Below are 144179 nucleotides of genomic sequence, written 5' to 3'. Positions count from 1 at the left end.
TATTGGCTCAAATTTTGAGCACCATACTTTAAGTCTGCACTACTATTAATCTTCTCATCATTCCCACCACCCATCTCCTTTCACTTATGATTGTATGACTGAAATTTTGTTGCTTGTATCATTTGTAACCTATGACTATCATTAAGTGTTGTACGTTATGATTCTTGATGAATGTATCTTTTCTTTTATGTACACTGAGAGCATATGCACCAAGACAAATTCCTTGTGTGTCCAATCACACTTGGCCAATAAAAATATTCTATTCTATTCTATTCTATTCTATTCTGTTCTGTTCTGTTCTGTTCTGTTCTGTTCTGTTCTGTTCTGTTCTGTTCTATTCTATTCAGCAGATTGTGTCAAACTGTAATAGGTTTACAGCTCTCTTAAAGCACTAAAGCTCATCAGAAAACTTGAAATGGATTGCTTCACACTATACTTTTTCATACTCTAATGTACACTTCCCTACAATGTAGTTTGAAGCCAACCTCAAACATTTTCATTTTTGATCTTGAAACACTGAGAAAGTTCCAGGAATACCATGAATTAGTCAGTGCTCTTATTTATCTGAATAGTAAAAGCTATAATCCAATCCTGCTCCCTGACCTGATGTAGATCTTGGGATAACAAATGGTCCTGTCCCAATTTTTTAAAAATACAGAAATACAATAAATAGCTAATATTTATTATTATTACCTACATGCACATTTTCAGCAAGCATAGTTATATGAAAAATTACATGATAAAAAACCTCCTTAATTTCACAACACATGGACAGACTTAGCCATAATTTCAACTGGGATATTGTAAGCATCCTAGACCAAGCTAAATCCGAAAACTCCTGCAAGCTTGATATTCAGACAAATCAGTCATTAACAGACACACAGAGATAAAGCACATTTACACTCCATTGAAAAAAGAGAATAAAAAGGCTAAAAAAAGGAAACAAAAAGACAAGAAAATGTACTCTCAAGCAACCAACACCCAGATAAGCAGGGATTAACACAAAACAAGCAGAAATCAATACCCTAATCAAGGAACAGCCAAGGAGAAAAGAACACCCCTATCAACACTGGCAAGACAAAACCCTACACCCACTAGTACTGATGAGGTTACCTAGTCAAGTAATTAAATGTCTGCAAGCCAATGGCCAAGTTCAGAGAACACCAAGAATTCCACAATTCAACCCTGAGCTATAGAAACACAGTCACATATTTTTATTGGAGACTAATCATGACTCATCAAATTTGCCAGTACAAGAGAATGAGGTTAGTTATTTAGCAAACTTTCTCTTGGTTCATGCCCATATAGTGAGTCTCCAGGATTCCACTATATGGACATATCCAAGTTTCAGTATAGAATCGAGCCCCATTGCCATCTTCCAGGATATTACATATCCCTTCAATTACTACTACTTAATAAGTCTGATTCTTTTTAATGCCTACATATTTTTTTTTAGGTATGAGCAGGATATGATCTTGCTTAGTAAATACAGCAAGCCATGATTTTATAGCCAAGGGCAATTTTTTGAAGATTATATTGCACAAAGACACAATTGTAAATAGTTTTGTAACAGCAGCACTGTAGAGTTGAGCATTTGCTGGCTTTCCTGTTAATTCTTTACATAGGTTATGAGAAAGAGCACATTTCCTTTTTGGGCTAAGTAAGAGGTAGGAACCAAATCCAGCCCAAGGGCTCAAGTAGTTCATTTACTATGAATAGTTTTCAAAAAATACTGTATTGGAAAAGAAGTAGAAGATTAATGGATGCATACTTTTAATCCATTTATTGAACTGGTGACAACTATGTAATCATTTTCACCCTGATGCTTAGCAGGTAACTTTGAAGAAGAATCATACTCAAAGCTGGGGCCAGGGCAGTGGTGAAATGTAAAATTTGTTACTACCGGTTCTGTGGACGTGGCTTGGGGGGGGGTGTAATGTGACTGGGTGAGTATGGCCAACTTTTAAAAAAAAAACTTTTAAAACCATTTTTTTTCTACAACCTCTTCAGCCAAAGAGGTTGTAAAAAAATGCTTTTAAACGCCTCTGACAATCCCAGCTGCGTTGCCTGATAATCAGAGCTTTTTTTTACTTTTAAAAGCATTTTTTTGGCCAAGAGGTTGTAAAAAAAATGCTTTTAAAAATAAAAAAAAAGACTCTGATGATCGCGCTGCTCAGCTGGGCATGGGAGGGGGGCAGGGATTTTTGCTACCAGTTCTCTGAACTACACGCTGCCATCGCTACCGGATCGGGTGATCCAGTCCGAACTGGGAGCATTTCACCCCTGGGCCAGGGTCTCATTAAAAGTGTGGTATAAAGCAGATGAAGAACAAGACTAATGAGCATTTTTTTTTCCAATTCTTTCACAGGACCTATTTTAGGAGGCGTAGACAGATTTGTTGATACCCCTCATCAGGTCCCCTATCAAGAAATTAAAAGACGCTTGCTCCTGGGAAGGAAAGCTATGGCAAAGCTAGACAGCATACTAAAATGCAGAGACATCATCCTGCCAACAAAAGTGCGTATAGTCAAGACTATGGTTTTCCCAGTTGCAATGTATGGCTGTGAAAGTTGGACCATAAGAAAAGCTGAGTGCCAAAGAATTGAGGCCTTTGAACTATGATGCTGGAGAAGACTCCTGCGAGTCCAGTCGTGAAATCCAATTTTTTTCACTACCGGTTCTGTGGGCGTGGCTTGGTGGGCGTGGTGTGACTTGGTGGGCATGGCTTGGTGGGTGTGGCAGGGGAAAGATACTGCAAAAACTCCATTCCCACCCCACTCCAGGGGGAAGGATACTTCAAAATCCCCATTCCCTCCCCACTCCAGGGGGAAGGATATTGCAAAATCTCCATTGCCACCCCATTCCAGGGGAAGGATACTGAAAAATCCCCATTTCCTCCCCACTCCTGGGGAAAGGATATTGCAAAATCTCCCTTCCCACCCTACTCTGGGGACAGCCAGAGGTGGTATTTGCTGGTTCTCCAAATTCCGCTACCGGTTCTCCGAACTGCTCAAAATTTCCACTACTGGTTCTCTAGAACCTGTCAGAACCTACTGGATTTCACCCCTGTGTGAGTCCCTTAGACTGCAAGGCGAACAAACAAGCCAGTCCTGACTGCTCTTTAGAAGGCCAGATCCTGAAGATGAAACTCAAATACTTTAGCCACCTAATGAGAAGGAAGGACTCACTGGAGAAGAGCCTAGTGCTGGGAACAGTTGAGGGCAAAAGAAGGGGACGGCAAAGAATGAGGTGGCTGGATGGAGTCACTGAAGCAGTCAGTGGGAGCTTAAATGGAGTCCAGGGGATGGTAGAAGACAGAAACGCCTGGAGAAACATTGTCACGATGGGTCAGACACAACTTTGCAACTAACAACATCAGGTCCATAGCAGTGTTTCCATGCCATCACTGTATTTATTATTTTCTAGTGCAGCTGCTAAGTAAGCACAATGAAAGAGAAGGAAACCTTTGTGCTGATAGTTCTGCAGAGCTTGTTCTCTTGTTCCATTGAGAGGAATTCATGCTTCATGCTGCTTCAGAGATCCTGGATATTTTCAAGATAAGAATGTGAAGAATTCTAGCCATTAAAAAAACCCCATTCATTAAGATTAAAGATGTAGGCAGAGAACTTTTTGTTGTTGTTGTTCCAAGGTTATATTGTTCCTGGAAGCCTCGGTCTCCAATTCAATAAATTGAATTGTAGAAATTTGAATCATGTGTTTTGATGGCTTCAAAGCTACATTTTATAACAACTATTGAAATTGTTTTGAAAATGTTCTGAGGGCGTGAATTCAGTGTGCGGATACTAGCAATTTATTTTATTTTTGTGAAGCTGTCTTTGAGGAAGATTTTTGTTGCTCTAGAATGCAGTGTGGGACGCGGTGGCTCAGTGGCTAAGACTCTGAGCTTGTCGATCAGAAGGTCAGCAGTTCAGTGGTTCGAATCCCTAGCACCGTGTAACGGAGTGAGCTCCTGTTACTTGTCCCAGCTTCTGCCAACCGAGCAGTTTGAAAGCATGTAAAAAATGCCAGTAGAAAAATAGGGACCACTTTGCTGGGAAGGTAACAGTGCTCCGTGCACCTTTGGCATTGAGTCATGCCGATCACACGACCACAGAATTGTCATCAAACAGCATTGGCTCTTCAACTTAGAAACGGAGATGAGCATCGCCCCTAGAGCCGGAAATGACTAGCGTGCATGTGTGGGGGAAACTTTACCTTTTAGAATGCAGCAGTTCTTTGCTCAAATGACTGTTTTGTATTGTCCCATTAGTGTTCCATGATGTTTATTGTTTCTAGAATTGTCAGTGAAGGTGACCTTGAAGTTGGTTGTTGGGAAATGGTTTAAAAGGACTAAGAAGTAAAACAATGCTGTGAAGAAGTATCTGTGGTTACCTTGATAAATACCTTGATTTGCTAAGATTCAAGGCAATCAAAGTAAAGTTCTATTTTAAAGCAAGAGAACATTAAAGGTGATGAAAATGTATATTTTCTTATACTGTCTTTATCAGGTTTTAAAGTAATAGAACATATATAGATCTTTACAATAAAACTTTGTAATAAAAATGAGAAATTTGCAAAACTATGTTTTGGGCACAAATGTACAATGGAATTAAAATTCAGATTTCTGAGTGAGGTCTAATGGTGAACTGATCATCCCTGAAGGCGCAAGCTTGGCATTGTGGTACAGATTAGTGGCCAGATGTCAAATTTTGGCCAATGGAGTCTCTCCTTTGGAGAGACTATAAGATTACCCACCTGCACTCCAGACAGCTGCTCCTTGTGAAGGGATTGCAGGAATCTTGGTTTTTGTGGTTGACTTGTGAGTCGAGTGATTTTAATTGTGCTCATAATGGCAATGCAGCCTGTAAATGGACATAAAGTTCACATTATATATATATAAAATGTATAATAAATTTAAAAGAGAGCTCTTTTGATCAGCAGAATAAGGAAAACCACTTGGTATTTTAAAGGGTTTTAAATTACTAGAAAAGCTTAAGAATATAAGATATAAGAAGTTTTAAACAGATAAAGGGAACAATAATTTTGACAGATTAAGTTTTTACTAAAGTGCTATTGAAAATATTGGAACTAGACAAAGTGACAAATTAATGATAAAGTGGAAATTTTGGAACCCAAGACAGATGTTATAAACATCTGATAGAAAAAGATTCAGATAATTTGATACTATTAGAATTAAAAGAGGGAGAGATATACTTAAGATTCAGAGTGATTCCAGAGGAAGTAATCAGAGAAAAGATGGTTAAAGCTTTAATGACCTTTTTGGAATGTGATGAACAGAATACAGAGGCTTGGGAAGTGCTTCTTTCTGATAGACTGAAATAGGAAAATATTTCATTTGGAAGGGACAAATTGGAAGGAGTGAACTTTACTTTTATTTTTTACTTTACTTTTAAGAGGTTTTTGACTGAATTCTGTGCAGAAAACAAGATAATTCTTCGAAAAATCCAAAGAAGAAAAGAAAGAAACACAAATGGATGTAACAATAACAGATGAGACTACACAAAAGTCTCAGCAGTGCAATAGGAAATTAAAACAGGAAATTAAATAGGATGTTACTCCATTGAATTCTATCAATATTGATTTTTCTACTTTTTTGGCCTTACAAATACCTAACATGGAATGTAAATGCTCCTCAAGAGAGGGAAAAATCATTTAAAATAAAACAGATATAATTTGCTTACAGAAAAACCCCACACAAAATATTTAATTTATAAAAATTGGGCTGAAGAATTTATTTCAGCAGAAAAGAAAAAAAGAAAAGAAAAGGAGGTTTTTGAATATAAGTCCCCCAGCTAAAACCTGAATTTATATTGTCTGATGAAGATGGTAGACATGTTGGGATGGAAGTTAGTTTTCTTTGTGCCTGATCATTTTTGCATCAAATGAGAACTCTGAGTTGATTTGTTCTATGATCCATTTGTTTGTTTTCATGGCTGAGAAAACAAGCACCAAAGTTTTTGAATGCCAAAGTTCAAAGGCATCAATATTGTTTTTATTTTGCTTCTTTAGAATCTACGTTCTGCTTCCATAAAGTGTTACAACAAAAATTGCCTGTATAATTTTTTGGGGGACAATATAGACATTTCATGGCATGTAAATATATTTTCAAAGATCTCTATCAAAGATCTCTATTGAATTTGAATTGAATTGAATTGAATTTATTAAATTTTTATACCACCCTTCTCCAAGAGGGACTCAGGGCAGTGAACAGCCAGGATTAAAATACATACAATATGAAAATTAAAATAATTTAAAACATAATTAAATCTATTTGGCTTCCCCAATTTAAAACCCCTTACCCATAAAACAATTTAAAAATTTTAAGCCATCCCGGCTTACTGAAAGAAGAAGGTCTTCAGAGCCCGGCGGAAAGTATGGAGGTCTGGGATCAATCGTATCCCTGGGAGTAGCTCGATCCAGAGGGCAGGTGCCCCCACAGAGAAGGCTCTCCCCCTGGGGGTTGCCAGTCGACATTGCTTGACCGACGGCACCCTGAGGAGACCCTCTCTGTGGGAGCGTATTGGTCGGTGGGAGGTTGTCGGTGGCAGAAGGTGGTCTCGTAGGTACCCAGGCCCTAAGCCATGGAGCGCTTTAAAGATGAGAACCAATACCTTGAAGTGCACCCGGAAGACCACCGGAAGCCAGTTCAGCTCGCGCAGGAGAGGTGTTACATGGAAGCGCCATGTCGCCCCCATAATCACCCGCGCGGCTGCATTCTGGACCAGTTGGAGCCTCTGGGTGCTCCTCAAGGGGAGCCCCATGTAGAGAGCATTACAGTAGTCCAGTATTACAATCAATCTACCAAGTGCTAATCCATGTATTTCTCTATGCTTGGTTCCTTTAGTGTTGATGGTTGATTATCCATTATCAGTGAAGACTGGTTGATGCTTTCATTAGTTTGGTTTTCTTTCTATTTAATAGAAAATCCCATTTTCTATTAAATTTGCATTTGCATTTTCATTTTTAGCTATCAGAGCAGTATCTTCGGCATAGCACAGGTTATTGATGTTTTTTCCTCCAATTTTATACCACACTAATCTTCCAATCCAGCTTCCTTCATTATATATTCAGCATATATGTTGAATACATTCGGGGATAATATAGAGTTTTGTCTCATTCCTTTGTCGACATTGCTCTTTCTCCACATTCTGTCTGGTCTATGACTTCCTGATTATTTTTAGGTTTTTCATGAGGACAATGAAATATTCTGGGATCCCATTTTCCTAAACATATTCTACAGCTTGATATGGCCAACACAATCAATGGTCTATCTATAAATAATGAAACAGATATTGACCTTTTCTGGATATTTTTTAGCTTTCTCTATTGTCCAGTATGCATCAGCAACAGTTCCTGTTGTTGCTTGATTTTTTTCTAAAGCCAGTTGAACCCTGGCCTGTCCCTTTCCACATAGAGAGTGAGGAATGATCCAAAACAGTGGTTCTCAACCTGTGGTCCATGGATCCCTGGGTGGGCCTTCTCATCACAAGGGGTCCATGAAGGCTTGAAAAAATGTTATGATTTAAATCCTGAGTTAAGTCTTGGGGGTTCATGGTCACAAAAGGTATTTAAAGGGGGGGGGGTCCGTGGTGAAGAAAACCACTGATCCAAAGCATTTTTTAACTACCTTAGAATTTACCAGAGTAATGCTCTAATTTCATCTTCTTATGCAGAGTTTCTTCTAAATGGGACAATCTTCTAAGGTATTTTAGATATTGGCATCCATGCAGTACAGAATTTCAGTATACCTTTTCCATCTTTGCTTTAAATCAGTTACTATCTTTCCATTGGGGTCCTTTAGCTTACCAAATCAAGGTTGGAACTTTCTACTGAGTTCTGAGATTTTTTGGGGAAGACTTTCCTTGGTTTTTTGTATCAGATTTCATCTTTGATGTCCTTACAGATATTAATGTGATCCTGCTTCTTTATCTTCTAACAGCTCTCTGAAATTCTTTGTTATAGTCCCTCTTGAGCTCTATCTTTTGTGACTTTACTTTGTTTGTTTTAATATCCAGTTCACTTTCTTCTATTTCTTCATCTTTGGCAGTCTCTTTTAAGATTCATCCTTAACAAGTTCTTTAATTTCATTCCATAGTTCCTTTGGTCAATGAAGTTTAGGACTTCAAAAAAAATTCCTATTCTATCTCCTTGAAAATAGTGGTGTGATGCTTAAAAACATATTGTGGAAATTGGTTGGTTTTCTTCTTCCATTTAGCTTGTATGTAGCATTTCATGATCCATTCCACTGTTAAGCCCTGTGACCTATATTAATATCACTTTGATTTTAATATATATCATCTGCTTATGTCCATTTATATAGAATTCTTTTAGCTGTTGGATGACATTTTCCTCCTTAAAGTTTTCCAATTTTGGATGTCCATACTTCAATCACAAGCAGCGTATCTTGTATGATGTATCAAGTTCAGATTTAACTTGACCATTGAACTTGCCAACTTCCCTTTCTTCTTCATCAGTAACTGGAGCATAAACCTGGATAATCATATTAAAGAGTTATTCACAAAGGCTATCTGATATTATCTGGTTATTAGCTATATTTTATGAAATTTGTTGTAGATGCATGAAGTATAATAAATACATTTTCCTTTTTGGAAGCATAATAAATAAATTTTCTTTTATTTGAATTGAATTCATTGAATTCAATTTTTTTGTAATCTGAGTTCAGTCTGATTCAGTCCAGCTGTTTTTAGCAGGCATATGAATTGATGCTTAAGAATTATAAGACAAGAAATGATGCTCAATCTGAAAAAAATGCCATTTAATGCCTCTCTGCTTGTTCTTAATTTATTGCTCTGATTGTCCTTAAATTGCCCTTGATTTTCCCAGAAAAGAATAATAGCAGATTTGGAATTTTGTCTTTTGGAAAATGATGTTAGGATCAACCCATGCCAGGTTCTTAAATCAATTTATTATTTGTATTCAGAATATAAATATACCTTTATATCAGCTGGTTATATTTTCTTCCAGTTTCTCATTTCCTATTTGGGCCAGGCCTATCAAAACCAAAGAGAGTACTTATATTAAATTGTTGTATCTTAAACCAAAGGCAAATAGAAATAAGACAAGGCAAGCTTCTGAGATCATGACATGTGTTGATAATTCCATTGCTGATTGTATTTATTTTTATTTTAGGAGTATCTTTGTGTCTTTACAGAGTGCTGTAAAAATTCAAAAGTAATTTTCCCATGTATTTCATGAACCGTATCAGCATTCAGAATCCTAGGTTTTGTACATCTACATTATTAATCAGGACCTTGATTTATACTTCATATAAATATATAGAGAGAAGTATATGAAGAACAAAGAATTAGTTTACTCATGGAAGAGCATCTCTATTATATTTGCCAACCAAATTTCTTTTTCAGTTGTTGAATACATTATTGTTGAGTGCATCCATGCATGAGTCAGACTCATTCACAGAATGGATTCCACATAGATGACCTGTTCATTATGAGATAACTAGGTTTCATTAAAAATATGGTTTTCCAAATATGTGTTAATAATTCTTAGAATAGCACCGAGGTGGAGTGAATGACAAAACCAGAGTCATGAATGAGCACATTTAAGAACTGTAGAAATCCTGTGGAAACATTTCTCATCCTTTCTCCAGCTTTCCTATTTTGAATTTAGTTTCCTTGTGCTTGAATTTAGATGTTAATCATGAATGTCTATAGAAATCTTTTTCCAAGCTTTCCTCTCAAATTTCTGTAATTGGTTCCAGTCAGTATTGATAGGGGTGGAGATTGGGAAAGAGATAAGCCTGAGGCCACTGAAAAGTGTGGTGGCGCAGGATCTGATATTCCTGTCTCTCTGTTTAACATCTACATGAAGCCACTAGATGAAGTCATTAGTTGGCATGAGTCAGGTTTCATACTCAACTGTGCATCTCAGCTCAGGACCAACCAAGAGGTGCTGTCAAGGTCTTGTTTCAGTGCCTGAAGGCTACTGGGATCTGATTGAGAATGAACAGGCTTAAATTCTACCGTGACAAGACCAAATGACTGTGTAATTCAGATTCTCCTGGTACCAAGGATTTCCATGTAACTGTAAATATGGTATCACTTCCCTGGACTGACTGGTGCACAATTTGGGGATCTTCCTGGACTTACTCCAGCTCAACAAACAAGTGGCAGTTGTGGTGGTGGGGTTGTTGCCCACATTCATTAATGTACTGATTAACACTTTCCTGGACTAAAAATATTTTCTATTGGTCACTCATTCCTTAATCACTTTGCACGTGGATTATTGCAATGCAATCTTCAAGGACCAACTCTTGAAGACTACTTAGATGCTGCAGTTGATCTAGGATTCAGTAGCATGATCAGTTATGGACACAACCTGGTATCCCTATGTAATTCCTGTATTGTGTGAGCTGCACTGATTACTTTATCTAGTAAAGTTCTAGATAAAATTCCAGGTATTGGTTGTGAAATTAAGGAGCCATATATGGTGTTTTCCATTCCCTTAATCTTCCATCCTGATCCTAAAAAACTTTTCCTTGCTAGATTCCCCAGGATTATTGCATTGTATACTTCTAGATTATATGCCTAGTTTAAAACTACCGGTAGTACTAAGCAGAGGCCAATTCAGTGTCTGATACTTGCTATTTTCCTCGAAGAGCCTTAGTTTCAGTACATGTCTCCCCTTGCTGCCCCCCCCCGCCCCCATCACCAGGCCACTGATGCTGTAATCTCTGCTAGGAGGCTGCAGACTTTTCAGTAAGAACAAAATGAAACATTGTTCTCTCCTACATTTCACATTTATTAAAAGATTTCATCTTCTCCTGTATAATGTCTGCATCACAAAACAAATCATCAGCTTGCTTTGACCCTGGCACTATTTTATAAGCTTAATAATAATAAATCTATGTCTTGAAATAGTTTCAGCAGATTATAGCAATCAATCAACATTCAGGGAGCCTCAAACCATTAATGTCATCAGCACTGATCCAGCACCATGGGAATCTATCTAGATCAGCCATTTTTACTAAAAATGCTCCTTAAGACCATAAGATAAAAGTAGTTATTGTTATAGTTATTTTTTAAAAAAAAAATCTGAATAAGAGTTTCTTTAAATAATATTTTGCTTGTAATGTAAATACTGCATCTATTAAATACGAAGGGAAATTATTATAAACTACAGCCACAAATATTTGTGTTAATATCAAGACTAGTTCAATATTTAAATGGTGTTATATCTTTCCATTCTTTCAAAAATCAAATTTTTTAAAAAAATGCTAATCTCATTGTTAATGTTGCTGATTTAGTTCCAGGACTGCTGTGCTCCAGATTAGTTATCCTGGATTAAACATTATCCCACGATCAAGGCTTCTACGTTGTTAAATTTGGAACTTTGTCTCTCCAGGAGGTGGTTTGGTTTCTGTGACAGTGCACCGCAGGCCCAAGCGAAACCATTTAATACCAGATTATAGCACACAAAGTCTCTAAAAATGCATGGAACTCAAGGTCAAAACTGGTCATCTGGACCAAAGCCATTTCTATGTGGCAGCCTAAACTGCTTGTTTCCCATACTACTCCTGGCCATTCCTGTAACCAACTCTAAAATAATGCTAATAGTATTAATAATTTATTAAATGCTGGCTGACTCACAGCAACTCTGGGCAGTTTCCAGATTGTTAAAAATTATATTGTGAATTGAAATGGTTTGGAAATGAGGTTGGTTGGTGCTCAGTCCAGTTGATTGCCACCATGGGCCTTTGACTGGTCATTTGTCTGCTTCTCACCCTTCCCATCTGTTCAGGAAAGATACAGGAAGTATAAGGCTTACTCCTGGTCCCTTTGCAGGTAGTCTCTGAATTTCTGTTTTTTTCTTTTAGGAAATATTTCTGCCTGTCTAGTCACCATCTTTTTCTTTTGCTTCCCAAATTTTTGTTCCTAGGTAGATATCCATATACTCCCTTTCAGTGGTGAAATCCAATTTTTTTTTTACTACCGGTTCTGTGGGCATGGCTTGGTGGGCATGGTGTGGCTTGGTTGGCATAGCAGAGGAAGGATACCGCAAAATCTTCATTCGCACCCCACTCCAGGGGAAGGATACTGCAAAATCCCCATTCCCTCCCCACTCCTGGGGGAAGGATATTGCAAAATCTTCATTCCCACCCCACTCTGGGGCCAGCCAGAGGTGGTTTTTGCCGATTCTCCGAACTACTCAAAATTTCTGAACCTGTCAGAACCTGCTGGATTTCACCCCTGCTCCCTTTCCACATTTTTTCCTTTGCGAATACTGACATTTTCTCTTTTACTATATCATTTTTGCTCTGTTGCTTCAATGATTAAAGCAAAGGGGGCCAAATGTACCTTTATTTTTACATTCTCTTTTAGGTTCTTAGAAACGTTGTAGGAAGGATTAACTCAAAAGAAAAGTAGCATTCACTGAAACTTTGCAGTGTCATCCAAATGCTTACATTGCAATGGAAAGACTTGGGGGCAGGGAATAATAGGAAGGGACATCTTTAGCTCAATTGCATGATTTACAAAATGGCAATTACCAAGCAATGGAGTTGATAGGGAGTCTGGCAGGCCGGGATGAAATGGCTGCACAGACCCATGACCAGGAACTGGAGGAAGGAGGCAGGCCAAGTGCTGAAGCCAATTGGAGCTTGGGCGGTCATTAGACTGAACTGTTGCAGACCATCCACATGAAAGGGCTAATGGTAGGTTAGTCTGGAAAACAACAGTTTTGAAATGGAGTAAGAAAGCAGGCAGAGGGAGTATTTCTGTTAATCTGTTAATCTGGCCTAGAGAGGATGGAGGATAACATCTACCTCTTCCTGGCTTTAAGAAGCAGTGAGTAGTCTTTTTGGTGATAGGGCCATGATGGCGAACCTATGACACGCGTGCCACAGGTGGCATGCGGAGCCATATCTGTGGGCACGCAAGCGTTGCCCTAGCTCAGCTCCAGTGTGCATGCGCGTGCCAGCCAGCTGATTTTGGGCCTTCCGGGCCCACTGGAAGTCAGGAAACAGGCCATTTCCGACCTCTGGAGGGCCTCCCGAGGTGGGGTGGGGAAGGCCATTTTCACCATCCCGAGGCTCCTAGAAAGCCTCTGGAGCATGGGAAGAGTGAAAAACGGGACTTCCGCCTCCGGAGGGCCTACGGGCAGGTGGCAAAGGCCGCTTTTGCTGTCCCCAGGCTCCAAGAAAGCCTCTGGAGCTGGGCCCACCGTGCCATTGCCTACCAGAAGCGGGGGGAGCGCGGAGGGATTGTGCGCATTGAATTACGGGTGTGGACACCCGCACGTGTGACCCCACACGCGACCCCTGCTTTTGGAATGCGACGGCAAAAAGCCATCACTGTGATAGGGTAACCATAGAGTGTGGACCTGCCCAAAGTGTACTTGTAAAAAAACATACTGTTTCTTAGTTGAGCCTCCATTGCTTTTTTGTAGGAAGTTTCTTCAACTTCCAAGGCTAGCCTATAACCCTGGACCAGAACTGGCATGCGCTTAAGCTGTTGTAGCCATTTAAGGGGATTCTGTATTTAAATGGCAAATCGGAGTGAAGATACAATTGTGTATCTCCATCATTTGAGGAGTGGAAAATAAATTTAGATCATTCTGTACCCGATATTTATGATCTTGATAGTCATAGAATTGCCTCCAGTCATTTTGCATTGGAAGAATTTGGAGGTGACCTTATTGAATTTGCTACTGAAGAATTTGTCTGGTGGATAGCAGTTTCACCTGTTAGACAATCTTTCAGAATCAGTACTGATACTACACATCTATTCTATATTTAGGTGCATAGTCTTTCTTTACTAGAGGCCAGGCTTTTTCACTACATGGTACTTTATATTTATTTTTATAGTGAAGAGAATAAGAAAGTTCAAAACTAATATTAGTAAATCCTTAAGAAAGAGTAAGCATCCCTTTTCTTTCTTTTTTTTTGAAAGTAGCATTTATTAAGACACTTAGAATTTCAACAACAGCACAAATGAGCACAAACCAAGAAGCAGACACATTTCATACACGTTTAAGAAACTAGCCATCTGATCATTTTTACATCACTTCTATCTAAACTTAAATGCAGCATTGCATTGTACCTTCACAAATTTTATTGTATTCATTTCAACAATTGTTGCATTGCCAACAAAATACTCTGGGGATGTTGTCATAAAATGAATCACTTTATGCTTCCTTAATTGAAAAATAACAACTTTGATTGCTTAATTTAAAAATTTAACTAAGATACATTCCAAAAACGAAATTGTTTTCTACCAGCTAAAACAATTCAAAGAATAAAACAGCCCTTCTCTACTTGTATATGTGTGTTCATTAAATTTATATTCCAGGAACTCAATGGACCCTATCTTCTCCACAATAACCCTGCAAGGTAGGCTGGGCTGAGAGAAAGGTACTGGCCCAGAGCGCTCCAAGGAGCTTCCATGGTTGGATGTGGACTTGAAACAACCTTTGGGCATCAGCCATTGCAGGGCTGTATACAGATAGTCCTTGACTTACAACAGTTCACCTAATGACCGTTGAAAGCTACAATGGCACTGAACCAAGTGGCCCTCGACCGTTTCTCACGCCCACGACCACCGCGGAATCCCCATTGTCACGTGATCAAAATTCAGACGCTTGGCAGCTTGAGTCAGTTGCCAAGCATCTGAATCCTGGTCCACCAAATGCACGCTACATGCATGCATGCCCAGTGCATGCCAAATGTGAGCTGCACGCGCACACGTGCAGTGTGTGCCAAAAGAAGGCTTGGGAAGGTAAGTAGAACAGTGTATGGGGGGGTGATCAGCTGTGGCACGCGATCGTGGGAACCTTTTTAAAAACTTTTTAAAAGCATTTTTTATTACCGGCTCAGGCGAATAGGTAGTAAAAGATGCTTTAAAAACGTTTAAAAAAAAAAGGTTCCGATGATTGCACAGCATAGCTGTGATCGTCGAAGCCTTATTTTTACTATTTTAAAAGCATTTTTTTACTATCTATTTGCCTGAGCCGGTAGTAAAAAAATGCCTATAAAGTAAAAAAAAAAAAAAGTTCTGACGATCAGCTGAGTGATGCACGATTGTCAGAACTTTTTTTTAAAAAAACTTTTTAAAGCATTTTTAACTACCGGTTCCAGAGAACCGGTAGTAAAAAAATGCTTAAAAAGTAAAAAAAAAAAAAGTTCCGATGATCGCGCATCGCTCAGCTGATCATCGGATCTTTTTTTTTTTTTAGATTTTTTAGTACCGGTTTAGCGAACCAGTTGCATTTTTTACTACCGGTTTGGGCGAACTGGCCCAAACCGGTAGCATTTCACTCCTGATTGAGGGATCAGGCTTGTGACTCCAAATGTTGCAGTTGTCTGACTTGATTCACAGGACGAATCTTGGGCCATGTGCAGACTTCATCCAGAGCCAAGGTGGTGCAGTGGTTAGAGTGCAGCACTACAGGCTACTTCAGCTGATTGCTAGCTGCAGTTTGGCAGTTCAAATCTCACCAGGCTCAAGGCTGACTCAGCCTTTCATCCTTCCAAGGTGGGTAAAATGAGGACCCAGATTGTTGGGGGCAATATGCTGACTCTGTAAACCACTTAGAGAGGGCTGTAAAGCACTGTGAAGCGGTGTATAAGTCTAAGTGCTATTGCTATCCTCAATGAGTGACAAGGAGTCATGAATGGAGACTGAGGGGATCTGGAGCCAAACTCAAGACAAAGATGAAAGGCTTCCCTGCTACCTAAATATCTGCAGCTCCAAAAATCCTCTGAGCATCCTGAACATTTATAAGAGACACAGCAGTAGTGATTTAAATGTCAAAAAACTAAACTTTTTCTTTTGGCAATAATTGTTTGAGAATACAGGTAGTCCTCGGCTTACAACAGTTCATTTAGTGACCGTTCAAAGTTACAACAGCACTGAAAAAAGTGACTGATCACCATTTTTCCCACACTTACTACTATTGCAGCATCCCCAAAGTCACATGATCAAAACTGAGATGCTTGGCAACTGACCCCTATTTGTGACAGTTACAGTATCCTGGGATCATGTGATTATCTTTTGTGACAAGGAAAGTCAACAGGGAAACCAGATTCACTTAGCAAATGCAGTAATTCACTTAACAATTAGCAACAAAGGTCGTAAAATAGGGGCAAAATTCCCTTAACAAATGTCTCACTTAGGAACAGAAATTTGGGCTGAATTGTGGTTGTAAGTCGAGGACTACTTGTAATCGCCTGAATATCAGCAATCTGAACTGAGCCAATGCAATCCCACTTGTTTATAGAGTGCAGAATTGAAGCCTCAGAAATAAAACTGGGTGAGTCAAGATGACCTATATTGGCCACAATATCTTCAGTCTCTCTGCTTTTGCAACCAGTTCCTAATGATTCTTTCCATACAAACTATTTGATTTGTATCCATATCTTGCTTTTCACTTGAACTCTCCTAGATACACCATTTTTGCTTACTTTGATTGATTTTGGATTGTTGATTTATTTTTATTTATTTATTTATAATTAAATTTATATACCGCCCTACTCCCGAAGGACTCAGGGCGGTGAACAGCCAAAAAGGTAAAATACACATAATACAAACATTAAAAACCATTTAAAATACATTAAATACTTTGGCCCGATTTAAAACACCCCAATTTGTAAAACAATAAAACAAATTTAAAAACAATTTAAAAGGGAGGTTAGGCCAGACCAGCCTGCTGGAATAAGAATGTTTTGAGGGCGCGGCGGAAAGCGCGCAAATCCGGGATCCTCTGTATCTCCGGGGAGAACTCGTTCCAGATGGCAGGTGCCCCACAGAGAAGGCTCTCCCCTTGGGGGGCCGCCAGTCAACATTGTTTGACCAATGGCACTCTGAGAAGACCCTCTCTATGGGAGCGTACTGGTCGGTGAGAGGCTATTGGTGGCAGAAGGCGGTCTCGTAGGTATCCCGGTCCTAAGCCATGGAGTGCTCTAAAGGTGGTAACCAAGACCTTGAAGCGCACCTGGAAGACCACTGGGAGCCAGTGCAGCTCGTGCAGGAGGGGAGTCACATGGGAGCGCCACATCGCTCCCGTAACCATCTGCGCGGCCACATTCTGGACCAGCTGGAGCCCCTGGGTGCTCCTCAAGGGGAGCCCCATGTAGACAGCATTACAGTAGTCCAGGCGGGAAGTGACGAGGGCATGAGTGACCGTGCGTAACAAGTCCCGATCCAGAAAGGGATCGCAACTGGCAGATCAGGCGAACCTGATAAAAAGTCCTCCTGGCCACAGCTGTCAAATGCTCTTCTAAAGACAGCTGTGAGTCCAGGAGGACCCCCCAAGTTGTGAGCCCTCTCCGTGAGGGCCAACGACTCACCCCCAATAGTCCGTGATGGCACCAACTGACTATATCGGGATGTCAGAAACCACAGCCACTTGGTCTTGGATGGGTTGAGCCTGAGTCTGTTTCTTCCCATCCAGATCTGTACAGCCTCCAGGCACCGGGACATAACTTCAAGGGCATCATTGGGGTGATCCGGGGTGGAGATGTACAGCTGAGTGTCATCAGCATACTGATGGTACTTCACCCCAAAACCATGGATGATCTCACCAGTGGCTTCACATAAATGTTGATCAGAAGGGGTGAGAGGACCAACCCGCATACAACACAGACTGCGACTGGTCAGAGAGAAAGGAGGAGAACCAACACAGTGCCCCCCACCCCTAACTCTTCCAACTGGTGCAGCATGATACCATGGTCAATGGTATCAAAAGCCGCTGAGAGGTCTAATAGGACCAGGACAGAGGAGAACCCTGTCCCGAGCCCTCCAGAGATCATTGACCAATGCGACCAATGCTGTTTCCATGCTGTACCCAGGCCTGAAGCCTGTCTGGAACGGATCTAGATAAACCGATTCATCCAGGTACTGAGGAAGCTGTCGCGCTACCACACTCTCAACAACCTTCACAACAAAGCGAAGGTTGGAGACTGGACGATAATTAGCCAATGCTGCCGGGTCCAGGGAAGGCTTCTTGAGGAGAGGCCTCACCACCACCTCCTTTGATGGTCCAATGCCTCTGTTTTATTTCTGAGTCGGTGATTGTTTGGATAGAAAAATGTAGTAAGTCCTATCTGCCTGCCAAGTACAGTACCTCCTCTGAGGAAAAGGACAGAAGAGCTGCCAAAACACTTGCTCTGAATTAATTCCTGAGTTTATGGTTTCCCATAGGTGGGAACTCTTGCCTTATCCCGTCTCTAGCTCTTTCCTGCCTCCCTGCAGAAGTAAGCATGCTATTATGTCTAAGCATCAGCTGAGCAGAGGGGGGGGGGGGCTTTTTCTTGCTGTTAAAAATGTAATGAGACAAGGACAAAAAGAAGGTCAGTGCACTGGCTGGGTGCCCAATTTTTACTTTCCTGTTGGCCATCTGGAAGGAGTATTGGTTCACGCAGTGATACCTCTGCATGCCAAAGGTAACTCTGTGTGGCAATGTAAGACACCTGCAGGTTGGTTCAAAAATTGTCCTAAGGGTTTAGGATAAAATAGATACCTGGATGAATTAATTTAATTTAATTTAATTTATCGCATTTCTATGCCGTCCAACTCCCAAGGGACTCTGGGTGGCTTACAGCAAAAATAATGTGAACAATAAACATAGAAAAATTATTTAAAAACATTATAAAAACATTTTAAAAACATTAAAAGCCCATGCATACCATTCATGGCCGGATCTCGCAAGATTGCAACAGCGAGATCAACAGCCCCAGGCCTGCCGGAAAAGCCAGGTCTTCACCGCTTTCTGGAAGGCCAATAAGGTGGGGGTAGCCTGGATCTCAGGAGGTAACTGGTTCCAGAGAGCTCGGGCAGCCACAGAGAAGGCCCTCCCCTGCGGGCCCGCCAGCTGGCATTGTTTAGCTGACGGGACCCAGAGGAGACCAACTCTGTGGGATCTTACCAGTCGCTGGGAGCTATGCAGTAGAAGGCGGTCTCGAAGATAGCCTCGCCCTGAGCCATGTTGGGCTTTAAAGGTAATAACCAACACCTTGAATTGTGCCCGGAGACCAATAGGGAGCCAGTGCAGCTCGCGGAGAATTGGTGTAATGTGGGTGTATCTATGTGCACCCATGACAGCTCGCGCAGTTGCATTCTGGACCAACTGTAGTCTCTGAATGCTCTTCAAGGGTAGCCCCATGTAGAGCATGTTGCAAATGAAAGCCTTCCTTCCTTCCTTCCTTCCTTCCTTCCTTCCTTCCTTCCTTCCTTCCTCCCTCCCTTCCTCCCTCCCTCCCTCCCTCCAAGTAGTTGAAATCTAACATGAAATCATCAAATGCCACTACTAAAATCAATGTGGGTAAAAATATGAAGTTAAGAAAAAATGGTACAATTTTTTTGTATTCCAAGGCCTATTTCCCTGCCAAAAGATAAACAAGCGTGCCAGAAAAAAGAGTCATGGCTTTACATCTTTTGTCGTTGAACAATGGCAACACACTCAGCAGAAAATCACAATTCCAGGAATGGATGTTATTTTCCTGCTCCCGTGATTTACATACTGCCAACATCCTTAGTCTTTTATTTTTAGTAAAAGCAAGGATTTCCCTTTTTAAACAACCATCTATTAAGTTTTGGGGGAACACATTACAGATGTTATAACCTGTGTTCTTGTTGAATTAGTCAATTTTCATTCCTTACTAAACACTGAGTTGTCACTGTATAATTAAGTCATGAATGGGATCCAGTAGAGCATTTGGTGATAACAGAAGCTGTAAAGGAAGCTTTTATTATGTCTTTTTACTGTATAAATTTAGAACAAACAAACAAACAAACAAACAAACAAACAAACAAAACAGTTACTGTAACAACTAAAAGCATCTGGGAAAGGTGACTCAATTATCGATGATGTTTATTAATTCCCTATTGATTAATTGTAAGGATGAGCTAATCTAAAGAATTTATTTTAGAAGAATATGAAGTACCGATTTTGAGCTAGAAATGCAGCTCAGCATAGTAATCTAAAAGGCAACAAATTTACTGTTTCCAGAGGAGTTTTGTGACATATTTCCAAACCACGTCACAGAGTCATAAACTCTTTCTGAGCTAAATATTTATATTAAAGTATCTAATATGTATTAATAATATATTATCAGGAGCATGAGTCTGTACAATGGAATGAAGTGGCAGTAATATTTACTTTGTGTGGACTAGTGCTTCAAGAAATGACAAAATCATTTATATTAGAATTAGTAGTTATCTGGTAAATATCCAACATAGTAAATACTATAGACATAAGGAAGGAAGATGTTAAAAATTCTCTGGTAAATTCTAGGAGGTACTAAATGTAATATCAAGAGATGATTTAGTAATGAAGATGATGTATGATTGATATTTAACACAAATTTGTATGATTGCATATCAAACATGTGTTGGAAATGTTATCAGTTGTAAGAAACCTTTTATCACCTTTGGTGGACAAGTAAGAAAACTCAGAGTTTATAAGGTTCAGAATGCATTTAATTTAGAGAATTCTTAAAATAAGCATTCAACCGAAATCAGATTTTTTTTTCTTCTAGATGTGATGGATAAGCAGTTGGAGAAAAAACCCAGAATTTTGTTTCTATATATAACATAATTATATAAATATATAATGCTATTGTTAATATCAAGTTATATAAAACACTACTCCAAAATAATCATGAAAGACATTGGGAATTTAAGGAAAGGTGGAGATACTTTAATGAAAATACTGAGACCTTCTACAACTGAGGTAATAGAATATCAATAGTTTTTGGGGAATATATTTAAGAAATGACTCCACTAAAAATGGTGAAAGGGAGCAAAATAGTTCATAAGTAAGAAAGGCAGATGAAATCCTCATCAAATTTTTTGATACTTTAGGCAAAGAAGTAGTTAAAATGCCAACCATGATTTTAACAAATAAGGAACAGAATTGTGTGAGCAGATTGGAAGAGATTGGTGTATATGCTGAAAAGGAGATATAACAGAATGTGCAAGCTGTTGATTACCTGTGCTAATACTTAATACAAGTGAAATTTTGCTTAAGTTTTAATACATTGAAAGAGAAATGCCAAAAGAAAAGGTGAGTTTTAGAGAAGGCAGAGGGAAACAGTTAACATGGGCTACATAATGGTGAAAGCAAGAGAATACATAAAGATTTAATGTTGCTTCATTGACTATATCAAGGTTTTTGACTATAGATTATTCCAGGATGCAGAATATATTAAGGCTAATGGGTACAGCAGAATACTTGCTGATTCTTACAGTGAAGGAAAAAGTACTGTAACAATTGAAGTTGGAGTAACAGTGATTCAGAATGGGGCAGGGAATGAGACAAGGATGCATGTTGCCTCAAATCTACTTTCATTGTACAGATAATAGATCAGAAGAATGGCACAGTTAGGAGAGTTGACAGCTGGAATGAAAACTGAAGGTTGAAACACCAGTAAATTGATTTATACAGATAATATCACTTTGGTATCAGAAAATAAAGAAAACTCAGAAGAGTTCACTCTGAAAATTAAAATGCAAAGTGAAACATCCAGTCTAATATTAAATATTAAAAGAGAAAGGAATACAATATTTCCCTGGGTGCCTGGGTTCCAGAATAGATTAATTTAGACAGTGTGTTGAACAAATGAAGAGGAGACTAATCCTAGAGAGGAGGACAGTGAGAGATTTGGCCAAGATCATGAAGGACAAAGATATTTTAATAACAGTAAAAATCAGATTAATTACAGTAACGGCCTTTGCAATGAGTGTGTATGGCTGCGATAGCTAGATCCTGAAAAGAATAAGAGAACAAAGATAAGATGCTGCTGAGTTCAAATTATGGATCTGGAGACAATTACCGGTACTAAGCATGCCAGGGGTTCTTAATAATATATAAAACCAGACTGGTCCCATTAAGCAATGATCAAAAAGTAGAAACTCACATACTTTTTGGAAAGTAATATGAACACATGATGGAGTAACAAAAATGATTACACTGGACAAGGTTGAGGAAAGTAGAAGACAGGGAAACCAATAGATTGGTGGGAATGGAAGAGATTATGAACCTCCTTGGAAGAGCTTCAAGTTATTAGTAAGGTATCAGGATGATGAACATCTGTTGATGCAACTATCAGCAGCTGAACTTTACTCAGCAGCCCTGAACTAGTAAATGTTAGGTATATATAGAAATTAAATGGTAACATAAAGCAGAACAGCAAGATTATATTTTGCATGGATCAGTAGTGTGCATTTTCTTAGGATGTGACCCTTGCCAAATGCCTGATTATGGTTAATTTTCTTTCCATTGGTAAGTGGGATTGTAGACTATCCCATGAGGCAAGCCTTTATAACTTGCATTATATTAGACTTTTTTCCCCTTCCGGATTTTTTTTTTCTTTTATTAAAATTGAAAACTAAAGCATACTAAAATGGATGGATTTTATTGCAATAGCAGGTATATATTTAATCTGGCATTATCCAATAATTTATACTTCGGTTTCATCAATCACAGACAAAATAGTCAATGATTGTTTATGTAACTTCCAAAATCTGACAGACATCTGGCTGGCTACCCCTGAGATACGGTAATGTCTCGTGCCCATAGATTCAAAGATCAGCCCATTAATTTTATATTTGCAATATAGAAATGAGATTATTTGATTCCATGGTAGTTCTAAGGAAGTTTTAGGCTCTTAATCCATGTTCTCAAAGTATGATCGCTCTGTCACAGCCTTGTGTCACTAAGAGTCTTATCTTATCTGGCTAAGAAGATAAATGCTAATTCATCTTCTGTGCAATTGCTTTATAATCTAAACAGGAAATACTTTTTGGGGGAATAAAATGAAATGAAGCCATCTCAGAATATTCAGTTCTGCACTTTACTCTTGTTTCATGCCCTCTTGTTTTTAACCTGCCTTCTGTTCTTATCTTGGGTCTTGCAAATAGCCTGTAGTACAGTGGACTAAAGCACTGTTATTAACATCTGCTGCTTGCAATTACTGCAAGTTCAAATCTCACCAGGCTCAAGGTTGACTCAGCCTTCCATCCTTTCAAAGGTAGGTGAAACGAGGACCCAGATTGTAGGGGCAATAAGCTGACTTTGTATAAATATACAAAAGTATGAAGGCTATTGCTGAGCACATTGTAAGCCTCCCTGAATCTCCGGAGAAGGGCAGCATATAAATTAAAGCAAAAAAAAAAAAAAATTGAGGGGCTTTTCAAAACATCTGTCTTTAACTTTTGACCTCTCTATTAACCTGTGCAAACTCTGGGCCAGACTGCATGCATTGACAGCAGACCCAACATGCAAAACTACATCAGACTGTTGTGAGGAGCAGGTGGTGAATCTGCTTTTAAGCATGTAAGGGCTGTATAGTAAAGGCAACTTATTCCTTCATCACTTGTGTCTTAGTTTCCTGCACCAATCATCACAGCCAACCAAGGCTTTATTTCTCACTCAGCTTTTTGATTGTAAAACTAAACCCCAATAAAGAAAAACATTTTGAGGAAGGACTTATTCATTTATTTGTATAAATGAATAAAGTGATTTAAGTGCCTGGGAATGAATTGCAGATAGCTAAGCCACAAGTAGGGAAAGCGCTCAGCGTCTGTCACCAAGTTTGATGGTTTTAGTATTAGTCATACTTAAAGTAAATCCACTCAAATTAATGAGATTTAAGTTCGACCTGAATAACATAAATCTGCTTTAAGTATGGCTAGGACTGGATTCAACCCAATTGTAGAAAGAGGTGGAAATTGCATGATTTACTTTAAGTTGAAGTTAAGTTTTTCTTTTTAATTGTACATCATGCCATTTCAGACTGGTGGATTTGCTGTTTGAGATGTATGGATTAATACTGGATTTTGAGGCCTGGGCATATGTATTATCGTTATTATTAATTTAAGTTTGTGTGTGTGTGTGTGTGTGTGTGTGTGTGTGTGTGTGTGTTTTAATCATCTGTGTGCTGTCCAAAATCACTCTCGTAAGATAGGCAGCTATATAAATTGTGTCATTCAATCAATAAATTTCAATTACATGGTATAGTTGGAACTGTTGTCTTTGCTTTCCACCAGGAACCTTTATTACATAGTGCATTTTTTTTTAAAAATGAGAAAAAACTATTAATGCAATAGTTGTACAAATATCTCTGGAGTGATAAGATTAATACTTTCCATCTAGAAGCTCAGATTTGGTCAATTTCTGACCAGAAATAGTTTTCACAAGGAGGAAATCTGAGAAAGATACCTGAAAACAGCATTTGGAGAAATCCCTTTGTACTACAATGCTGCAGACAATGGTATCTGATTCTAGGTCAACAGTTGCCTGGAAAGTTTGTTCTGAAAATGGAATTTGCAAATACCAATAAGGAATGATATATTCAGTTCATATTTTGAAAGGAGATAAATATTGAAACAACATCCTAAAATGTAGATATATAAATGCTGATTTTGTTCCATTTTTAATGATACCCTGCAGAAGTAGCCTTGTAGTACTGTATTCTAACCACTGCATCACCACGGCTTAAATAGTTTGTCTTCAATTATTTGTAATTTTCTCATGAGCTCTTGAGTTTTCATGATATTACATGTAGCTGTCAAAGAAAGCAACAAAAATCACATTTCGTTTTTACACTGCCAAATTCAGAGCAGAGTATAAATCCTTAGCCTGTGATACAGATATTCTATATACATTTTACACTGGGGAAAATCCCACTATTTAACTACTTGGTGGAGAAGCTTCTCTATTCCCATTTGACTCTTTCTAGCCTTGGACAGAAGATATCACATATCAGGGACAGGCTTATTTTCCTCTAAGAAGGTCACAAAACCTTAGAAGACCAGCAATTGAAACAGCTACACAAACATTCACAAGTAGTAATTAAGTCTGTGGTTCTATTGTCTGTAAACAGTTTGGCGGGCTGAAAAATTTGCTAAAGTACATTTTGGATAAGATTGTGAGCCTTATGGTGGGAACCAGTAGTTCTCAGATCAGTTATGCAAATATGCAATAACTGCTTGGTTTCAAGGTTATTAAGCCCCTTGTTTAGCAGGTAGGAGAAGTTGCAAGTAATGGCCAAGCTATAAAAATAACTGGCAGCTGGCAATCACTTGTAAGGTATGGCATCCTTCTTGTTGACCATAAAGATTTTAGGGGAATAGCAATAGCACTAGCACTTAGACTAAGACTTATATACCACTTCACAACTCTCTCTAAACGGTTTACAGAGTCAGCATATCGCCCCCAAACAATCTGGGTCCTCATTTTACAGACCTTGGAAGGATGGAAGGCTGAGTCAACCTTGAGCCTGGTGAGATTTGAACTGCCAAAGTGCAAGCAGCCAGCAGGCAGCAGAAGTAGCCTGCAATACTGCACTCTAACCACTGCGCCACCAAGGTATAGTAATCAAGGCATGGTAATCAAACCATGTCTGCAAGTCTTTGGCTGAGTTTAGCTTAGGAATCAAGCTCAGGTTCAAATTATCCTATTTGGACATATTATGTGGAAACCCACATAATGGAAATCCACATTAGAGAAAGCTTTAATGCTGGGAAAGTGGGGAGGAAAAAAGAGAAGAGGGTGACCAGCAGCAAGCTGGATGGACTCGGTGGCAGTGGTGGGTTGCTCCTGGTTCGGCCTGGTTTGGGTGTACCAGTAGTGGCAGCGGTGAGAGGCTCCGCCCACATGCCCAGATGTCATCAAAAATGCTCTGTGCATGTGCAGAAGCTTCTGAGCATGTGCAGAAGCGCTGCGCACTTGCAAAGCAATAGCAAATCGGCAGTGCTGGGATTTGAAACCCACTACTGCTTGGTGGCAATGGTGCCCTGTGGAAAACCAGAAAGCAGTGGTGGGTTTCAAATTTTTTTACTACCGGTTCTGTGGGTGTGGCTTGGTGGGCGTGGCATGGCTTGGTGGGCGTGGCAGGGGAAGGATACTGTAAAATCTCCATTCCCACCCCATTCCAGGGGAAGGTTATTGCAAAATCCTCATTTCCTCCCGATCAGCTGGGACTTGGGAGGCAGAGAATAGATGGGGGTGGGACCAGTCAGAATTTTTACTACCGGTTCTCCGAACTACTCAAAATTTCCACTACCGGTTCTCCAGAACTGGTCAGAACCTGCTGAAACCCACCTCTGCCTGAAAGGTTAGGGACAGATGTCACAGAGAAACTCTGTCTGTACGGTTGCTAAGAGTTGACACTGACTTGATGGAAGAAAATCTATCAATCAAAACTATAAAATGACAGGATGTTAGTGATTTACTGTAGAATCCTAGTCAGGGAAGTCTGGCAGTTTGATCATGAAGGAGAGCACAGGGGTTCCTGACTTATAACAACTTTGCTGTCAGCTCAAGTTCTACTCTTTGGTATCAGAACAGGTGACAGCCCAGGGAGATCAATAAGCCCAATTAATGAGTCAGCTAGTCCAGGAGGTAAAAGAGAATAAACCATGCAGAAACGTTCCCTGTGGGCTTTTGACAGACAATTGGAGAAACCCATTACTGCTGAGTTTCTCCAACTGCTGCATCCCTCAAATGCAAAATGCCTACTTGACTGCCAAACAATCATGATGGAAATTCAAGCAAATTTGCTGTGCTTCTTGCTTGATGCAAACGGTTTCCTTTAAAGCTGATTAACCCCCTATTTACTGAGCCCATATATTTATAATTAGCCTGGGGGTTGAGGAAGTGCCAACCCCCTTCTGATTCAAAACAGCCCAGACTTGGGCAGCTGTGAAAATATTGTGGCACTTCTTAGAACTAACTTTTAGGATTCAGCCAAACAAGTGATTGCCAACTATAAAATGCATGATCTATGGCAGTACACAGGAATATACTAAATTCAGCCATTAGTTTATTTATTTATTATTTATTAAATTTATATTGCTGCCTATTTGCCCAAGGTGACTTAAGGTGGCTAGTTGAGGATATAGGTACTGTAGGTTCAGATTGTTGTTGTTGTTGTTAGTTGCGAAGTCATGTCCGACCCATCGCGACCCTATGGACAACATTCCTCCAGGCTTTCCTGTCCTCTACCATCCTCTGGAGTCCATTTAAGCTCACACCTACTGCTTCAGTGTCTCCATCCAGCCACCTCATTCTCTGTTGTCCCCTTCTTCTTTTGCCCTCAATCTTTCCAGCATTAGGCTCTTCTCCAGTGAGTCCTTCCTTCTATTAGGTGGCCAAAGTATTTGAGTTTCCTCTTCAGGATCTGGCCTTCTAAAGAGCAGTCAGGGTTGATCTCCTCTAGGACTAAGTAGGTTCAGATAACTAAGGTTTAAACTGGTCAGATCAGAGAGTTTTAATTGAAATATGGGATGAATACATTTATCAAGGCATCTCTGGTACAATGATAGCATTAACTCACATTTGTTTGGCTGTTTACAAAAGATAAAGAATTGCAGATTGCAGCCAGAAAAGGTGGTTGGCACTTTTCACTTTCATATCCTTATTCCCCTTTCCGCCACACTTGAGAGATTTGGTAAATTGAGCCAATGCAGCTGTGATCCAGCAGAAGTACACCACTGACTGATAAGATTTTGTGACAACAGACCTTTGTCTATATTAGTGTTTCCCAACTTTGATAACTTTTTAGAGGTGTGGATTTCAATTCCCAGAATGCCCCAGCTGGCTCTCAGGTCTCAGATCTTAGTTAACCACATTAACCCACATTAGCATAATCCATCCATTTGGCAAGCTATTTTGGAGGTTAATTATTTAATACACTCTGCAAACTAGCCTGCCAAATGTGTGGATTATACTAATATTGATTTAAAGTGAGAAACAGAGACTTTTTCCTTCCCACTGGTTCTGTGATTGGAGCTCAGGTTCCCATGGAGTACCACTATCCAATTTCAAATGCCTAAAGGAATTTATTCCTAAGAATTTATAAAAATGCTTTATTCTGTTCTTTTCCTCTCCTGCGGAACTCCTTAAGTCTCTTCCTGTAATTGAATTTTTGGAATAGTTGCAAAAGGTGTAAGTCTATCAGTTGGATCTCATGGAACTGATCCTTATAAAAAAAGAGGAGCATGGATGTTTAACTGCCTTTGATTTTTTCTGTGGGAAGTTTGAAAGTCATCCATTGGCTGATGCACTTGCAAAGAATTATAAATCATAATTACCATGATTTTCTAGAAAAGTTCTTGATTATCCATATATTCCACACCAGTGAAGTCAAGTCTTCAATATTTCATTACTTCATCTTTATACTAAGATAGCTTGGGCCACCATATTTCCCTGACAGGAATTGGAAACATCCTGCTCAATAACACTTTATTCCATCTTGGAGACTCCCCACCTACTACCCCAATTAGGAATAGACAGTACTTTGGGAGTTTGCCATTTTGCTAAAAATGTGCTCCTAATCATACTGCACTGATCACACCATTGGCTTTTCTTACTAAAAAGGAGGTTCCGTTTAAGTGAGATACTGATAATCCAACAATCTCTTTTTGGCTGAAACATGTATTTATTTCTCAGCTCATCCATCATCATCTACTCATCCTCTGTACTGACTGGTGCTCCTGATTTTTCCTTATACCTGTGATTTTCCAGTCTGGTCCAGAGCTTATGAATAACTTCCTCTTTTATATTAATATCTTTCCATGTTTTGGCTTCTTAATGAAGAGTGGTCTAAGCACCCTGTTATTAACACAGCTGCCTGCAATTTACTGCTGGTTCGAATCTCTCCAAGGCTCAAGGTTGACTCAGCCTTCCATCCTTTCTAAGGTAGGTGAAATGAGGACCCCGTTTGTGGGGGCAATAAGCTGACTTTGTATAAATATACAAAAGTATGAAGGCTATTGCTTAACGCATTGTAAGCCGCCCTGAGTCTCCGGAGAAGGGCGGCATATAAATCAAATTTAAAAAAAAAAAAGAGTGTTTGGCCAACAGTGATAACTTTCAACATTGACACAATCTTCTCAAAGTACTAATATCCTGTAGTGATTCAAATAGATCCTGGGTAATTGGAATTCTTATAACTAAACAAGACAACAGTTACCTTTTAACATCAACATCATAGTGCTGGCTCATGTTTAACTTGAGGACATCCAGACCCCTTATACTTTCAAATGTAATACTGCTCAGCCAAGTCTCTCTCACTCTGTACTAGCAAATTATATATTTTTTCTTACCTTATTGTGGAAGTTAGGTCATCAAGCAACGGCTACAGAAGACAAGAAGCACAAGGCCCTGACAAGTATCTATTAATTCAGAAAGACAGAAAATCCAGGCATTTAAAACCCAAGGCTATAAAAATCATGTTTTTCCACTGGCAATGGGTAATTAATTGTTGTATATTCTTTCTTCTTTTCATTCTTTTCTATAGGAGAATTTCAATGTAGCTAGATCATATCCATCAGTTGTTTTAAGTTTAACAAAGAATTTGAGCTAAATTATGAGACATAAGAGATTTGAGTTTTATTGCTGAATTCTGGTTAGAGCTATCTGACATTGACACAGGGTAGCATTTGTTAGTAATTCTCTATCACTTATTTGTAATTTGTAATTTCTATCTCTTTCTGGGAATTTTTGTTGTTCTGATTGCTCGAGTGCACTTTATTTAAAAAAAAATACTAATCTAGGTCACCATCTTCCTATTTTCCTATCCTATTTTCCTTAAGATAATTGGCCAACCTAGCCTAAAATTTGCCAAACTTTAGTATGCAATATGCAATTGCTTGGTTTTTAATTGATCTAGTTGTGTGAATACAGCTCATCAGTGCCATAGTGGCTTTTGCCAGTAATCATATTTATTTGACAAGCAGATATAGTGCTTTCAATGGCTAGAAAATATTCAGAATTGAAAGACAGATATAAAAATAATCGTGTGATTTTATTTATTTTGGTTAGCATCAGGAAGATCCTTATATAAGAGTTAACTCAAACCATGAGATAGAAAGTATATAAATTTAATTAATAATATTTAAAATAAACTAGGCTTCTCCATGTTTGAAAGATTTCTCCCTCTCCTCCCTCCTCCCTCGCTGTTAAGGTTCATTTGGATATTTTTAACTTCCTTGAGGTCAGAATAAGAACGAAGAAGCATAAAAAACTTTTGTGTGTGAGAGAGAACAGGCTGCTCAGAAAATGGCCAGCACCTGTGCTGCTGTTCTCCTGTCTGTTTAAGCTCTCTCCTCAGCTAGCACCCAACAACATTGACTATAAAACTGTGCTGAGGTGTGTATTTTGAGCCCATCAAACTGGGTACAGTTAAAAGAAACAGTGTGCTCACATTTGTAATAGCCACCACCGCCACAATGGGCTGTGAGCAAAAATAAACAAATAAATAAAAAATCAAGATAGGGGCCACGAGAGAATTATAGAAGCTCTGTAAAAGTATATTAAAAACAGGCAGTTTTAATTGTGTCATTAAGGCTGCCATCTTGACTTTTTGACAAAACCCTGCAAATACCCCAAATTTTTAATCTAAATTTTTAATCTTATTTTCCCATGTGGGAAAATAAGACCTGTCTCTTGTTGTGTCAACAACATTGTGCTGCTTGTCAGCTGGATAGCATTAGAAAAAAAGACTTCACAGACAATGGCAGTCCCAGCACTTCATCTTCAAAAAGATAGCATGTCCGATACGCTCTCACAGAGAGGGTCTCCTCAGGGTGCCGTCGGCCAAGCAATGTCGGCTGGTGACCCCCAGGGAGAGAGCCTTCTCTGTGGGGGCTCCTGCCCTATGGAATGAGCTGCCCCCAGATATAAGAAGGATCCCCGACCTCCGCGCCTTCCGTTGTGCTCTGAAGACTCTATTGTTCAATCAAGCCGGCCTGACCGAATAAATTAATGTTAATGGGTTTTAAATTGGTTTTAAAGGGGTTTTAGTTAAGGGTTTTAAAAAATGACCAAATTGCTTTAATTATTTTAATGGTTTTTAATTTTTGTGATGGGTTTGTTTTAATATGGCTGTACACCGCCCTGAGTCCTTCGGGAGAAGGGCGGTATAGAAATGTAATTAAATAAATAAATAAATAAAATGTTTCTTTCTCATTAGGCCTGACATTATGTGTTGTTCTCATGCTAAACTGCCAATAAAATGATAAAACTTAGTAAAAAAAAAATAACTGAATAAAATTCAGTAGAATGGGATCCTAGATTCCAGGGCTGTTGAAAACCCCCAAAAATGACATCAAGTTAGTCTTTTGTTTCATCCTGCTTTTTTCTACTTTCCTTGTATTTCAACATTTTAACAGTAAGACATGGATTGTTAAAAGAAAAAGAACTCCAAAAAGCAAATGTAGGGAGGCTCTAGATAAGGGAGTTTCTTTCTTCTCCCATCACAAAAGCCAGACAAAAGTATGGTAAAGCTTGAAGGAGCTGACCTCAGGTTAGCATTCCTGCTGCTTCCCAATCTAGTGCAGCCTTCCGCCTACAAATTGACAGTGAGTGAAAGCCCCGGCTTCAGATTTTTGAGCAAGGTCGATTCTGTAATTCTTCTCCCCTGTACAGTTAATGGGAGCAATAGCAGCTGGAAGAACATTTGCCGTGGGTTTTGTGTAGGTTGCATTAAGGATCAGCATTTAAGCACACCATTTCAGCATTGATGCAGAACCTATTTAGATTTCAGCTGCGAACATGTTCGATCTTGTTCAAAACTGAGCCTCTTAGAATCTCTCTGCAAAGGCTGAGAATGGCAAAAAATTTAACTTGCTTAGATGACCTTTGCTGTAAAAGGTTGTTGCTGACCCTTTTTCAGAACAATGGCTCCTTGTATATTAGTGATGACAATATAGTAGAAGCATAGGCATTCTGCTTTAGTGGAGTTTATGACTCCCCAGTCCCTAATATTGCAATTAAGGTAAAGGATCCCCTCACATATAGGTGCTAGTCGTTCTTGACTCTAGGGGGCGGTGCTCATTCCACTTCAAAGCCGAAGAGCCAGCGCTGTCCAAAGCGCTGTCTCCGTGATCATGTGGCCGGCATGACTAAACGCCAAAGGTGCACGGAACGCTGTTACCTTCCCACCACGGTGGTCCCTATTTTTCTACTTGCATTTTTTACATGCTTTCGAACTGCTAGGTTGGCAGAAGCTGGGACAAGTAATGGGAGCTCACCCCATTATGCAGCACTAGGGATTCAAACTGCTGAACTGCCGATCTTTCAAATCGACAAGCTCAGCATCTTAGCCACTGAACTACTACATCCCTGGTAATATTGCAATTATTTAGACCTAGATTTAATCTTTGCTTTACCCCTGGATTTGCAGCAACAGTTATCAGCCAGGAAGAAGCTGACTGGAACATCAGAAAAAACTTTGGACGTTGTCCCATATCAAAATTTTCCTAATCCTGGAAAAAATTGACTTATTTCTATTGACCCTTCATGTTCTACTTTATCAATGCAAATGTGGCACATGTGAAAGGCTTCTTAACATGGAGTGTCACTTTTCAACCTCACTGGGTTGTTGTGGCCCTTTGACATCTTACCATATGCTACATGTTAAGCCTTTGAGTGCTTTGGATTAGAACAGGGATGTCAAACTCATGGTGTCATGGTGGCATCACGTGACGTATTGGGACGGTTTTTTCCCTTCGCTAAACCGGGCATGGGCATGGACAGCGCATGATGCACCTGGCCTGCAGGCCAGGAGTTTGACAGCCCTGGATTAGAAAGTGAACAGGATCTAGACCATGTATAGGTACCCATTAGCACCTGTTGACAACTCCTTAAATCAAGTGTATCTTTTCCCAGGATCACAAGCAGTTGTGAAGAGAAACTGTGTGATCCTGGGAAAAGATGCAGCTGCTTTAAAGAGTTACCAACAATTCTATAAGAATATTCCTGAGTGTCCTGAAACATCTGTTTCTGTAGGGCTGTGTAGCACTTCAGATTAAAATACATATAATTCTTGCAGATAAAGAATAATTAGTGGGTCTCCAAATCACAGTACCCCTGAGTTGAAAAAGGTAAATTAAGCCACTGATTTCTTAAAGTTCCTTCAGTATCTTAGCAATGTGAACTCAGATTATTCTCTGACCATGTTTCTATCCATGCACATAAAAAGAGATAGGCCTCAGTCATCTAACCTGCCCATCGTTTTGACATCATCGATGCATTGCAAACACCTCTGTTTCTATTAATATTAAATTTTAAAACTCTTATTTCATACTAACAGAATAACAGAGTTGGAAGGGTCTTTGGAGGTCTTCTAGTCCAATCCCCTATTAAGACAAGAAACCCTATACCATTTCAGACAAACGGTCGTCCAATTTTCTCTTAAAAACTTCCAGTGTTGGAGCATTTACAACTTCTGGAGGCAAGTCATTCGATTGATTAACTATTCTAACTGTCAGGAAATTTCTCCTTAGTTCTAGGTTGGTTCTCTCCTTAATTAGTTTCCATCCATTGCTTCCTGTCCTGCCTTCAGGTCTTTGGAAAATAGGTTGATCCACTTTGATATGGAACATTGCTATCATGTCACCCCTAGTCCTTTTTTTAATTAAACTAGACATATCCAATCCTTGCAACTGTTCTTCATGTACGTTAGCCTCCAGTCCCCTAATCATCTTTGTTGCTCTTTTCTGTACTCTTTCTAGAGTCTCGACATCTTTTTTATATTGTGGCGACCCAAACTGGATGCAATATCCCAAATGTGGTCTTACCAAGGCATTATTATACAGTGGTACTAACACTTCACATGATCTTGATTCTATCTCTCTGTTAATGCAGCCTAGGACTGTGTTAGCTTTTTTTTTTGGCAATTGCAGAACACTAGTGGACAGTGATTGTCCACTAGGACTCCAAGATCCCTCTTGCAGTTCTTTAAGTCTTCCTGCTCCAACATATACACTCTTGAGCCAGAAGAGGAGTTGAGTAATACTGTGTTTTCTTTGTTACTTGTTAGTTTTTGAGTCGCAAATTATAATTCCTTCACCGGTCTCAGCTTGTTCTCAGCTTCACATTTTCTGATGCTACATCCTATAGATCAGTGATAACTCAACTGTTCTTTCGCTAACTGTCCCATTTTTCATTTTCCATAAGTGTCCTTTCTTGTTCTTAAATCTTCACTAAGCATTCTGTTTCATTACATTGGCTTTTTCTTTTGTCCTCTAATTTTTCTTCAGTGGAATTATTTGTAACGATATGTTGAGTATTTCTTCTTTTAGAAAACCCCATCCACCTTGAACCCAGTAGTTTTTCTACCCTGTCACCAAAGGATTCTTTTGACGTCTCAAAGCTGAACTGAATAAATATCATGGAGCAGTAGTAGCTGAAATTGCCCCTTGGCTCTGTTAAAAGACTATGTAAATTTGATTATGCTGCATGACGATCAAACATTTCACCACCAGGACAAGGCCAAAGTACAACTTGATCAACGTCAGCACCTTAATTTGAATTGTTGGCTTTGGTAAGCTGAGAAAAGGTTGTCTTCCTGTACGTAATAACTTACAGTATATTGATCTAGCTTTATGAGAGAAAGGGAAACTTAAGTTCACGGGGATAGGGTGCAAAAGAAGAAAGAGCAGGAGAGGGAAAGAGTGAGCAAAAAGTCTGTAGAGATTCCCAGTCATCCAGATCATAGCTGTCCCATAGGTGCTTTTTCAGGAGGCAACTGGACTTTCTTGTTTTTTCTTTTGAAGACATTCTCATCCAAGAAGCTTCTTCAGCTCTGACAGGATAGCGGGGAATGGAAGGATTTATATTCCTTGCAGACAGCTGGTCATTTGCATCTTTTTAGAGGGTTGTTGAAACACTTGGAGGTTTATCTGTATCCTCAGGGTGACTTGAGTTGTGCTCCTGGTTCCTGTAGTCTGCATTTTTTTCCCCTTGTATACAATTTGGGATGAACACCCTTTGAATAGTGTGGGAGTAGGAATGGATTTCCAGAGGAAAAAATTGCAGACTGCAGGAACCAGGAGCACTACTTAGGCGACCCAGAGGACACATAAACCTCCAAGTGCTTCAACAAACCTCTAAAAGGATTCAAATGACCAAGAAAAAAAACAAGGAAGTCCAGTTGCTTCCTGAAAAAGCACCTTTGGGAAAGAGAGAGCACTGCTTACATACAAAAAGGTGTGAGTTTTGCATTTAAAACTTCCCTGGACTGGAGAAGGATCCAGACTAGACAAAGATACTCCTATGAAAGTCATAGTTTCAAGAAGTGGCCGGGCCTCCTGTTCAGCATAGGTTTGTGTGCCCCACAAAAGGCTGATCGTTTGAAGGTGTTCCTGGATCCATAAGAAAAAGGCAGGGTTATCTTGATCATCTTTAACTGATGTTTCAATTACATGCATTCTTGGGAAAAAAGCACTTCAAACAATATTGTATGTTCTGAAAACCTCCAGCTTGACTACTGCAATGTACTTTTTTCCATTCTCAGAACTTCAGTGCACATAAAACTTGGTAGCCATGTTTGTCTCTGGAAGGATTCAAAGCAACCATATTGTAACTGTGCTAAAAATTGTTTATCTGTACCCTATGGCAGGTTTGTTGCCTCATCTGACTTTATAATGTTAAAATGTTCTCTTAATTAAAACTACTTAGTGGGAACATGCAGAGAAAGCACGCTTCTGGAATTCTTTTCAATCCCTTTACTAGCTGTGATCATGGAAAGCATCTGTATTGTAGTGTATTCCATATCTGTAGGGATTATGGGTATATTTTCTTCCAAGGGACTAAGCAGAAGTGGTCCATATGTGTGTTTGTGGGTAAACATCAGAAGGTCTCACCAGAACACTTATAGGATCACTACTTTCAGGACGCAAAGCAGAGACCATAATGCAATACTTAGAATCTATAGCACTCATTCAACCCAAAGTATGGACTCAGTACATAGATGATATAAGAGCCTTGGTGGCGCAGCAGACTAAAGCACTGTTAAGAAACACCAGCTGACTGCAATTACTGCAAGTTCAAATCTCACCAGGCTCAAGGTTGACTCAGCCTTCCATCCTTTCGAGGTAGGTAAAATGAGGACCTGGATTGTGGGGGCAATAAGCTGACTTTGTATAAAAAGAACACCACTTTTTTTTTTTAATTTTGATTTATATGCCGCCCTTCTCCGGAGACTCAGGGCAGCTTACAATGCGTTAAGCAATAGCCTTCATTCTTTTGTATATTTATACAAAGTCAGCTTATTGCCCCCACAAACTGGGTCCTCATTTAACCTACCTTAGAAAGGATGGAAGGCTGAGTCAACCTTGAGCCTGGTAAGATTCGAACCTGCAGTAATTGCAGGCAGCTTTGTTTATAACAGGGTGCTTTAAACCACTGTACTACCAAGGCTTGGGGGGGTGGGGTGAAAGCCCTACTAAGCAGGTACATACAAAAGTATGAAGGCTATTGCTTAACACATTGTAAGCCGTCCTGAGTCTCCAGAAAAGGGTGGCATATAAATCAAACCAATAAATAAATAAATAAATATTCCTCATAACGAAAAAGAACATCTAGAGAAGACACATAAAATGATCAACAACATCTTCAAAGGAACAAAATTCACAAGGGAAGAAGAAAACAACAGTACACTACCCTTCCTGAATACACATATATTGAATATACATGATAGCAGTATTCCAGTATTTGTGGGGCTGCCACAAAGAAGAGTAGGTCAAATTATTCTCCAAAGCACGAGGAGGGCAAGACAAGACAAGAAACAATGGTTGGAAACTAATCAAAGAGAGAAGCAACCTTGAATTAAGGATAAACTTCCTAACTGTGAGGAGAATTAACTAGTGGAACAGCTTGTCTTCAGAAATCATGGGCACTCCATCACTGGAGGTTTTTAAGAAGAGTCTAGATCCGTGATAGCGAACCTATGGCACGGGTGCCACAGGTAGCACTTGGAGCCATATCGATGGGCACTTGAGCTCAGCTCTGGCACGCATGCGTGCACCAGCCAGCTGATTTTCAGGCCTTTTGGGCCTACCAGAAATCAGGAAACATACTGTTTCTGGCCTCCAGAGGGCCTCTGGGGGGGTGGGGAAGGCCGTTTTTGCCCTCCCCAGGCTCCTAGAAAGACTCTGGAGCCTGGGGAGAGCAAAAAACGGGCCTATCGGGCCCACTGTGCCATCACTTGCCAAAAGTGGGGGGAGCACGGGGGGGCGGGGCGCATAGAATTATGGATGTGGGCATGCGTGCGTGTGATCCCACCACGCTCCCCCCACTTTTGGCACGCGATGGCAAAAAGGTTAGCCATCACTGGTCTAGATAATTACTTATCTATAGGTTATCCTGCTTGAGGAGAGGGCTGGATTAGATCTCCAAGGTCCCTTTCAGCTCATTCTATTCAATTTCCCCATCAGCAGAGGCAAGGATGGCAAATTGGAAATAAAAGTCTATCATGAAACTACCCATACTGACCTGGTGCTGCACTACCAAAGTAACAATCCAAACCTCTCACAAGAGAAGTTGTGTAAGAACGCTGTTTAGATGAGCATAAACACACTGAGCATCAGGAAAAGGAAACAGGTCATCTATATAACATCGTCCAACAAAATGGATACCTGTACAACTTTATCAAAAAGTACCTGCCCATTCAAGCCACTATAGCCCAACCAACAGAAGCTGTGGAAAAAATAATACTCTCATATATCAAAAACATCTCAGAAACCACCCACATACTATTACAACCACATGGTAATTACTGTAGCACACAAACCAACTAAAACCCTCCAAAACAACTTAACCAAAAGACCCAGCAGCTTCAGAGGAAAAAAACAGGAGTTATCCACAATATACAGTAAAGATTGTAACAGCCACTAAGTAGGACAAATAGACAGAAGACTAGCAGAGCACATCCATGAAAACCAAGTCAGTCAGAAGACATGATGAAAACTCCTACATTTCACAACACATGGACAGACTTGACCATAGTTTTAACTTGGAAACTAGATCAAGCCAAGTCTAAAAATGCTAGTGAATTTCTGGAAGCCTGGCACTCAGACAAATTGTCCATCAACATCTACATTCAAGTGACACTGACAGGGCAAACCACTAGTATATCAAAAGAGCAAACTTCACGCCTTTCTAGCACAGTTGAGTAATGAAACAACTGCAAGAAAACAACCAAGCTCAGAGAGCACCAAGGATTTCACAGTTCAGTCTTGAGCTACAAATATTTTCTTCTATTGATAGCTAGATGGACAGAAAGATAGACTCCTGAGCTCATAGACTTAATTTCTTTCTAGCTTCCTAGAAAGGTTATAAAGAATAAAAGGAGGGTGGGTATGCACAGAAAGTGTCAGATTCCAACTATTTTTATTTTTATTTTTAAGAATGCTTTTATACCCCCAAAATAGAGTATTAGTGATGCAGGAAACATCCAGGATGGGGGACACAAGTGAATTGAGGGGGTTACAAATAGCATTTCAGTAAATCAAAGCTTTGCATTTTAATTCTCCGTAGAAGTCATTTTACAATAATTTTGGAAATTCCTGGTGTAGAATCTATTCAGTTTTCAAGGATATCTTCCATAAAATAACACAGCTTGTCTTGTTCAGGAAACGATCCCATCCCTGAACATAGCAAGAAGGGATCAAACTAACACCTGTTCCTCCTACCTTCAATCACTGTGATTTTAAGCAAAATTCTAAAAAGAGTGTTAATCAGGAATGTGGGTTTTATTATTGACCATGCATCCAAAAACATGTAGTTGTAATTCAGTAATATCAGGAAAGTCAATATTTCCTCAAAATCGACATAAGACTTGATGAATATCTGAAGAGCTTGCTGTCAGCAACTCCTGTTATTGAAATTAAGACAATTTAGGAAAGACAATGAGATTGCAGCTGATGATACACTTGAAAGGTAATTGGTGAATTCTTCCTAATTTTGTCCCAAGATTTGTTCTATCGCGTGTACACTGTACTTAAAGAAGTTCAGCCAGGTGGTCTCAAAATGGTTTAGGAACTTATTGATTCAAATAATTTATTTTGTGTTAGCATTATTCGTTTTCAGATAAATGAGACCAACTCTCATATAGTCTGTATCACTTTTCGTGCTCCCATCTTGTGACTTCCACAGTATTTTTATTATTATTGCCATGATCATCATGATCAATATCTAGTCTGCGTATGAGCAATCAACTATCAAGGAGGAGGATACATTTTAATGGGCATTTAGATATGAAATATGCAATGAAATTCCTGCTCCACATAGTGACAACAGGTGAATATGCTTCTTGTCTGCACTCTGGATTTCAAAATGTATTGTTGTAGGAAACTAAATATCTCCAATACTCTCTGTGTATAGAGAAACTTAAGGAAAACATCTATAGTGGCTTTTAAAATAAGTTATTGCAATAACAAACAATAATAAACACATTCCTCCCTCCCACTCCCCATTAGAACACTTCTTTAAAGCATCCATTGAATTTATGGTTCTGAAATATACTTAGTCCTTTAGGGCTGTTAGGAACCATTTGGATTTTCAACTTCATGGGTTGCCTAGCACATGGCAATGACAAACAATTAACACATTCTGAAGATCTTTCATGGATGTTTCTAGTAATCCTGGGATTCAAATGTTATTAGTCTTCCAAGAGCTTTGGAAAGTTCAAATTTTTCCTGCCTGTGTTATCCTTTCCCAGGGCACCAACAGCTGTTTTCCTTCTAATAGCTTTGTTCCAGTAGCCTTGTCCTAGTTTGTCTCCATAGAGTTTCTAATGGCCTCTGCAGATTCCTCTGTAGATACAAATTTAACTTTCCCTTATACTGAATATTGTGCATAGAAGAAAAATAAGGGCTGATTTAGAGGAGTACATTACAGTAGAGGGCAAATCTGAAATCTGTGTTGTTCTTTCAACTTAGACTGAGTGGACGTCAGCAAAATTATTATCTTAGATTCAAAACTAGGTTGGAATAAGGATATGGCAATAAAAATATGCCCAAATGGCATGTTTTATGCCATCTGCTTTTGTTTGTCAAACAAGAAGTCTCAGCTTTACCAGTACAATGACCACCCAGTGAGAGTGGGCATCTGATACTTCATTAGAGGAACCATACTTGTCTTATAACTCCCATAGCTGGGACTAAATCCTTCCTTCTGGACTTGGTCTTCACTAATTACAAGCTTTTCTCTCTCTCATTTCCGAACTTCTTGGATGAATTTCCCCATATATTCATTAAACAAGCCACCTTGTTAAATTTATCTGCAAAGGACACAAAAAGTTGATAGAGAACAAATCATTCTGTAAGTCTGTCATAACAATTTTTCCCCCTTCTAAAATTGGAACTGGCTCTCTAAGAGGATTTTCCAGGATGAATTTCAGTTAACTGGAGATTGACTCGAGCATTTATGCATAGCAAAGCATACCCTCAGTCTAGCCCAGGGATCAGCAACCTGCAGCTCTGGAGCCACATGTGGCTCTTTCACGCCTCTGCTGTGGCTCCCTGTCACTCAAAATATGTATCACAACTGCCAATGTGCGACACCCGCCAGCACACGATTTATTGAGCTTTTCAACCCCCGGTAGGCCAAGCATGGATAAATCCAAGAAAAGAAAATTTTCAGAAGAAAACACAACATTTAATTCAACTATATATGCTAGTTTTGTGGCCGCTCAAGAAATAGTCAGGCACGGGAAGGGTTTTGTGGCTCCCAGTGTTTTCTTTTCCGTGGGAAATTGGTCCAAATGGCTCTTTGAGTGTTTAAGGTTGCAGACCCCTGGTCTAGCCATTGAGATAACATAAAAATAGGGCCATGGATTCAATTGTGCACCAGTTAAATTTACATTAAATAGCAGTAGTAATCCAACAACAGCTACTAAAAGGATACTATCTGTCACTGAGTTTGGTCACAAAAGTTCTTTTCCAAAGAAATTCATGGTTTTCTAAGCTCAACTTGAAATCTTTCTGCATCACAGTGAATGTCACTAAGGGCATGGTAGTTACAATCACATTTCCCAACCCCTTTCCTCCAGACTATGAAGAGTTGCCTTCTTTCCCCAGGCAACTTAAATAAAATCAGGTCCTGGCAAGGACTCTCCCTGGAAACCAGCATAGTCAGACACTTGAGATGATGCAAATTAAGTTCAACAATATCTGAAGGATCACCAGTTTCTTTCCATTGTCCTAGGGGAAGAGAGCAGTTATGCAACCTGAAGACAAGCATCATAAAAACATTAGAGATTTAATTTCAATTCTGGGAGAAGAAGACATGGGCAAATCAAAAGTGTGTAGAACAAGGAAGTACAATGGTACTCGTATCATTACTACTCCAATTAACATGAGAGCTTCAACTAGTCAAGAGTTGGAAGTAGAGAAAGCAGGCAGTTTCCACCAATGATGAGTTGAATAACCTGTCCAATTTGTCTCTAAGCTAGTGCTGCATTTTGGAACTATGCCACATGGTTGGGGACAATAATCCCACAATTGGGCAAGCAAGCATGTCCCAACAAAAACATATTTAGGGCAGTGGTGAAATTCAATTTTTTTTACTACCGGTTCTGTGGGCATGGCTTGGTGGGCATGGTAGGGGAAGGATACTGCAAAATCCCCATTCTCTCCCCACTCCTGGGGGAAGGATATTGCACAATCTCCATTCCACCCCACTCTGGGACCAGCCAGAGGTGGTATTTGCCGTTTTTCTGAACTACTCAAAATTTCCGCTACGGTTCTCTGAACTACTCAAAATTTCTGCTACCGGTTCTCCAGAACTTGTCAAAACCTGCTGGATTTCACCCCTCATTTAGGGTTTGCTACCAAACATTGTCAAAGCTTAATTCAGTTGATTGGAATGAGAAAGCATCCAGCACCACTGGATTCAAACATATAACACAAATGAAAGTCTCCATTGGATTATTCTAAATCCACTTTCTCTTAGCACAAAGGAATGTTATTGTGGGAATAAAATAGCACTTAGCAATAGCACTTAGACTTATATATGCTTCACAGTGCTTTATAGCCCTCTCTAAGTGGTTTACAGAGTCAGCATATTGCCCCCAACAATCTGGGTCCTCATTTAATCTACTTTGGAAGGATGGAAGGTTGAGCTGACCTTGAGCCTGGTGAGATTTGAAATTGCAGGCAGCCAGCAGGCAGCCGAGGTAACCTGCAGTACTGCACTCTAACCACTGTGCCACCCACGCTCTGAAAAATGAGAGGAGAACTCTCTTAAAATCTCAGAGGAAAGGAAGGTTAAAAATCTAATAACAAACAATGAGCCTGCTCAAGGTCACAGTAAACATACTTCCTTATTTGCTTCTCAACAAAAGGAAGGAAATTATCTCTTCTCTATCTTGCATCTTATTTGCTGGACTTAGGCAAAGCCAGTGTTTTTCAAATTTAGCAATTTTAAGATATGTGGACTTCAACTCCCAGAATTCTCCAGCCAGCACTGAAGTCCACACATTTTAAAGTTGGCAAGTTTGAAAAACACTGGGTTAACCCTTACCAAGGTGAGTTATTGTTGAAATTACTCTTCATAATCACTTCTCTAAGAATGAAATTCAATCAGGTCTCAACATGGACAAATGTTGTGCGATGATAGCAGAAGTGACACTGGGTTCCATATTCAGTTGCTTTTTATCTAATCTAGGATTTTTTCAGACTGTTCCATGGAACCCTTGGGATTATGTGACAGACTGAGGTAAAAAAACCCAACAATCTCAAAGCATGCACAAGCAAAATACTCACTTGAAGGTAGCTAATTTTCTATCACTGCAGATTTGCCTTTGGGCTGGGAATTGGTTGGGGATTCTGAGATATTATATTTAAACCAGTGAAAACGGTTCAAAAATCTCTGCTAATTTCTTACATAAATCACAATTGGCTAAGTTTACACAGTGTGCTAAACCATAAAGCAGACTTTAAAAATTACAGTATCTAAGTGACCATAGATATCTTCTGCTAAATTTCCTATTCTGTTGAAAAAAAAAGGACATTTAACTTTTAAATAAAATTACTACCAGTAATTTTAGTGCCAGCTTTTAGCAAAGAAACTACTCAAGTCCTTGAAAGACCTCATAAAGTTTCTTCAAAAATAAAAATGATGGGCAAAGGGCAGTCCAGGTCTTTCTTTGGAATTTGACTGCTTGCCAAGAAAGAAAACCCCTGAAACTATGCAGGCTAAAGGGTGAGAGCTGGCATTCTAGTAAATTGAGGATTTGTAACTAGTCATGACTACTGTGAAGCGGCGCAGTGGCTCAGCAGTTAAGACACTGAGCTTGTCAACTGGAAAGCCAGCAGCTTAGGTTTGAGACCTGAGTGCCATAGGATGGCGTGAGCTCCAATCCTTGCCCCAGTTCCTGCCAACCTAGCAATAATGTAGCAGTAAAGCATGCAAATGCAAGTAGATAAATAGGTACCACTTCAGTGGGAAGGTAACAGCTCTCCATGATGTCATGCTGGCCACCTGACTGCAGAAATATCTTCAGACAGCACTGGCTCAATGGCCTTGAAATGAAGATGAGCCCCACCCCTTATAGAAAACAATGACTAGCAGAGTAAAATCCGCAAGGGACAATATGTCTACTATGGCAACTATTTTGTGACTAAGCAAACTGTCCCCAGCAGGGTATCCACAACTTCTCAAAATTCAGATATGTTCACCAGTTCAAAGAATTGGGGACTCTTCTCCATCATCATCTTCATCAGCTCTTCTATATACTGTAATAGCTTCAAAGTAGAGCCTAGTTCATTATAATGCTTTATCTTGCTGTATCTAGGACACGTTTCATGAAATTCCATATGGAAAGAATCACTTGACTGTGCACTGGATTTTGAGGTGTAAGACTTAATATGTTCAAAATCATTAACTTATTACAGTTAATAATCCTCGACTTATGATTGGTTGTTTATTGACCAAAGTTATAATGGATCTCCCAAGAGATACTTATGCCCCAGTTTCAATGTTCCATCTGCAGCCCCCAAATGGGTCTTGTGATTACATTTGAGATTGTTTGCAGCATCCCATGGTCATGTGACTGCAACATTTAGCATTTTTTGCCAAAAACCAGTCTTTACTTCTGACTGCTGGCAAAAAATGCCCCTTCGGTATAATGGGTTTGTTTTATCTACTGTAATGTTTAATAACCACTGCAAAAAAGGTTGCAAAATCAGGCGGAGTTATGTGGTAACCTTTTATCGACTTATGACTGTAATTCTGGGCTCAATTATGGTCGTAAGTTGAAGACCAGCTGTAAAAGGAAAAGTGCTGGATGGGTAAGGAAACTAAGGAAGCTGGGAAACCCAGGCAGAGAAAAAAGTTTCCTGTAGAAATGTATGGCACTAAATTCATGGCAAATAGATGGGGAAGAAATGGAGGTAGTGACAGATTTTATTTTCCTGGGCTCCAAGATCCCTGCAGATGGGGATTGCAGCCAAGAAATTAAAAGACGCTTGCTCCTGGGGAGGAAAGCTATGGCAAATTTAGACAGCATTCTAAAAAGCAGAGACATCACCCTGCCAACAAAAGTGCATATAGTCAAGGCTATGGTTTTCCCAGTTGCAATGTATGGCTGTGAAAGTTGAACCATAAGAAAGGCTGAGCGCCAGAGAATTGAGGCCTTTGAACTATGGTGCTGGAGAAGATTCCTGCGAGTCCTTTGGACTGCAAGGTGATCAAACCAGTCAGTCCTAAAGGAGATCAATCCTGACTGCTCTTTAGAAGGCCAGATCCTGAAGACGAAACTCAGATACTTTGGCCACATAATGAGAAGGAAGGACTCACTGGAGAAGAGCCTAATGCTGGGAAAGATAGAGGGCAAAAGAAGAAGGGGACGATAGAGAATGAGGTGGCTGGATTGAGTCACTGAAGCAGTAGGTGTGAGCCAGGGGTGGGTTCTAAATTTTTTAATTACTAGTTCTGTGGGCGTGGCTTATTTTGTGGGCGTGGTTTGATGGTCATGTGACAATTCTTTAGGATTTAGCAAAGGTACTGGTCTACCAGGCTTTTAACTGCTTGCAGAGTTGTACCAGTCTACCCATTTGTCCTTGGAGCGTTCCGATCTACCCATTTGTCCTTGGAGCGTTCTGGTCTACCCATTTGTTTTTGGAGGCACCGGTCTACCCATTTTGGAGGCACCGGTCTACCCATTTGTTTTTGGAGGCACCGGTCTACTCATTTGTTTTTGGAGGCACCAGTCTACCCATTTGTTTTTGGAGGCACCAGTCTACTCATTTGTTTTTGGAGGCACCGGTCTACCACCACACTGCCTTTTAACACTGATCAGCTGTAGGGTGGCCCTTTGAAGCCCCGCGACAAGAGTTTAAACAGTTTTTTTCCTTCTAGCCTATCAGCTGGGACTCGGGAGGCAGCAAATAGATTGGGGGCAGGGCCAAATAAAAGGTAAGAATAACGTGGGGAGGGGGAGGGCCCAGCTCCCGAACAAAGCGAACCGGTTCGATGACATCATATCATCACCGCTACCGGCTCGGCCGAACCGGGCCGAACCGGGAGGAACCCACCACTGGTATGAGTTTAAATGGACTCCAGAGGATGGTAGAGGACAAGAAGGCCTGGAGGAACATTGTCCATGGGGTTGGGATGGGTCAGACATGACTTCACAACTAACAAGAAAAATTCATGGCACCAGAAAACCCAAATACAAACAAGGATGTCCCAGGAAAGGAGTGATAACTACAATATAATCTAAGGATAGAGGTGTGTTCTGGTCAGAGATTTGGCAGATATGTGATTTCTGAATCAGATGTCTGATTTTACTGTCTTTCACTTCCGCCTTTTCCTGTGCTAGAGAGATTGCTGTTCTTTGAATCCTTACCTAAACTTTTAAGCTCCAACACCAATAATATCTTTCTGATACTTTAACAGGTGAAAGGATCAAGTGAGAAAACAAAGTATTTTAAGGCTTAATGAAAACAGAAAACAAAAGAGAATTGGGTGCACACCATTTCACATCATGAAGTGCAAATGCTCCAGAGAGGCTGTTTCTTCAGATATATTAATCTTTTAATTTTAGCTGGGATAAATGAGGCAACTAAGTAAAATATAGAATGGTCCTTGTCTTTAGTGTCCGTTCATTTAACAACTGTGTTGTTAATGTCAGAGATCTAGCTCAGTATGTAAAGCATAGGCTGGATTCTCACATTGTACTATATAAGTTGTTAATGATAGTTCATTGAATAAGCTACAATGGCTAGGATCACACATTATGCTAAGTCATAAACCATGGGTTGCAAACTACAAACTGAACCAAACACCTACTTATGATTGAATCCTGTCACATAGATTCTGATCTTTCAAAAAATACGAGAAAAAAATATGAATAACCCAAGATGACCTACTGCGTTTATGACTGAGTAAAGACTCAAATTGGGAACTCTTTCAGTTTTGGTCCCAAACACTAAGTTATACCACCTCTGCTAGGATAAAGTAGCAATAGCAATAGCACTTAGACTTATATACCGCTTCACAGTGTTTTACAGCCCTAAGTGGTTTATAAAGTCAGCATATCGCTCCCAACAACCTGGGCTCCTCAATGTAGTTCTACAGGCTATCAAAGATATTTTCCATCAACTCCCCTGATTCTTAATTTTCAGGATTTTTTTTAAAAAATTTGAATTAGTTTAATATTGATTTGAATTATGACAGATTATAATTGTTTTATTTTGTAATGTTAGTCAGTTTAAGTGCTAATAATAGGCAGGATAGGATGTGAATAATATTAGCAATTATAATAATAAATAGAAGATTCCTGTAATTGAGGCTGATGTTTCTTTTATCAAAAACACATTCTTTGACACTGAACTATATTTTATCAGTCCTTGTTATCTCTTCGCATATTGTTCCCCTTGTTCCATGGTACAAAAAATGGCTATTTTTTTCCATACAGAAACATCAGGAAAACAATCCTGGGGTTATTCTAGAATAAAAACAAAACAACAGTGATATCTAGAAAAGGCTGGCATATAAAAGACATTGATAGACCCAATTGGGCCATCTTTCTGTCCTAAAGCTTATAATGTCAACCCTAATAGAAACTTGGATAGGGTTACCAAAACCAGCAGTCACAATCCAAACAACCATATTCTAGCAGAGATGCAGAACTCCTCGGTGCCATCTAGTGGTCATCTGGATTTTTTTTACTCTAGTGTGTAATTTCCCCCCTCCCCCCAAGAATTTCCCCCTCCCCCACTTAAATACTAGTCATCATGTTATATACAATTTGTATGGAAGTTTGTCAAATTTCAGAAATGATGTACTATGTTGGTAAGTGATAAAATTATCATATCAAAAAGGGTTGGAGAAATATTATCGAAGAGAGTTAGGGAAGTATGATATCCTACGACACTAGATTTAACTCGTGGTTTTAGATCAGAAAAGAAAAAAATGTAAGTTCATTTTGTTTTACCTAAAATTTATTTGGGTGCAATGGTTGTACTATAATACCGTTATGTTATACTTAAAATGAAAAGATGTACATATCATTCTTTGGAGTTCTTCCAAGTATTGTGGTGTCAAAATTACATGGAAGTTTTGGCAGAAGAGCAGTTAAATCTGAAGTCTGTTTTGCTTGCAATAGTAGTAAGTGGAAATGAGAGGTGTAACAGGAATACAGCTTTTTTTAAAGGGACGGTGAATTTTTGTCCGTTCCAGGCAGGAGGTAACATTCAAGGGAACCGGACAGGGGTGAAATCCAGCAGGTTCTGGAAAACCAGTAGTGGAAATTTTGAGTAGTTCGGAGAACCGGCAAATACTACCTCTGGCTGGCCCCCGAGTGGGGAGGGAATGGGGATTTTGCAGTACCCTTCCCCTGCCATGTCCACCAAGCCAAACCATGCCCACCAAGCCACGCCCACAGAACCAGTAGTCAAAAAATTTGGATTTCACCACTGGAACCGGAACATTATTGATATGAGACAAAATATCCAAATCCAACAGTATTAGGGTTGAAATATGCCTGATGTGGCAAAGGAAATAGGAACTTATAGCTCTCCCTGACGATACGGGGAGACCTGCACCTTAGTAGAGCCTTTGAGATGGGTCTTTAGTCTAGATAGGTTTGTTATACCAATGAGTTATTTTTTCTCTCATATTTGGAATGGGGGGGAGGGAAAGGGAATCTTCTGCTACCTTTAGTTGTTTTCATTAGAAAACAAGGGTGTAAAATATAAATAAATATAAGGCAACCCCCTCCTCACTTATTATTGAGCAGTTAATACATAAAATGCAGTTTCAAAACAATCTTTATTCATGTTGAAGACCTAGTACAATTTTTAAAGCAACTTAAGAACAGGACACAGCTCCATCAATTTCAGAAAGCCAAGAACATTTTTTAAGGAGGCGCATTTGTTAATATTGCCTTTTAAAGACAACGTGCAACATCCATTTAGCCTCTGCCTCCCTAAAAAAAAATAGAAATGTTTTTAATGTTTTAAAGACATTTAACAAAATAGAGCTTATTTTTTAAGGGGGAGAAACTAAGAACAAAAATAGCAGCATTTTGGGCAGCTAATGCAGTCTCATAGGGACAAATGGCACTATAGCTCTTCCCTAATTTTGTATGTGACCTGTTTTCATCAGTTTTTACTAAAATTGTTTTGTACAAAAAGTAAAAATATTATATTTTGAGCCATGTCCCATGGGAGGCATTGTGCTTGGAATTGCCCATTTCAAAAGCAATCCTGAATAAAAGTCACAACTGGAATTGCTTTCTCAAATGAATACCATGCATAGCAAAAGCACTGTGTTAAATCTAACTGATGTTCTCCCCAGTGGAAAACATCACAATGATATTTTCCCCCAAGCATCATAGCTCATTGTTAACTACAAGACAAAGCAACTTTTTTTACATAACAGCTGACACTGAAACATAAGATTTGGCTTTACACATTAATAAAACAAATTCTAGAAACATGATCTTTTCCAAGCTCCATATACCTTTCAAATAAGATAAGGTCAAGTCTCCAATGAAACCAGCGTGACTCTTGGTGATTTTCTGGAAACAATCATATATAACTTTCTTGACAATAATTTGGACATTTACCAAATTAATTTGCCACTGGAATTTTTTCTTTTATTACCCAGTCTAGCCTGCATACATCCATATATCATCAATCTTTTTTTTTATTAGTGAAGCTTTAGTTTGAAGAGATATCAATTTGCATGTTTCTTTTCAATAAAAGTTAAAATATGCTGACTTTAATACGAGAATTGCATGTACAGCAAACTTTCTCTTTATTCAAGTATCACTTATAAAACAAAATTTTAATTTTCTGAATTGAATTAAAATTTCCAATGATTTTTATTTCATTTAACATGAAAAATAAGATTACAGAATTCTTAAGAGTAATTGTTAACACCAATAATAACAACTAAGCCTTGAAAGACCCTGTCAATGTTAATTCCTTCCAGGCTATTTAGAGACTTGGGAAATTTGGAGAAAAGTTTCACCACGCATTTAGATTCACTGAAAACTGCAATCAGAACATGGCCCAGTTATACACACTCTCTCTTTCACAAACACATATACAAAAGTACATCAAAACCACAAAACTAAGCCTCAAGTTACAGAATCCATAACTTGTTTTGTCTGAAGTAGCTGTATGCATTTGTGGTATAAACATGGTAGTTCATATTTCAGAAGCCCTGTTATTTTATTGTTGTAGCTCAGAAGTTTTGGGTTTGTCTCTCTGCATCCTAGAGAGGGACAGGCACACACACAATGATTTTGTGTATGCACCAAATGTTGGATTGGTAACCATATATTAACTGTGCATGCAGTTCTCAAGGCTTGATCACTATATTCAGCCTAGCTCCTGAGAGGCTGCTTGTATGCTTCTCAGTAGAAGAATACCAACAATGCACAGTACTAAATGGTAAATGAAACACTGCTGATCAGTTGGCTTTTGTTTTAACGTGGGAGGACAGAAACTAGGCCCCATGTATTCCCCATCAAAGGGACCTAGAGGTAATCAGAACTGATAAAGCCAATTAGATGATGACAAATCAGGTATAGGACCTGCTGATGCACATCAATCTCTCTGTCTCTCTCTCACACAAAGTGCATGTTAGTACTTGCTATTCAGTGACTGGTCATAATTTGCCCTTCAAGAATAATCAAGAGCAAAATGCAGATTTCTTCCTCTTGAAAAATCTAGTGGGACGAATAAACAAACTGATTAAAAATTGGCATACATTTGGCTTAATCTTTGCTCTGTGAAATAAAATGCAATTTCCAGTCAACTTCCTTTGGAGTAGATTTTGGGAGTAATTCCACTGATTTTAGTGAGACGAAACACCAGGAGATAACTGCTTTACAGCCCACAAACAAAACTCTACTGGGCTCTCCAGTGCTTGTAAAAACCCCTTTGGCTTTTAAATATGTCTCAAGTCTGCATATTTCTCAAGAAAGCAAAGTTAAGTTCTAAACAAATGTTTCCAATATAAAATATATGGGTAAATAAAAATAAGAGGGCTAAAGTTAATTTATTCACAGTGTTACCAAACAATAAAAATACATCTAGAATAGTCTTCAGTGCCTCTTTAGAAGCACAGATTGCCTATGGGGTTGAAACCATAAAGAGATCTGCTATAAGATCTGCTTTCTTTTTGCTCATTCACTATATAAAAGACTTCCAGAGTTCCTTAACATTAATCTGTGAAACTATGATTTTATTATGTTGGTCAAGAAATGTAGAATTTGGTTAAGTACTGTAACACTGAGGTTTATATTTCTTTCATTAACTTAATTACATGGATACCTGATATATTTGTTTTTTAGAGTGGCTTTTTAATTTTTTCCCCTTCATTTAAAATGTTAAAATAACAGAAATTGATTTTGGAAGGTAAGTATCATAGAGCTTCCTAAATTTATTTTGATTCTGTTAGTCAGAACTAAGTATGAAATATAAAAGCCAAATGTATACCTAATAGTATATTTTTAAACAGTAGCTGAAAAACAATTCTTCCATGGGATGCAAAATGTATCTTGATGAAGTATCTAAAATGGTTGATCAAAATTACATATGACAAATAACTCTGAAGGATTAAATTTGGTACTTTAGTAGTCAATGTTTTTCACCTGCTTATCTGCAACATTCAAAGTAGAATTTCTTTCCAATAAAACACAATCAAGATAACAATCTAAAAACTAAATAAAATACAGTGGATACTATTATGTGAAGTTATTTTTAAAACAATATTGTTGGACTCAAGTGATATTTTTGCAATAGTCATTTATTTTTATTGAATAAAGCAGCTTTTAAGCTTATCAGGCACTGCCCAACAAAATATTTAGCTGAGAAATTAATCTTGAATTGTAACCTTGAGCTAGCAGCTCAATATGCTACAAAAAGGGGAAAAACCCTGTTAAAATAGTTCATAGTTTTAATTCTGAAGCCAACTTTTTCCAATATCCTGTACATTTATTTAAAAAAAAGGGGGCGGGAAAGAGGACAACATGAAAAGACACACACACAAAAAAATGAGCTATGAAAACATGTTGAGATGACATAAGAAAAAAAATAGAAACAGCTTATCCTTTAGTTACACATGAAACAAATACAGCCTATAGAAAATGAAATATTGCATAGCAGTGTAAGGATTCAGCTTCTTTTGGGAGGTGGGGGGTGGGGGTGGGGAGAAATCCAAACAAAAAAAATTGAAAAGAATGAATTGGTTCTGACAGTATCCATCTATGATAGTTAGTCATCCTGAACTATGTACATATTATATACTGCTTGTCATAAAGTCCAGTTCTCTTCAGTCTTAAATATCTTAAAACAAGATTTTAAATGTCTAAACAAAAACACTTCCTGGCACTTCTATTACCACGTTCATTTCTCCAACGAACACCCTGTCAGAGTCTTAAAGTGTCCCTTAAAATTGAAAGTGCCATTCTGCTACATATCATTCACCAGAAAATCAGCAATCCACAATGCCGCCAACTGCATCCACTGCACACTGAACACTGCATCCTCTACGTCATGACTGAGAAATTCTGCCGCCATTTACATGGCCCCCCGCTGCACGTTGGGGTCTTCAAAGTTCCAACTTTAGAGCTCGTAAAGCTTCAAAGGGATGGTCAACAAGCACCATGATTAAAGGCCACTATGTCCCTGCAGGGAGACAGGTGTAGCATTTCTCTTTCTTTCGCTGCGTTTTTACTTTTGCTTAGTTTTTTTTTTTTTAAAGCACTTTAGATTAGAAGTGTGTGTCCATAGCTCTCAACCGTGACCTCTCCCACTGCAGTTGTGAAGAAAGCTTCAGTTCCATCTGAAGGCTCTGACACCTTAGCTCCAACTCAAAAGCCTTCTTTACCCAGAAGCCTCAAGACTGCCGAATTAACTTTGTGGGTATTTAATAAAAAGAGATAACCCCAAAGGATTAACATCTTCATCGCCTTTGCTGTGCATATACTGGATAGGCTAATGTGACATTGAGAGAGTCATTGTGCTGCACTAATGAAGTATGCTGATAATGTAGCACCAGTTCTTTCAGCGTGTTGTACAAATTATATGGCTCTGCAAATCCATACCCAGTAGGTGTTTTGTTGATGACGCAATGCTTCACTTCACTGTCCACACTAAAAAGGAAAAAAAAAAAAGGATTTTAAAAAAATGTTGCTAAAAGACATTTTCTTATATAACTTGTTCTTGATATAACATTACAGCAATATTCTTTGACCCATTACTGTAACCCTATAGAGCACTGCACACCAGAACTAGACACAAGAACAGTTTTTTCCCGAACGCCATCACTCTGCTAAACAAATAATTCCCTCAACACTGTCAAACTATTTACTAAGTCTGCACTACTATTAATCTTTTCATCGTTACTATCACCCATCTCCTCCCACTTATGACTATATGACTGTAACCTTGCTGCTTGTATCCTTATGATTTATATTGACTGTTTCCTAATATGATTCAATTGCTTATTTGTACCCTATGACTATGATTAAGTGTTGTACCTTGAGTCTTGACGAATATATCTTTTCTTTTATGTAAACTGAGAGCATATGCACCAAGACAAATTCCTTGTGTGCCCAATCACACTTGGCCAATAAAGATTTTTCTTTCTTTCTTTCTTTCTTTCTTTCTTTCTTTCTTTCTTTCTTTCTTTCTTTCTTTCTTTCTTTCTTTCTTTCTTTCTCTCTTTTTCTTTCTTTCTCTTTCTTTTTTCCTTTCTTTCTTTTTCTTTCTCCCTCCCTCCCTCTCTCTCTGTAATACTGTATTGTTCTGTCCTTCCATCATAGGTGATAAAAGTTGCCTTTCTCTGTAACTCTTCCAGTATCGTTCCAAATATTTCTTAATAGATATCAGATTCCAGCGCTGTTCAAATTTACCAGTGCTCTGCAGCAAATTGATTCCCTTGGCTGATGGAAGATTGTCTTTATCAGCAGTAGGAAGACAAGCAGTTTTGGCAAATGTTCCTAACCCCACAACCCTGCTCTTGCTTTGAAGAATTCCTCAATTCTCCAAAGAGTTTTGGCAACTGAAAGAGGAGTCTGAGTTGGATGAATGAAACTGCTGAAAACTATCACACTCTGATGGAAGCCTCCACTGAATATGTGTCAGTAGGGGGAACCCAACTGCACACAGCCCCTCGTGGCTTATAAAATCGGTTGTTTATTAAGGAAGCTAAAGCCAAACCAGTTTAAACATGAAGAAAGCATATAAATTAACATTCTCTAGAAATAAATTGAGCTACAAGACGTGGAGCATTAGGCAGGGTTTGGTGGGCATTTAGAATTTAGATGCATGGCATCATGCAAACAAATGCTTAATAGAAGGAGGAACATTACAAAATAGGGATACAGTTGGATCTCTTCTGTAATATTATGAACAAAGTTAGCTAGAGCAGGTTGGTGGAAAAAAATACACATGCTCCTTGTTCAACAACTGTTCAAAGTTATCAGGATACTGATCAAGAGGGACTTATGAGCAGTCTATGAAGTTATGGCTGTCTCAACATTCTATGATCATATAATCACAATTTGGGCCGTTGGTAACCAGCTTGCAATTATGATGTTTGCGGTATCCCATGGTCATGTGATCACCATTTGCAACCTTCCATGCTGGTTTCTCACAAGCAATGTCACTAGTGAAACCAGCAGGAGGTTCCAAGTTGTTCCCACTGCTTTCTTGCCTGCCTACCCACATGCCAAACCCACCTTTCCATGCTTTGTAACTCCTGCCTGTGGTGCCCACCTGTGGGTCTTGCATACCTGGCTTCATTCCGTAGTGTCTGTCTACAGAACCTACCTGTCCAACTGTAGCTCTCACCCACTGGCCTGCTTGCTGGGGACTTTCACTTCCACCTATGTTGCAGTCATGTCAGGTCCTTGCTTAACAACCTGTGCAGTCCTAAAGTTACAATGGGAACCAAGTCTGTGGGGATTGCCATCACTAAGCAAAGTGATTGTAAAGTTCAATCTCATGTGACTGTATCGCTTAGTGACAGAAATTCCAGTCACAATTGCCATCATAATTCAAGGACTAGTTGTAATCTGCTAATTAGTATCTTTGCAAAGAATATTTATATTTATGACCCATCATATTCTGAAGTCAGGTGGTCAATTTAATGGGTATCAGAATCTTTCACAACAACTATTTGCTGAAAGGCTGTTGCCCATGTTTTGAAGACTTCATGACCAACTATTTCAAGTCAGAAAACCAGTATTACAATAATCTTTTGAAGGGCAATCCAATCAGATGCATGGATCCAAGCTTTGGTTAATCATCACAGGGAGGGAATGAGGGAGTTCAATTCATTGCTGAAGAAACAGGGTAAATATTTGAATAAAATACATACACAACAGAACAGGCATAGCAACCCTGCTTGCTGCTTTCCCGAACAAGGAATGTTCCATCTCGTTTCCCACGTAATAAATTTTCAGCTTGGCTTCTGTTGATATTTCCAACATTCCATGTGCGTTCATCATGATGAGGCAAATCCTCATCATCTTCTACTATAGAGTATTGGCTGTTCAGAAGCAACACGAAACAATTAAAAACCAGAAATAATAAAAGACCAAGCATAATATAAGAATTTGTAACAAAATCAAAATCAAACTGTTTGACCCAAGGCACTTTTGTCGACCATAAGGCCCCATTGCTAGGTTTTCAGAGAAATCAATATTATATAGCTTGACACTCTTCTCTCTCTGTCCATCCATAAATTTTAGATTCATAAAAATAAATCTAACTGAATGTTGCTTTTTACTTTCCTGATATAGTATATTATATATTTTGGACTATTCGCTATAATTCAATGAAAACTTATGAAGTGGTTCTTATTCACTTGACCCAAATATTAAAGTTAAAACTCTTAGAAATAATAAATTTAGATTTTGGAAAAGAATAGACCACTTAAAATAAATAGGGCAGTGCAATACTTTGGGTTTCATTTCAAAAAGATACCTCAAACCATGTGGAGAACAACCTCTATGCATTTAATGTTTCCATGTCCTTTGCTTGGAATACCTGCAGCTGCAAAAGCAACTGCACAATCCCAGGAAAAGATGCAGCTGTTTTAAAGAGTTATAGACAACTACTACATTCATGTTATTACTCTCTGTACATCGCTAAAAACGATGAATTGAGCTTTGTATGCAAGGAATTCCTACTGGAAATTCTTCTTTACTGAACATAATAGAAGGGCAACAGAATTTTCTGTGTAGAAAAGTTATCAGTGGGTAGCAGGAATTGTAGTTTGCACCTGGATTTTAAGAACTGGTTGTAAAGAAAATCTGAATCATGATTATTTTAAAATCATGCTTATTGTATCTTTAGAAAGATCTCCAACTTTAGAAAGCAATGCATTGAATGAATGAGAAGTTTTATTTACTATTTCTGAATCTCTTTAGATCACCAGTAGGATTCAATTTTTAGGCAAAAAAAAAATAGATTCATAAACTAAGCTCTTGAATTAATTATATGTTATAAAATGATTTATATTTATAAATATTTACATTGAATGATTAAAACGCAATGAGAAGAATCTAACTGAGATAACATTCCCCCCCCCCATAGAAATATTATGGATACTCACTCTTCTGAATTTTCATTGCCAAGCCATTCATTCAGTTTCTTTTGCCGAACACCTTTCTGTGTCAGCCACCTAGAAAGCAGTTTTGAAAACACAGTTAATCAAGATAACGTTCATAGAAACTCAACTGAAAGAAGTGCACTTAAAAGGCTGGAATTCACAAATACTTACATCAAGTACTGATCTCTAGTTTTTCGGAGCTGTATAAGGTCTGGCTTAATGCTGTTCATGCGTTTGTCTATTTCTCTGTATTCTGCAGCCTGCTTCTTTAGATCTTCTTCCAATCTATGTCGGCTGTCCACAATTTCACTTATTCGTGATTTCAGCTTTTCATAGTTGTGCATAATTCTGGAGAAAATAATTTGGCATGTTTACATCTCATTCTGGTTTCTTGTTTTTTTCTGAAGACGTTTATATGTTAAAATATATACTTTTGACTCACTGTAACCAACCTTTGTATTTCTTTTTCATTCCCTTCCCGTTTGAACTTTTCAATATATTCCTTGCTGTATCTTTCTTGCGTTTGGCACTGTTCTTCAAATATTTTTATGGTTTCATTAAATGCTTCAATAGCAGTTCTTTTCATTTGAATTTCCTGGATAGAATTAAAAACTGTTTAATAATACTTTAAAAGTGACTAATTGAGTAATACTGAAGCACTTTTATGATGTCATTTAAAAAAAGAGAGTATCACTAAAGGATAGGACTGAAAAAGATGTCTTTTATAGCATTTATTAGTTTACTATTATTTTCTACAAGAGGTAGCTTTCCAAAATTTTAGTCTAGACTTTTCCAGCTCTAATTGAGCCCAGAAGATTCTGCATGGGAAGGATGTACTATTCCCACAAAGCATTTTCTACTTTTATAGTTCCTCTTTGTGGCTGATGTATGGATGCCTCATTAACCATCCTACTTTTTAAATCATTGGCATTCAAAAACAATCTCTCTATATAAATGTATACAGTATGTAAGCATTCAAGAAATATATTAGAGAAAATGTTATCAAAATACTTGAAATAATTCTTTAGATCACTGCACTTCTCTAATTTAAATAGATCTACATATTTGTATTTATACAGAGATAATTTACAATATACATTTAATATATTGTTATATTGTCAACATACTGTGTGAACACTTCATCTAAATAATTCTAAGCCATTAGATATTCTGTGGTTAAAATGTACCTGATTTTAAAGAAAACATTTATTACTGATTTACTGCTGAAGTTGCTGTTGAAGACCATAGCAATACATCAGTAATATTTGGATGGTTTAGCACTATTAATCAATCCTAATCTTGCTTCAAACCATGTTGTTTTTAAAACTGAAACTGAAAGGTCAAGATTTAGCCTCAAACTCCATCAAACTGAATTTCACTGGATTAATGGGTCTATTGGATGAACCACTTTATATTTTAAATTGTAACTGACATTTAACACTGCTAACCTGAGATGTTCTTGTATAATCTTCATAGAGTCTGTCATATTCTCTGTTCTTTTCTTGGAACTGAATATTATATTCATGTAATTTCTTTCCAACAGCTTCAATACTATCTTCTTTAACCACTTGATCCTAGGAGGATAAATACATGGAAATACATTCAATAAAGGCAGACCCTTTCTTACAGTATTAACACTTTTCATAAAACAGCAATCAATCAAATAATAGTTTGCAAAAGAATGATCACGCTAAAACTTGTAAAATAGTTTTTTTCACAGAACATAAACCATTACTTATGATGCTGCCACCACAGGCAGGGCTCCAGGACATCTCTTGCTATGGGATAAATGTATGACTTTATTAGACTAATAAGTTATTGCATGTGAATTTTTTTGTTCATACATTTTGTTTGTTTGCTACTAAAAATTAATAGTGGTCACTGTGGAATTGGGCATGTTATACAAATTATCTTAAAATTAGCAACATAAAAAGGTAATTTTTCATTCATCATCCTTCACACCTGGAATACGTATTTCAGGTGTGAAGCTATATCAGCTATCAATTTGCAAAAACAAAAGCAACAACAAAATCTTCCTTGGTTAACCATAGTAAATATTTCATGACATGAGATTTTTCTTCTAGGCAGGAACCCAGAATTTGCTTCCAATAAACAATGAACATATTAATTTTAAAATTGTTTGCAGAATTTCAGTGTAATTTCCACAGTGTGACTATTGTTCGCACATTTTTCGGTATAATTTCCACAGCAGTAACTTTAAGGGTTTTGAGTTGTCACATCTACAAAATAATTTCATTTATATAATTCATTACTATTCATGCAACAAACAGAAAGGGAATAAGATGTATATGTTACCTGTTGATATTTGGATACTGGATAAAGTAATTTTACATCTAGTTTTGGATTATATTGAGCTAAAGATTCATTTCGATAGTGGTTTATTAGCTCAACCACAGAATTGAATGTTAATGGATCCGAAAAACCGTATTTCCCATCTCGATGAAAGATTTTGATTAATTTATTATTTCCTCCTTTCCTATAAAGTTCAGAAAAAAAGACTCAGCTACATTCATAATTATTTTTTTTCTTCTGCAGTGTGATGTAAAGGTGATACCTGATTCAGCTGTTTTTACCTTAGTGTGAGAGTGTAGTCACCATGCATTTTGGTGGAGGCATCTCGTACCAGGAATGTACCATCAGCAGTGTCACGAAGTTTCTCATTGACTTCTTCCCTATTAGGGAACCAAAGGCAACCTTAAATTTAATTTTCTCAAGAAAGAGCACCCTTTTGCATAACTTTCCTACTTTTTTCTCATTGCAAGGTAAACATTGGCATGTTTGAGTTATTACAATGGAATTATTCTTTTTGCTCAAAAAATTATATCATGGAAGAATTTGATGGTAACTCATATATACAAAAGAAAAGGGGAAAAGGATAGATACGTTTTGTATTTCTAGTCTTGTGTATTAACATAATGAGTTTTAGATGTAAAAATCTAGCTAGATGTACCTATTCTGGATATGCTTTTAATAACAGTAAAATAGCATAGAAATGTTTAATGAACCTCTTGTTATTTTTTATTCTTGGCAATGTATGTGTCCAGATATCAGAAACTGTAGTACAAATGCTTTAAATTATCACAATATAGTGCAGGTTAAACACACGTATGTATCATCACCAAGATAAAAGGTATATTTTTTGTCTCACCTTGAAATATCTCCCCAGTACCATTCAGCATCTTGCAAAGACATGTTATTATTCATACCGTTATTTGTTACAGTGTTAGGTTTTGGAGGTTTTGGAGGCAATGCTGCAATGAAATTTAAAAAGAAAATAGCTTAGCTATATAGCCTGCAGGCAATGTAATTTTAAATGCTTTAATGAAACTATTTTTAATTTACATCTATTAAATTATTGCAAGTTGAATTTTCATTTTTTTTTGTCATCTGTCATAGTTTTCAACTTATCATTAACCAGTCCAAATAGCATGCATGCAAAATTAATTCCTTAACAAAACAAAACAAAACAAAAAAAACAACCCCCAAAACACTAATTTATCAGAGTTGGAGGTGATTTTTTTTTTCTGGGTATAAGACTGCAGCCTCTGTTGTCTGACAGTCTTATGCTTCCAAGTCAAGAGCCCCTCCCCCCTCCATATAGAACAGAACACAATTTAGACTTCCAAATGTATAGACTGAAGTTAAGTCTCCTCTTCATGCCACATCCTTTGTTATTAATTTCTTTGTGCATCACTTTATATAATGCAATTATGTTTTAAGCCCTCCTTCCCCAATTTAATTACCCAGGAGGAATTGCTTTGCTATCAACTCCAGCTCTGCTGTGGTTTAAGAACAAATCAGCAAATCATCAGTACTACTACATGTTTTTAGCACACCACCTGGGTTTCTTCTGCCTCCTTTCATAATGTGCTGTCCCCAAACACTTTAAGGAACCAGTCTGTGTCCAGCTATCCCTTGCCTTAATCTGAGCAGTCTATAGGATAAAACTCTTTCAAATGGCAAGACTGATTCAAGCCACATAGTTCTCTGTTGCTCAATGTCAAGGCTGCATACATACATACACCCGTGTGTAGCAAAAAAAATACTGCAGCATTCCCTGGCTTATCAGCTAAAGGGGGTCATGTTTTAAAAAATACATAAACATCAAGTTCACTCATTAAAGTTCACTCATGCCTTTGCCCACTAAACACATTTATGAAACATATAAATCAAAATGACAATTGCATCTTCAGAGGTTTAAGGAAAGGTAACAATCTGCTCATCCTGTGCTAAATGCTTGCAGATAAACAGGATTGCATCTAATAAACTGTAACAGTGACTAACAATTTTAAATGCTAGCATTGTTTAAAAAAAAGAAGAAAAAAAAGCCCCAATTGCATTCTGAGTCAATCATGATGCAGAAAACAGGACCCCCTTTTCTGTATAACCACAGACCTACAGGTGAAAGAACAAAACTAAAACAGAAACATACAACAATTGCAATTTCATCTAATAAAGAAAAAAGACATTTGCACAAACCCCTTTCCTGAGTCCTTTTTCAATGCACTAAACACAACTGAACAATATCACAAAATTCCTCCTAAACAGTTCACCCTGGCTCTAATAACAGCAACTGTAACATTCAGAATATGCTTGCCTTTTCAATCATAATGCTGCAGTACAGTATTACCATTACCTGGTGGGTCCATTTCTATGTAAAAAATCAAGTCTGTGCCACAATTTACATCTGTCCTAGGATACTCTAGATCCACTTCTTCCATGTTCCAGACTGTGTTGTACATTTGTATGACTTTCAGCAAGAAAGCTCAGTTAAAACGAAACAGTCAGGGTCTCTTTGTAATGGTGTCTTGGAATTCATTTTAAAACCTCTAAGGGGCTGCACTGTAACCTATTACATCATAATCCCCAGCCAATCATGTCAAAAATAATGTCACTGGACCACTCCTATTTCATCACTTTTGTTATTCATTGTTAATCTTATAACAATTGTCATTTCAGAAAGAGCAGGCACTAATGATCGGCACCTGATCTTATTTATTAAAAAAGACTGAACGGGTTTCTCAGTTTACACAGATTTCCCCCTCCCCCTTAATCTTTTCTGTCTGGCATTTGGTACATTCCACTCCTGGCAGGTTGACAAAGGGTGATATGCTGCAGCAGGAAGCCTTCCCTTTCACTACTACTGTGGGATTCTTGGTGGATGGAGAGCTACTTCCCTTCTAGACACAGCAATGCAATATCAGGGCATTGTTTAGCTTTGACGGTGGCGCTTTTAAAGAAAAAGAGAGAAACCAGAAATCTCAAGAGGTATTGCCCAATGCCTATTTTATGGATGTTTGGTTGTGAATAAGCTTTATCCTAATAAAATGTTCTTAAGTTGTCATTTGTTTCTAAGTAGGATCGACGTAGGTCATTATTCACAGGATATTTCAATTGCTTTAGCGTTTAATATTCCAAATAGCTTTATTTTTAAAAAGAAGAACAAAAAAAGCCTCAGCTGCAGCAAGGGGGGGGGGGAACCCAACCACTCGCTGACTGTTACCTGACTTTCCAGCCTGTGAATATTTAGGGAAATGAGGGAATGCTCTTTCAATATACTTGGTTTGCATGGATTTAGTTGACTAGATTCCATAATTTGCCAGTTTTGCCATTCTAAAAACAAAAGATCTTTGTGATAATCAGTTTATCAGATTTCCTGTTTCCTCAAGCCCTGAAAAATCTCTCAGCTAAAGCAAACCAAAAGCAAAGTTCTTTTTTTTTTTTTTTGAAAACATAATTTCTTCTCTAGTCTTCAGACAAGTCTTTCATATCATACAACTCGTCGTGAGTTGCATTTTGAATATATAGCAGAGTTTCACATATGAAGGCCAGTCATGGAGAGTATTGAACTCAAGTATTGCCACACAAATGATTGCACTGGTATTGTTACAGTTCTGTCCTTACAACCATGAATTTTACAATCAAAGCACTGCATATAAGAATCATCTTGTGACCCATTTTTATCTTCTGAAAGAACCAACATTTTATAACTGCATACCTATAGCACCATATTGACAAATGCACCTACAAACTCACTACCCTACCACAACCATGCTTAAGCCCATCTTGAAGTCGATTTCCCAACCTTCCCTATTCAGTTAGGTGGATGGACACCACAGATTCCTTCCACTTGTTTCAAGTAACAGGACACTTCAGAGAATCCCAGACACAAGCTCAAACAGTGAAGCTCAGGGTTTAGCCCACCTGCTACCCAAATAGCTCTGCCGCTGAAGCGCATTGCTTACATAGGTTATGTGAGATATAAAGCAACACAACTGACCATTAATCGAATTTCTTTCTCTCTCTCATTTGTATTTCTCTGAAATAGGTTTCAACAAAATACATTTTACAGGTGGAAGAATAGGATTTTCTTGCTAAAATTATACTACTGGCTAAATTCTGGACAGTTGCATTTGTATGATCAAGTTACTGCTTAACCCAAACTAGTCTAGCTTGCTATGACATCACGTGGCAAACCAGAAAGAGCAAGATTCTGACAAACTAGTGATTTTCCACAGTTCCAGCATATGTTGAACAGGTTTCATTAAAACACATTTTGACTATTAAAGCATAACTATTTAATCTGCTTGGCTGCAGCATATATTATTCTAATTGTGACAGAGATTGAGAAATATCCATACACACACATACCATACCAGAGTTCCTTCCTTTAAAGAATCAGTTTCTCTCTCTCATTACTTCAAATTAAATCAAGAATTACTTACTTTGTATACTATGCATGGTGCACATTCACCCTTGTATATCATAACCTGAAAATTCCAGACTGAATGTGGTTTCAGCTCAGCTTCACAGATTAAAATACAAATTAAATCAGGCTTTCCTTGGATTCAAATCTTCTCTGAAACAACTAGGAAGAAGTTATCTCGAAAACTGTAATAAATTCTTCTGCTTGGTAAATCCAGAAGAAAAAGCTGCAGTGAGTAGAATCAGAAAGCTCCACGTCTTTTGGAAAGAATCAATCTCTGTTCTTGCTGAGACTATCAGCCCATTTCTGTTTCATCACTGAATTTAGCTGGCTTTTTTTTCCTTTTTTTAAAAAAAGTCCTCTGTAGCTTGCACGTCTCTCCAAGATAAAGATCTCAGTTTCATGATTAACTTGGGCAGGTTCAAATATTTGCTGAGCAAGGGATTTCAGGTGGAGGAGGGGAGCTGGAGTCAAAGTCAGAGTTGTCACCGGCTAACAAGTGGCCAATGCAAGACTAACCGGTCTCAATTTAGCTAAGCAAATGAGAAGACCATTGTAAGTAGCCTTAAAACAGTTTCTATAACCAGCTGCTCCGTGCAGTGTTGAAGGAGACTGTCAAGAAAAGCATTATGAGCAGCCAAATACAGGAAGTGGCTAAGCTAATTCAGGAGGGGGGGGGGAGAGATAGCATGAAAGCCCTCCTTGTAAAGTTTTGTGCCTCAAAAAGCCCACAAATTCAGACGCTCTTTAGCATTCACGACACCACCTTCCAATGGACCACAATGACAGGTGCTGTCTGAGGACTCCCCAAATGAAGCCGTATACTACTGAGTCAATTTAAAATCAACTTAAAGTCTAACTCCTCCCCGACTTCTTGCTGGCTTCAGCTTCCACAGACCTTTTATAACATAAAGAACAATCTTATGAATCTTTATTTGCAAGTACTTCCCACGGTGTCCAATGGGGTTTGTTCTCAAGCAGATATGCCATAAATTAGATCCCTAAACAAGGGCGTTATTTTGGTCGAGCGAGGTCAATAGCACTGTGCAAGATAAAGATTTTAAAGTGAATGTTATTTGATCAAATCCATTTCACTATATCTGGATAGAAAGGTTGAACAAGAAATTGCTTACCTTCCTAACAATCAGTATAAATGGGACCTACAAACTTTCATTACAATAAGAAATTCTCTTATAGCCTGACAACATAAAGGTAGTAGGGGGAGGGAAGGGCAGCAAGATTACAGAAGTGCCTGTATCAGCCAGCCAGGCACACCCTAAGTACCTAAGCATCTATAAATCCATTAGTCTTGTGGCACAATTTTATTTTATGACTTAATCAGTGGGTTTTATTTGGTTTCTTTCTCTCTCTCTCTCTCTTTTTTTTCCTGGCAAACAGACAAATATTCTTTGGAAATTAAACATTGTTTTCCTTTTTTCTTTACATATTATGCTTTGGGACATTCTGCTCTTAACATCCACTCAAGGCATGGTTGAGAATGATACGGTTGTAATGGCTGCTGAAGGAGAACGCCCTAGAAAAGTGTTCCCCAGCTGTTTTTGCTTTCTAGAAAAACGTTCACCTCTGGCTATACTTTTGGCTTGAAGAAGAAATGGAGGCAGAGAATAAAAAAGGAGAGAGAGAGAGAGAGAGAGAGAGAGAGAGAGAGAGAGAGAGAGAGAGAGGGAGAGAGAGAGAGAAAGAGAGGAGTGAGAGACAGAGACAGACAGAGAGAGAGAAACACACACATACATACATGGATACGCACACTTAATAAATCTTCTTCTTCCTAACGCTATTCCCGCGCAGGGTCCGCATACACACACTTAATAAATAATTCAGGGGAAAAGATATGCCCAAACTATTCTTGAGATTGACAACAGAAGACTGATGTTATATGGTAGCAATTCTCATGAATGAAGGTAAATATAGGTATCCCAGGATAATGTTGCAGAATCCAATCTGAGTTGGTCAGCAGGACTAAAGATTTATTTTTCCAAGCTTTGGGGCTCGTGCTGGAGTCGAGCATCGAGGAACTTTTCTCTCTCCAGAATATATGCACTGGTCTGGTCTGTGCATTGTATTTATATGATTCCTGGTTGTGTATAACTTTTAGTTGTTAATTAGGGTGTTAATGGCCAGCTATTAAGTCATTAATTGTTGTTTCCATGCCTTCGACTCCTAAGTACCAGATAGGCTGGTGGTAAATCAGCACTCCTATTGATTGACAAGGGACCCGTTTACCAGACTTCAATCATTTCTCAGACTATTTCTCTGGTAGTAATTCTCCCTTGGATTTCCCCCTAAAATGGATAGGTTATCGTAGGTATGTACTTTGAGTTCCTGCCCTCTAGCCAAACTGGTTTGGATTCTTGCCCTCTAACATGACTGCTAGCCTATAGACCTAATTTTCATTTGGCTTTCTTTTTCCTTCTCTGCTCCCAATGAAGCCCACCAGTAGAAATAGAACAATCTGGACAACCATGTTTATTTCTTACATAAAAAAATTATCAAGCCTTAAGAGCGAGCAGGCTTTTTAATGTTATTTGATTTTTAAACTTCGATTACAATCTGTTTGCTTATAACTGTATTCAAAATCTTTTGTAACACTCTGCTATGCAATACTTGGAAGAACCCTGTCCTACATATACCGTAGTCTACCATTATCCAGAAGTAAATGAGTTATATTGGACAGAAAAAAGTTCTCCATAAACATTATTTTTCCACACATTTTGAATTTTGTGCTTTTGGTGACAGAAAAATTGCATCCTTACTCCATCTCGTGGTACCTAGCAACCAACTTTTGCTGGGACAAAGAAAGAAGAACCTCCCCCCCTCCAAATAAATGGAGATGGTATTTAATGTCCCCCCCCCCATCTAGCCCTTCCATTACTAGAGGCAACCCTTTTATATAGCTCCACACATATAGGAGAGTAAAGTCATGGCATCGCATGGAGGAACTAGCTTGTGACTTCTGCTTCCTTTTTTCCCTCTTTTATTAAGTGCTGAAAAGGCAGAATTTTGACATTTGATGACTGAATTCTCAAAGCAGAACCTGAATGAGTACACAGGGTCTAACATTCAACTGTGGCTGCTTCAGTGATTCTATCTACAATTTATATTAAAGAATAACAAGCCTCTGATGCAAAGTGCAGTACTGAATTTAGTACTGAATATGTTGAAATGGTATGCAATTTGGTTATTATTATTCGCTAAAAAAGAGAGCCCTCTGCTGGACAAATATTGTAATACTGATTAGCTTCAAGTTGAATAAAGGGGTTGGAATGATGTAATGTCAAATACATTAGATTCTAAGCACAAATGACTTATGATTCATGTTGATACTGAGAGTTGTCTTTAATATTTCGCTATTATAAAATATGTCATGTCTTCATTTAATTACCATAAAAACTTCTCTTCACTCAGCTATTTATTCATTCATTTCCCACCTTTATTATTTTTACAAATAACTCAAGGCAGCAAACATGGCCAATACACCTTCCTCTTCCTGCTTTCCCCACAATAACAAACCTGTGAGGTGAGTTGGGCTGGGAGCGAGTGATTGGCCCAAAGTCATTCAGCTGGCTTTCATGGCTAAGGCAGGACTTGAATTCACAGTTTCCTGCTTTCTTGCCTGGTGCCTAACCACTAATTTAATACAGAACGAACAAGCATCAATTTACACCTATGTATTTCCAATACAGATCTGGCAGTTTTGCAGCCTTATATAGTTCCTGATAGGGCACTCTAGGTGTACTTACCCAAAGTAAATCCTACTGCATTCCAAAGAGCTTATTTCTAGATAGGTTTGCACAACTTAATCTTTGGGGAGAGGTTTTTTTCCCTCCTTTTTGCCAAAGATCTCATAAAATATACCGTGTTTCCCCGAAAATAAGACCTGTCTTTTATTTTTTTTGAACCCTGAAATAAGCACTTGCCTTATTGCCATGCACTCAAAAGCCCGATTGGGCTTATTATCAGAGGATGTCTTATTTTGGGGAAAACAGGGTATTATACATAGAATTTTTTTAAAAAGACTCAAATGTATGCTTTTCTTAATTTATTGTGTACTAAAATAGATTTCTCACCTAAGTTTTATGCTCATATTCAGTAGTTAATTAAAAATCCTGGACTAGTTAAACTGTATTGGCTACATTATAGATTAAGAAAGAAGAATTTGGCGTCCAGAGATTAGAAGCAGGACATAAAGTATTCACCATCTTGACAGAACTCCTTTATTTGTGTTTTTTTACATTCCCTAATTTCTAACTTTCCTATTTTGAAGGATACGTAACCGGTCTAGTAGGGTTGAGAAACTTTTGTCTCAGAACTGAGGGAGCAACTGTGGACCATACTAAATTATATAAACCAATAATCTGACCTGTTTTTAAATACTTTCCTGTCCACAAGATAAGAAGAACACTTTGCAGAGAAGAAGAAAAATATAATTTAAAGAATACAGTGGTGCAGTGGTTACAATTTCTGCTGACTGCCAGCTGCCAGTTCAATTCTTACAGGATCAAGGTTGACTCAAACTTCCATCCTTCCAAGGCTGGCAAAATGAGGACCCAGATTGTTGGGGGCAATATGCTGACTCTGTAAACCGCTTAGAGAGGGCTGTAAAGCACTGTGAAGCTGTATATAAGTAAATTCTATTGCTATTATGGCAGCATATGATATAATCCCTATCAGGACCATATGTGGTATCTGCAATTTTATTACCATCTATATTGTTAGCATTATTAAAAACAAGCTGCCCAATTAATCAAGATTTTTTGTTTAGTTAATTAATAGGATTGTATTTACTTCATATATATCATTAAAATAATTCCTATGATTTCTTTAGAAATTATAGACCATATTAAAATCTGCAACACAAATATCTAGATAGAGAAATTATTTACAACCTGTAATTATCAAAATACTACTATTCTCTAAAATCTAAAATCAAACAAACCCCTGTTCTGCTTTTAAGAAAATCATTCTGTAAACAAGTAAATGAGATAAAGGAACGTTTATGTTTGATGCTCAAAAAAAATCAGATAAAAACGTTTATGCCGTGAAATGTGGCATTTTTCGCTAAGTTCATTCAATATGTTTTCTATGCATTGCATTTGTGTCAAAAGGAATCTATTATATCATGTACAAATGTTTTTACTGAAATAGGCTAATCAGTAACAAAAATGTAAAACTGATGAAACCAATGACAAGAAACTGCAGTATGCAATCATTTGAAGCACCTCATAATATATCTGCCCGTCTACACCTCTGGGTATGCACATCTCCCTGGTTATATAACAGTTTTTCCCCTTAAGGATTGTTGGACTTCTATAAACTGAAGGGTTCGCCAAATATGCTGATATTCCCCCTGTGTATTTTTGAATGGTGCCATCAGTTATTTATTATTAGTATTAGTATTAGTATTCAGAGGACTCAGAATATCAGCTGCTAACCCTAATTTAAGCAAGTTCTTTGCCATTGTGCAAGAACAACAGTCTTACGATGGCATTGGAAAAACTTTATAACTATCAAAGAAGTTATTTGAATCCAACTTACATTACTAGTCAGTGTGCTACACCAAATATGTAGTTACTAGCAGTTACTGTTGTGTTCTTAAGTATGGAACACATATTTATGACAATTTGTTTAAAGCCACATCCATGAGAAAACACACATACATTGCAACATTACTGTAAAACAACCAATAAAGACCATGTTGTTGACTTTAAGTTGGGATATATTCACACTCAAATTGTATTTGGGTGATAAATCTAAACCAGACTAGCAGGAAATACACAATACCATGAGAAATGGCTTTACCACTGGACACAGTCCAACACATCCCACAGATACCTGGCGGGCAGTTTTTATTCTCCACATAGCTTATAGAGGGGTTATGTGCTACAGCTTTGAACTATCTTGTGCCAAGATGCACTTGCTGCTAGTATTATGAAAAAAATAACTTTCAGTAGAGTCCTTGCTATTTCTCTTTTGCACACTAAGACAAACACCTAACTGTTTAAAGAAGCAAAGGAATCTTTACTGTGTACCAAGTGATATACAAAAGAATATCAAATATTGGCAAAAAAAATCACGCTGCAAATAAATATATTATTTTTAAAATGCATCCCATCTGACATGAACTTCATCAAATGTAGGAGTTGTTGGTTGCAAAAGAAAACAAAGACACCAACTTCAAAAAGTTTCCAAAATACATGTTTTCTTACCTGGTGCAGGTTGTCTCTCATTCAATTCACTTGTAATTAACACTTCCAATATTTTTATATGTTGTTCACTGTCAGAGCTGTAAAAAACAAGAAAAATGACCATGTGTTACAGTAAAACAAAAAAGAAGTTGGAAAGAAAAAATTATGATTATCATTGAAGAAAAATTTATAATTATCAAGACTCGGGAACACGTAACTTACCTGGCTACTGGAGATCTAAACAGCAAAAGGCTAAAAATTTCAGCCAGAGATTTTGCATTTAAAGGGTTTTTGGCAGAAACCTGGCAAAGTCTAGAGAGATGTTTAAGGAGATACTGGAGTGTGAGCCAATACTGTTGAGGTATGTTAGGAGATCTGATGAGTCTTTTCAATGCTTGAGCATATTCTTCTGAGTTCTGTAATTCTGGAAAAAAAAAATCCTTGTCAACTTGAAATCACCAGCATTTGTTCTAAACAGCCATGGAAAAGCATCAATTTTGCAAGAAGACATCAATCCCTTTAATGTAAACTAAAACACTTTTCCTTGTAACAATGAAAAATTAAGCAACCGTGGATGGGAAAAGATCAATTATACCAAGTCAAATTGAAACTGAAATATAATTAGATGAAAACCACTAAACGTTCAGTTAATGCTGGCAGAAATCTCCCCTTCGCCTCACGTGACTGGGTAATTTCTGAGATGTAGCAGATAAGACTCAAGAACGCAATTCTAACTTTGAAAGTTGTATCCTGTCCCCATAATAAGCAACTGCATTTGAAAACTGAAAAGGTTAAATACACAGTCTGATTTCATAATGAAGGGACAAACCTTATCTCTAAGTCTTTATTGCACTGCATCCCAAATCCAAATGGACTTCAGAATCATGTCTAGCTAATACATTTACCTTGTGCATACAGATAGAAAGTTAACAATTAGCTTTTTCTACATACAAATCCTTGATTGGTTAACCAATGTTTGAACAAATAATATACTCGCCAAGTTACATGGAGTTCTTAACACTCAGATCTATTTTGTACATTAGGTTTTTAAAGTGTACACATACATATTCAATCATGTGTGTCTTACAGGTATACATGCCAGAGAACAGAGTTAGCTGCAGATGATCCCAATTTATGTATTTCATGTAATGGAAGAAGCTATAATAATGTCCTTTTACATTATTACGTTGGAAAAAGATACAAAACTCATCAGCAGCATCCCACAACAGACCAAAATAATATTCCCACAATGATGTAATCATATAGATGCCATGTCTGACGCAATGACATGAACTGTAGCGTTGCATCATGAGCATGCCCTGTAAAAATAAGGATCCTCAAACCCCCAACTCTACCAAAAGAAACATTTATAAGCATACCTTGTGCTACAGAAATCATTTCATTGTAAACAGATGCTGGAATGACAGGATTTGGCAAGTCGAGAAAGTACCTCTTCAATGCATCTGTTAAAATGTGAAGTTCAATTCCCTCAAAATCCACTGAAGAAGCCTCTAAAAAAACACAGAGACGTAAACATGTTATGCACTACATTTTGCCAAGAGCTATACTTCATTCAGGGAAGTATATTTAAACAAATGATGAGACCTGGCATTTTAGCAATAGCAATAGCAATACCACTTAGACTTATATACCACTTCACAGTGCTTTTACAGCCCTCTCTAAGCAGTTTACAGAGTCAGCATATTGCCCCCAACAATCTCGGTCCTCATTTTACCCACCTCGGAAGGATGGAAGACTGAGTCAACCTTGAGCCTCATGAGATTCAAACTGCCAAATTGCAGGCAGCCAGCAGGCAGCAGAAGTAGCCTGCAGTACTGCACTCAAATCACTGCACCACCGTGGCTCATTTTATGGACCATGGGCCACATCTGGCCCTTCGGCTGTCCCTGCCCAGTAGAGGGCAGGGACAGAGGCCTTCCATATCAATCTCAGGTTCTCATGTGGCTCCTTGGGAAAATTAATTGCCCATTCCTGATCTACAGCAACTTGAGGTTTTATTCAAATGTTGGGTATGGCCTCATGACAGAAAAGTACAAAAGTTTGTGTTCTGATGCACATTCCTTTGCCCTCCCCACAACAAGCAGTGTTGAATAATATCTGCATTTAACTCTCACGAGAATTATTTCTAGGAAGGGAATCCTGTGTAAATAAAACTTTTTGCAGTATTTTTCTTTCTATCCCCACTCAGAAAATTCTGGAAATCGCTACTACAGGCAGTCCTCAACTTATACCGTTCACTTAATGACCAATAGAAGTTACAAATGCCTCAGAAAAAGTGACTTACAATCAGCGGTGAAATCCATTTACCTTCACTACCGGTTCGGGAATGGGAGTGCGTGGGAGTGCATGCACGCGCCTCTTCTGCGCATGCACAGAGCATCATAAACAGGACGTAATGATGTCCCAGCAGGTGGGCAGAGCCTCCCGCCACTGGCGCTACCGGTTCATGTGATCCGGATAGATCCGGCCAGATTTCACCACTGCTTACAATCTGTGCTCCCATTTACGACCATCATCCCATCCCGCAGCCATATGATTGCAATTCAGGTGTTTGATAAGCAACTCACATTTATGATCAGTTGCAATGCCCTGTAGCTATGTGATTGTGTTTTTACTGATTTTTAGCAAAAAACTGCCATAGGATTAGCTGGATTCACTTAACAAAAATTGTCATACAATAGGGTCCAACTTGACTTACGATTGCAACAGTTTAGGATGGAAATTTTGGTCCCAATTGTGGTTGACTAGGTACTTTTGGGTATGTCTTGAATCTTTTGTATTGTTTGCAGAGACATTTGCAATGATGATGTGTTTTTACTGTGACTGAGTTCCTCGCTATACATATGACAGGCAAACTATAATTTATTGGTAAGGATAGTGGTATTTTCAAAGATCCTATGATTGGATCTCTTATGATCTACTTTTCAATTTACTGGAATGTCATTAATAGCAAGCATCCCTCCTCCCTTCCTTAGCCCATTTAATGAGGTTTCCCTCTACCACTATTCCAAATACTATTTCTGCCACAGTATTTGATATATCCTATATAATGAAATTTAAATGTAATAAATGGCATTGCTATCTGAAAGCAAATTACAAATTAAATTATTACTCAATTTTTTTTTGAAAATAGTTGTGCTTACCACACTCAATAATCTGTCTTAATTCAACACTGCTGCTTAACCCTTGTGACTTATACAATGACGAACATTCCAGACCTTAAAAAAAGAAAGAAAGAAAAAAGAATGTATTAAGTTTTGTTGATGCTGAAAATTTCCTGTAGCTTTCGGTTGTTTACATTTCTTCCATGTTCTTGTATAATTATGTTCTCTATCTCTCCTGTGAGGAAACAGTACGGCACTCTTGCAAACTCTTGATTGTGTAACATTATTAATCTAATTTTATATCCAAAATCCTAACCTGAGAAAAGCCAAGTCAAATGTCAAAACTAAAAAACAACAACCTAAACCAAACCTTTAAAGTTTATGATTTCCTAAAAGGAGTGCTGAGGATCTTACTGTAAGTTACAGCTTAAAGGTTCTAGCCATTACAATAATACTCTACACTAATCCAGTTAAAAAGGAAAAGTAAGTATTTTATATTGCAATAGGTGTTGATTTTATTTAGGGTCTCCTGTAGCTTATTTTAATTTTTAAAGAACAATTTATAGCATCATAATAATGAAAGAGAAGGATCTGATCTTGTATGTCAGGGGTCCCCAATCCCTGGTCCATGGCCCAGTACCAGTCCGTGGCGGGTAAGCTTCATTTGCACATGTGTAGGGCAGCTAGGTTATGCACAATGTTTTTAATTGCTCTTTAATTGCTGTGACATGCAGGAAGGCCAATTTTGAGCCAATCACTCCTAGCACCATATACCTTGACTAGTTTCTATGGTAGAAAATGGAAATAGTAAGAACGCTGCCTTGAGCTCTCGAATAAAGAACAAGGAATAAATGTAATAGATAAAAGTGGATAGAACTGCAAGTATCCAATGTTGTAAGGCAAAAGGAACTGAGGACTGTAGAAAGTATTTTTATAGTAGTTTCTAAGGAGCTCAGATTCAGGAAATCAAATCAAATCAAATTTTGCATTAGGCAGCAATCTCATTATTTGAAATTATCAATACTGTTCTTTCAGTGATATTATTTTTTCCGCCCCAATTAGCCTTCATTCATAATTTTGTAACTATAGCAGTACTGATAATCCTTTTATCAACTGCCTTGTTTAGTTACCACTCAAAGTTATGATGGTATAACCCCCTCCCTAGTTTTGCAACCAACCATTGCATTTACAATTGTCACACCATTCTGGTGTCACATGATTGCCATTCCTGTGCTTTACACAGCTGGAGTCTGACAAGCAGAGTCGATGGAAAATGCAGAAATAGCATTGCTGGTCACTGTCCTGTGATGCCTCACTTAATGACCGCAGCACTTAACAGCCAAAGGACTACCTGCAGTAATATTTCAACTGATGAATAACAGAATGCCTCTGAACATTCATTTGCTTGTTCAGAAAAGCTGGCATCTTTGGTTAAATATTTGTTTGGAAAAGCTGGGAGACCCTGATCTTAGAAGCTGGAAAGCCTAATTTTAGTTTAAAAGAGTTGTTTTGAATATAACTTGTGGCAGTTTTTTGCCTTTTGTTTTTCAGGAACAACTGACTGCAAAAAAATTTATCTGTATGTTTGTTTCATATACCTTTTCATATAATACATTTGGAAATAGAGAAAACCTAGGGAAAGTTGGGAGTGTATACCTTGTTCAGTGTAAAACAAAATCAGGCATGTGTTGTATGTGTTGAAGGTAGCGCAAGTGCTATCTTCTTATCAAAGGAAGTATTTGAGGTTGTTGCCATTAACACTTGGCCCACGCAAGAGAAGCTGTGGGCAGCAAGCACAATGCTAAGAAATTTTATCCAACTCCCTTACACTTTTTTGCACCATCACCAATAGCGAAAGTTTTTTTTAACTTCAGTATGAATTGAAAAACTTAGCAAAATAAGTTTTAAATCATGGTAAGAAGAGATAAAGTGAAATAATTTGGTGCAGAGGAAACAGCCTGGTGGAGTGGTTCAGGCTAGAAACTAAGACACCGTAAGTTCTAAAATCCTGCCATAGCATGAAGCAGCCAGTTCTTCTCTCTCAGCCCTTGGAAGGAAGCAATGGTGAATCACTTTTGAAAAACCTTGCCAAGAAAACTGTGGGGACTAGTCCAAAGACAATATTGACTTAAAGATACAATAGGATTAAGAGGGAGGGAGGGGGACAGGGAGAGAGAGAGAGGGAGGGAGGGGGAGGAAGAGAGAATGAGAATAATTCCTTGGCATAGGAAATACTTTTCTGTTATGTATTTTGCTTGTTTGAGCCATTCGTAAGGAAATAAAAAGTATGTGAGGTAACTTAGATTAACTTTATAAAAGAGATTCTTTTGTCAAACCTTAAAGACAAAATAATTTGCTTCAATTAAGCAAATTACATGGTCTTCAATTTTATGTCTGTTTCTTAGCTGTTTTAGGAAAACGTTGTTAAATATGTTAATAAACTCACTAGCTGCATTTAATTCTACAGGAATCATAGACTCCAGATTTTGGGCACATTCTGTAAGTTAGCAAAGTTGAGGTACCACGATTCAAAAATTTTTGCCCTACAATGCACTTTTTCACACAGATAAATGTGAGTGTTTTAGAAGCATATACATTATTATACCAATTTATTAAAATTTATATTTTACCCTATTCATACCTTTTCTTTCAATAGCTTCCACTAATTTCACAAGAAGAGGTGGTGCATTTTCTGGAGGTGAAAACTGCTCACAAAGATCTGAAAGTGTAAAAACTGTAAAACAAACAAACAAATAAAATTCAGCTACACTTGAAATCTATAAAAAGACTGAGATATAATGCACCTGGTTAAATTTAAAATATCAAACAACTTCCCTTTATCAACTGTACTTGTGTTTTTTCCTTCTGTCCTTCATATACATGATAATTTTGTTTAAAATAAAATTTGATGCTGCAACATCAAAGTTCATATTTAAATCAAATTATAGACAAATCAGTGGTAGCATGAAGTGGGCATTCCCATGTCATAATTTTCCTTCTTTAAAAAATATGGGTTTCCCCAAGGTCACACAGCTGGCTTGCATTTATGTAGTAGTAATTTTCAGCATTCTTGCTATTATTTCTTGTCCATCTCCCTTGTCATTGAGATGAAGTAGAATTATTGGGCACAATGAGAGATTTCCTAGGTGCACATTTTATAAAACCTTCCCGTAATAAATAAGTAAATAAAAAATTATGTAACCATCTTAAAGTTTATTATCCAGGATCATTTGAGAGAGCTATATATTTTCTTTCATTACAGTCACAAACTAGCTAGTGATTCTGTATGAACCATTAATGCAGTGAGGTTTTAAAGCAAACATTTTGAAAGAAATACAGGAGATAAATTCTCTCTCTCTCTCTCTCTCTCTCTCTCTGTATGAATGTATGTATGTATGCATGCATGCATACACATACACATACACAACTACTATATTAAATAGATATACTAAAACATACTTTGGAAGAAACTTTTTTCATTCTTTTGCATGCCATTAGCAAAACTAAATGATACAGACTTAGAAATATTTTTGCAATCAACCTGGATGCTACAATAAAGAGAAAGCTGAGCTCTGAAATATGTCAAGTGCTATCCAATTTAAATTCATTTGGATATAAATCCAATGTTCAGTGGAGCTTATTTTTAAATGTGCACATACTATGATAACCTTAATGTGCTGGACAATTTAATTAAAGCCTTTCTAATTTCCTGCAAAGAAATCATTCAAGAAAGCAAGATTTTAAAAATAATATTTTAATGAGGGAAGGAAATAGGGCATCTTTTTCTTCCAAGATGATGTTTGTAATGTTCCTGGAAATGAATCTATGTTTTAGACGAAATATTGTTATTTAAAATGCAATTTATCTAGGACAACTAGGATTTTCTTTCTTGCATTTGCTTTTTTCCCCTCATCTCATCCAGTTCAACACTCCAATAAGTTTTATTAAAATTGATTGAAATTAGATGGAAATGAAAGGTACCAATAAAGAGTATTTGTAGGTCAGGGTTCAAATGAGGAATAATTGGTGCTCTCTTGAACTTGGTTGTTTCCTTCCAGATGTTTCATTACCCAAAATAGGTAAGATCATCAGTACTAGACTAAAATGAAAGGGTTAGACTTCTTTGTCCCTGTGCCCTGAAGTTCATTATATACTCTTCAATTTTCCATTTCAGAGAATTTGGGACCCAAAAGGAACTAATTTCTTTTACAGAAACTGCTTACAGTGAACAAACATCCCAGTAGATACTATTCATAGTAATTAAATATATAATTAAATCAGGATGAACAAATTATTACGTTATCAAAAAAGGGCATTTTAATACACTTCAATTTTTTTAAGGAACCTCTTCCAGTTGCAAAGCTTAAATTGTATAAACTCCCTATTCCATTACACCTTGACTTACATCCATTCGATTAGTGACCATTCGAAGTTACAATGGCATTGAAAAAAGTGTTTAATGACGTGTTTTTCACACTAACGATCAATGCAGCATCCTCACAGTCACATGATCAAAATTCAGGCAATGGCAACTGGCATATATTTATGATGGTTGCACTGTCCCAGAGTCATGTGGTCACCGTTTGTAACCTTCCGCTAGCTTCCAAGAAGCAAAATCAATGATGGAAGCCAGATTTGTTTAACAACCGCATGATTCAATTAACAACTGCAGTGATTTGATTAAGAAAGCAAAAAAAAAAAAAGGTCACAAAATGGGGCAAAGCTCACTTAACTGTCTTGCTTAGCAACAGAAATGTTGGGCTCAATTGTGGTTGTAAGTCAAGGGCTACTCGTACACTACAATTGGGACTTTCAACATTAACTTTCCACCTTTGATGGTGGTGGTGGAAATCAAATCTTTTGTGCTCATTTAGGTTAAGAAAAAAAAATCAGGAAACAAAAAAGGCCAGATATAGTTATGATGCTTTTACTTTTTAAAATGATGCTGCAAACATATGATAACAGATTGGAATAAAATATAATAATTCACCTATCAATGTCAAAACAAGCTTTGAATATGGATGAGAAACAATAGAGCAGAAAATTATACATTTATCAAAATATTATAATTAGAACTAAGCTAAACGGAGAAGTAAGGTAAAGGTTCCCCTTGCACATATGTGCTAGTCGTTCCTGACTCTAGGGGGCGGTGCTCATCTCTGTTTCTAAGCCGAAGAGCCAGAGCTGTCTGATGACAATTCCATGGTCATGTGGCCGGCATGACTAAACAGTGAAGGCGCACGGAACGCTGTTACCTTCCCACCAAGGTGGTCCCTATTTTTCTACTTGCATTTTTACATGCTTTCGAATGGCTAGGTTGGCAGAAGCTGGGGAAAGTAAAGGCAGCTTACTCCATTAGGCGGCACTAGGGATTCGAACCGCTGAACTGCCAACCTTTCTGATCAACAAGCTCAGCGTCTTAGCCACTAAGCCACCATGTCCCCTTTTGAGAAATATTGTTTGCCTAATGATCGAAGTAATGAGACCTCCTCATGGGTACTTAAGACCAGGTTCTGAAGTTCCAATGGTTGATCCCAGGATATGTGACTGCATTTCGGGTGCTCGGCAACTGGCCCACATTTACAGCTGCCTGCAATGTCCCAAGGGCCATGTGACCATGTTTTATTAATTTTTTCCTGAAAAACACCATTTATTTCCAGTTTCCAGCAAAATTAGTCCATAGTGAACGATGGGTTCACTTAACAATTGCTGCAAAAAAGATCGTAAAATTTGATTAGTCATGTGAGGTGATCCATTTTATAGCCATCACGACTTAGGTTTTAATGGGTAGGCTCCATTATGGTCGTTAAGTTGAGCACTATCTGTAAATCAAACCAAACCAAACCATAAAAAGAAATAGGTTAAGAATATAACTAACTAAACTAGCCTACAACTAAGACTTTATCAAGATCAGGGGTGAAATGCTCAATCTGGTAGTGATGGCGGCGGGTGGTTCGGAGAACCGGTAGCAAAAATCCCTGCGCCCCCACCATGCCCAGCTGAGCCACATAATCATCAGAGGCTTTTTTTTTAACTTTTAAAAGCATTTTTTCTACAACTTCTTCCGCCGAAAAAATGCTTTTAAAAGTAAAAAAAAAGCCTCTGATGATTGCATGGCTCAGCTGGGATCTCAGAGGCTTTTCAAAGCATTTTTTAAAACATCAGGCAACTCAGCTGGGATCATCAGAGAGACTTTTAAAGCATTTTTTTCTGCAATCTCTTCAGCGGAAGAGGTGGTTAAAAAAATGCTTTGAAAAGGCTCTGACAATCCCAGCTGTGTTCCTGATCGGCAGAGGCTTTTCAAAGCATTTTTTTTGCATTTGCAGAAAAAATGCTTTGAAAAGTTAAAAAAAAAGAAGTTGGCCACGCCCACCCAGTCACATTCTCCCCCCCCCACCAAGCCACGCCCACAGAACTGGTAGTAACAAATTTTACATTTCACCCCGATCAAGATACTATATTAGTGCGAACATGCAATCTGTAATGATCATGCACAAAATAAAACAAAAACAAAATGTAACAACCAGTACCTGACTTTAAAAGTATCTTCTGTTTTGAAGTGCGTTGTAAAACTGCCCAGAGATTTGGAGACCCAAGTCCACTTTTAAGAATCTGAACAACTTTGCTGATTTCTTTGCTACAATCCAGTATCAATTTTTCACTTAAAGTAATCATCTTAGTTTTCCCACATGAAAAAGCACACTCTTCAGTTTTATTTTAAGCCATATTGACTCCAAAATGTACAAGCCACTGAAAGTGTCCCAGTGAGTCTTCTTCATTGGTCATTAAGCGTTTATCCCAGGTTTAACGATAGGGCAGAAATGCTAGTTCTATTTTTATCTTGTCATCGTAATAACCAATCAAATTAAAAAGAGATTGGGATTCCTCCAATCTACAAGCTCTCCCCTTTCACTAATGGAGACAGGCCTGAACAGCATTTAGCAACGACAACGTGTGAGCTGACAACATACCTTGTATTTAAACACTGCCAACATAGTTATAAACTGCAAGATGAAACCAGCACACAGCTGCACATTTTGGAGGAGTTCTCAGTAAAAGAGATCTTCAGAGTTATTACCTGGCAAAGGTGCATGGAAAATTAAAGCTAGAAAGTTGGCTCTGCAAGTTCTCAAACTTTTCATTACTGCCTGAGGAAGCATGAAAGTGGATATAACAAAATTTATATCTGCCCTCTACACGTAACTGGACATAGCATGGAAAAAAGAGATTCATTTAGTAGAAGCTATACAGGAGACAAATATTATGATTTACCTCCAAAGCCGAATTATTCTTTTATGTTTAGAGACTTGTGTTGGAGCAGAACTCTTGGGAAAGGAATTAATATGCATCTACTCAACAGATTGTTGTAATATAGATAAACATGACTCATGTGTGTGAATTTTATAGTCAAGGTTCATGCTGTACAAACACAAACCAGACTTTTATAGCCAGCCACTTTCAACTAAATAGACAAGTGAAAAGATGCTCAGGTTTACTTAATCTGGAAAATGACAATGATCAGGAGAAAGGAGATTGTGCTTCAGAAGTAAATTAAAGCTTCTCAAGAACATAGATAATGAGATTTGTACCCAATGATTCAACAGGGATTCAGTAATGTAACTTTCTCTATAATTGTACCCAATATGCTCAATTAAGCGGGGTGAGACGTTTAATACAAAACACTTCCATCATGTTACCAATAAAATCTGAACTCAGTCTTGATTTGAAGGATACTTTTATTTTTTGGATTTATTTTATTTTATAAAGGATATTCCATTCCTTGCTAGTACATGTATTAGGTATACCTTTGTTTCACAATTTCCTCCTTTTTCAGAGCCAATCATCAGGGTGTGTGAAGTGGCTGCCTGATTTAGCAAACATTTTAAATCAGAATCAATATAATATAAAGCAAAACAGATTTGGGAATGAAAGAAAATTTGGTTTCTAACAAAACACAGTGGTGATACGCTAATAAAATGCATCTTCCAATAGCGAGTTCCTGATTTTGAGACAACTTTTTGTAACAGTACAGTATTATGGTCCTGTATTATCTTTTAATTATTATAATGAGTGCTCCAAAATATGTAGGCCACCAATTTAATATGCAGCACAGTATCTCGTGTTAAAAGGAAGTGATATTGTCTGTATGATAGGGAGGAGTTTTGTACATGATGTACTATCAGATTAGGTTGTGGTAACTTTATGAATTATGAGCTGTCATCCAGTTTTTCATGTGCTAAAGAATTTACTTCTTGGAAATGGGAGCTATAAATAAGGCAACAGATGTTTTTTATTGGCTCCAACTGGAACTTCTTTTTTTTTTTTCAATATGACTATGAGTGAAAATATCTGTTATGTGCTGCTACTCTATAAACTGCGGATAAAGCAGCATTTTCATTCGCAAAAGTTATGACACTTTTTCTACCAGCTTTCTTTTATAAAAATCCAGAAAGAAAAATAACAACATGAAGATCTAATATGCATTTTGGAAGAACCAAAGTAATACATAAATATGGTGAGCTTCCCAGGGCAACCATGTGACTGTATGACATCTTCAAACAAGTTTGGACCTGGAATCAAGAATGAGCCTTTAATAGATCACACTGCCTAGAATTCTTTTTGATCTGCCAGTCATTACCTATAATGTAGAGGTGGGTTTCATAAGGTTCTGACCAGTTCTGGAGAACCGGTAGCGGAAGTTTTGAGTAGTTTGGAGAACCAGTAGTAAAAATGCTGACTGCCCCTGCCCCCATCTATTCTCTGCCTCCCAAGTCCCAGCTGATCGGTAGGAAATGGAGATATTGCAGTAACCTTCCCCTGGATTGGGGACGGAATGGAGATTTTACAGTATCCTTCCCCTGGAGTGGGTAGGAATGGAGATTTTACAGTACCCTTCCCCTGCCACGCCCACCAAGCCACACCCACAGAACCGGTAGTAAAAAAAATTCAAACCCACCACTGCTATAATGGTATATGGGAAAAGATCCTGGGCAAAGAGATATTGACAAGATAATGGTCAGAGAAGAGACAATATACCCTGTAACTGGATAATGGATGGACAAGAAACTCAAGAGAAGACTCTTTTACTTCTACTTTTTTTTATCCACTTTACTCAGTAAGATTTGAAGATTTCTAGACAGACAATATTCCGGTTTTTCACATTCCCCAGCAAGTTGTAATATTATCAGCAGATAAGCTTCAATATGTCGATCTGGCAACTCAAACATACTCCTAAAACAATCAAATAACGAAGCGCACACACATGTACTTTCCTATAAATTGTCAGAACTTGCTCTGCCAAGCACAAATGGGTTCCTGCAGTAATTGCCTTTATATAAGTCTACATTCACAATTCCTTGATATTCAAAAATTATAGTTATTATTATGTTCCATCCATCTCTTGTTCATCGCTCCTATTCTCCCTACCAATTTTTTAAAATGTCACAGATTTAAAAGGCAGACGAAAAAAAAACAAGGAACAAAAATAGGTATGCAAATGAAAGCATTACATATAGTGACGTTCCAAAGAAATAAATGGAGACCGTATTTACAAATGAAGTTAAGTAAAATTCTATTTTGATTATTATATATGTTGTACACTGTTATGAAAAGCAAGATGTTTTATTTTAAAAAAGACATAAATGAAGTTAAAGTTTAACGAAATTGGCAAAAAAAAAAGTTTAGAAATCTGACACAGAACTTCCTAATTTGAAAAAATACTCTCAGGATATTGAAGAGCTGAAAGACCAAAACAGGCACTTCACATCTTGCATAAAAGCTTCAATGTACGGAGGGGACATTTTGGCTCTTTTTTTACTCATGATATAGTGTATTTAGAAACGTCCCTTTATTATCTTTATATTCACATTATTTTTTTATTCTGAACTAAAGTCCACATTGTTAAAAAATTATAAAGAGCCAGTTTGGTTAAGTTAAGACATCAGGCTAGAAACTTAGAGACTGAGTTCCAGCCTGCTTTAGGCACAAAGGCAGCTGGGCCAGTCTCTCTCTAAGCCAGAGGTGTCAAACAAAATTTCATTGAGTGCCCCATCAGGATTGTGTTTGAGCTTGGGGGGCCGGGGTCGGCGTGACCAGCTGGATGTCACTCATGTCAAGGCGCCTGTGGTGACCCGATTGCTCTGCCAGCGAAAATAGGTTCCCGATCACAATTTTCAGCTGGGACGGCCTCCTGCAACCCTCTGCCAGTGAAAATGGAGCTTGGGACGGCTGTGGCCCATTTTCGCTGGCAGAGGCACCGCAGGCCGGTCCTTCGCTGTTTCCAGGCTGGCCCCGCAGGCCAGATCTAAGCACTCTGCGGGACGGATGCAGCCCGTGGCCCTTGAGTTTGACACCCCTGCTCTAAACTCTAGGAAGAGGACAATGGCAAACTTCTTTCAAAAATCTTGCAAAGTAAAATGCAAGGCCTTGTACAGACAATTTCCAGGAATCAACACTGTTTTTGGCTTCCGCCATGATTGGAAAGAACTTGTTTATATACATTCTTGAGTGTTCTGAAGCATCTAAGGAAATGCATATGGATTTCAAAAACGGTATTAGTCCACAGTATTAAAGGTATCTGTTTCAATGAGAGGCAACCTTTTGGGGGCCATACTTGAAAGACCAGTTTAGGGACAGTGTCATTAAAAAAATCTATCTAGATGGCTGCTAAGAATGGCCCCCAATTGATGGCACATAATATATCAATCGTGTTGCTTTTAAGTATGGTGCACTTATTTAGGACTTATAACATAGTTGCTATGTATTTCCCATCTCAAAACTGTGGGAAACTATTGTCAGTTTTCAGCAGTCCTGGCCAGAAAAAGGGGAACTTGGAGGCTACATGCTGCTCTGTGGCTATAAACTGTCTAGTTTCTCTCTGTATTACAAAATCTGTAGCATTTAAAATGAATTGGATTTCTCATGGCTATACCTAGAAACTCCTTTTACAGGTAGTCCTTGGCTTACAGGAACTCACAAACATCAAGGACTTTAGTTTCCACTTTCCAAGATCAGATAGAATTAAATCTGTGATGGAAGGTTACAATGTCAGAACATTTCCATCAATTCTCTAAGAGCTTTTGTCACTAGATGTTTCAATTTCAAAAGGAAGAAGACAGGAAGAAGGAAGGAAGGAAGAAGGTCATGTGGCTCCACAATTGATCAAGAAAGGATGTTTTAAAGATTATTTTAGGGAAGACAAACAGGGCTGAGGGGAGACATACATTCCAAGGGAGATTGCAGAACTAATTTTCTTTAATACTAATACAAATGGCAGTGCAGAAAGACATACTACATGAGAGTCAGGAGGACAAGTCACAAGGCTTTGGAGAATTGCCCACAACACGTAGTAAGCAATGCACCACTGATATAAGATGTACTTAGGGTACACGGTACATAAAGTGGATACCATAGCACTTATAGTCACTTACTTTGAGGAAAAAAATAGGTGATCAGTAATCAAAATATCTCAGAAATGCTTGCTGCACCATGTATCTGGTGCAGCATCCCCAATGAGAGATGCATGAGAGAAGGAGAATTTGAAATGTCATGCTACACGTAATTATGGTCTTTTACCTATACTTGAGGAGAGCCACAAAGATGACCTTGGAGTAAATATACAGAAATAGTTACAAAAACAAATGTGTGTTAAACCCAGGAAATGCATGAGAAAGTAGCTAAAACTTTACTCTATGTCACTGGGGTTTGAGAGAGAGGGAAACAGACTTTCAAGATTCTGTTATTACAGTCTATGTGGTATTGTTATAGTCAACTTTATGGGGTTTTGTTCCTTCAAAGTGCTGTTAGTACAATTTTAGCTACTTAGAAAAAAGCCCTTGACATTAATTTCCCAGTAGACAAGTATGCATATGTATATGTATGTATGTGTGTATGCAGGTGTGTGTGTGTATACTTACTTTTTATTTAAGCACCTATCTATATCACTTTCTTAAAATACTTATTTCCAACTGTTGAAGACTACAACTAATTTATGCATCATGCCAAAGAAATAACTATATTTCAATTCATGTGCAAAATATGAGCTAGTTATGCAACTAGCTAGTTAAGCAACTCATAAATGTTTTTCACAGGTTTTTCCATCAATATTAGCTGAACCTAAACAAGTCAACCATTTAGCTCCTATGCAGTATTTAATAATACTTTCCAAACAATACAATACAGAACTCAAATAATTATTCATGGGAATAGCAATAATTAATCCTGGGATTTTTTAGGTCTAACAGCAATCCAAGGCTATTTTTGAAGTCCTATTTTATGCTACTTTCTCAGACAAAATCTGCAAATTGCTATGAAATAAATGAGAACAAAAACAAGAATCTTTTGATAATTTTGTTATTAAAGTATTTTAGCCACTGAGATTTAGCTTTCAACTAAAACAGTACATTGAAGATATGTTACATAAGCTAAAAAAAAAAAGACATTTTGACTTTCTCTTCAATAAACTGACTTCACATATGTGTTTTGGAGGAAACATCTGGAGTTTAAAAAACTACACCAACCTATATCAATCTTCCCCTTTTCAAGTTAGTAATGCAATCTGAACGAAGAGCTGTTGATAGTGGTTTTTATTTTAATGGTGCTTTCAACAATTACAGTATGTATGTATTAATGTTAAAATACCTCAATTTGAAGATATTTGAAGTATTATGTTTCAATAAAGATAGTAAACAGAGATATATAGTTTCATACAATATAAGAATTTTCTGCCCTCAAGCATAGAAAATTTACACAGTGAAGTTTGATGTGGGGTTGGAGCTTTTATGAATTGTTTCTAAAAGTGATTTAATTTGGTCAATCACATAAAAATTATTACCGTCTTGCCTCCAACCACTCCTAATTCACCATTATATCATTTTACATTGGGGAAAGAAAAGAGAGAACATAACCTCTGCAAAACCAATCAATTAAACACACACAAAAAAACATATTGCAGAACAAGAATTATGGCTGCAGTAAATGGCTGCAGGATCCAATCTGGGTCAGTCACCGGGACCAGAGGTTTTGTCTTCCAAACTTCCGGACTCATGCTAGAGCCCATCCAAAACCTCTGATCCTGGTGACCAACCCAGATTGGATCCTGCAACATTATCCTGGGACACGTATATCCACCTTCATTCATGAGAGAAATGACTAGGAAGATAGTAAAACATGTCTTATTAGAAAGCAGCGGGGGAAGGTCTCAAATGACAGACATGTTGATTAAACAGCAGCCAAAATTGACCTCTAGGCTACCTAGAACAGTTCAATTAACAAGGCTATTCTAGCCCGTCATGCTTTTAAGAAGCTGAGACACACCTGCAGTTATCAAGGATCTGTTCCGGTCTGCTGGGTCTCACATGCTTTCTCTTCCTCATTCAAATTGTTCTGCACTATCTCACCACAAAACTTACCTTAAAAATTATCAAGAGTTTAACAGATCCATCTTATAGTGTTCATAAGTTAGCAGATCTGTCAATAATGCACTGTAAGTTAGAAGTTCCATCGATGTACTAATTTAAAGTGTACTAATTTAAAGATGCATTTTGTGTGAACTCTGAAGATTGAATCACTAAAGACAGTTGCCAATGTATTATAAACAGGAAATGTGTTACATGAGATCGCTTTTTCATAGTGTGTAACCAGAACAAGCTAAAGATGCCTAGCAGTTAAAATTATTCAGTTTAATGAGGGTTATTACTGTCACTATATAAAAAAAAACCTGTAGCAGAAAAGAAATTGCAAAAAAAAAAAAAAAAAAAATCGAACTAGTACGGTACTAAATTTCTTTTTAACAAAAATTTTAAAATAAAAGCAGAATATGCAGCATCACTGAACTGGAGCAGTCCCTTTACTTGGATGATTAAATATCTATTGTAAAATAAAACAATTCTTGATATTTACCACTGTGTTAGTGAATGTGCATTTGTCAGCACTTTCTCCTACTACCAGGCAAGACTCTGAAGCCTACAAAGAGGTCAAGTCAAAATTAAATGCTGCTGGGGGAAAAAAATCTCTCAATAATGCTTTTCATAAAATTGCTTATATACGCCAATTATATGCTATTTTGAATTTGAAGCATCACATGAATTTACAAGATATTCAGAGGTCTAGCTTAATATGTTCAAAAGCTTAAGATCAACAACTTACCATTTCTTGAGTTTGTCTCAAGAGAAAATAATAATAATAAATGTATAGATATAATTGTAAAAGTTAACTAGAAACTGTACAATTTTGCTGTTTTGTTCCTAAGGTGTTAAGATTTAAAAAATCATACACACTTTTTCTGTTTCTTAAAAAGGAAAAAAAAACCCATTGGCAATGACATTTTTATATGCCAAAAACCCCATAAAGGAGAAGTATGAATAAACAGTATCTAGATTATATCCCTATATGATTTTGACTTGGATAGGTTGATATTTCAGAGTGAGAAAGAATCAGGCACCACAAAGTAAACAGTAGAGAAAAATCCAAATGTTAGCATTATTCAGTATGTAGAGAAATATTGATAGCATCAACATTCTTACAAAAGCATAGGCTTTCTTTTTTTAAATGGAATTTTTCCATAAGTATTTTAAAGAAAAATTCCATGATTAGGTTTGCATCTATCCACATTATTGCTAAGAACATAAAAAGAGAATAATTATTTTATCAGATTTCAACTAGAGTTGAATATGGAATTTTCCAATTTGAAATCAGAACTGAAATCTCTCTTTCACTAAATCCCATAAGACTATTTTATAATGCAGTCCTGTACTTCAAGAATAAATCTCTGAGCATCGTAGACTTTTTACACAAAAGGACAGAAGGTGGTGTTCATTTCTACATTTTTGCAGCTGGTCAGTACAAGGTAATTTCTACCACAGTAACAGTTGGAGTAGTTTCCAAGAATTATCAGATTTACATTCTCAGAAATAACCTTTGAGATGGTTACAACAGGATCATGCAGTCAAAGGGGCAAACTTTGACTATTAATAAAATGAAACACAAATGCAAATTTGTTGACTTAGAAATCCTGAATGTATAAAGGTAAAGGTTCCGCTCGCACATATGTGCTAGTCATTTCTGACTCTAAGGGGTGGTGCTCATCTCCGTTTCAAAGCTGAAGAGCCAGCACTGTCTGAAGATGTCTCCATGGTCATGTGGCTGGCATGACTCAATGCCAAAGGCGCACGGAACGCTGTTACCTTCCCACCAAAGGTGGTCCCTATTTTTCTACTTGCATTTTTTACATGCTTTCGAACTGCTAGGTTGGCAGAAGCTGGGACAAGTACCGGGAGCTCACCCCATTACGCGGCACTAGGGATTTGAACTGCCGACCTTTCGATCGACAAGCTCAGCGTCTTAACCACTGAGCCACCACATCTCTTCCTGAATGTATAGCTCAGTGCAATTATGGCAAAATTATCACCTAGAACAAAAAGTAATCATGGCAGACAAATTGTGCTATTCATCTATTTGTCACCTATCATGAACCTTATACAATATTCAGTTAGTGCCAATGATGAGTGAAAGATCTGTGCTAACTAGAGTGGCAAATAATTTTGTATTCAGCAAACATATAAACAGTACTTTGCTTCCCCAATGTCTATCTTATCTGGGCTTGGGAAATGCACAGCTTGAAACTTGTCAATGACACTTCTACAGTTCTGAATACATAGGAGTTACTTGTACAAGGCTGATAAATTAAAAGAAATAATTTCCTACTTAATGAAAATAATTTACTAAATGTGTATGTCCTTTCTTTTTGCCAGACTTTCTCTATCCTGGTGGGATGCCGATCTATTAGGATTAAAACTTTCAAAATACCAAACTAGCATGGGGGGAGGGGAGCTATATTTACCCTAGAAATAAGTCTTACTAAAATCACAAAAGATTTGCTTCTGAGTAGTAATTTAAATGTGGTGGAAATTGATGCTGAATTAATGGGAGGGGGAAGAGAAACATCAACCTTGAGTTGTTGCTATGCAGGAAGCAGAATGGAAGGGATCCTCCCTAATTTCTTCTCAGCATTTATCAGATAGTTATGCAGAATGTGCTTTAATCTGGCAAGATTTTGTCTATAGGGTTAGGCTGAGGCTTAATCGTTCTTGGATTCCCACGCCTGACACAAAGTGTTTTACTTCTAAAATAAGCAATCAAATAAATACATTGAAATAGTTTTAACTATCGGAACATATATTCATGTAGCACATAAAATTATTGTGGTGTCCTTTTTAAAAGTGTTAACGATCACTAAATATAATAGTTTCAATTAATTATATTAATTTATGGCAATTAATTAAGTTAGAGCATAAAAATATTTTCTGGACCTATTTTATTTATGACTTTGGGACTACAAAGAGTTTTAAAGATGTGCTACAAGTGACTGTGTCATCGCTGGGAAATTCCCCTTCTCTTATGCTAAAAATATTGTCAATTTAAGCACTGTAAGACCTTTATATTTAGTCAACAGAGCTTTTAAGCGTTCTTATATGAATTGTGCGTTATGTATGTTTGTGCAAAGATACGATTATTGCAATAAATTTTGGAGTAGGACTTAGCAATTTTAATAATCAATTACAATATGTACAGCCTTTCTTTTGAAATATATTTAAATCGAGTACTGTTAGCTATACTGAAATAAGGTACCTCAATTCTCTAACTGACAAAGTATTACAACGTAATTGATTTGAATCTACAAACTCTATTAAATATAACACAAGCACATTTTTCATTCCAAGCTATTAAAATTTTATAATTCCTCAGATTTTAGCCTTCAAACTGATTTTGTGGTTGTTTAACTAAATACAAAATTTGAAGCAAGCTGAACATGCAAAGGGGTTATAAGCAGCTGCCATGCAGACATCTGGGTTCTTTCACAAGAGGCAGCATATCTGTAAATAGCATTAAATAAAGATTTAAGAGGACAGAATGGTACAGAATTATCCTTGGCAAGAATTCAGCAGTTGCGAACAACCACGTTGCAGAAAAAAAGGTGTTCCTTTTATCTTTCTAACTGAAACATAACTAACCTATTCCTGGCTTTTCCTGATAGTAAATATTACCTCAATTAAAAGATTTCTCAGATAATGATTACGCCCTACACTGGGGGAGGAGGGAGGGAGATGAAATTTTATTCATTGTGTATTCAATGTGACATTAAAAAAATAAATTCAAAAACAGACAAGTTGAAAATCTGTGTATGTTTTTTTTCAGCAGGAATTACCAAGTTAAACACCATTATTTACAATGGTTGGTGAAGCATCACTGTATTACAGAAATTACATTTCTTTCAAATCTGGAAAAAAATATGCCTTTGTTTCTTTACTAATTTAAAATCCATTAATTTGGCATTGGATGTATTTCCAGAATTAACCAGGAGGTGGAGTCAAAGAACAGTTTAAAGATAGTTACCAATTTTACTACAGATTGTGCATGGAAAGTGAGAAATCAATTTTAGGCCTTAGTCATATCTTTACTGAAAAACAAATTTTACTGGAAAATGGTTGTACTAAAAAAACCTGTTGTTAAGAATTAACATTCTTTCTCATTAAATCTAATATTTCTTATCCTACTACACACATCAATCAACTCACCAGTACAAAAGTACATGCCACTCACAAAAAAAGCTTATTGTGAATGGCCATTTCTCATCCAAGAAGCTTCTTTAGCTCTGCCTCTTGAAAAACCACTTTTGGGATAACTATGACCAAGATGGCTGAAAATCTCCACAGACATTTAACTATGCATGTCTTTCTTCTTTTATATATATATGTATGTATGTGTATATATATATACACACACACACAGAGTTGCTGTTTGTCAGTAGAAAAAAAGCCCAGAAACTTGTGAATGAGATTTCACAGAACCAGAGCTATAGAACATCTTAGCTTACATAGGGAAAACCTGGCTAGAAAGAATATGCATATATATATATCTCTATCTCTTTCTTTACTAATATACCTGGAACTCGTATTTTTAGAATAGTTTGTAACATATATATATATATATATATATATATATATATATATATATATATATATATATATATATATATATATATATATATATATATATATATGTGTTACAAACTATTCTAAAAATACGAGTTCCAGGTATATTAGTAAAGAAAGAAGCAGACATCCTGCGAGCTCTGGAACTTAAAATTTTAAAATAATTAAAATTTTACTTAACTAAACTTTCGTCAGCCATCTGCTGACATCGTCAGAGTATTAAACTACCATTACCGAGATCTCTGTAATATATAGGCAGAGATCTCTGTAATGGTAGTTTAATACTCTGACGATGTCAGCAGATGGCTGACGAAAGCTTAGTTAAATAAAATTTTAATTATTTTAAAATTTTAAGTCCCGGAGCTTGCAGGATGTCTGCTTCTTTCTTTACACACACAGACACACACTATACTCTTTTCATCTTTAACTAGCCCTACTGAAACAAACTACCAAGCATGCCACATCAGTAAACAGTTATACTTGTGATGCAATATTCACACTTGCAAAAATGGGCAGCAATCTGGCATCTTTTTAGTATTCCTGCAGATTCTAGTGAGACTATGGATTACAGCTACTGCATAAACAACTGTATTATATTTATTGTGCCCATGGAACAAAAGATAAAATGCCATTCCTTTATCATGGGCTTTCATGATCTAATTCTTAAAGAAAAATCAATACATTTAGAAAACCACATAATTACTCAATATTCTCTATTTAAAGAAACAGAGTTTAAAGAAAGGAAGGAAGTGGATGTTTCTATGTATTTTCAACAGTTTTATTATACTTTATTTAGATTTTCATAAATAGGCGAAAATTATTTTGGTATTTTCTTCTAATATACAATTTACAAACTACTCTTGATATTGAGTAAATTTGTGACTTTTCCTGATAATATACATTGGCAATGCTTACTGAGGTAATTACACACTCTCTATAATGTTCCTAACCACATTTTTTAAATAATCCTTTCAACAGAATATTATAAAATATTGTGTTGCCTTTATTTTATCAATAGAATAAACAAAACTAATGAAATACATTTCTCCCTTTTTAAAAATGTTTTGAAAAATCTCACTGAATGGGCTAAAAAAACTGCTTGCCTGGGAAACAGATCCAATGTGCAATAAAATCTCATGACTTCTACATAATTATATTTAAGAGGAACTGAAGAGGCTTGCTAAGCATTTGCTTTTTCCAACTTTTGCCATATGTGATCATTCGGCTATGGGGGAAACATTGATATTGGGCATATGAATACAGAATGAGGAGATTTATATTTTTCTCTCAAGATTGCCGAAATCAGCAAGAGAACATACAAAACTTAAAGGTCTAAAATTTTAATATAAATTATGACGTGCTAGAATTTTATTTAGTGAAGTCTAGCAATGGTTGTGGCCATTTAGTACTGACTACTTTCTCGGTGTCCAAGAATAGAGATCATAAGGTCTGAGTAAATAATTTGATTATTTCCAGTCATCAGCATCACTGGAAGAAATCTTCTAGTATTTGAAAGCCACAATATTTATGCACATTGTGTGATTCTTTTCTTTCAAAATATGAACAGAACGAAAAGCACTACAAATCAAGGGAATTATAAGCTCCAAGACTAGAAGAAAATGAAATGCAAACAGTACAAACCATAGTAATCATGTTACTGGCAATGATAAGTGAATATCTGGTACTAAACAATTTGTTAAAATTTTAAAGCTGCCACAACAATTTTTTTTTTGTTACAGTGAATCAACAGTTTCTGTATCAATCTTAGTTCTGCATAAAACTTACAACACTACTTGGAAATTCTCTGCTGAGAATAAACTGTTTTAACAGCATTACTGTGTCAACTTTATGAATTAAAATAATCTCAACTGTAAATAAAGCTTAATTGAAACATCAGCCTTCCAAACATGGGATTAGAGTTTCAATCAGATGAAAAGTAACCTAAGTGCTCCTAAAAACAACAAAACACTTGTCTGATTAACCAAAACAACTGAACTAAGTGTCAAGCTGTTTAGTTTGATTAACATAAGCAAAAACACAACTAGAACATGTTTATAGAAAACCTTATATGTTTAGGAAAACTTTGTATAAAATGTATCATAACTAATGTATCAGAGGCAAACCACAACAGAGATATACTTTGTAAACCACACAAACAAATGGCTTTTTCAATCTACCATATTTTTCAGACTATAAGATGCTCTGAACTATAAGATGCACCTAGCTTTGGGGAGGAAAACAAGAAAAAAAAAATCTGCCTTTGCCTCCCAGCAATTTGCCTCCTTGCAGCAAACAGCAAACAGCCTGGTCAGCTTCAGCACAGCCTGATTTAGCACAAGCAGCTGATTGGCAGTTGGATCTGCCTCCCAGAATACCGCCTATCAGCTGTTCCAGGCTTTGGGATCACCCATTGCCACTGTCACCGCTCATCGCCGCTGCTGCTTATTGCCGCCTCCACGTGCCCATTTTTGGCGCAGAGGCCAAAAATGGGGCACGCGGAGGAGGCGATAGGTGGCAGCAGCGATGGGCGATGACAATCCCTGCACGCTGGAACAGCTGATAGGCAGTATTCCGGGAGGTAGATCCAACCACCAATCAGCTGCTTGTGCTAAATCAGGCTGTGCTGAAGCTGACCAGGCTGTTTGCTATTTGTTGCAAGGAGGCAAATTGCTGGGAGGCAGAGGCCAAAGGGTGTGGGTTGGTGGGTGGGTGGGGCTTTGGCAACATTCGCTGTATAAGACGCACAGAAATTTCCACCCACTTTTCGGGGGGGGAAGTGTATCTTATACACCGAAAAATATGGTAATTCCAAGCAGTAAAGTAAGAAAACACTTTTTCAGACTCTCTGCCACTTAAGAGGCACACAGCAGTTTTAAACTGTGAAGTATAGAAAATATAAACTTGACCAAATAAAGTCAAGGAGGTCTTCTACAATGCTCCTCATATTCAAATCTCGTGCTACTGATCTCGTTTGATTTGGCTGTATTTTAGGCCTCCATTCTCTGTGAATGCACCAACGGCTTGAAGCACCGAAGCAGGCCAAGAAACCGAAGGCTTGCTAGTTCTTTGCAAGGTGAGTATCCACAAGCAGGGGGAGGGGGGAATAGGTAGGGCAAATATTGCAGACCCTCTGCAGTCATTCATAAAGGTGAATGACTGTCGTGGTGCCACAACATTTGTAACTTCGGGACTGTGTCATAAGTACTGGGAGGTTATATCACAACTTTGAAGTGAACTAAGTGAACTATCATAACTCAGAGATTATCAGTATGTGCATGATATATGATCTCTTTTAGTTTGGGAAAAATCTGCCTACCAGTATAATGTTTCATATGCAACAGACAGACTCAACGGAGAATCAATTTCTAGGTATCTTTCTCCCCAAACATTATTGGGAAAGTTTCTGGAATAAATCTGGGGACACATGGCACTAAGGAGAAGAAAAGGAGGGGAAATTCCATTTTAGAAATCTGTTCATATACTTTGGACAGGGTACTGTTTTATTTTAAAGCAGAAGGATGGTGGAAGAGAAACAGGAGAAAGAAAATAACCACTTACATAAGTATATTGCCACTGACTTCAAATTGGGCAATGTTGACATATTCCATAATTAGTTGACTCTATTTAAATGTTGTTTTCTTATCTTTTAATTGGTAATACTCAAAGCCACCGACATAATTTGATTTCAAGTTTTCAATTTTAATTATCCCAGACTAATTATCAGTCAAGTTATTAAAAGATTTTGAACAGAAACCAATATGCACATACTGTGAGTACAAACAATAAAATTATATGAAAAAACCTTTACATGTTTATTGTGCAATGGAGGCATGATTTTAAATAAATTCAGAAACACCAGTTAAATTTGTCAGAATTTTCTCCTTTCTATACATTGGAACAACCGTTTACTTGTCTGTCAGAATGTTTTAAGGGATTTGAATTTTGAGATTGGGCACTCAGGACCTGGTCAGATCTGCCATCTTTGCAGATTGATTATGTGCCTTACAATACTGGGCTTCTTTTTCCTCCCACATTTGTATCAGAAATCCCTCAGGTGTAGAAGAAACATTTTTAGAAGAGAGTGGTAAATACTTCCCTACTTTTAATAGATGTTTGCCTACTTAAAAGAACTATGAAGATAGTGTGAAATAATTTCTAGTCACATTTGTTATTAAATGAACTTGCTTCTTTTACATTTACATTCATTTACATTATTTAACACCCTACACAATATTTAAACTAATTTCTTCCCACCTGCAGTGTTAATATTCTACAGCATGAAGTGCTAAAGAATCGAAATTACCTGAGGGGAAAGAAGCAAGGTAATTATCTGCTATTTAGTCTGTTTTATTATAATAACAAAACACTAACCTGATTGATCACTCTCTGTTCCAACTCTTGCAGGACTTGGTGCCATGGGTAGTGGTCGAACCGGACGAGGCTTTGGAGTAGGGGGAGAAATTTTTTTCCTTCCAATATATTCTACGTAAGTTCCTGGAAAGTCTCCCCTCTCCCCAGTCATTTCGTTATAGCCATTCAACCAACCAATTTCCTCAGGTTTTCCTTCTTCTCCATCACTGAATCCAAGAGCAACTAAAGTACCTTTATTCACAGTTAAAACATCTCCCAAATGTAGGTCAATGTCTTCTTCTCGTTCTTTTTTGTAATCATATAAAGCTTTGTACTGGTATCCTTCTGCACTCATTTTGGCAAATTTTAGCACAATTATTCTAATGAACAACAAGCCAGTTCTAACTTGGATTTATTGTATATACAATTAAAGGAGTTCTAAACATGGAGATATATATGAATTATGAGGACTGTAACTCAAATATGAAAAAGGCACCACAACCCGTGGTTGTGCATTGATGTTATTTTTGTTTCTTTGTATTTAGATCAGGAGAAATTGTGATTTAGATTCCCAGTTACCGGTAATTCTTTTTTGGATCTGTTTGGCACTTAATTGCAGTGTTTTTCAAGGTGGGGTGAATGTTACTTTTTGCTGAACTTCCTTCTGATAACTTTGCCATAATGTTCACTTTTCTTAAAACCTTCGTTGTGGAATTCTGCACATACTTTACCTATGGAGAAAAAAAAATGAGACACAAAATTAGTGCAATTATTCAGGCATCAATGATGGTCATCCAAATGCTTATACACTACAAATCTCAATATTTCTGATTTATGGATAATGCAGGAGAGGACTGATGGGAGTTAAGACTTGGAGGACAACAATACTTGGATGGCCACAGCGGCAACTTTTCTTCATGGTAACTTTTTCACAAAGAGAACATTGCCGTAGATAAAATCCAAAACAGAAGATAAAGTTCTGATTAAAAAAAAAAAAAGTTTGCATACTTAATTCCAAATAGGTCCGAAAAAGATTCTTTTGATTGCAAATCAGATAGGATAGAAATCCTCTCTGCTACTCTGAACACTAATATGTGTCTTCTGACAATTTCCTGATGTCAAGCTGTTTTAAATGTTTTTAATAAATGATATTCTGGTGACCCTTGTACAATGAAGCTTCCACCAGCTTGCTAGACAAGCTTTGCCAAAAAATGATAGAAAACCATGTGTGATGTCACAGGATAATACCTATGGTTTCTACAATAATGGACTTCCAGTGCCCTCCTTGTACTAAACTCTGTGCTTCCAGATTTGGACTTCAGAACCACCTCTGTATCCAAAGGAACTGCCCAACAATATGTAGTCTTCAAATCCAAAGGACTACCATATATATAATAGATAACTGAGTAGTAAATATACACAAAGCAAACACATTCTGAAGCATAATCTATCTTTTCCAAAAATGCATTGGGATCCATTCACATCATAGAGCAGAGGTCTCCAACCTTTCAAGTTTTGCAGACTGGCCTGGCGGGGGGGGGGGGGGGCGGAGGAGAGGGGATGGTTTCGTGTAAGACCAGGCAAGCGGCGAGCAGCTCCATTTGCATAATCACCTGTGCTTGCCCGCTGCTTGCTCAAGTGGGAATGCGTACACATGTTCATTTACTACCACTTCCGCAGACAGGTTCTGAAGGGCTCAAGGCCTGGTAGTGGGCCGTAGTGCGGGCGTTGGGGACCCCTGCCTTGAGGGATTCTTAGAAACTAAAATGGTGGATGGCTGCAGACCAATACTTTCCACTTTTGCCCATCTGCCAGAAAAAAGAGTTTAATTGAGACCAAACCGGTAGAAGAGTTGAAACAGTGTAGAGCCATTTAAGCTTATGCATTCAAGTAACTTTGTCTTCTGTAACTAGGTATATCATCATGGCATCCTTTTTTAAAGTAATGTGCTCTCAAAATTGCACATGTGTCCATCAACACCCCCACACACAACCTGTAACAAGTTCAAGGAGACTTGTCTATTGCATATCAGCACCCTACAGATGCTACTTTCTGATTTAAGACAAATTTCCAAGTTATTCTAAGAACTAAATGAACAAAATATAACTGTGAAGCCACATTGTTCGGCACATAGAAGATTGTCTCTTAATGGCTAAGCCATTATTGTATCTATTAAATGCAATTCTCTTCTCAAACTACAGAATGTCTGGTCTTCCACTTCATGTAATATATAACAGCAGCATAATGCCATAATGCTAATCAGCAAATCACTGACCACCTGATTTTACACACTGCAGCTAAATTCATTCCCTAAGCTAAAACTTAAGCAAAAAATCTCACAGATAATAGAGTGGCTAGAAAAGAATCTTTACAGCAAACAAGAATTAAGCCAAGCAAACCAGATGATTGGGGATCTAATGGCTTTTATTGTCACAATAGTTCAAACTGGCAGCTTTTTCTACCTAATTTTCCTACAAGATAACATGTTCCTTGGGTAAAGTAAGAAGAAGTAGAACTGTTGTAACGTATTCCCAATATGTCAATAGTGGATCATAGGCTGTCCACTTATTTCCCAACATGAAAACCTGAAACTTCCCCATGATTATATAACGGTGGCTTCATCTTATCTGCAGCCATGATTTAAATAGTCATATCTCATCACTTTACATATTGGGAAAAGCAATACTGTAGTTCTCAGTTACCCCCAATCCAACATTTCCCCACCAATTTCAAGCCATGTAAAATCTGTAACTTTTTGCTGACTATTAGTAGTAAGGTCATGTGTTTTATTGTAGTTATGGCAGGAAATGTATTTTGGACTATGTGTGCAGTCTTGTGCAGCTATTTCTCTCCCAAAATATGCCCTCTCACTTTGGGCTTATTTATGTTTTCATCTATCACTCACCCTTTAGCCCACCCACTCAATTTTTAAAATCAACCATACTTTGGGCTTCCAAAGTAATAGAAAAGAGGAGCCCAGACCACACTACCCTTCTATCTGGAAAGAAGAAAGGGCATACTTGGACAACTTTTAAATGTCATGTATGAAGAATCTTTATGTGTAGCTGCAGCACACTCTTCAATATCCTAAAATACAGTAGCTCAAATAATGGGAAATGTATTGAGTTTTGGAAAATTATTTGCCAGGTTTCTGTACTGCATGCACGTGTGTGTGTATGCACAGACTCACCCACTCCCACACACATAATCCTCACTTAATGACTAGTCACTAAACAATTGTTCAAAGTTATGACAGATCTTACAAAAGCTAGATGATCCAATCCCAGAGTTCTGATGGTGCACACTGCCCCCCCTTGTGGTCATGTGATCATATTTTGAGCGCTTGGCAACTGGCTCACATTTATGGCTGTTTGCAGTGTCCATGATCAAGTGATTGTGATTTTTGGCATTTTTTGCCAGTTTCCACTTAGCAATCCTCACAATTTACAATCATGATTTATGGGCTCAATTATGGAATCCAAATTGCACTGGAGATGTGCAGCCAATAAATTTACCGTAATAAATAACTAAATAAAATACTCTCCAGTGACTTAGCTGCTCAAATTTGGTGAGGATAATTAGGCCTCTGCCCTTTTCTTATATAACTTTGGGAGGGTGGAAGAACACCTATGCTCTCCCCTTCAGCAGGTGGATTGTCCACCCTGGCCTGGCAGTTTCCTGGTTTCCTAGCCATGGGATCTATTGAAATGCAACTAAATAGAATGAGGACAAATATTTATTTGAGCTGCCTATAGCCCTGTTCTCACTCCTCTTTTACCTGTCTGCATTTTTTTTAAAATTTGATTTATATGCCACCCTTCTCCGGAGACTCACGGCGGCTTACAATGCGCTAAGCAATAGCCTTCATCCTTTTGTATATTTATACAAAGTCAGCTTATTGCCCCCACAACTGGGTCCTCAATTTACCTACCTTAGAAAAGATGGAAGGCTGAGTCAACCTTGAGCCTGGCGAGATTCGAACCTGCAGTAATTGCAGGCAGTTGGTCTTAATAACAGGGTGCTTTAGACCACTGTACTACCAAGGCTCATTTACATTTACATTTCTGATTTTTTAAAAAAACCAGATACAATTCTTAACCATGTTGAAACAAGCACGGAGCCCTAGAAATCTATCAGTAATTTTTCAATACTGGAGTTCTGGATATGTTTCTTCTTTTACTCACTTCAACTCCCTTTGGGTAATTCAACTTCCCAGAGCAAATGCAAATTTATTTTATGTGGACTCCTTCTCCTTGCATAATTTAGTTTTGGGCTTTTGTACCCTGTCTACTAAAAATATGGAATAAAGGATAAAAAATTAAAATATGTTTGGCACTGCTTGGTTAACTTAACTTAACTTTATTAAGTGCATATTTATAATGGAGTACCTTATTCCCAATTATTTCTTTATTTTATATAATTTTAAATTTAAATATAAATTTCAAAATTATAGAACAATGCCAACTTCACCTCATGTATACTGACTGATTTGTGGGTATTTTATACAGCAGGGGTCTCCAACCTTGGCGACTTTAAGCCTGGAGGACTTCAACTCCCAGAATTCCCCAGCCAGCAAAGCTGAGGAGGTTGACAAGAAAAATGGCAATGAAATCAGAGGAGGAATCCAATCAACCTGTTTATAATATTAGATACATTTGCAATTTGGACAATGAATAACTACAGGGGAAGGGGAAGGACTGACAATTAAGACAACATATATTATGATGGTGTTATTTTGCACTGACACAAGTGGTGCAGAAAGCAGTTTATATCAACAGGAACAAAATAGCCCCTACTTCATTTCTTCTTCAAAGAGTCAAGAAAAAAACTGTTTTCTACTAAGCCATGAAACTGTCAAGGTCAACAATACATGCAGGCAGACTCTTCCCCACATAATTGGGTAATGCCAAACAACAAACATAACTATATCAGCCTATTCATAATTACTCCTAATCAATGCAATATGATTACAGGAATTCATATCTTCATTGGTCAACTGTGTTTGAACATCAAACTTGACAAAGCCAACATTTCTCCTTTTGTTCCTCCAAGAACAATACACAATGAGATAATCTTCTGCACTGAATATATTTAATAGCTTTCATATATTTTTATCACACTATAACAATGAAAATATTAATATATTTTCTTGTCAAATTTCACTACTATGGCTAGGATCTTTATCTTAAAGAACTACTATATTGCTATGATTCAGTATTCTTTTCTCTGGTAATCTTTTCCCCAGAGCTGCACTGAGAAAAACCCATAGAACTATAGAGTCACTTTATTTTTTTCCTTTTCTAAATCAGAATAACCTTTTTAACATTTGGCGTCTGTGCAAATATGTCTTGTTGCTCTGAGATGAAACTCTTGAGAAGCAGCATGGTTTCCATACAACTGTTTCTCCTTAGATGAAGCCTATCTTCTTTTTTTAATATTCATTTGTCATGTATCCACCCATCCACCTAACCACTGAGCCACTCAGCCATATGCAGTCATATGCACATTTATGTATGCTCATTCACACCTACAAAGTAGTAGTGCTTGAAGAAATTTTGGTGAATTTTAAAAACCCACTGATTTGATTATGGAATACAGACTAGAAAAAATTCAACAGCATGTCATAGGCAAACAAAATTTAAAAGCAAAATAAACTTATTTTTATTGGAGAAAAGAAACCTATAACCATTTCGTTCATAGTTTTAGGCATGGTTTGCAGGTACCTGAATATTGCAAAGTCCAACACTGCTTTTGACACTTTCATTGAGAAACACAATACTTAATAATTATTTGTTTATCACCAATTCATAAGCAACAACAATGCTAAAGACAGAACAGTGACACCAGAGAAAAAAACTCTGGAAATACCATTCTGTAAGGCAGCATTATTAATATTCAGTAGAAACGTTTCTATAGTTTCAAGTACATGTTTTGTGTCCCAGCAGGTGGCAGCACCTGGCTGATCTTACCTGGCTTAAAAGCTAAGCAGGGTCAGTCCTAGGATGGGGGGACCTCCAGGGAAATGCTACATTAGACTAGTAGGTAAAACACACAGAGATTCTAAAAGGCTGGAACCCCAAACCCTCTATCTTATTATCAAGATATCTAACTGGCTGCATCCATCAAGTTCAACTGAAGGTAAATGTTATTTTTATGAATCTGCATTGATCACTCATGCTAAAATGGAAAATTAAGTTTAAATTATAATCCATAGGTCAATCATAATAGCTTTTAATTTTCATTATCGTCACCTGCATCTCCAGTGAAATGCAGATTTGGAGAGAATGGGCAATAATTATTAGTTAACTTTCCCATATTGCCATTTATTATCAATTTTTTTGTAAAACCCAAAACAATTACATTCACCATTTGGATAAAGCAGTTGTATGCCGTTCACTTAATAGCTCAAGGCAGCACACAGGTAGTCCTTACTCCACAACCGGTTGCTTAGCAACCATTCAAAATTATGATAAATTCCCCAAAAGGTATTTACAACCTGATTTAGAGGTTCCAATAGCAGCCACCTCTCACCCCACAATCATGTGTTTGCATTCTGGGCACTAGGCCACCGCTCACTTTATGGCCTTTGTAATATCCCACAGTCACATTTCCAGTTATTTTTGCCAGTTTCCAGCGTTTACTTCCCATTTCTGGCAAAAAAAAAAAATCGCATTGGGGATAATAGATTCATTTAACAACTACGGCATTTGCTTAACCACTGTTGCAAAAAAGGTCAGAAAATTAGGACTGTTCATGTGGTGACCCTCTTAACTGCCACAACTTACAATCATAATTCTGGGTTCAATTATAATTGTAAATCAAGGACTACCTATATTCAGCACTTTCTCCTCCAATGTTCCTTAAAACAGTTCTCTAAAGCAATTTGGACTGGGAGAAATTAACTGCCGCAAAGCTCCATCATCTGAGATTAATAAGAAACGAGCTCTAATTCAGTACTTTAACCACTATACCACCCTACCTCTCCAAGCTGTTACATCTAGAAAAAAGTCCTATGAATATAAAATATCAGAAACTACTTCTGTACCAACCACCATCTGTTTAACACAACTGAAAAGTTTGTTGCAGAAAACCAAAACAAATGGGGCCTGCCAAAACAAGTGTTACATGAAAAGCAAAGTGTCTTCCTTAAATGTACCTATTGTCCTTCTCTCCTTACTGCAAGGTTTACCTTCTTAATCTAAAGAAGTCACCGGTAATTATCCATGTGCATTGCAGAGGTTCTCTTCAATAGTTCTTTTCCATTGTTTTTCTGTGCTTTGCAACTGAAAGAATTAACATGCATTATTAAGATAAGTTACTTCTGCCCATTTCCAAACACTGCCTAAGAGTATTTTATTTAGAGACTTATGCCTAACAGCAAACTATGTACCAAAAGAATCCAGAGGCAGTAACATACAGAGAAGTATTGAGACCAAAGCACCACTAAAATCTTATGAGATTTTTTTTTTATTTTTACACACGTGTGCATGCAGGCACACACAAATATATTATATCCTTATCCTATAATAATTATTTTATATTGAACTCAGATTCTTGAAGGATATTTCAGTGATTTGGAACTCATGATTAAAGTTGTAGCTTAACTTAAAGCACACCACCAAAGTATTTCACATTAATTTGAACGTTTATCAATCTACTGCTTATTTTAGAACTTCCACACAACATACAATTACGTGACAGAAATTGGACACAAAGGATGAGAATGTTTAAGTATGAATTAAATTGTTCTGAAGTCCTTTTAACTGCATTGTTTTCTTGCAGCAAACAAGAAAGTATACTTTTAAATACACCTTGCCTTGAGATGTTGGAACACTGCCAACATTCAACTTAATATGCGTACACTATGTACCAGAAAATTAACACTTGCCTAAATATTCTAAATGCTTTGAAATATTTATTATCTTGTTGAGAAATAGTTTTGAGTTCAATAGGGGTGTCAGGAAGTATTCTCTGTTTATTTTTGTTGCCATATGCATTCTGATAGTCAAATAGCTTCTCAAAACACTACAAAAACTGATTAGTCAGGTTTTGTCCCCTAAAATGCTACAGTAGGATACAATTCAGTCCCCCACATGTTAAAACATAAAAGGATTATTATAACATAAACAAAGTTTATTAGAAACTCTAACCTATTGAGATCAATGATATATAGTATGGAAAAAGATTATCTGTAGCCCAGAGTGAGCTACTAGGAAAGATTTCCCTTTCTCCTGTTTGCCCATAAAAAATACCATCATTCTCTTGTCCAACTCCTCTTTGGTTCTTCAGCTTTATATCTATATACTGGTATTTAGCACAGCTGGCAATCCTGGCCATGTTATCAGCTTTACAGCACTCTCTTGTCTGCAGCTCATCAGAGAGGAAAGTGACTTTCGCGTGACAAGCCCAGTTATATTCTTGGGCAATAGCCTTAGTATCAATGTTCTGCTTCTGGAGATATGCTGAAGTACTCTGCCTAAGCACATTTGCATGATCTAATATTTAGAAAACAAAATCAGAAGTTTTTGAAGGAAGACACACAGACCTGTCCTATTTAATCCAAGCCTAAGCCATTGCCTATAGCTATGATTACATAAACTGTCTAGAACTGATTAATTATAGAAGTCTTTACACAGCTTATTCATATACATGAATGCCAGATAACACATGTAGGATTATGGATTTAGAATAGTCAAAGAGAAACACAGAGACTCCATTAAATAAATATGGCTCACATTTTATCTATCTGCAGTTAATGAAGATCATCCACTTGCAACTCTGCAAAGATCTGCTTTATTATAAATTAATCAAAAAACAAACAAACAACAGAATGTAACTGAAATCAATAGAATGCCACCAGATTAAGACTGCAATCTTAATCTATTTTCCTGATTATAAATCCCGATGAACTCAGTAAAACCTATATCCGAGAAGACAAAATTGTGTTATGAGAATCACTGTTCACACCAGGGAGATATTAGCTTATTTTTCATATACACATTCAAACTATTTTTTAAAAAATATTATACATATCCCAAGTAGTTACTTCCATATCAGGGCTCCTAAGATTATGATAGAACAGAACAAAATAACAGAGTTTGAAGGGACTTTGGAGTCTCCTAGTCCAACCCCCTGCTCAAGCAAAAGACCTTATACCATTTCAGATAAATAGTTGTCCAATCTCTGATTTTCTAAGCAGTTTAGTAAATGACAGTTCACACAAACTATGTTAAAGTACTTGACTTCGCTTAAAGTATTTTTTTCAATTCACTACACAACATTTTGCGTTTGCCATCCTGAAAGCAAAAAGTTGCATTTACGTTTTCAGTTGTTGCACTCATCCTAAAACTTTTTCCTATGACTGTATTCATAATTTAATCTAACAGTTTCCAGAGCTTTCCGGAGCCTGCAAAGTTATAATAAAAAAATCAGCAACCAGAAGAAAAAGATGTATCAAAATAATGAACGCATATGTAGGAAAGTGGATAATTAATCAAAATTTAAAATCATCCCAATTCTGAAAGTTATTTTAAACGTAATTCCTACTCAAGTCAATCTACTTTCATTTACACCAATATGTTTTGGATTCAGAACGGAATTTTAATTACTTCTACAAGAAAATAGAATACAATAATTAGGAACCATGTACTACTTAAATTTCAATCCAGTTATTTTTTTTAAGTGTCACGAGACAATTTATTTGTCTTAGTATTGATGTGGGATTTCTCAGGAGTAAACATAACCAGGAATCCCAGCAACCTGGTTTATCGTATGATTAATTCCTACATACAGTTTAAATCATCCTTCCAATTTTTAGTTTTTGCCAACTTAGTTAGCTTATACATACTTTATTCCACAAACAGTCCTCACAAGATGTACCACAGATGTAGAGTCATAGGGTCTCCGTTAATAACAGCCAAAACAGTGTGAAAGAGAGGCCGCTTGCTTTCCAAAGATTTTTGGCCAGAACTGGTATCACAACTCCTTGCCTCACAGTTGTCAGACACAATTTGCACATGCAGCTATTCCAATGGTTGGGAAGAAGAATTTGGCATTAAAAACCCACCAGATTTTTGTCCCTCCCATGCGCTCAAAACCTTCAACCACTCACTTGTTCTTTTCAGAACCAGACACTCTGATTTCCAAGAAAGTCACAATACTCCTTAACAAGAGCTATTCTTCCCAAATGCCACTAATAAAGAAGCAAAGGACAAAGCAGTGTTCTCAGCAGCACAAGAAGATCTCTCAACAGCTCAGTACACTTTTTTCACTGAAATTTACACAGGCCTCATAGACATCACTGTTATTGATTCAACCCATGGCACCTCCACTGTACACAGCAGCAGTCAAATCTTTTCCACCCAGACACACACCCCGACTGTGATGGTTATAGTTGTGTGCAATTTTAGTACTAAGCTTTGTTTAGCATTTACTAGCCTAGCACCTCAGTTTACAGCCCCTGCAGACTGTTTCTAGGCAAGAAAGAAGGGTCACTCACTTCTGGATTACTAAAATAATAATAATAAACACAATTTAATAAGCTAGCAATGAGTTTCCTAGCCACTGGTGCCCAGACGAGATGCGTTGGATAAAAAGAACGGGGAAACGGTAGAGAATATTAGAAGGGCAGTTAATGTCTATCTTGAACTACAGAGGGCAAAAAATCCCCCGAGACGCTCAGACATTTATCGGATTCAACAGCCTTTTCCACAGTTCGCCTACTCGTGTTGCAATTGAAGGCAAATTTACAGTGACTGCGGCCAGGACGTATTATCTTCGGTGGACAGGAAAAAACGTGTTGAATGTGGGCATTCCTGCAGTATCTTCCCCTGGGCTGCCAGCGCCGTCTGCCCGCAGTCTCCGGCAGTCCCGCGTGCCTGGGCTTAGGAGCTGCCATGTAACGCAACCATTATGACGGCGGCTAAAACGCTTAAAGCTCATTTCTTCCCGAACCGCCTCCGTTTCCAAGCCGCAGGGCCCGGGCCGGGGGTTCCACGGAACCCCATGCAGGTCGGGGCTCCAGCGCTTGCAGAGGCTCCTGGAACTTCCTCCGCTCGGCAAAGCTCAGCAAAGCGCGGGGCGGGGAGGAGAAGTGAGGCAGGCAGGAATAGGAAGCCGCTTTCCACGCGCCGCGCTTACAGCCCCGAGCCCGCCGCGGGGGTGGGGGGGTGGGGGGAGAAGCAGCTGCAGCAACCCAGTCAGCAGCGAAGCCCGCGGCCTCGCGCGCCCCTTCCAACCCCGGGCTTGCAAGAGGCCTCGCTGAGCCGCTCAGGATATCGGTCCCCTTAGGCGTTGCCCTCGCTAGGCCGCCCAAATACCCGCGGCAGGCACCCCCTCACCTTCCGCGGCCAGCTCTCCGGCTCAGCCTGTATCCGCGCGAGGCAGGGAAAAGGAGGCGATTCTGCAGAAGCCGCCCGTTCCCTCGCCTCCACCGCAGCCGCGCCGCTCCCTCCCGCCGCCTCCGTCCCAGCCAAGGCAGCCCGAGCCGTGAAAAGGCTGGCCGCCCTCTCAGCTCGCCATTCGCTCCTCCTCCGCTCCGTCGCCCCTGCCAACCCGCCCCGCGCCTTGGGGACCCAAGCACCGCCTCCCCGCCAGCCTGGGCTGTCACGCTGCTAGCCAAGGCTGAGGAGCCGACGGGCTGGTGGCTGGTGCCGGCTCGGAGCGCTCCGCCTGCGCTTGGCCACCCCGTCCTCTTTGCGGGGGCCAGCAGGCAGGGAAAATGGGGCGCTCGTGGGCCCCGGAGAGGGGCGCAGTATGAAGGGGGCTCGCCCGGTGGAAAGCGTTGGAAAGCGTAACACATGGAGGTCTCCCTCCCCTCCGCTGGCCCTTCCTCACTCTCTATCGAGGCTCGGAACGGAACTGGCCAAGGCGACGCCAGAGCCTCGGTTGCTTCAGGCGGGATTGCGCTGCAGCCGCGTCCGCAGAGCGCGCGTGTCTACTCATTTGTGTAACTCCTGCGCTGAAATTCCAAGGCAGGCAGACACGTGCGCGCGCCCCCGCACAGCCCGGCTGCTTTAATCACATTAATTTAGTAGTCGGTCTCGTGCGTTGCGACGTTGGTGTCTGTGGCGGCCTGTCTTCGCATTAAAAGTTTGGTGACTGAAAGAACAGGCAAGGGGGAAACTGGGCTAGGGCTTAAAAAAGGAACAAGCTGAACTTTCTGGTATAGTGGAATTCCCATAGGTAATCAAAGCAGGGAAAGGTTGAAGGCAAATGTGGTCCAGGCAGAAGAAGAGCATAGTGGCTTCAAAATCTAAGGGACTGGTTTGGACAAAACTCAGCAGCGCTTTTTCCAGGAGTGGGTTCTAAATTTTTTTATTACCGATTTAGCAGAGGTACTGGTCTACCAGGCTTTTAACTGCTTGCAAAGCTATACGGGTCTACCCATTTATTTTTGCAGGCACCGGTCTAGTCATTTGTTTTTGGAGGCACTGGTCTCCCACCAAACTGCCTTTTACCACTGATCAGCTGTAGGACGGCCCTTTGAAGCCCCAGGGCAAGAGTTTAAACAGTTTTTCCTTATAGCCCATCAGTTGGGACTCAAGAGGCAGCAATAGATTGGGGGTGGGGCGCCAAATAAAAGGTAAGAATAATGCGGGGGGGGAGGCGGGGGGCAGAACTGGTTCAGTGATGTCATATCTGACCCACCACTGACTTTTTCATGCAGCTGTAGACAAAAATAGGATTGCCGACACAATCGCCAACGTCCGATGACGGATATGGCACAAGAAGAAAAATCAAAACAGCCTTCCCTGATCTGTTTTTGACACCTGTGTGTCACAATACAGCTGGAAGGTACAGGGAGTCTTCAGCTTACAACAGTTCCTTTAGTGACCATAGAAAGTTGCAACATCACTGAAAAAAATAACCATTTTTTTCAGTTTACAACCTTTGTAGCATCCCTCGTGGTCAGGTGATCAAAATTCAGATGCTTGGTAACTGGTTCAAACTTTTGGCTGCTGCTGTGTCCCAAGGTCATGTGATCAATGTTTGCAACCTTTTGTCAAGCAAAATCGATGGGGAAGCCAGATTGACTTAACAACCGTGTTACTAACTTATCAACTGCAATGATTTACTTAACGGTGGCAAGAAAAGTTGTAAAATGGGGCAAAATTCACTTAACAAATGTCTCACCTAACAACAGAAATGTTGGTCTCAATTGTGGTCGTAAGTCAAGGACTACCTGTACTCTGCAAATATGGCTCCAAAACACAAAATTCAAAAAGCTTGGTTTTAAAATGGCCTGTAGCTCTACAAATAATCTAAGAAAATGGTAGACCATCTCATAGAGTATTAAAGTGTAGATTCAACATGAGATAAAATCTTTAAATAAGATACACAGATGAGTTGATTGTAAATTTTCAATTGCATCAGCTCATTATGACTGTGAATATACTCATATTACACAAACCAGTAGGGTGTGCAATCCTGTGCATTTATCGGAAAGTACGAAAAACATTGGATTGAAATTCATTTTTAATAAAAAATGTGAACAATCTGGCAAAGGGATCTTGCCATTTAAACATCTGTAGGATTGTGTCCAGTATCAAGCTTTCATTATTACATTCCTCATTCTCTTACTTTCCTCATACTAATTTATCACAACCAGAAGCCCCATTCTTAACTTTCTCATTTACCAAATCCAAAAAACGTTTGTTTTTTTCTGGCATTCTGGCATGTGAAGTTAGAATTTCTACTTTGAAAAAAAACAAAAAAGTTTCTGAAGCTGTACCTATTTGAGTTTATTTCTCTAATAAATTATCGTGTAGCTGGGAGGAAACCCTTTCAATAATTTGCTGGAGAATGAAAAGAAGTTATACTCCATCATTTAGGATGGGGAAGCAACTGAAGGTGACAGCAGTGGACAAGGAGCTATTGAAAGATGCTGGTTGCACATTCAATAGGGAGGAAAAAGCTATTTATTTCAAATTATTATTTTGTAGCAGAATCTCAGTATACCTTTCAACTTGCTTGTGTCAGGTGCAGGAAATTGGGAGCCAAGATAGAATTCAAAAGCATTACAAGTTTATTCCATGCACAAGAATTTGATCTTTTAATAGTCAAGGCAAATTGGTACCACAAGAACGGACTTCAAGGGAAGCTGGATTTAAGTCTCTGGGGTGGCATAGTGATTCCAAACTGAAGATCCATTTGACCCCGCCCTTGGGGTCATCTGGGTCATCTGCATCATGTTTGTTTCTAGGAAGAGAGCTCTGATTATAGAAGAAATAGGTATTTAAAATATGAAAACATGCCAATTTACGATGAAGTTCCAGGGATGCTTTCTTTATGATCAGGCATATGCATAGATTCCGTTTGTAAAAACTGTGAAGTCTAAACATACACCTTTTTCTAATCTAGAATCATTTTTATTTCAAGTATGCATTTTGCAGCTGCATTAATTTTTATTCATCACAATATATTGGAATGGTGTGGCAATTGTATAGTTTAAAACACCTATTGTAATCTACTTGAGGGATACCATCCACTGCTGAAGCCCAGTATTTATAGCATATATTTGTCAGGTGAATGGGTGCTTCTTAAAATCTTGTCCCCAATGGAACAAATGAAAACAAGCCTTACAAAGAACACTGTTTAATTTTAAAAGAAAACTTGTCCATAAAAACATGCAGTAGTAAATGGTATATGCACAATAATTCCATAACATATGTTCAACCCATATATACATAGAAATCTTCATGCAAAAAATGTAGATAACACTCCTGATCCAAACAGAGGCAATACTCCCTCAATTACACTAAAATATACATTTATACTAACCATCATGCCTAAAAAGAGTAGGAAGTAATAAGGAATAGAAATTAAAAACAGGTGCTGGGAATAAAATAAAGAAAATCTTTACCAGTCTAATTTATACCAACATTATTTACTTATACAGTACATTACCTCTCCATAGTCTCTGTCCTTGAAGCCCATTATTGTTTCTATTGTATCTGAACATCTTTTAATCTTTACATTTCTCACCTCTTTTTGAAGACGTCATCTGTTCCATCCAACTATAACTTTTTCAGAATTGTTCTCAGTCTTTTCGTATCTTTGTTTTGTAATTCCATTCTTATACCTTCTTTTTCTTTCACCAAACCACCTCAATATATTTCCTTTATATTTGTTTCTCAGTTTTCTAATCTATCCATATTTATCTTTTCCTTTATGTACACTGAGAGCATATGCACCAAGACAAATTCCTTGTGTGTCCAATCACACTTGGCCAATAAAAAATTCTATTCTATTCTATTCCATATTTATTCATCCCCATTTATTCTTGATCTATTTTTGTTTTACCATTTGCATTCTTAAATAATTCACTACCTTGCATTCATCTTACTTTGGTATCTCTCTGACAATCCACCTCTCATCATCCTATAACAAAGTGGGCAGAGGCGTGCTTTTATGAACGAGCATTTTGCTTAGTTTGATGATTATGCCTCTCAACAAACTACATGCTATCCGCTATTATGAGTGAATATCTTAAAATATCTGTGTGTATCAGTGGTGGGTTGCCCCCAGTTCGGACTGGTTCGCAAGAACTGATAGTAAAAGCAGGGGGAGCTCCGCCCACTGACCCGGACATCATCAGAAATGAGCTGCGCGCATGGGCACGATGCGAACCAGTAGTAAAGGTAAGTAGAACCCACCCCTGGTGTGTATCAGTACAGTGTACCAATGTAAAATTAAATGAATACTTGTACTTGTTTCACTTGTTCTGGACTGTACACTTCAAAATGAATGCTGTTTCTTATACAGGTACTGTAGTCTTCAACATACAACTGTAACGGAGCCCAGTATTTCCATCATATGTAATGATGGTCATAAATCAAGCACCTACATGACCAATCTGATTTTACATTTTTTTGCGGTGGTTGTTAGGCGAGCATGTTGGCTCTAAAACAAACACTGTTTGTTAAGCGAATCATTAAGGAAACCTCTTGTTGGCAATGGGCATTTTTTTTGTCAGAAATTGGAAGTAAACCCTGATTTTCAGCAAAAAAGTCATAAATCACAGTCATGTGACAGTGGAATACGGCAAATGGCTGTAAATGAGAGCTGGCTGGTAAGCACCCAAAATGCAATCACATGACTTCCAAGGCCATGCTGCTGGAACAATGAATCTGGGTTGTAAGTATCTTTTGGATTGGTTAAGTCACTGGTTGTAAGTCGAAAACTATCAGTAATTTTTAAGTTAATGGTTGGTTCATTTGGATTTTTTTTAATATGAGTGTATATAACTGCTTGGAGACACAACATAGGAGTGGGCAGTTTATAATATTTCAGAAATAAATAAAAGTAAAACAATTACATACTGTATCTGCTGAATTAAAAAAGGTTTTTTTATTGCAACATGTCATGTCTGATACATTACCAGACACAATTAGGCTTCCCTAACAGCATGATGTAACAGGCCAATTGTTTCCTAAAAACTGTTAGCTCTGTTTGAAAAGGTTTATGCTATAAAATCTAAAACACTAGGGTTTTTTTGCCAGTTTAGAATGAGTGATAGATGCTCAAACTTGCAAGAACATTTAATTACAGACTAGTCTTGACAAAACACTAAAAGAAGCAGTTTTAAAAAAATGAGCTATAGTTCTTCCAGCAAAAATCTAGATGACCATTAGAGGACAATAAAGAAATGCACAAAAAACGCAGGTTCTCTGCTACCCTCTACTGGTGGCTTTGGTTTTTGTAGCCTAGATGGAGCCATACTTTCAAAGGTGGCTGCTTTTTAAAAAAAATATAGTAAGATGATACTCTATAATTAAATTGTAGCATGGTTCTCAAAGTTTGAATTACCAAATAAAATACAAAAAAACCCCAAAAGCATTGACTTCCATCTCTTCTTGGCACAGTAGAATAAGGTAATAACATACAATTTATCTAATCAGCAAAACCCAATCAAAGTTTCTTTTTTTTCCACCTCAAGCACAAAGTCCAGAAGTGGTTTCCAAGTAAAAAAACAAAATTAATTGTATTCTTTTTCTTTAATCAAAGCAGTCAATTTAGCCATCTCTGCTAACTTCATCAACTTTTGCAGCCATTCATCCACTGTGGGAATCAAAGTATGCTTCTATTTTTGTGCATAGAGTATTCTTGCTGCTGTCAACAGCTCCTTCAACTCCTAAAAAAAATTGTGTGATCTCCAGCATGAACATAATGACTTCATTGATGTTAGAGCTGGGCAACAAATAAATATGCGACTTTTGATCATTGTATTTTAATCTATAAAACACAGGAATTCTCAAGCCCCTGTAGTATAACAACTGCTCGCCACATGGATTTGCACAGTCAAAGATACAAATGAAGTTTGAAAATGGATCAGTATAGAATATCTCTTCATGTTCCATTTAACAAAACTTACCATATGCTATTGTAGCTTTTCACAATAAAGATTTGCTTATCTTTTTTATCAGGATAGAAATTTGAGAAATTTTCAGAGGTTACTGCTTCTGAGCATTTTGCACACTGATAACTGAATACAGTATCCGAACCCTCAGTGCAAGTATGAAATGCAGTGACTACAAAGTTTATCTGGCAGTGTGACATTTGTGTTTATTTTTCAGCCTTGTAAAATGGTGATAAGAGATCTGACTTACATATGACTAAAGGCTTTTTCTGCCGACAGAATCACAATAAAACAAGAGTCACATTATTGGAGAGCTAATTAAGGCCTGTATATGTTTGACAATCACAGAGACAAAAGTCTACATTTTAGAGTTATATGTGACAGAAGAAGCACTTTTAAAAATGTTATATATTATCTGTTAAAGAAAGCTAAAGTGTGACCCGCCAGAACCTCCTCTAGAAATTGCAATGTATTTTATGTCGTTCTCCTGTCTTCTGTTATGGTTAAATTAAAATCTTAAAGTTGAGCATACAATGAAAGGAAGCTTTTTTTCCCCTAAGAATCATATGGCAGATGGGAGGAAGATTTGGAAATCCCCCCAAAATATGACCTACCTTGAAAGTAAGTCATAGCTTGGTTTTTACATGTGTGCCCAATATAAGCCCTACCTCCCAAAATAAGCCCTAATTAAGACCTCACCCACTCCAGGGTGCATGGATAAAAATTAAGATAGGGTGGGGATAGGGGGGTGGAGCTGCCGTACTACTTACCTTTGGACAGTTGCAGCCAGGCCTGGCACATCCCGACACCTGCCTTGCCGGCCCATTTCTTCTACAGCCAGCAAGGCCAGCAAGGCTTTCCTGAAGGCCTCTGCAGCCAATAACAGGTGCTCTGGATCGATCCAGAGCTCTGTTATTCACTGCAGAGGCCTTCAGGAAAGCCTTGCCGGCCTTGCTGGCTGCAGAAGAAGTTCCTGAAGGCCTCTGACAGCGAAAAAGAGGCCAGGGGTGATGCGTGCAGGTGAGGTGAGTTAGTGGGTGACATCCCCCCCCCAAAATAAGACCTGGTGCCTTTTTGGTGGCAAAAAAAATATAAGGCGGTTTTATTTTCAGGGAAACACGGGTATGTATTATGTATATGTATATTCCATTTTTTCCAGACTTATTGTGTAAACACAATTTTATTTTATTGTGTGTATGATGATTTTTAGAGAGCAACTTTGGTGTAATGATTAGGATATCTGTCTATAAATCAGGAGACTGGGAGTCCTAGTTTCACTTTAGCCATAAAGCTTACTAGGTGACCTTGGGCCAGTCACTCTCCTAAGAAACAATGGCAAACTACTTCTGAAAATGTTGTCAAGAAAACAGCAGAGACTTATCCAGGCTGTTCGTAGGAGTCAAAAATGATAAAGACATGAAAAGAAAGAAAAGAAAGAAAAGAAGAGAAGAAAATAAAAAATAAAAGAAAAACTGTGAGCACATAATATGCATTCCTAAGTGTGCGGATTAATGAATTAATGTATTGCAGTTTTGTACTGTTGATTACTAGAATCTTAAGGTGTTTACAAGAATAGAATAGAATAGAATTCTTTATTGGCCAAGTGTGATTGGATACACAAGGAATTTGTCTTCGGTGCATAAGCTCTTAGTGTCATGAAATAGTATTGTTTAAGAAAGAGAACAAAGCCACCATTGATATTTCATACCATGCACAAAAGGGGCCAGTAAAGTAATATGATTTCAGCTTTGTAGATGCATAGTATTCCGAACATATGAAAACTCAGTTTTCATTTAGAGATATAGAGTAAGCCATATGCACAGACAGAGTGTATGGGTAAGCTTCTCTACAACATCTGAGACTGGAAATTGTTTCCTTTCTCCATTTAATGATTAGAACCAGTCTATTGTATGACATAGAATGGATTCACTCTTTTTTGTAAGCTTTATGTCTCCTCCACTTTATGTCTCCTCTATCTCTCCTCCACTCATAGTCCTAACAACTGAGGTTTAATGAAGGTGTCAAACCTCAGGATTTGCCCTACCGGGGGTGGGGGTGGGGTAGGAAGGGAAGGTCCTGCTAGTAGGGGAAAGTTTGTGATGCGGAACTGGGCGAGTGACTTCCGGGCAAGGCTTGTGTCAGTTGGGGGCATGTCTTGCTTATATAACTGCGCTGGGAGGTGAATGCTCCCAGCGCTGACTTTAATTCCGGATTGCATCTGTTTTGTGACCATGCTTTTTGGAGCTTATTTGTGTGCCTGAGTCTGGCTTATTAAACCCAGTTATCACCGCCCACATGCTTGGTGTTGTTCCTACTGAATTAGGTCCAGAGCTCAGACCGTTTGAGAGAAGGTTTTTGCAATCTCACAGAGAATCAAGTCAGTTAATAAAAGGGGAATACAAAATACAGCTTTCCCCAAAACTTGACACTTTCCAGAATTGTGGGGTTGAATTTCCAAAATTCTCAGCATTTGCCATTCTGGCTGGAAAATTCTGGGATTGGGCCCAAATATCTGAAAATTTAGAATGACTGATACAGAAAAAGAGGCAAAGAAGAAAAGCAGGTTGAGATCATATTTAGTTGCACTAGAGGCCACTCATAGATACTGTAGTAACACCTTCATTTAAGGGGCTAAAGTTTAATGGATTTCAGATTTAATGGACAATATTTTAGACTTCACCTCCATTTAGCAGATGATCACGCCATTTAGTGAACAAAGTTTGCTAAATCCAAATTAAATTCCAGACAACTGATCAAATTTACATAATTATGAAATATAAATGTATAGAAATGATATAAATTTGAATGTAAAGGACATTCATACTTAACGAGCACCCCTTCCTGCAAATGATTCATTAAACTGAGGTTTTACTACATTAGTGATATCTACTATATGTGATTGAGGGTACTACATCATCTCACAAATTCAGAAATTATAAAATAATGCTCTATCTAGCTTCAGAAATATGTGTCATTGCGTATGTACATAAAACATGCAAATTGCTAGATGGTAGATTTAGCAGTTACAGTTGTAAACAGGAAGCACATGTACATGTGAAACAAATATTTAAAGAAAAATATATTGCTATGAAACATTGCAAAGTGTTGATAAAAATTCTTTAATTGTTCATCATGATAACAGTCAAAATGGGAAGAGAACATAAATAGATAGGATGAAGACAAAATAATTAATTAATGCCAGTTTTGTAAGACTGCTGTAATGTATACTTATAAAGCCATCATTTTCAAGATAACTGAATTTAGTATTCTGCTATGATGGTTTATTTCATTCTTTGCTTGTCTTATTTTGAAAGTTTAGGGTGAGTAATACAGTGTTTTTTTACAATAATATTAAGGATAAACTCACAAGTCACTTTCACCAAAACTTGATAATCTGAGTAACTTGACCAGAATTGGAAAATAATCCAAGAATATTAAAATGTGTTAACCCATAAAATATTGTCCAATACTTAGTAATGTATTTGTAAACAAACCAAATATTGGAAAATGAATTTTGTTTCCAACGTTCCCTTTCTCCAAAGACAACCATCTAAGCCAGAAAAGCATAGCCACAAAGAGTCTCAATATGTATTGAAGTGTGGAACATATAATTTAAGTGTGTCAACTAAAAAGAAAAGTAAAAACACTTTTTAAAAAAAAATGCAAAGTTTGCCTAGTTTAAGAGTGTTGTTGTTTTTTAATTGATAATAGTTGAACCAATAGACAGGAGAGGAAGGTTAAAAGCAGCTTTTACCCAAATTGCTAATCATTTAAATATGTTGGACTTAATATTAGAGAATTGCTATGTATTAAAGCTATGTTGTTAGAATGAATGTGAAAAGAGAGAAGGAAGAAAACTTTGTATCAGAACAAATAGTGGAAATTGCCAAGAAAAAGGAGTAGCCAAAGGTAGGAAAGGACCTCACAAAGAATTTCAGAGACTCCTGGGGAATCACCAAATAATATTACAATAACAGCTGTAAAGGTATTGAAAATGGAAACAGACATGGAAAACAAGTATAGTCTTCCAAAAGATCTCCACATTCAGAAGATGGTTCCAACTTCAAATAGGCATGCTAAAAGATGCCAAAGGAGAGATAGTAATTTGAATCAAACTGTACTAATCAGATCAAACAAAGCTGGAAGAAGTATACTGAAACTCTATACATTTGGGTTGCCAACAACCAGAATAATTTAGAAGATAGGTCCTATTTAAAAGAGTCTATAATATTAAAAATTATATTAGCACTCTGTTCATTGCCAAGTCAGACAGCTACAAAAATTGATGTACTGATTGTAGTAATATGACCCATAATGGCAGAAAGATAAATAAAGGTCTTAACCAAACAATGTCAGAAAATCTGGAGAATAACACAGTACTCACAGTTTGGAAGACATCAGTCTACATACCAATACCAAAGAAAAAAGATTTAGTGCGTGCAAACTATTGTACAATATACTTATTTTCACTACTAAAAATATGTTTAGAATGATCCAATTTTGATTAGAGCCTACATGGAAAGGGAGATGCCACATTATTCTAATTGGTTTCAGAAAAAGCCAAAGAACAAGAGACATCGCTGATGTATGCGGGCAATTGAGAAAGTCAAAGAATATCAAAAAGAAGTCAATATCACTATATGTTTCATTGATTCTAGTAAGGCTTTTGATTGTGTTGACAATATCAAGTTGTGGAATGTCCTTAGGAAAAATGGAAATCCTACAACAACTCAATGTCTTCCATGAGAAATATACTGATTGATTATATGCAATCAAGTCATTTTTGACTTCTAGCAACTACATAGATGGATCTTCCCTATGATGATCTATCCCTAACATGTGCTTTCAAGTCTCCCAACAGCACATTCACCACAACTGTTACTGTGTTCAGTTACCTTGCTGCTGATCATCCTCTTCTCCACTTTTCTTCTACTTTCCCAACATATCATTAGCATAAAGTCTACACTGACTTGATGCTACGTAATCACATGTTACTTGATGTGGACCTCAAGTTCTGACTCTTTCAATAAGTTCCAAGTCCTATACTTCATTTGAGAAAGGAATTCCCTATCTTCATTACCCTAGTTATGTCTTCTTTAAATCCTAATACATCATCACTGAACCACTGAAAGCAAGCAAAATTATAGAGCTAATGTTATAGTTCAAAGTAAGCTTGCATACGTTTGCTGTTCCAATTACCCTGATCATGTATCATTCTTCTAAAAATTCTATACAAGCATTTAGTAAAAAGTGTGAAAATGTTAAGTGTTATTATAGTAGCAGTTCATTCAGTGTTACATAATGTAATGGAACATGGTAGAGGCTGAGATCAACAGACCACAAATATTTTGTTTTCTTTTTAATGATAAACTGGGAGTAAAATTATCCTCATAGTTCAGCTGCTATTTCACAATATCAGCAATGCACAGCATAACCAATTGATTTAATGCTTTTTAACACATACAAAGTAGTACAACTTTCTACCAGCTGTTTTTTTATCAGTCAAACCACAAAAACCGTAATAAAACAATAAAGAAAAACATGGAAATTGAAAGATAAGACTGAAACTCTGTCCTTTAGTTTTGATAATGTTCCTAACAACTGCTAAACTGTACTGAGCTCCATATATGTGTAAGTAAATGATGCATGGATAAAGTCGCCTGCAGTCACATTTTATTTTTTTTTATTATGTAGAAAATGCAAACTAGGAATTATTAAAGGTGAACAGAATAAAAGAAAAATGAGGGAAAGGATTAGGTATTGTATTTGTGCTACTAATAGTTGAATATAACCCTCATGCCTATATTTTGTGTACCTCATAAATCATTTGTAAAATTGCAATAGTTTATGCAATTTTCATTTCACCAGTTTTATGTTAGTTGTATTCAATCTTATCTATTTTGCAGTGTCCATGTTTTTCTGTACATTTGCCCTAAAATGTGCATTTTATATACATTATTTCCTAATAATGAACTTTTTATAAACTTAACACCAACATGATTTGAAATAATTTGCCCATATCTTCTCCATGCAACCTTAAGGTATAAATTTTGTGAACACTTCATCTATGTACTTAAGCATGTAGTCTTAAAGTTTTATGCTGATTCAGTAAAGTTGCCATGTGAATCATTCTGATTTTCAAATCAATTCATAAAATGTAAATTGGAGAAGTTTGTATTCCAATCAGAATAAGTGTTTTCCTTACCCTACTATTGGGCAACATTCATTTGTGAAATTAATTTAAGATTTAGCTCTACCATTTTTTAGAAATTACTAGATTATACTATACAGAGCTCTAAACACACACAAAGTGATATAGTTATTATTAAAACAATGTCAGTGTCTCATTATTTGAAAGATTATTGTATTTGTTCTCAAGCTCTGAATACTGGGAGTTGTTCTATTTTCCTGTTTCTTTCTCCCTTTCGGTCAATAGACATGGACTCATGTAAAAATGAAGGTCTGGCCTGAATCTTATGTGAAAATTCCCACCAAATTTCTTCCCAGAGAAGCCTTCAACATCCACAAAAAATCTTTGTGATATGAATTGTGTCAAGAAAGAAACTGAAAATGATTGTTTTGGCAAAGAACATCAAATTTTAGTTGAGACTAGGTCTGCATCTAATACACCTTCAAATAAAGTTGACTACTCATTGTGCCATCTCTTCACAACTACAGAGGCTGGGAATACTGGAGATTGTAATCCCAGCACATCTAAAAGTTGCCAGTTTAGGGGAAGTTGCTTTATTCTAAATAAATCATCAGAAGCACTGCAAGATTTGAGTGAACTTCAGTTTCTGGGTTCTGTTCCCTAGCTCGGTTCCAAGTGCTACCTCCTTCCTTGTCTCACTTGTGGGAATGATGAAGGCAAAAACAATGGAAACATAACTCCTCCATTCCTTATAGGAGTAGATTAGTGCCAAACAGTGGAAAGGTTACTATATGGGCAGAGGTTGCAGCTACCTACCATTGAAGGTAAGGTCAACTTTTCAGTATGAGACCTGACCTGAAATAATCAAACCTTTTGGGGTATCTAACTAATGAGGCTAGAAAATGTGAGAGTGATGCCCTCATTTGTGGACAATATGTGCAAATACTGGTGCAAACCATGGAGAAGAACTGGGATAGCTTTCTAATGAATCTGAAGATTAAAAATATAATTAGGTTCCAAAGCAGTATGCACATTGACGTACATAAATGTGTGATAGAACAAATAATTTATCTTTTGTTCTTTGCTCTTAATATTCTGTTATTGTTGCAAGAAAATGTGTGTGTGTATTGTTTCCTGGTTGGATGGGAACCTTAATATCAAGAAGATTGTCACAATTGTTTGTCAGAGGATGGAAGTACTTGACTACAGGTTTATTAGAATTCAACTTTCATAAAAGGCTTGTTTCAACAAGGACTTAATAGATGATATGTCTCTTTCTCTCATACATAAAAAGACAGTCACTTTGATAGCCATTCTGCTTGTTTTGATTTCATTTCTCAAAAAGTGTCATGTTAGTAAGGTTACCTTAAGACAAGTCTGGAACATGAGACTTATGTACTTATCTTTATCTAATTATGAAGTTTTTTTTTAAAAAAAAACAAGCCTTAGAGTGAAAATAAACAACTGAAGCTGCACATACTTTTTAATGATAAGCAAGCAACCGTTCAACTGTTCTGTAAAATGGAATGGCCTAACTTTTCATGAGAAGCAAAAATTTTTTTCATTTTTGATAATAAATTTATAGTTCTGATATAGTGGTATTTCCTTTGCTGTTAAAATTTTCTTTCTGTCATTTTAGCAATTCTCTCTTTAAAAAGCTATAATAGAATGTGAGAACAATTAATTCTGTTGCTCTGATCCAAAGTACAAAAGTGTGAGGAAGAAAGACTAATTTCGTTATTGACAAAAGAACAGAATATTAATTTATCATAAGAACATCTAGGCTAGATTTACAAGTACATTTTATCTCTGCAAATTAGTATTCTGTAAGGACTATTTTGACAAAAAATACCAAACAGAGAACTAGTTACCACTTCAGATGTGAGTCACCTTCTATATAGCAAAGACAGGCGTTTCGGGAAAGCAGGCTGTTTTAACATTATATATTTCCCTGATAATAGTGCCACAACTAGCCTAATTTATTTCTCACATCTCATTGGACAGTATGCAGGAAAGTACAAATAAAAAATGCCAAAATATTTCATCTTTTGTTTCCTTCTGTGTAATGCAAGTGGGAGTTGGAAACAACTTTAAATTGGCAGAGTAACCCAGATAAGATTTATTAAGCCTAACAGATTACGAATGAGTTGTTTTAAAAATAAGCAACACACTTGGATTGATATTAGCCATATTGCATTGTGCAGCAATGGAAGAGAGATCTGTTGTTTATACTTCTCTATAACATTTTTTTCTCTTATACTCCTGCAGATTGTCTCTCAATTATTATTGCTGGAAATTGTTATTGAGTTTTGGTCAGAAAGAATGAATATGACCCTTCGTAGCTGAATTTAAGTTTTTATTCTAGTGTATTGTTGTATAAAAATATATTGGTCTACTAAGTGAGCTTTCAGTTGAAAGCTTTGGATGTCTTTTCTAAAGAAAATGCCATAAAGGAATGAAAACTGCAACAAAAGCAACATGGATTTGTTAAACTTTTATTTACTATCAGGTTTTTTTTGGCAAATGTGATTATAGATGGCATTATTAATTCACCTATTTTATTTACATAAGAGCTTAGATTGAATGAGTAATTATTCTTTGGATTAGATGGAAGATTTGAGAAGACTAGTATTTGCCTCAACAAACATGATTATGCATTGATGTGCAAATTCAAGCAAGAATCTTGATTTTTTAAATGTTTTTTTTTCTCAATCTGGAAGGAAAATGGGACAAAAATAAGATGGAGGTTTCTACATATATGAGAAATGATCTAGCTTCACAGAAATTATAGAGTTATAGGGTTCCATGGCAATGAAAGGATTTTGAACAAAAGATGTGTCAGGAAGTCATGAAATATATTTTGATTTTTCAACCAAAGGTGTCCAATTTCTGTTAGAGAAAATATGCATAGTTTGACTGAATATGGAAAGCACCTCATGCTGCAGATATTAGAGTTGGGAACCAGCATTGGCAACTATTCTTTTGGGACACCTTTGTCATTCTTCTCACTGGGAGTAAAAGAGGTACCTGCCTTGCAACCCTTAAACTTCCTCGGTGCCTTTGCAAGACTCACGAGCCGACCCAGTCATCTAGTGTAAGAAGAAGGTATCACCATTAATCCTTTGCTTCAAGCAGCAAAGCACCCTGGAAAAGAACACATCTTTAAACTAAGAATCATTTTAGTGAAGATGACTCATTCCCTCTCAAGCTAATGAGAGAGAAAAGACCTCTCAGCTGAAGAATGAACGAAGCAGAAGTTTTGAAAATGAGAGGATAAAAAAAGAAATTAAGTAGCATGCTGTAATCTGAATGCATCTGAGAGTGCTATGCAGTCTGCCTCCACTCTGCTCAACCATTTATCTGTAAAGAAACTCAATATCGCAAAATAAAGAGTGTCTCCAGTGCTTTCTCTTTCAAAGAGAGCCACTAAAACCAGGTAAGCATTGCCCCAGATGTCTCAGCACTAATCAAGATGGGGAACATGTATAAGCACATAGATAAAAAGAAAAAAGGCCCTTGAAAAAATGTTTCACACAATATCTGACCAAAACTTGTTTGTTGCTTGTTTTTCTATCCATAGTATTTGAACCAACTGAGAGGAGAAAGGATCTGAAGCAATTTCTCCCAACCTGATGTTATGCGGGACTTTAACTTCCATAATGATAGACTTCCATCATCAACCGTGGCACTCTGGAGGTGGCTAATGCAGTAGTTAACACCCCACCTTGTGCGCACTTTGCTCCCTCCCTCTCCATCCGGGTTAGTGTTGTTTTAATTGAATTTTAAATATATGAACCTTATTTATTGTTTTAATGTTTTACAGTGCATTTTAATTCAGAGGTGGGCTTCACATAATTTAACAACCGGTTCACCCAGAATCAAAAATGTGAACGTGCGCGTGCATGCATGCTGCATCAAAAACATGGTGATTGTATAGGACAGGATAGCTTTGCTCACACGCGCACTTTGCACAGAGGCTCAAGGTTGACTCAGCCTTCCATCCTTCCGAGGTAGGTAAAATGAGGACCCGGATTGTGGGGGCAATAAGCTGACTTTGTATAAAAAAAAAAAAAAAAAAAAGAACACCGCTTGGGGGGGGGCAAAAGCCCTACTAAGCAGGTATATACAAAAGTATAAAGGCTATTGCTTAACGCATTGCCCTAAGTCTCTGGAGAAGGGCGGCAAATCAATCAATCAATCAATCAATCAAATAAATAAATAAATAAATAAATAAATAAATAAATAAATAAATAAATAAATAAATAAATAAATAAATAAATAAATAAATAAATAAATAAATAAATAAATGTGCGCTGCATCAAAAACACAGCAATTGTATAGGATGAGATAATGCCGGGGCGGGTGAGCAGGCCCAGCCACTGGCCATAATTACCAGTTCACCCGAATCGGTCCAAACTGGCTGAATCCCACCCATTTTAATTGCATATCTGTATGACACCTAGAGTCCCCTTCTACGAGATAGGCAGCATACAATTTTGATAGATGATAGATAGATAGAGAGAGAGAGAGAGAGAGAGAGAAAGAGATGAAATTGAAATGCACAAAATAAGTTGCTGAAATCCATTGATAGTTTCAAGTAGCCATCTGTATGGAATAGAAGACTGAGTTAAAGGGAGGTGTACTGTGATCTTACTTCTCATTAGTATACTGTGATATTTTAAAAAGAGGGTGAGAATTTGAAATGAAAGTAGATGAGGCTATGAGACTGAATGATTAAAAAGACCCCATGGGACCATTTTCAGAATTATGACACACTTCTGCTGCTTCATTGCTGCACCTTTAGAGTCTCAAGAAGTCATAAGTCTGAAGTACAGATTCCTTATGATGTATAGAAATGTTCATTATATAACATTAAGAGCAGCAGTATAGTGGTTAGAATGTAGTACTGCAGGCTACCTCTTCTGCCTGCTGGCTGCCTGCAATTTGGCAGTTCAAATCTCACCAGGCTCAAGGTTGAACCATCCTTCCATCCTTCCAAGGTGGGTAAAATGAGGACCCAGATTGTTGGGGAAAATATATGAACTCTGTAAACTGCTTAGAGAGGGTAAAGCACTGTGAAGTAATATATAAGTCTAAGTGCTATTGCTATTAAAATTCACATTTTAGGCTGAAGAGTGAAGAAGTAAAAAAATTGAATGATTTTTCCTGAAACAGTCCTCTATGAGGCTGAAGCACATGACCATCCTTTTCCAGTTTGGCTAACTATTTCATTTTAGTGGCATGGTTTTTGTTTGACACTGTACTCTATCCAAAAATAAGATCCCAACTAGTTTAGGATATGCACATCTCACTAAGCTATGGGTTTTTTTAAAAACTGCAATGTACTGAATAAGGCACAATTGACTAAATTTATGCAATTGATGTTTATTTCACATCCAAACTGATTGTTTAATCAAGTCTTCTCCAATTCGGAAAAACTGGTTCTACCAATGCATCCAGCATTGTTAGGGAACTAGAAACAGAATAATTAAACATTCTAAAGTTCTTTCAAGTGCATATTTCTTAGTGTGAATTCAATAATATTGCTCATCTCTCTCTGTTTCTAAGCTAGAAGGAACATGTGGTTTAATGTCTATCATAATTGGAGAAACATAAAAAGCACTAATAAGGACAGCATGTGATATGAAAAAAAATGTGGGAACTGTTTTGCTGTATAGACTGAAGTTTAAAGGAAGTAATCTCATATTGGTTTAGACCAGGGGCTCCTAAACCTTTTGCCACCACACTTTCTTTCAGTGTAATCTCAATACACACCTCTCCTAAAAATCCAAACATCAAAATAAACACAAATGAACAATAAAATAATATAATGAAACTTTGGGAAAAGCGGATTTATGTAGCAATGTAACTACAGGTAGTCCTCAATTAACAACTGCAATTGGGATCAGAATTTCTTTCGCTAAACAACAGTCATAAAAGGTGACATCATATGACTGCACTGCTTAGGAAGATGGTTCTGACCATTCTGGTTGCTAGTATTATATAAATTCCACACTCTTGTTATACTTGACATCACTGGTCACTATTTGCATCCTGCTACTGGCTTTTGCATTGACTATGCTTGTCAGAAACTGGCAGTAATAGCTGCAAAAGGCAATCATGTGACTTTGGGATGCTGCAATATTATAATTGCTTGTCAGTTGCCAAGCAATTGTGGTGATACAACTATGGAGATGCTGTGATGGCTGCAACTATGAGGAACAGTAATAAGTCCCCTTTGTTTAGCACCATCAAAGTGCAAACAGTCATTGAGCAAGGGTTTGTTAAGGGAAGCCAACCTATTAAAGGTTCTTCACACCTCCCTTGGACTCTGTCTACACTACTCAAGGGAGTAGTGGAAATCCTGGTTTAGGCCAATGCACTATTGTCACTGCCAAAAATTCTTCAACATTTCAATAGTATTTGGTCCAATCCCATAGAGAAAGTTTGGAGACTCTATATCAAAAGTATCAGCTTTTTCACTAAGACATTCAATGGTATAAATTACCTTACTTGAGTGATGGCTCAGATTATTCCTGTTCCACTTTCTACCTTGATCTGATCCATTCATATATTCATACAGTTGGCCAAGGCTTTCTGACTCACTAATTCATTCCCTTTCCTAGAATGGGGAATATAGAGTTAAACGTACAAACTAATTAATTAATTAATTATGAACAGTGGTCCAATATCTGCTTGAAGTCTGCTCTCACATTACAGGAAGTGATAGATTGCTACTTACAATTAAGACACTTCTAATATTCAATTGAAATCTAACCTGCTATTAAATCATGGCAGGGAAGAGGTGATGCTGTATATACTTTCAAAACTATGATCTTAGATGTATTCAGATGTTGTAACATACCTTTCCCAACTTGATGTTTGTCAGACTGAATAGAAATTCTGGGAGCTGAAATGCAGCATATCTGTCAGTGTTCAGCCAAGGGAATCTGCACTACAGCATTCAAATGGTGTCATATGCCAAGTGTTTGATTTGAGTCATGATGTAGAAAGAACATGCTCAATTTTTCATTGCTTCTCAGGGGATTTCTTAATCTTTGCCAGATAGCAGAGAATGCTGGGTAAATCTCTGGGGTAGGGCAGTATTATAACCCTAAACAAGCTGGCAGTGTCAGGAAGACACTGACCTTCTTATAGGTCAGACCCTCTTGACTCTGTTCTCCCCCCCCCACTTTTAGCTGATGTCCTCATCTATTTCATTCTTGACTTCTGTAACACTTTTCTTCACTCACTGTTGAAATGAGGGCAAATGCTCCTGACAAATAGTAATTTCACTCTGAAAAGTAACAGCAGATGAATTCAGCTAGCTATATACTCTGGGCCTGTAAAACAATGGATTACTGACTTGGAAATACTCTTAATAATACATCTATCCCATGATGCCTTGGACAAGGGCAAGAGGATAATGTCATTCCATATCAGAACATTCTTTCTATGGAATTTTCGCAAAAGTTCAATTGCTTTCCCCATACAATTCTGAATTATTCTAGCACTCTGAGCTGAAGTTGAATACAAAGGTTGCCTCAGGTAGCAGTTGTGAGGGGTAGTGGGGGGGAGAAGGAGAGAACTCAGCAACAGGGTAGGGAAGGACAGAGCTTTAGTGTTACATCATTAGTCCCACACTCCCTGAACTAGCTTGCCATTTCAGTGTATAATGGAAGATGTACTTTTTTTGGTCAACAGTTGTATGTATGTATGCGTTTCCCTGTGCCATGTTTTAATTTGGCTTGGACAACAAATTGCCCCGAGTCATTTCTGCAAGCATCAGGTATCTTTATAATTATGAATGCTCTTCTACATTACCAGATGAATTATTTATCTTTTTTTAGTGAGAAGTAATGGCCAGATGTTTGTTTTGCTTTTTCAGGCACCAGGTAACTGCAAAAACAAGTCATGATTATAAAGATGTATCCTAATTTTACGATTAGATGGATCCACTATGGATATCCTGAATAATAAATACATTTTAAACCTAACCCAGATATAAACAATGTGAACTCAGAATAAGGATGAGCCAAACCAATTATAATACTATCTGGCTGCCTTATGCAGTAAACTTATCCTACATCTTCCCCAACCTGAAGAGCATTCAGAAGTTCAACTTGTACAAAATACAACGGTGCAAGCAGTTATGTGTGCCCCTAGGATGGCACATGTTAAACCTCCACTCTATGAACAGCATTGGTTTCCAGTTTGCTTTTGGGTTCAATGCAAAGTATTGGTTTTGATTTTCAAAGTCCTACCTGGCATGGGAACAGGTTATTTGAGGTACTGATTCTCTCCTATTACATCTACCCATCTACCCATCAAATCTGGCAAGAGGTATGGGCCCTGTCTACTAAAGAATTCCATCTGATAGAATCCAGAAGATGAGTCCTTTCTGCTGTGGCTCCCACCTTCTGGAAAAGATATATATATATATATATGTTTAGGATGTCCTTCAGTCTTGATTTTTAGGCTTAATTGCTTTTAATAGTCGTTGATATTTATTTTTGCATGTCCATGCTGCCCAAAGTCACATTTATTTATATCCTGCCTTTATTATTTTTACAAATAACTCAAGGTGGCCAAATATCCCACACATGTTCCTCCTCCTATTTTCTCCTATTGTTTGTCAGATGAATTGGACTGAAAGAGAGGGTGTGGCCCAAGGTCACCCAGCCAGCTCTCATGGCTAAGGCAGGACTTGAACTCACACTCTCCTGCTTTGTAGCCTGGTGCCTTAACCACTAGCACTCATGGACTTCAAATCCCAGACATCCATGCATCTTAAAGTTTGCTAAGATTGAGAAACACTGGTTTACATCATCATCATCATCATCATCATCATCATCATCATCATCATCATCATCATCATCTGCAACTGTGTGATAAAAACAGCTGTTGGATAACTGTTGCAAGGTAAGTCAAAATTGGGCTGCAATACTTAGCTTTACTAATAAAACAGAATTGCCTTTGATCTCTCTCTTTTAATAAATGGACTATAAGTTTTTAAGCCCATTGGATCTAAATGATTCTATTTTTCCAGGCTCATGTTGCCAGAGAAAAAGCCCACATACAATAGGTCCAATCATCTGAGGAACTGTCTTGATAATGTTTTTTCACCCAGGTTGCTTATAGAGCTGGGAAAGTAATCTAAAATTTAATTTGTCAGTGGGAATCAGATCTGACTCTTCAATAAAATGAAATCAAAGAAACTTCCAGCATTTCAGCTTATTTGTAGAGACAGCTTTGAAAACGAATGTTCTACAAATGCGGGCCAGTTGGTCAGCTGCAAACTTGGCACAGCCCTGAAGTATGTTTGCTGGGCTGTTTTCAGGAACACAATGTTCTTTTTCGCATCTAAGCACTGAGGAGAATGAAATCATGGCTCAGCCCAAGACATAGTTGGATCAACACAGAAAGATACAAAGTGCAAAATGAAGGGAGGAAGGGATTATCCCAAATGCTTGCCTTAAATAGCAGTAGATTGGGATGGGGGAGAGAGAAATCTCATTTTAAAACCCACATGGGGAGTGAAGAATAAATACAAAGCTTTGTTTCAGCTTAGAATCCAATTGTTTGGGTTATTGTCTGAATTGGATCACACAAGGAGAATTCATTGGCAAAACTTATGGAATCTGATCTGTTGCTCCTTCCAGGAGGGATATCATGTATAATTCCTGGAGGAGGGAGGAATATAAACAATAAACACCCACTTAACTTTGGAATCCTAATTATAAAATCAATTTTCAAAGGTGGAAAAATCCCATGAAACCAACATATTGAAAAATACCTCTAAATAAATTTGAATTTGAATATTATAAAGGAACAAGCCTCATCCTCATCCAAGATGTTCTGTTTACCCCGATACTTGCATTAATGGCACCTTCCTGAAGACCATGTAATTCTTGCTTTCTTGATCTTGCTCAGTTTTGTGGGTTTTGACAATTGAACACCAAAAGATCTAGCTTGCCTTGTGTGACCAGAGAAGCAGAGAGGAAATGATTCTTTGATGGAAGTTCTCACCTTACTTCCTGGTAGTAAAGTTGTCAACTAAAGACTATACAACTTAATCTGCAGATGACAGTATTATTTTGATGTGCATTCAGTGGACCTACCCCGTCTCACCAATCAGGCACTTCCATGCCTTCTCCAGTAGAGCTGGGTGAGCAGTTTTAACATGGAGGAAGCAACGAAGGAGTCTTTGGATTTGGAGACCTATAGATCAGGGGTGAAATCCTACCAGTTCGGATCGGTTCAGATGAACCAGTAGTGATGATTGGCATTGGTTCACCGAACCGGTAGCAATCATCCCTGGTGGCCCCACCCCCCACCTGCCCGGTAGCCCACTCAACAGGCGCGCCAGGACCGCCTTGCCCGCCACTTCTGAGCGCTGTGCTTGGAAGGGGCTGCCACCACCGCTCTCACTTCCTTCCTTCCCTGCCTGGCTCCAGACGTCCGTCTGCCCTCCCGAAGCACCACTGCGGTGAACGAAACAACTGAAGGGTCAGCCACCTGGCGCTAAACCTCATGTTTTTTCTCCTCCTTGGTATCATCCTCCCTGCTCAAGCAGCGGATAAGAGTTGTGCTCACTGGTGAATGTTGGCACGGGGGCCTCAGCTGCAGCGCTGCTCCAACCAGCCAGCCCAAGCCCAAGCTGAGCTGGCAGCTCTGTCCCCACCAGTGGTTGGGTGATTCTGCATGCGGGGCATTGAGGAGTTGTTGGCCGCACTGTGTGGCTCTTTGCCAGTGACCAGCCCGGTGAGTAAGTGCATGGCCTGAGCTCTGCACTCGGGGAAGCGAGGGGGAGACACGTGACAGCAGCTTCCCTGCTCAGCCCTGACAAGTGATGCATCCATGGTGCCCGCACCAGTGTCCCAAGAGAAGCAGAGAAGATTGCTGCTTTGCAAGCCACACCCACCAAGCCACACCCACAGAACCGGTAGGGAACATTTTTGGATTTCACCACTGCTATAGAGCTGAATAAATAAATGAAGAGTTGCTTCTCCACACTTCCCTTGTCCCAACAATTCTCTGATCCCATGGGAAAACTGAAGATTAGTGGCTAAAGAGCTTTCCCCGTCATGCAATTCCCTTGGGGATCTGCTTTCAGATGTAGAGGGCTAGCATAAGATGTGGAATATACAGTAAAATTTGAGACATCTTACTCTCTGCTTTGCTGAAAGCCAAATAGCCCTGAAAATAATAGTCTGTGTGTCTGCACATCTACAGCAGCCTCAAGTGGTCAGTAGAAGCAAGACTGCATCCTACCTCAACCTTAGTTTAGTGTTATGTGTCATCAGATCTAAGATCTAAGAATCTAAGAATGTGGTTCTAAGAATCCTGGTTTTGTATTATTAAGGTGAAGTGCCCCATCATAACCATCACTGAAAACTGAATAAGAGAATTTTATAATTGCATGGGATCCTGTGAATTTCCCAATCTTTTGTCAAATGCTTCCCAATATCATTTAAAAACTCTCCTTCACCTATTATTTGACCATGCATCACATTTTAAATATCCTTGACAAGAAACAAAATAAGTAAAAAACTTTACTCCTGCTTGTTAAGCAGAAACAAGAAACAACCCCCTTCCACCTCCCTGTAAATTCAAATTCAGTTCCAGGATTTTTCTATGTGGACCCATTCTTTCCCAACCCAGCTGCATAGAAAACCACATATCCTGAGCGAGTGTAATAGCCATCCAGCTTTTAAAAACTAAGTATGACAGATAATGCCACAATGCCATTTGTAGCTATGAAATCTAGATTAAAAATGCACCAATTGCCAAATGATACCAATGTAGAATGCCAACATAATTATTCATATGTTCAAGAAATGTATATATGAAGTCACTGTCTAAGATCCATGCTTCTGAAAATTGTTTTGTTTTTGTTTTTTGCCTTCAGACATTTTTGGCATGTCAAGATGAATGTTTTATATTCAATATTACAATACTGTTTTACAGTGATGATACAACTGTATCCATGTAGGAGTATTAGTCTACCTTCCTTCAGAACTGCATCCAGCTGGACCTATGGGTAATCTGCATTTCAATTGTTTGGAGTAGGTAATTTTTAAAGAGAAACTCACATAGGAAACAACCTGATCCTTCAGATGTGTAGGTATGTCCATCTTAACAGAACTAGCCATGCTGACTCCAACTATTTTGATGCACAAAAATAATCCTATAGTTGGTCAGTGGTCTTCTATGGCCAACATTTTCCACAAAAACAAAATTGGAATCAGCAAGTTCAGATTAACAGAGTTGAAAGGGACCTTGTAGGTCATCTAGTCCAACCCCTCACCCAAGCAGACCTTACACCATTTCTGACAGATGGCAGTCCAGTCTCTTCTTAAAAGCTTCCAGTGATGAAGCTCCCACAACTTCTGAAGGCAAGCTGTTCCATTGGTGGATTGCTCTCACTTCAGCTCTCTTTGTCAAAGGCAACAGGAAGTGCCTTTGAAAAATGCAAGGAATAAATTTATTAGCCAGCAGCCTCTTAGACTTTTTAAAAATCTGCATGAAAAGGGGTTCAGTTCCATAAAGTGGCCTTGATACAGGGGATATAGTCATCGAACCCTTGTCATGGTCTGACCACTCGCTCCTTCGACTGGACTTTCTAACCGCTGCATCCTGCCGCAGGGAGGCGGGACCGACCAGGTGGTTCCGCCCCAGGCGCCTGATGGACCCTGATAGGTTCCAGATGGAGCTTGGGCCATTTCCTGAGACTCTGGCTCATGACTCGGCTGAGGACCTGGTGGCCGCCTGGGATAGTGCGGCTGCCGGGGCCTTGGACCGTGTCGTGCCTTTGCGGCCTCTGACCCGGCACCGAACTCACCTAGCTCCTTGGTTCTCCGAGGAGCTTAGGGAGATGAAGCACCGGAAAAGACGCCTGGAGAGTAGTTGGAGGACCAGCCGCTCCGAATCCGACCGAACACTGGCGAGATCTCATATTAAGACCTACCTAGTGGCGATAAAGGCGGCGAAATCTAGCTATTTTGCCGCTCTTATCGCGTCATCAGATAATCGCCCGGCCGCCCTGTTTAGGGTGACCCGCTCCCTCCTCCATCTGGAAGCGTGGGATGACCCCTTGCAGGGCCGAGCTGAGGACTTTGTGCAGTATCTGTATGACAAAATCGCTCAGATTCGGGAAGGGCTGGCCTCTGACTGGGTATGTCCGGACGGGATGACTGAGGCAGGTCTTGAGAGTGTTATCTGGGGGGAGTTTGATCCTGTGGCTCCCGAGGACATGGACAGGGTCCTGGGATGGCTGAACGCAACCACATGTTTATTGGACCCGTGTCCCTCCTGGTTGGTACTGGCTTCCCGGGAGGTGACACGAGGCTGGCTCCAGAAGATTGTTAACGCTTCTTTGAGTGAGGGGGTCCTGCCGGCCGCTTTGAAAGAAGCGGTTGTGAGGCCCCTCCTCAAGAAGCCCTCTCTGGATCCGGCTGTTTTGGCTAACTATCGTCCAGTCTCCAACCTTCGCTTCGTTGCGAAGGTTGTTGAGAGTGTGGTAGCGCAACAGCTTCCCCGGTACCTGGATGAAACTGTCTATCTAGACCCGCTCCAGTCCGGCTTCCGGCCTGGGCACAGCACGGAAACGGCATTGGTCGCGTTGGTGGATGATCTCTGGAGGGCTCGGGATAGGGGTTGCTCCTCTATCCTGATCCTGTTAGACCTCTCAGCGGCTTTTGATACCATCGACCATGGTATCATGTTGCACCGGTTGGCGGGGTTGGGGGTGGGGGGCACCGTTCTGCAGTGGTTCTCCTCCTACCTCTCTGACCGGTTGCAATCTGTGTTGACGGGGGGGCAGCGGTCGACCCCGAGGCAACTTGCTTGTGGGGTGCCACAAGGGTCGGTCCTCTCGCCCCTTCTGTTCAACATTTATGTAAAGCCGCTGGGTGAGATCATCCGTGGCTTCGGGGTGGAGTTCCATCAGTACGCTGATGACACCCAGCTGTACATCTCCACCCCAGGCCACCCCAACGATGCCCTTGAAGTGATGTCCCAGTGCCTGGAGACCGTGCGGGCCTGGATGGGAAGAAACAGGCTCCGACTCAACCCCTCCAAGACCGAGTGGCTGTGGCTTCCAGCGTCCCGATATAGCCAGCTGACGCCATCGCTGGCTATTGGGGGCGAATCACTCGCCCCCACGGAGAGGGCTCGCAACTTGGGCGTCCTCCTGGACGCACGGCTGTCTCTAGAAGATCATTTGATGGCCGTGGCCAGGGGGGCTTTTTATCAGGTTCGCCTGATACGCCAGTTGCGCCCCTTTCTAGATCGGGACTCTCTACGCACAGTCACTCAGGCACTAGTCACTTCCCGCCTAGACTACTGCAACGCTCTCTACATGGGGCTCCCCCTGGGGTGCATCCGGAGGCCCCAGCTGGTCCAGAACGCGGCCGCGCGGGGGATTATGGGGGTGACGAGGTGCTCCCATGTGACACCTCTCCTGCGCGAGCTGCACTGGCTCCCGGTGGTCTTCCGGGTGCACTTCAAGGTGTTGGTGACCACCTTTAAAGCGCTCCATGGCTTAGGGCTGGGGTACTTACGAAACCGCCTTCTGCCACCAATAGCCTCCCACTGGCCAGTACGCTCGCACAGAGTGGGCCTCCTCAGGGTGCTGTCCGCCAGACAATGTCGGCTGGCGACCCCCAGGGGGAGAGCCTTCTCTGTGACGGCGCCCACCCTCTGGAACAACCTTCCCCCAGAGTTACGTATAATAACAGATCTCCGGATTTTTCGTCGGGCCCTGAAAACCTATTTATTTCAACTAGCTGGGCTGGCTTGAGCTAAATTTTAAATTGATTTTAAATTGGGTTGTTTTAATTTACGGCCAAAATATTTAATTATTTTAATACTGTTTTTTAAATTTTGAATGCTCTGTTTTTACTTAGGCTGTGCACCGCCCTGAGTCCTATTTGGAGAAGGGCGGTATAGAAATTTAATTAATAAATAAATAATAAATAAATAAATAAAGACCTATGTAAGGGTAATGAGTGGAGTAGAGTGAGGCCCAATGATTCCCTTTACAAAATATTTATTTTAAAAAGCTAGTTTGTGACCTGAAGTAGATGCTGCAGAATTATAGCACAAAGCTGAAGTTTAAATGCAGGAGTTACATCTATAGAGCATAATAGCTGGTCTGCAGCAAATAAATAATGCATTTCAAACATATAGTTGTTAACCATGCATATCCATGTCTCCTGCCACCCAAGAAGAACAAACCACAACATCAATGCACTTTCGTAAGCAGAGTGCTATTTCAACTAATTTGATAAATTCCTCTTTAAAGAAGGATATAATAAAACTGGATGTAAGTGCTTTAAAACATATACATTTTCAGGCTAACGTGAAAGAAAAACAAGTGTTAAAATTCAGACGGCATTCTTTTTCTTTTCTTTTCTAAGTTCATATAAACTGCCAGACCTGAATGTCTCATCTATTCCTTATAAACTTTTGTTTATAGCATTTAGATAAAATAGCTATATTTTAAAATTGTCCTTCTCAGCTATCCGGTGGTTTCATTTGTTTTTTAGTGGTTGATGACCTTTCTAAATTTGATTCCATCAAAAGCTGGGATGGATTAAAAAAAAATAAAGAAAAGGTTAATAAGAGTATTTTAAACATTTAAAGAAGTGTAAATTAATCCAAGGCAACGGCAATTCTCACATAGATGTGAACTGCTGAATCACTCACTGGTTTCCCTGGTAATATGTGTTCATTTGAGGAAGAGATGTAATTTTGAGAAATATTTCATTATGTGTTTATTTACAGAGGCAACTTGTTTTGGTAAAAAGTGACATTCCTTTCAGGGTAAAACAGTGGTGGGTGGGAAGGAATCAAACATTGTATAGAGCAAGAGCCAAAAATAGGAATGGTTTTTGTCCATACCATCCTTCTCCTTCTCCTTCTCCTTCTCCTTCTCCTTCTCCTTCTCCTTCTCCTTCTCCTTCTCCTTCTCCTTCTCCTTCTCCTTCTCCTTCTCCTTCTCCTTCTCCTTCTCCTCCTCCTCCTTCTCCTTCTCCTTCTCCTTCTCCACCTCCATCCCTGCCTTCTCCTTCTCCTCTCCTTCTCCCTGATAAATCCCTTTTCTCTTTCCCTTGGAAAAAAAATTCCAAGAAAAAAAATTCCTTTCAGAGATTTATATTACTTATCCACATATAGCTTCTGAAATTAGGCACAACAACCCTTCAAAGTGCATTGGGCTGAAAATGACTAACCCAATGGACATTACAGGTAATCCTTAACTTACATAATGGAGCCTGGCATTTCTATCATAAGTCATGGTGGAATGCCTTACCTCCAGAAATTATGAGCATTCCATCATTGGAGGCTTTCAAGAAGAGATTGTCCAAAATTGTATAAGGTCTCCAGCTTGAGCAGGAGGTTGACCTAGAAACCTCCGAGTTCCCTTCCAACATTTTTATTCTATGTTCTATGATGCTTGTAAGTTGAGGCACAATGATTTTTGGCAGAAGTCATTAAATGGGCATTCAATTCCAATGGGCATCTTTGCCAAAAACATGTCCAAAAGCTGGAAACAAGTAAAAAATATAAATTACAGTCAATGACCATGGAATGCTGCAACTGGCTGTAAATGTGAGCCACTTGCCAAGTGCCTGAAATATGGTTATGTGACTACAAGGTTTGTTCATCCACTGGAATATTAGAACTGCATTGTCAGCTGTTGGACAGTCAAAGTGTCTCAGTGGTTAAAATGCAGTATTGCAGGCTAATTCTGCCTTCCACTGCCAGGAGTTTGATCCTGACTGGCTCAAGGTTGACTCAGCCTTCCATCTTTCCAAGGTTGGTAAAATGAGGATCCAGATTGTTGGGGGCAATATGCTGACTCCGGAAACCGCTTAGAGAGTGCTATAAAGTGTTATGAAGCAGTATATAAATCTAAGTGCTATTGCTATCATAACTTCAAATGATTGCTAAGTGAGGGCTACCTGTAGTACAGGCAGAATGTAGACTTAAACTTGCATATGTCTGTTCTTAACCCAGTGATTTAACCATTATAAAAGTTGTCTATTGTAGAATGACTATAGAATCTAGAAAGAATTAAGGTTATGTGCACTAATTTTTGCTGTAGGGATACCCATAATATTAAAGAATCCCTCCCTTTATTACATGACTTTTAACCAACACTTAGATAAACAAGAAAGGGTATTGCATCAGTAGAAGGAGATAACATGTCAATCATTTAGAAAACAATAACAACAAAATATAACTAATCACATGCAAGACTAGTAGGACAAGCAACTATACATTCTACACTTGACCAACTAACTTCACTTCCCCAAGATCAGGGGTGAAATCCAGCAGGTTCTGACAGGTTCTGGAGAACCGGTAGTGGAAATTTTGAGCAGTTCAGCGAACTGGTAGTGGAAATTTTGAGTAGTTTGGAGAACTGGCAAATGCCACCTCTGGCTGGCCCCAGAGTGGGGTGGGAATGGGGATTTTGCAGTATCCTTCCCCTGGAGTGGGGTGGGAATGGAGATTTTGCAGTATCCTTCCCTTGCCACACCCACCAAGCTACACCATGCCCATTAAGCCACACCCACAGAACAGGTAGTAAAAAAATTTGGATTTCACCACTGCCCAAGATGATAGCACTAAAGATGTTATCTTGGCAAGTATTTTAACATCTGCCAATGGGAAACCAAACTCAGAAAACCACTGCAACCTAACACTGGAGTCCTAAGCTAGAGACATTCTCTACCATCAAAACCCCTTTTGTTATTTCTGACATTAATTTATGAGTCATTTTTGATACATATTGATAAGTAGCGTACTAGTCTAAGAATGAATACACTGGACAGTGCTAGAAATAGTTGTCTCCTAGAAAATGAGTGTTGGTAAGTGTTAATGAAGCATAACTCCAATGTCATTTCCTAGAGTTGCTTTATCAACACAATGTCAAATAAGGTTATAGAAGGAATAACATTTCAGAACTAATTTAATCCAAGGAAACTGACTTCTTGGGAAAGTCTATTGGGATGACTAACATCTGATGAAGAAATCCCCCTTTGCCTAATTGATTTGGTAGTATTTGAATTTATATTTTTAAATGCTAAGTTTATAATGAGAACTTTGTCCAAGCACGTTACAGTGAAAGTTTTATGTCTATAACATTTAAATTTGACATGTGGAATGTTTCAGACTTTGTAGCATTTAGATTGAAATAAATTAAAATCCAGTTTCCTAGGGTTCTGCTGGTGATAAGGATCCAGTTCAAGCAAATGTAATCAGCAGTATAAAAATATAACCCATAAATAACACATTAATCTTATGGGAAAAGTAATATTTTTCATCATTGAATTTTTGGAAGATCAGTATTTGTTGTTGTCATATCAATATTATTGTAAGACATATATTTTCCAAAATCCCATGTCCAAAATATAGTATTATAAAGGAAAATCAGGTTTGCTGAGGTATCACAGCAAGATAGTTCTGGAAATCACAAGAGTTCCCACTCGTATTCCAAAAGAGAATTTTATTCTATACTTATGTAATGTTTAGAAATAAAATTGCATCACAATGATGCACAGCAGCAAACATGTAATTGATAAAAATATAAAGGTGATTGTTTAGTATTAAAAATATCACCAGATGAATGTTAGGCAAATCTCTCTGAATGGATTATTACTGTATACCTCAAAATATGAGGCTGTTTTCTACATGGCATTATACTAAACGTGTAGAGTCTCTAATTTCTGAACTGGTGTTTTCCAAATGGTTAATTGATTTATATAATTATTAGCAACATAATTCTGTTTCAAGGAGTTTCAGCAGCCTTGTTCTTTGACGAATAACATTTATAGTTTCCATGGCATGTTCCCAACAACTCCAGCTTCTAGGAACCTTGAGATCTTGTTGGCCTTTAGACAGGGACACACTTTTGATAAACTGCTGAACAGAAAGTTGTAAATGGAACAGCATGAAACATTATATGCATCCAAATTTTGAAATATATAATGTGTTAGAGAATTTTCTTCCAAGATATAAAACAACCACACTCATCATCTGAAAACAATTTAACAAATAATGTGATATAAACCAATATGCTCTTCTTTTCAGACAGTGATGATAGTTTTGGCATTTATATCATACAAGTATATAAAAATAATAATAATTCCCCCCCCGCCCCGCCCCCGACCAGAAACTCTTGAACACTTTAAGCATGGCAAATTCTCTGGATCAAGTATGGCGACAGAAGGTCAACTAGTTTAAGGAAAAATTAATGTTAGTGATTTATGGGAAATTAATAAAAAGCAATATGAAATGTTATTAAAATAAATCCAAAGGAATGTATTGTAAAAGGAATGCAGAGAGAAAAAGACAGGCAAAAAAATAAGCCGAAAGACTTATGAAAAATATATTTTGACCACTGCTTATATATTTTTGACTGTAAGAATAATATGCATATATATGCCAGAGGTTTTCTGTTAGCCACCTCATTCCTGCTGTTCATACTAAACCTGTGGTTACTTGAATTCATTCCAGTTCATAAAACAAAGGATTTACAAGATTGGAATAGGCAAATAATTCCAAATTCCAAATGGAATTAGTGCTAAATGGGAGCTTTTCTTATCATGTCAGTAACTGATGTCTTTTCTTCTTCCTCCTCCTCCTCCTCCTCCTCCTCCTCCTCCTCCTCCTCCTCCTCCTCCTCCTCCTCCTCCTCCTCCTCCTCCTCTCTTCTTCTTCTTCTTCTTCTTCTTCTTCTTCTTCTTCTTCTTCTTCTTCTTCTTCTTCTTCTTCTTCTTCTTCTTCTTCTTCTTCTTCTTCTTCTTTCTTCTTTCTTCTTTCTTCTTCTCCTTCTCCTCCTCCTCCTCCTCCTCCTCCTCCTCCCCTCCTCCTCCTCCTCCCTTCCTCCATTTCTTGAAATGACTATTTGAGCAGTCTGGTCTTTTATGGAAGCTGAAATCAATGGATCTATCTATATATATCAATATGATGCAAAAGCATGAACTACTGATAAAGGGCAAGACCAGTGGCTCACTAACATCATGGGAATTTGGCCTGAATTAAGAAATTCAGAAAGGATATTGCCAAAAAAAGAGACTGCCTCCTTCCTGGGGGCTATCATTATGGAAGCAGATATTCAAAATATAAGGCATTCCATTCTACCACATTTTATGCAGATGGTTCATCTAGCAGCACTTTTTTAAAATGAGCTTTTTAATGAGAACACAGTGCTGAATGCAGACTTCAATCAACACAATATTTACATTTATATTACTAGAAAATAGGACCATGCAAAGTATTTGAACTCATAAAGTGAGTTGGTGTGAACAAAGTACAATTCCTTGAAGCGCTCAGGCAACACTTCAATCCTCTGAAGAACCTGATGTGGCTTTTTAAAGGTTTTCTTAGGTCAACTTAACATGCTCATTCATGTACAGTTGCTTTGCTGTACTGGCAATTCCAGAGGTTTAGTCTGTTCCTGCACACTACTTTTATATGATCTTCTTTGGATTTGCATAGATAACACATTAACAGGGCTACCTATAAAAACCTCACCTGCACAATGGGGAACAGAAAGCTTTTGGGGCTGGTGCAATGCATTTATCAATAATTTTGTAAATCAATGAAGTATTTTCCCGAAATCCCCCTTGTTATAGATTATTAGCAGAAATATTTTACAAACTACCGAACAGTACACAAATACATTAGGACAAATACATAAAAAAAAAAAAAGAAATCTCACAGGGCTGGATGGTCTGAAGGCTGCTCAGTCAACAATTGGTCAATTTGAAATGGAAAAAAATGAGCAATAATTGGTTAATATTCTCTGCACTCAGCTGATTCGCTAGTTTGGACAGAGCAGTGATTGGCTGAAAAAAAATCTCTCTTCAAGCACCAAACTTGCAATATGTAGACAATACTGGATTGAAACTGTTTAAAGTCTGCAAATGAGGAAAACTTTATGAACAAATTGCAGGGTGGTTTATTGAACTGAGAATTATTAGCAAGTGGAAAGACTGGTATTGTGGTAGATCTCACTAATAATCCAACTCTATGCATGACTAATCAGTACAGCTGTGCACACTTCCAAAATGATTCAGAAGCAGTTTGAGACCTCATGTGAGTGCAGCACTCCCTTGCTATTCATTAACCAGAATTTTCTGGGGCTTTCATGAGAGCCTTTGAAAGTGTTTTAATGAATCCGCTCATTAAAATTAATGTGATTCTTAAAACAGGGGTACCATTTTATGGGGAACTTGCAAACGAGACAGGAAAATGTGCAGATTATTTAATGAACAACAGAGAGATATAAGATCTGACTGTCTTCTCCTGAAACTTTTATGGTATTCCTCCTTGATAATTATACTTGTCTTCCATTTTATATACTTGTCCCTTTTAACTCCATTTTTATCCACAACTTTTTTCTACACTAACTTCCTTTTTTTTGTGTGTGTCATTGGAAAGCTATGCAAATCTATTTTCCAGTCTGAACTTTAATGTAACCATTTCTGTCCATAAATTCACTTATTACTTCTAAGCTGAATCTCTTGGAATCTAGAATTTCAACTTCTCTTTTTGTAGTGTCTTGAAACCCAAGATAATACTGTCACTTCCTCTCAAAGCTCCAATTCAACTCTCTTCCCTATTGGTTAGGATCTGATATAGGAGAGATAATCTCCTTATTTCTATTTTAGCCTCTTGGAGCATCTCTGAAGAATTTATGGGATCTCGAAGTCTTGGCTGAATTTATTTTCCAACTAATGTCTAGGTTTTTGAAGGCTCCCATTACTATTTTGTCTCTACTCCCTGAAAATTTTGAAATCTGGTCCAGAAAGGCATTATCCAGATCTTCTGCCTGGCTTGTGGTCTATAGTACATTGATATAATCTTGTTGTTTTCTCTTCCTTATGCTCCAAATATTCCAAATATTCAGATTCTTGGATCTTTGTATAAGTGTGAATTGCCATCACATATAAAACCACTGCTCCTCCTCCATTATCTGGTGATTTCCATTGTAATAAGTTACATTAATATTTTCATCCCAATGGTTTTCCCCACTGGCTATTAGTGATGTATACTAAATTGTATTTATATTTTTCACATTAAGACCTTTAATTTTTCTTGTTCTTTCCTCATGTTTTGTATATGGACAGAGACACTGAAATGCTTGGGTTTCATAACTTAACCTATTTCTTCTTGTATTTATATCCAAAATTTATATTCAGAATTATTAGCCAATCTTCTGTCCAGGCACTAACCAAATCCAAAGCTACTCAACTTGAAAAGTTTGCAGTGCTATTTGCTTCAGATAATTTATTTATTTATTTATTTTATTTTATTTCTATATCGCCCTTCTCCTGCGGGACTCAGGGCGGTGTACAGCCAAGATAAAACATAGCATATAAAATTTAAAAAACATTTTAAGAAACAATTAAATAATTTTGGCCCAAGTTTAAAACAACCCAATTAAAACCGAATTCAAATTAAAAACTGAGAGGATGGGATCAAGCCAGCCCAGCTAGATGGAATAAGTAATAATAAATTCAGTTGTTGTTTTACCAGCTTCATGAACTATTTAAAATTAAAGGTTGGATCCTGAGGCCATAAGGAGAGTTCCAGTGGAGCAAAGCAATTCTCTTCTCCTCACCATTTAAACTGCCTGCATATTTCCAAAACCTATTCTTAAGGATGAGGAGCAACCCTGAATTATCAGGATGAGGGTGGTTGTATTCTAAATAGGAGCTATCAACATATCTCAAGGAGATACTATGTTTAAGTTTCATTCCTCTACTCATACCATTGGGTCCTACAGAAGCGATATGATTCTCTGGTAAGAGGGAGTGATTAACCCTGTTCATAAATGAAATTCCCACATCACTAAGAAGCTATCTTTGGACCCAATGTATATATTGGGATTTTTGAGAAATAAGTCTCATAAATGTGCTTGTTGATGTTGTTTACCACTTCAGCTGGTCTTTTTGAAAAGCAAAGGACACACCCAGTGGTGGGTTTCAAAATTTTTTACTACCAGTTCTGTGGGCGTGGCTTGATGGGCGTGACATGGCTTGGTGGGTGTGGCAGGGGAAGGATACTGTAAAATCTCCATTCCCTCCCCAATCCAGGGGAAGGTTACTGCAAAATCCCCATTTTCTCCTGATCAGCTGGGACTTGGGAGGCAGAGAATAGATGGGGCGGGGCCAGTCAGAATTTTTACTATTGGTTCTCCGAACTACTCAAAGTTTCCGCTACCGGTTCTCCAGAACTGGTCAGAACCTGCTGAAACCCACCTCTGGACACACCATTAATCAAAGTACTGGGGAAAGCTATTCCCCAGAATGTCCACAGGATTGGACATTTCACCTGATGTCATGAGTCAAGAACTAAAGGAGCTTGTGTCACAATGGTGAAACATTATTTATTTATTTAAACAATGTATATGCCTGCTCATATAAAATAACACAAAATGAGGGGGAAGCCCCTCTTGACCCTCCCCTCCATGTATAACTCGGCATTGCCCCATCCATTTCTGAGAAACCCTAAAAGGGATGGGATCGCATTTTAACACAGGGATGGGAAGCATTTTAACACAGGGGTTTCAAACTCGATTTCATTGTGGGCTCCATCAGCGTTGTGTTTGACCTCGGGGAGGGCTGGAATGGGCATGGTCAGGGTGGGCATGGCCAGTATGAGATCACTCTGCCAGTGAAATCGGGCTCCCGAGCTCCATTTTTGGCTTCAACAGCCTCCTGCAACACTCTGTCAGTGAAAATGGAGCTTGAGGGAACCATGCGCAGCTCTCACAATCTCTGTTTTCAGCTAGGATGGCCTCCTGCAACCCTCTGCCAGTGAAAACAGAGCTTGGGAGGGCCACACACTGCCCTTGCAAGTTCCTTTTTCACTAGCAGAAGCACTGCGGGCTGGTCCTTTGCTATTTCCAGTGCAGCCCCATGGACACACTGTGGGCCGGATCCAGCTCCCAGGCCTTGAGTTTGAAACCCCTGTTCTAAGAAATAAAGTTGGTACTAGAGGCTGGCCCTTTGCTTTGCAGCATTTCTGGTATCAGGAGAGATGACTTTTAACACATTGATATCATGCAGTTTACAATATAACTTACACATTCAAATAATTTGTGGGAAGGATTAAGGTGAGACTGAAGGTTCGTTCTCCGAGCTTGTGGATTGGTTTCCAAACATTTCGTTACCAGACTAGGTAATATCTTCAGCGGATAAAGGATTATGGTTTTTGGCTAATAGACCTGCTTCCAGTATTCTTTTCCTGCCAATTCTCCCACCACCCCCAGTCATTTTTAGAGTTCAGTAGACACATCTCTGCACTATTATCGGTATCCCAATGGAGTAGAGTTACCAATTGCAGGAAGAATTTTCCAATTATATTCATCCAAGTGCATTCAGAACGTACAGGGTTAGGTTGAGCAGGACAGGACTAGCTTTTATACAATTCTCTTCCCCTCCAGGAATGTACAGAAAGTTGAGAGGAATGGCTTATGAAGGAGGCTAATAATGTAGAGCCTATGCGTGCCTAATCCAAGCTGCAGCTAAAACAAATAATTTAGGCATTCTTTTATCTGCTTTCAGAGCCTGTAAAAACATTGTCTTGGATTCAAAACATAATTCAAAGGAAAGTAACCTCTTAAATTCAAGCCCTTTGATTAAATGGCTGTAAACATGATTGCCACAGCAACTTCATCAGGATTGTTTTGTCTTACTGCAGTTTTGCAGCATAATTCTTTATAGCAGAACATTGCTTGTTAACTTTCTTGAATTCAAACCATGTTGTAGTAATTTGATTTAGGAAACCAACCCACACAGCTTTCAGGCAATAACTAATTGCAACATCATTTCAGGACTGGACTCAGCTCAAAGAAAAATTATTTTGCTTTCCGGAAGTCTAGTTTTTCACCCTGAATGTTTCAGCCAGTTTTTGAAATAGATAAAATAGTTCCAGTTTAACCACTGAACAGATTATTCCTGCTTTTTCTGTAATGAACATTGTTAGCCATCTCGTGTAAACTGCATATTTCTATAACCCTTCTTCCTTTTAGTTTGACCCAATCTTTAATTCATTATTTAATTAAATTTATATGCCACCCATCTCACCAAATGTGACTCTAGGTGCCTTGCGTTTATTTAACACAAATGCCATATAAAACATTAAAACAATAAATAGAGATCTGAAATTTAAAATTCAATGAAAATTAAATTGACCAAAATGGAGAGAAAGGTAGCCAAGTGTGTACAGGGAAGAAATGAGGATTAATCATCTCCAGAATGCCACACACCCCTTTGGCACCCCAGGCCAGGTGGCAGAACCAGAGGTGGGCTTCAGCTGGTTTGGACCGATTTGGGCGAACCAGTTGTTAATTTCTTGCGCAGTTCAGAGAACCAGCAAATCGCACCACTGGCTGGCCCCGATTGCGAGGGCGAGCTTTTCCAAGGCTGGTCCTAGAGGGAGGCAGAGATCAGTGCACCTTGCCTCCCTGCAGCTCTAATTCTTAAAACTTTTGGGGGGTTGCGCGCATGGGGCGCTGGGGGAATCGGTGCCTGGAACGAGAGGGGAGCGTGGGCTGACTGGGCGAGGAAGGAGTATTGGATTTCCAATGCTCATGTGGGGAACCCAGATAGCTCTGGAAGATAAGGGAATATCCATCTTACTGTAACCACCGTTAGCACCTTGAAAAAGGACACTAGATTTGCATACTTCCTTTTCTACTCATTTTTGGATCTTGATTGTTAACTACTTTTCAGCTATTAGGAACTTTTGGATTAGTATATTTTAGAGCACCATGTGAATTTCCTTCGATCTTCAGTGAAAACAAAACAAAACACAAGGGTAGACACTTTAGAAAAAAACTGTATGTACCACTAATCACCACCAAAACCAGGAAAATTACCCATATCAATAAGAAAGCTCCAATCCAAAAAAAATCTCTCTGGCAAAAAAACAAAACTGGCTATGTAGCTAACTTTAACACATATACAAAAATATATGCCACCAAATAAAGACTGAAAGCCCCAATTATCACACCAAACAAGAAGAGAACCTCCTGTGCATGAAATCCAACCACGCCTTCTATAATTTTGTAAACAACAAACTTTAAGACTCAAGATCCACCCCACCCCTAAAAGGACCTAACGGTAAAGAATGCAATGATGAAGCAGTTAAATCAAACCTCTAATCAAACACATTATTCTGCTCAGTCTTTGTAAACAGCAATGGCTCATGCCCAACATTCCCTAGTCGTACCACAAATAACTACAACAATCTAACACAAATAGATTTCACAGAAGATAATGTTGAAAAGGAACTACGCTGACTAAAACCATCTCTATCTATCAGACCTGATGGACTATGTGCATACTTCTTAAAAAAGCATTCCACTGCTATAGCAGAAC

The 144179-nt window shown here is 38.1% G+C and overlaps 1 protein-coding gene across 16 annotated transcripts; it reads right to left on the bottom strand.

Moving 5' to 3' along the window:
* Positions 1-48044: 48044 nt before the first annotated feature.
* PIK3R1 (phosphoinositide-3-kinase regulatory subunit 1) lies at positions 48045-106292 on the bottom strand. 16 transcript variants are annotated; one of them, XM_034441026.2, is made up of 17 exons: positions 103003-105146; positions 101457-101550; positions 94289-94998; positions 74569-74661; positions 71967-72041; positions 70182-70313; positions 69025-69226; positions 68824-68900; positions 59039-59141; positions 58464-58562; positions 58186-58366; positions 57318-57443; positions 56322-56464; positions 56041-56217; positions 55873-55941; positions 54634-54804; positions 48045-52402 (listed from the first exon to the last, which is right to left on the bottom strand). In XM_034441026.2, the coding sequence occupies exons 3-17, from the start codon at positions 94620-94622 to the stop codon at positions 52213-52215; spliced, it is 2172 nt and encodes a 723-aa protein (XP_034296917.1). In that variant the 5' UTR covers positions 94623-94998; positions 101457-101550; positions 103003-105146; the 3' UTR covers positions 48045-52212. The 16 variants fall into 16 exon arrangements, with proteins under 16 accessions (XP_034296917.1, XP_087741872.1, XP_034296916.1 ...); XM_087885746.1 differs by having other exon boundaries at positions 101424-101550; positions 104990-105146; XM_034441025.3 differs by having other exon boundaries at positions 104990-105146.
* Positions 106293-144179: the final 37887 nt, after the last annotated feature.

Source organism: Pantherophis guttatus, chromosome 2, assembly GCF_059756535.1.
Source record: "Pantherophis guttatus breed Tessera chromosome 2, ASM5975653v1, whole genome shotgun sequence".
Classification (NCBI taxonomy): domain Eukaryota; kingdom Metazoa; phylum Chordata; class Lepidosauria; order Squamata; family Colubridae; genus Pantherophis; species Pantherophis guttatus.
The sequence above is the reverse complement of the archived record's forward strand: the minus strand, read 5'-3'. Positions and strand labels throughout refer to the sequence as shown.

Excerpts from the sequence above, each read along its gene's own strand:
- PIK3R1 (XM_034441034.2), bottom strand. The coding sequence starts at position 94,622 with ATGAGTGCAGAAGGATACCAGTACAAAGCTTTATATGATTACAAAAAA. Across the intron at positions 56,465-57,317 it reads ATTATACAAGAACATCTCAG|GAAATTCAAATGAAAAGAAC; the intron begins GTTAGCAGTGTT and ends AATTCTATCCAG. Across the intron at positions 56,218-56,321 it reads AATGAAAAAGAAATACAAAG|AATTATGCACAACTATGAAA; the intron begins GTTGGTTACAGT and ends TATTTTCTCCAG.